This window comes from Arachis ipaensis, chromosome B8 (assembly GCF_059453495.1).
Source record: "Arachis ipaensis isolate K30076 ecotype BB chromosome B8, ASM5945349v1, whole genome shotgun sequence".
Taxonomy (NCBI): Eukaryota; Viridiplantae; Streptophyta; class Magnoliopsida; order Fabales; family Fabaceae; genus Arachis; species Arachis ipaensis.
The window spans coordinates 132,803,344-132,941,378 of NC_142443.1; the positions used below are offsets into that span (position 1 = coordinate 132,803,344).

The 138,035-nt window shown below is 32.7% G+C and overlaps 12 protein-coding genes, 1 non-coding gene and 4 pseudogenes across 21 annotated transcripts; 10 read left to right on the plus strand and 7 right to left on the minus strand.

Annotated features, from left to right (window-relative positions):
- The first annotated feature begins 4,575 nt into the window (after positions 1–4,575).
- LOC148549904 (putative F-box protein At3g25460) lies at positions 4,576–5,712 on the plus strand. Its single transcript, XM_088495843.1, has one exon. It carries the CDS (start codon positions 4,576–4,578, stop codon positions 5,710–5,712), a length of 1,137 nt encoding a protein of 378 aa, XP_088351969.1.
- An 8,047-nt stretch (positions 5,713–13,759) lies between these two features.
- Positions 13,760–22,029, plus strand: LOC148549905 (uncharacterized). The gene is made up of 12 exons (XM_088495844.1): positions 13,760–13,845; positions 13,954–14,093; positions 14,180–14,629; positions 14,739–14,909; positions 15,446–15,535; positions 15,654–15,743; positions 16,989–17,078; positions 17,208–17,267; positions 17,346–17,790; positions 17,886–18,811; positions 18,903–20,123; positions 20,324–22,029. Exons 4-12 carry the CDS (start codon positions 14,813–14,815, stop codon positions 22,027–22,029), a joined length of 4,725 nt encoding a protein of 1,574 aa, XP_088351970.1. The 5' UTR covers positions 13,760–13,845; positions 13,954–14,093; positions 14,180–14,629; positions 14,739–14,812.
- Positions 22,030–23,560: 1,531 nt separating this feature from the next.
- Positions 23,561–23,769, plus strand: LOC148549906 (small nucleolar RNA U3; annotated as a pseudogene).
- Positions 23,770–23,938: 169 nt separating this feature from the next.
- LOC148549907 (U6 spliceosomal RNA) lies at positions 23,939–24,041 on the minus strand. The gene has a single exon (XR_015897314.1). It is a non-coding gene; the product is annotated as a U6 spliceosomal RNA (small nuclear RNA).
- Positions 24,042–25,317: 1,276 nt separating this feature from the next.
- LOC107614086 (ribosomal RNA small subunit methyltransferase J) lies at positions 25,318–31,352 on the minus strand. The gene is made up of 6 exons (XM_016316317.3): positions 30,727–31,352; positions 30,237–30,335; positions 29,314–29,491; positions 27,382–27,479; positions 26,212–26,273; positions 25,318–25,789 (listed from the first exon to the last, which is right to left on the minus strand). Exons 1-6 carry the CDS (start codon positions 31,162–31,164, stop codon positions 25,672–25,674), a joined length of 993 nt encoding a protein of 330 aa, XP_016171803.1. The 5' UTR covers positions 31,165–31,352; the 3' UTR covers positions 25,318–25,671.
- Positions 31,353–32,037: 685 nt separating this feature from the next.
- On the minus strand, positions 32,038–34,895 carry LOC107614174 (O-fucosyltransferase 20). 2 transcript variants are annotated; one of them, XM_016316407.3, is made up of 6 exons: positions 34,044–34,895; positions 33,574–33,739; positions 33,343–33,432; positions 32,981–33,264; positions 32,636–32,894; positions 32,038–32,557 (listed from the first exon to the last, which is right to left on the minus strand). In XM_016316407.3, exons 1-6 carry the CDS (start codon positions 34,763–34,765, stop codon positions 32,321–32,323), a joined length of 1,758 nt encoding a protein of 585 aa, XP_016171893.1. In that variant the 5' UTR covers positions 34,766–34,895; the 3' UTR covers positions 32,038–32,320. The 2 variants fall into 2 exon arrangements, with proteins under 2 accessions (XP_016171893.1, XP_016171892.1); XM_016316406.3 differs by having other exon boundaries at positions 32,981–33,432.
- Positions 34,896–42,841: 7,946 nt separating this feature from the next.
- On the minus strand, positions 42,842–48,486 carry LOC107613506 (beta-glucosidase 24). Of its 2 annotated transcripts, none has more exons than XM_088497282.1 (13): positions 47,982–48,486; positions 47,783–47,852; positions 46,625–46,683; positions 46,449–46,524; positions 46,154–46,231; positions 45,977–46,064; positions 45,621–45,876; positions 45,382–45,497; positions 44,806–45,020; positions 44,667–44,698; positions 44,241–44,343; positions 44,054–44,150; positions 42,842–43,190 (listed from the first exon to the last, which is right to left on the minus strand). In XM_088497282.1, exons 1-13 carry the CDS (start codon positions 48,111–48,113, stop codon positions 43,022–43,024), a joined length of 1,491 nt encoding a protein of 496 aa, XP_088353408.1. In that variant the 5' UTR covers positions 48,114–48,486; the 3' UTR covers positions 42,842–43,021. The 2 variants fall into 2 exon arrangements, with proteins under 2 accessions (XP_088353408.1, XP_088353409.1); XM_088497283.1 differs by having other exon boundaries at positions 46,625–46,679; positions 47,779–47,852; positions 47,982–48,420.
- A 341-nt stretch (positions 48,487–48,827) lies between these two features.
- Positions 48,828–60,700, minus strand: LOC107613927 (beta-glucosidase 12-like). 5 transcript variants are annotated; one of them, XM_088497284.1, is made up of 13 exons: positions 60,569–60,700; positions 60,357–60,426; positions 59,851–59,909; positions 59,368–59,443; positions 56,112–56,189; positions 55,560–55,647; positions 54,165–54,411; positions 52,690–52,805; positions 51,243–51,460; positions 51,125–51,156; positions 49,455–49,557; positions 49,286–49,385; positions 48,828–49,210 (listed from the first exon to the last, which is right to left on the minus strand). In XM_088497284.1, the coding sequence occupies exons 1-13, from the start codon at positions 60,698–60,700 to the stop codon at positions 49,042–49,044; spliced, it is 1,488 nt and encodes a 495-aa protein (XP_088353410.1). In that variant the 3' UTR covers positions 48,828–49,041. The 5 variants fall into 5 exon arrangements, with proteins under 5 accessions (XP_088353410.1, XP_088353413.1, XP_088353414.1 ...); XM_088497287.1 differs by lacking the exons at positions 59,851–59,909; positions 60,357–60,426; positions 60,569–60,700 and having other exon boundaries at positions 54,165–54,243; positions 54,304–54,411; XM_088497288.1 differs by lacking the exons at positions 59,851–59,909; positions 60,357–60,426; positions 60,569–60,700 and having other exon boundaries at positions 54,165–54,243; positions 54,295–54,411.
- A 5,774-nt stretch (positions 60,701–66,474) lies between these two features.
- LOC107611490 (chaperone protein dnaJ GFA2, mitochondrial-like) lies at positions 66,475–76,527 on the plus strand (annotated as a pseudogene). Its single transcript, XR_015896701.1, has 21 exons — positions 66,475–66,854; positions 66,921–66,975; positions 67,100–67,141; positions 67,263–67,344; positions 67,577–67,625; positions 67,738–67,844; positions 68,675–68,867; positions 69,500–69,807; positions 70,949–71,022; positions 71,147–71,185; positions 71,471–71,560; positions 71,708–71,758; positions 71,869–71,956; positions 72,075–72,139; positions 72,238–72,312; positions 72,557–72,629; positions 73,257–73,348; positions 73,577–73,649; positions 75,309–75,360; positions 75,894–76,125; positions 76,395–76,527. The product of XR_015896701.1 is annotated as a chaperone protein dnaJ GFA2, mitochondrial-like (transcript).
- Positions 75,593–81,687, plus strand: LOC107611488 (CBS domain-containing protein CBSCBSPB3-like; annotated as a pseudogene). Its single transcript, XR_015895835.1, has 14 exons — positions 75,593–75,908; positions 76,106–76,125; positions 76,395–76,527; positions 77,740–77,910; positions 78,561–78,640; positions 78,745–78,858; positions 79,095–79,161; positions 79,349–79,454; positions 79,529–79,587; positions 80,190–80,296; positions 80,374–80,504; positions 80,663–80,742; positions 80,828–80,917; positions 81,007–81,687. The product of XR_015895835.1 is annotated as a CBS domain-containing protein CBSCBSPB3-like (transcript).
- A 4,216-nt stretch (positions 81,688–85,903) lies between these two features.
- On the plus strand, positions 85,904–87,399 carry LOC148549908 (uncharacterized). The gene is made up of 2 exons (XM_088497559.1): positions 85,904–86,262; positions 86,364–87,399. Exons 1-2 carry the CDS (start codon positions 86,138–86,140, stop codon positions 87,007–87,009), a joined length of 771 nt encoding a protein of 256 aa, XP_088353685.1. The 5' UTR covers positions 85,904–86,137; the 3' UTR covers positions 87,010–87,399.
- Positions 87,400–87,668: 269 nt separating this feature from the next.
- Positions 87,669–89,889, plus strand: LOC148549909 (uncharacterized). The gene is made up of 6 exons (XM_088495845.1): positions 87,669–87,722; positions 88,201–88,290; positions 88,617–88,738; positions 88,979–89,048; positions 89,132–89,196; positions 89,832–89,889. Exons 1-6 carry the CDS (start codon positions 87,669–87,671, stop codon positions 89,887–89,889), a joined length of 459 nt encoding a protein of 152 aa, XP_088351971.1.
- A 1,187-nt stretch (positions 89,890–91,076) lies between these two features.
- On the minus strand, positions 91,077–93,461 carry LOC107611487 (protein FAR-RED IMPAIRED RESPONSE 1-like; annotated as a pseudogene).
- A 12,999-nt stretch (positions 93,462–106,460) lies between these two features.
- On the plus strand, positions 106,461–110,112 carry LOC107611485 (tobamovirus multiplication protein 2A-like). The gene is made up of 5 exons (XM_088495846.1): positions 106,461–106,690; positions 107,147–107,246; positions 108,463–108,543; positions 109,267–109,371; positions 109,927–110,112. The coding sequence occupies exons 1-5, from the start codon at positions 106,461–106,463 to the stop codon at positions 110,110–110,112; spliced, it is 702 nt and encodes a 233-aa protein (XP_088351972.1).
- A 587-nt stretch (positions 110,113–110,699) lies between these two features.
- On the plus strand, positions 110,700–113,390 carry LOC107611484 (G-type lectin S-receptor-like serine/threonine-protein kinase LECRK2). The gene has a single exon (XM_016313403.3). The coding sequence runs from the start codon at positions 110,780–110,782 to the stop codon at positions 113,264–113,266; it is 2,487 nt and encodes an 828-aa protein (XP_016168889.1). The 5' UTR covers positions 110,700–110,779; the 3' UTR covers positions 113,267–113,390.
- A 7,261-nt stretch (positions 113,391–120,651) lies between these two features.
- Positions 120,652–121,362, plus strand: LOC148549910 (uncharacterized). Its single transcript, XM_088495847.1, has 2 exons — positions 120,652–120,844; positions 120,950–121,362. The coding sequence occupies exons 1-2, from the start codon at positions 120,652–120,654 to the stop codon at positions 121,360–121,362; spliced, it is 606 nt and encodes a 201-aa protein (XP_088351973.1).
- Positions 121,363–129,018: 7,656 nt separating this feature from the next.
- LOC148549911 (uncharacterized) lies at positions 129,019–131,996 on the minus strand. The gene is made up of 3 exons (XM_088495848.1): positions 131,764–131,996; positions 129,300–129,747; positions 129,019–129,213 (listed from the first exon to the last, which is right to left on the minus strand). The coding sequence occupies exons 1-3, from the start codon at positions 131,994–131,996 to the stop codon at positions 129,019–129,021; spliced, it is 876 nt and encodes a 291-aa protein (XP_088351974.1).
- Between the last annotated feature and the right edge of the window lie 6,039 nt (positions 131,997–138,035).

Genomic DNA, 138,035 nt, shown 5'->3' on the forward strand with positions numbered 1-138,035 from the left:
TTATCTGGTCATCGGGTCAGTCTAGCCAAAAAATAATTCAACCCGCCTGAAAACCCACTCATGAACCCGCCCCACCCATACTCTCCTATGTAAGCACTCATGTTTTATGGGTTTTTCTTATTGTTGTTGGTCTATGAGTTTCACAACATGTAAAATAATATAAAATAGTGAAAATCTTGAAAACCTAATAGTAGTCAACAACAATTATATCTGCGGAATGATTGAGCAATTCATTAGCTAATTTAGAACTGATCCAAAACCAATCCAAATGCAATCAAACTATTTCAGCAACTTATAACCAATTCAACATTTCAATTGTACCAAGAAGCCAAAGCTGAATGAAGAAGAATGAAATAGCTTGAAGAACAAAGACCAACAAAGGAATCTTAGAAGAGAACAGAACGAAAAAATCTGAATATACCTCTTTATTATTAGTGTAAGAAAAAAAGATCCATACAAAATCAATGATCTAAATCTCTCTCTTTACCTGATTAGTCATAGCTATTTATACATGTACTTCAAAATTATTATGCAGATCGATAACCAAGTTGAGAACACTAATCTTAACAAACCAAACTTAAAAGTAGAATAGCAAAACAGTCTTCCTTGCTAACACATTGACACGTGTACTCCCCATTTATACATTGCTAACACATTGCTACCAAATAAAGCTTAATAACCAATCTCATTAGAAGCTATTTACACATGTACTTCAAAATTATTATGCAGATGAATAACCAAGTTGAGAACACTAATCTTAACAAACCAATCTCAGTCTTCTTGGCTTTTTATTTTTTTATCTTTGCTATCTTTATTTGTACCTTCAACAAATTCATCCAGTGCCATACTTATGCCTAATCAGTTCAGCAACCAGTCAACATTTTATGATTTAAAACTTACAATTAATCAACAACAAAATATAAAGAAAAAAGCATAATCACAGTGCAGCTAAGCAATCAGAATCAAACCATAAATATCTCATAATTACGAAAATTTCAGCAGTCCATCAGAATGCAATGAGGCATGCACCATATCATCATCAACATTTTAGAATCAGGAAATCAGCTACTGGAATCACCAATCCAAAATTAGAATAAATCAGCATCAACATCTGAAGGCAGGATTAATAAATTGAACAATTGAATTTAAAACTCATCAACAGAAAGAATTCAAATAAAGAATCAAGAAATTAATATCTGAACAATCAGAATCATAAAAAAGACACCACATGCAGATTGAGAATAAAGTTCAAATTTTAGAAGAGTCGAGTCCGAGAGAGTTACTCTGAGACTTTAGACCTGAGGGTTTAACATTTGAAAACTTTGGCCATCGTGATAAACTGCAACTGCGAAACACCACACGCAGAACAGAAGCAACGACGGTGAGATACGGTGTGAATTGGACAACCAGAAACGATGCCGGCGAGGAAGGGAGTAGCAGACACGCGACGGGGGTCAGAAGCAGAAACGACGCAAAAGATGAAGGTAGAACCCGCGACGACACACGACGAGGATTGGAGACACGGCGACGACGACCCACGGCGAGGAGCAGAAAATCATTAACGACGACCCAAGGCGAGGAGCAGCGAGGCAGCGACAGAGTCAAAGAGGGCGACAGATAGACAAGGAAGAGAAGGGCTCGGTGATCACAACTATGTGGGGCTGTGTGGCCTGCGGTGGCTATGGGGTGGGTGGCTGTGGGTGGCTACGTTTCTTTTTGAAAGTCTCTGCATTTTCAGAGAGTAGAGGCTAAGAGGGGTGGGAGTGGGTTGCGGGTTTTGGGTTGTCATTTGTTTTATTTTATTTTTTTTGTATTTTTTTTCCTAACCTATAAAACCGGGCTCTTATGAGGGGGGGGGGTATTCGAACCGTAATCCTTTAATAAACCCCCCGGATCAGGAGATTCACCGGTTAATTTCCGGTTCAACATATTTTCTGTTCAGTTTTTTATCAGCCAGCCGATCCAGCTCGGGTTCGAAAACTATCTTATAATGGGGAGTGACTCTTTTAACAATTTGAGAATCAACCATAGTTAGTAAAGTAACCTGTTGATTAATGCTCTGATGGAAGCCATCATTTCACATTTCATATTTTAAATGAGGCTCATTTGTTAACACAGATACTTTATGCACACCAAGTACAGTTTATAGGTATCTATTGTTTTACTACTTAGAGTTAATAATACCCCAAAAGAAAAAGTAAATGTCATTGTCAACCATTAATGTTTGCTTTAAAAGAAAACATGTAGTCATGTAGATTGTATGGCTTCTAAATAGCAAAGTCACAGAGTTGGTATTGTCTTAGTGATTGATGTGGTTCCATCCATTCTATTAATTGCACCAACTTCTTAATAACACCATAGATTTATAACAGATGACATAAATCCTAATTTAAAAACCTATTGAATAATGTTGGATTAACTTTTGTTTTTGATCGCATACCCTAAACATAGCCACTTTAAGAATTTGATAGAATTATCGTCATTTTTTATAAATATTAGTTATTTGAAAATAGTAATATAATCACATCATATGCAAGTTATGAAAAATAATTAGAAGTTTTAATTATACTCCTATTTTTTAAATATATAATTGATTGAGATTATATAATATTTAGTGATTAATATTTGAGTAAATTATGTTATACAATATATTTTTTTTATCTTAGTTATCAGTTATCAGAGCTATTTTAAATATTATTTATATCAATATCAACAGTTATTTTTTAAAAAAATTCTCTAATTATATATTGGACATAATTAAATAAATAACAAAGATAAGATTAAATAAATTTGTTGAATTGATACATTTTTCGTCTTTCAATAATAGTTAAAAGTTTCAAAAATAGTCATCAAGGTTTATTTTGTTTCAATTTTGTCTTAGGATAAGTTTTTCCTTTGAATTAAATGTACTCTTCCTGAATAATTTTTTACACAATTTTACAATTCTTTATTTATAGTTTTGTTCTCCTATACTATATAAATTATTGGGCATAACACAGCTGTGAAGAATAATAATAATAATAATAATAATAATAATAATAATAATAATAATAATAATAATAATAATAATAATAATATTTTTGACAGAAATTAAATAAGTTAATGATTTTTATAAACATGGTGTTCAAATGCTTACCAAAGGGACATTTGATCGAAATCAAAATAATAATATAATCACATCATATGCAAGTTATGAAAAATTATTAAATATTTTAATTATACTCCTATTTTTTAAATATATTATTGGTTGAGATTATATAATACTTTAATGATTAATATTTGAGTAAATTATCTTTTATACAATTTTATTGTCAACGATATATTTGATTCAAATTTAAAAACTTTAAGGATAAAGGTGAAACAAACTAAAACTTAGAGTATTCCTAAAATTTTAAACGAATTTCAGAGAAAAAAAAATATACTTTATCCAAATTTGTAATTATCATCTACTTACAATTCTAAAGCCTTTTGGAAGAATTTTGTCAAAAAAATTTTGAAAATACAATTTTATCGTTAACAATTAATATGGTAATTTGAGTCTTGCTCCTTAAAAGCTCGACTTTATTTATCCATCCCAACTCTTTCACTATTTAGTATTTTACAAGGTCATTTTGCAAAGATTAAATAAATTTGTAGAATAAATACATTTTTTGTCTTTCAATAATAGTTAAAAGTTTTAAAAATAGTCATCGAAGGTTTATTTTGTTTTAATTTTGTCTCAGGATAAGTTTTCACTTTCAATTAAATGTACTCTTTGTGAGTAATTTTTTACATAATTTTACAATTCTTTATTTATAGTTTTGTTCTCCTATAATATATAGATTGTTGGACATAACACAGCTTTGAATAATAATAATAATAATAATGACAGGAATGAGGATAATGATTTTCATAAACGTGGTGTTCAAGTGTTTACCAAAGAGACATTTTATCGAAATAAAATTAATAGTATAGTCACATCATTTGCAAGTTATGAACAATGTGTAAAAATTTTAATTATACTCCTATTTTTTAAATATATAATTGGTTTAAATTATATAGTAATTTAATGATTAATATTTTAGTAAATTATCTTTTATACAATTTTCCTATCAACGATATATTTGATTCAAATTTAAAAATTTTTTGGATAAAGGTGAAACAAAGTAAAATTTAGAATATTTCTTGAATTTTAAACAAATTTCAGAGGCAAAAAATATACTTTACCCAAATTTGTAATTATCATCTACTTACATTTCTAAAGCCTTTTGGTAGAATTACGTAAAAAAATCTCTAAAATACGATTTTATCGTTAATAATTAATATAGTAATTTAAATCTTGCTCCTTAAAAGCTCAGCTTTATTTATCCATCCCAACTCTTTCACTATTTAGTATCTTACAAGGTCATTTTGCACTTAATGTTAGCTAAACCATGCAAGACCTAAAACTTGTGAAATTTATTGCATCTGAAGAAGGTAGTTGTGCTTTCAAAGACATATTAACATTCTATAAATGGACTTCAACAAGCATTGGTCACCACAACATATTGTTTGGAGTTTGTCAAGTACTCTATTTTACACTTTGTAATCCTAAGTATGAGTGATATACCTCCAACAGAAGTTGAGGTTCCACAACTCCCTGATGAGATTATAAGTGAGATCCTCTATTTATGTGACGCTCAAACCATTGTCAGTTTCAGTGCTACTTGCCGTTATTGGAGGCAAAGGGTAACTTCATTTGAATTTCTCAGTCAAATCTCAAGGATATGGAAAAGGCGTGGCTGCTCACTATTCATTCACTTTGGGTTTGCATCTCCTGTGATCACCTCGGTGGATTGGATAATGAAGATTGATGCCGTTACCGGGGAAACCGGCTACCTCAACTTGCCTTTTCTTTTAACCCAACACGGTTGGTTTCAGCTCATTGGAGTCGAGATGGGAATCTTCTGTATCCGTTACTCCTCCCTTGGAAGGAGAAGCCACTTGGTGATTTGGAATCCAGTTTTTCAAATCCCTCGGGTACTAGATGATCCTTTGCAAGGTGGTTATTGTGAGGGTGCTTTCACTTATGCCTTTGCTCACTTTCCTAACAGTGTTCATTATGCAATTTTGCATGTATTTAAAGATGAACCCGAAAGCACTGCTTACACTTTAACTATGTATACAAGTTTCACTAGGAATTGGCATGTTAGAATTGCATGTCCTTCGTATGTGCAACGGTTGGATCATTCATATGTTGCAGCCAGTGGTGTTGTGTATTGGCTTGCTGACCGTGAAGACAATGATCAACCATACATTGTATCTTTTTCATTGATGACATTGACTTTTGGCCAAATTTACGTCCCTCCTCAAGCTACGTCTCATTGTGGTTGCCTTTTGGTTAGAGATGGATGTCTATGTTTGGCATCAAATAATCACACAATCTATTCATACAACTCAGTTATATGGCAAGTAAGTGACACCCATGGAGGTGTTAACTGGTCACAACTATTTACATATAATGGAATAGGTACTTTGTACGTGCCAGCTGTCATGGTTGATCATGATGTTATCCAAGTTATGGAGAGGCACCTACAACTGGTTGGGGCTCAAGTCATTGCGTACTCTCAGTTTTTTATGGTTCGATATAACCCCATTGAAGGCACAAGAAAGAGGCTTCATCGGGTTTTTTATGATAATTATGTTAAGATTAAATCTATCCATGCATATGAAGAAACTTTATTTCCTGTGTGATGGATTACCTAGAAAGTTGTAATAGCCATGCGTTGCTCCAAACTATGCTTCCTAGGACTTAGGGTTTAAAGCTTTAAGGGTTGTGTGCTATTTAGAGTTGGTTTTAGTGGAAAACTATGTCTTTGCTTATTGTGGTTTGTTTAGTGTGTATGAGTGTTACCACCAATGTCATATATTGGTTCGACTTGCATTGTACAACGAACACCATGCATGGCATTGTTGGTTCGTTTGTAGTATTTATCCTTTATTTTTAAGTTCATCTGCCTTATTTGTGTTGTAAGGGTTTGTATTTGAGTTGGTGCAAAGTATTTTATTTATTATGCTGTGTTTTTATGATTATATACTTCGATGGGTTTGAAAAGAAAATGTTCGATTTCTTTCTCTTAGAAAGACACAACACATAGTGAAAGTTTGCCAAATAGTTTCCAATTGTATACCGTATTTGATGAGCAAGTTATATTAAAAATATCAAATCTTAAAGGGCAGCTTTGAATGACTCAAGAGAGTTTGATTATGTTATGAAACAACTTTGGATAAATGAAAAAAAAAATATTAGTCACACCAAACATAGCATTCAAAATCAATCTTAATGAAGTTGTTTGGAATAAAAAAAAGTAAAAAATAATATTGTTTACATAAAATTGTCCTAACATTTACTATCATAATCAAAGAGTTCTTCGAAGAAAGGAAATAAACGATTTTATCATACACACACACAATCCTAATAATATTAAAAAATGTTTGACAAAACTAAAATAATATTGCTATGCATGCACCCCTAGCATTATCACAAACAGGATAATACTTTGCATGTTAAAGCACCGTGTTGTTAGTGTATTACCAAAAGTTATTACATTTAATGTTGGTTTATGTCCATCCTACTTGATTGCTAATGAACTATGCTAAATGGGTGTTGACTTTCTCAAGATATTAGAGGCTAGGTGTAATTATTACTTAAGTATCTACTTTTACTTATATGTATATTTATTAGTTTGCCTCTTTTTACACTGCACTCACTAATTATTATCAAGTGGTTCAAAATAAAAAATTAAATGAAGATGGGACATGAAATATTGCTTCAGGTCATTTCTAAATCTTTTCTTACTTATTGTGGAGTAGTTCAAGACAAAGAATTAAATGGAGATAGATATGAAAGATTTCCTCCTGTCATTTCAATCTTTCTTACATTGCCTTTAGTATACTTAAAACTTAATAGATGTTAGCTTAATATCAAAATAAGAAGTAGAATTTTTGTAAGATATGATACCATTATTTATAATCTAGATTTATTAAATTTTTTAAATATTATTTACTATTTTTGTAGGAATTATTAAGTCATTCAGGAATATAATATATAATTATATATACTATAAAAAAAATTTTAAATTCTTCATTATGCACTATGCAGCGACAAATTCATTATCATATCATCTAAAATTCTCTTAAGTATATAGTCAATGGTAATGATTATTATAACAAAATGAATTAATAGAGATAAATTAAAATATATCAAAAAAAATTGCTAAAATTGCAGCTAATTATTTTTTGCAATTAAGTATTATAAAAAAATAATTCTTAAATTGTCTAATCGGTGAAGATGGTTGTTTATATCATCATTTATTTTTTTAAGTTATAAAAGTTAGCTTCTTTATTTGCTTTTTGCCACCTTCACTATTTAACTTGAAGTTTGCATCATCTACTGTTTCATTTTACATCTATCACATATTTGTCAGGTTGCCAATTTGAATGAAGGCTAATGCTACATTTAAGAGAACTATCTAAAAGTAGTGAAAGATAAAACAATAAAGCATGCAACTATGTATTAAAAAAAATATTTTCAAACCTTAACAATACACATCAACTAGCATAGATAAAGGTGCCCATATATGATGGAGCTAAGAAGAATTAATTCCTCAACTTAAAGAAACTAAACTAACATTTGGTTCCGGATCAAAAAAATAAGACGACAAGTAGAATGGCATCTTCTAAACTTTTGTATGATTTATCAATAAGTTCCAATAAAGAGAACAAGTTAAACATAATGGCAAGGTTAGAAATGGGATAGTATAAAATATCCTTTAGGCCCCATGTGATTTATTCCTAGCCAAAATTTATGTAATAGTTATGTGCAAACCGGTTATATGCCAAATACTAAAGCCCTGGTTGCATGCTTCATTACATAAGTCATGTCACTTCTTTGAACAATTTGATTGTTATTGTCCGAACAAAAAAAGAAAAATGTTTCTTGATTTAGCTTCCATGTTTTGTAATAAATAGGCACTACCACCACACTACCCTTATGCACAACTTTTTCATCTCCACTAAAAACCTTAACCTGCTCATCTGTTCAACTAAAGGGAAGCATGAGTGACATAGCTCCCACAAAAGCCTACCCTTTAACTCTTCCTGAAGAATTAATCTTTGACATTTTTCTCAAGAGTGATCCGAAAACATTGGTTGCATGCAGAGCTACAAATCACTACTGGAGGGACAAATTGAATGCGATTCCATTTTTGCAAGAGACACACTCAAAGTGGAAAGCAAGAGGCCAGTTCATCTATCTTCATTTTACTCTTGGACCTTTCAATCAAAGGCCTGATTGGATCATGAAGATGGATGCTACAACAGGGGAAGCCATGCAGCTTGCATTGCCTGTAACAATAAATCCTGGAGGTTGGTTTCGAATAATTGGCACCGCAAACGGCAATGTATGTATGCGTTTCTCCTCTACAGGTAAAGCACCTCAAATATTAATATGGAATCCTGCTGCTAATACATTACGCAGTATACGTGATCCTACTCAACACTTTTGCACTATGTGCACATTCACGTATGCCTTTCTATACTATCCTGGGTCTTCTAAGTATGCAATAGTTCATATATTTAAAAGGAATTTAGGCGATCAGGATTCTTGGCTAACCATGTTTTGTGCTGAAAGCTCCGATTGGCAATATGTTATTCCTTGTCCCAAGTATGTAAAGAACTTAGATCAAAATTGTGTGACCAGTGATGGAGTTGCCTTTTGGTTGAGTTGGTCCATGCATGACTCAACATATCCTTCCTATATTGTTTCATTTTCCATTGCAAACAAGAGTTTTTTTACTATACCAATACCACATCATATAGTGTCACATGATCATCGGCTCTTGATATATCAAGATTCTCTTTGCATGGTTTCCAATAGAGATACTCGTGATGGGTATGAAATAAATATGTTCAGAATTCTTAAAAATGGAATTCACTATGCATGGGAAAAGATTTTCACATTCACTGGCATAGGAAGCCTAGAAAACCCTGTTTTGATTCATGAAGAAGAACTTATTTTGTTAAAGAAAACCCACAGAGAGAGAAATGCACTTATGCGCCGTCCAGAAACATCCCAATTCATGTTTTTAAGATTTGATCCACTAAGTCAACATAAGAAGATACTCAATGCTCCATTCTATCTGGGACATGTACAACTTATATCAACGCACGTTTATTCACAAGGATGCTTTCCAGTGTGATCACTTGTGGTTTTAGGCTAGATGTGTTAGATGGTACAATGTGAAGTGTATTATTAAATGTAGCAACTACTATTTAAAAGACCGTGGCAAGATCTTATTTAACTCACATGTCGCTTATGATGCAAAGACATTAGTGTTTTCCCAGTTTTAATTATTTCCAATGTTATATACTAAGTTTAAGTTCAATGCTATGTAATTTAAGTCTTTTTGTGTGTATTTTAATATTCCAATGAAATTCTATTCCATGAAGTGTAAGTGTGTTGGTTGCCATTAAGAGTAGTAAAGCTAAAGAGTAGTCTATAAAAATTAAGAGCTACTATTATATGTATTCCGACTATTATGCTAGCATGAACAAAGTATATAATGACTTAAATTATTCACTTATTAAAATGGAGGTACTAAAAAAATAGAAAAAAGTGTATTATAAAGTCAAAATTGTGTGATGGTGAAAACTATTCTATTCAAAATAAATGGGGTTGTTGCCCCCAGAGCTTTTATAAAATCTTTCGGAACAAAATTATATAGAATATAATTAGAATTCATTTGGTCAAAACTTTATACACTATATGAAGTATATTGTGTTTAAGTCTTAAACTCATCCGTTTTGACTTCTTTTTTTTTAGCAAAATTTGTTGATTAATGGACTATTTATCTTTTCTTCAAGTTGATTAAAAAAATGAGCTCTCTTACTATTTTTCTTCAATTTCGTTGGACTAATGCAGTTACTAAAATAGTCCTTTATAAATTAATTGCTTCAATAAAACTCATCATCATAATCATTATAATAATTAGTTTATTTATTTAATGGTATTTTATGTCTCATTGGTTTTATTTTATTTTTTACACAAAATATTATAATATTATTTAACTATTGCTGTCATTTTATTAGTGTAAACTAATGGAACATTTTTATAATTTACAACTTTTAAAGTTTTAAACTTCCAAACTAGGTTGTAAATAATTTTATTATATTTTTTCATATAAATTTTAAAAATTTTAATAGTGCTTTTATATTTAATTAATTTGGTACTATTTTACGCTGTGTTAGTTTTTGAGTTAAATTTAAAAAAAAAATATTCACAATACAATAAGAATTGTAATTTTTAGTATTTATCGTTCTAACTAAAAAAATTTAGTTCTTATTGAATAATTGAATATTTTAAACCATGCAGTATTCGAAAAGTACGATTTTAAAGCTTTTCAAAAAAAAAATTTGTATAAAATTATGCTTTTATTATCATCTTAGTTACAAACTTAAAAGCAGTTATTTATTTAAATTTTATTTTTATATCAATATTTTTTTGTTTTTTCTATGTTACAATTTTGGCCCCCCCCCCAGAAATATTTTTGAAGTTTTCATAATTGCTAGGGCTGGAATTGAGCCAAGCTGAAATGAGGTTGAACAGACTGAAGCTCGACTCACACAAATTGAGATTGGCTCAAGGCTCAACTCATTAATAATCGAGCCTATCTCTTAAGGTAAAGGTCGACTCACGCAAAGCTTACGACCTGGCCCAGATAAATAGAACATAATCTATACCGTTATATCAATAAATTATAACTTATATATTTTTAAAATATTTAAAAATATCAATTTCATATTGACACCTATGGATCAATTATAAATTTTTTATTTATATTATGCATCAAAATTATATATCAAAAATAAATATAAAATTGTAGATAATTAAGAATATTAATATATATATGTGTGTGTGTGTGTGTGTGTAATTAAAATTATATATTAATATATGAATATATATATACTATGAAAAGTAGTGTGTGTAATTAAAGTTATATATTAATATATGATTATATATACTATGAAAAGTAGTAGTATAGATTAAAATATTAAAATTATCATTGAAATGTTAAAATTATCACCGTGTGCCATCCATATTCCATATTATTATATAGATAAAGAAATTTTCCAAAAACACTTAATCACCTCTTTGCTAATTAGCTTTTTGTTAGTGGTGAAAAGATAAAAAAACTAATAATAATTCTATTATCCCTATGTACATGCTACCATCCCAAGAACCTCTAATGTAGGTAATGATGCAACACCTACAATTTTAGAGATGCTATAGTTGCTTGCGCAGTGCAAAAACTCTAATATCGATGCCATCATGTCAATATACGTAGGATAGCAACTTGGTTGCATGCCCAAGCAATCCTTTCTATTTGCACAAATTTTTTGTATTCTTAGTTATACCCCTCCTTATGTTTCTTAAACCAACATAGAGCAAATATGTGGCCAATCACTATCGAAAATCACAACAAAAAATATACAATCATAACACATTGATAAAATTTAGTTGCTGCCAAGGAGAGCAACCATACACACTCGATCCAAACAAACTTCCTTCTAAGAATACTATTTCCTGTAACTATAACCTCACAAATCAACCTACCTTCAATGTTTTTTTGTTCAACAAGTAGATGAATAATCAAGTTACCACTCCTTGCATCTCACAACCAACGCTTCCAAAAGATCTCATATTGGATATAATTTCCAGGTGTGATCCTGCTACAATTGGTAGATGCAGAATGTTGTCACATGAATGGAAAGAAGAACTCACAGGTGAGGCATTTTTGTGGCGGCAGTACGTAACCTGTTCAACAAGAGAAAAATCAATATTGATACAAATTTTCTTTCCTCATTGGACCGCACAAAACATCAGAATAATTAGGTTAACTCCTACCACAGGTAACATTTTATCCATCCCCTTACTGCCATACCAACCCAACTATGGAAACTTTGATATCATTGGAGAACACAACGGGAGCATATGTGCTAAATATTCAACGTTGGAGCAAAAGGTGGTACTTGTGGTTTGGAACATGCTATCCCGATCAATGAAACAAATTCCACAGCTAAAGCAGTTTACTCATCATATGGCAATCAATGTGTTTGCATTTGCATACCTTCCAAACAGTATTCATTATGTCGTTTGTCATGCTTTCAAAAAAAACCTTCCTAACAAGTTCCTTTACTATAGAATATATTCTTCCGCTGAGGCTAAGTGGACATCGACATTCGCATTGGGCGGTGATATTGGAAAGATTGGTCCCAGATATGTTGTCTTACATGGTGATATTTTCTGGATTAATTTCACTACGGATGAATTCCAGGTTGCGAAAAACATCCTCATCTTATCCTTAAAAACACAACAATTCCAAATCCTTCCCATCAGAGAAAGGTACAGATCTGATTTCCAATCACTAATGATTTTTGACAATCATGTTTGTTTTGCTTCCCACCCGCGACAAGAGGATAACTATACTATAAGTTTGTGGGCTATTAACAAGACTAAAGAAAACTCCTACACGTGGTCGTCTTTGTTCAAGCTCGGTGGCTTGAGAGTATATGATAATCCCTTATTATTTGTGAGCAAAGATCTGATAACGTTAGCGGACGATAGCATCCGCACAGGAAGACCTATAAATGAGCTAATTATGTCAAGCTTTAGAGAAGAGGTTCAGTATGAAAGGAGAATTTTGAAATACAAAATTTGGGGCCAGGAAGTTGAGCTGAAATTCATCACAGAATATTGCTATGGGTTGTTCCCTGTTTAATGCACTAAAAAATAAAATATTTTGATTATTCGTGTCATCTGTGTTGTTAAATTCTTGCTATTTGTATATTGTGATACCACTGGGTATGTAAGTATGTAACCATACAATGAGATGTACTAAGGTGCTTAATATATAAGCATATTAAACCAATAATGAGCTCATGTTAAAGAAGTCTAAATTAAATGACAAAGTTTTACCAATATTTAAAAAATCGAACCGATCATCAAACCGATTTCATTATTGATTCATTTGTTTAGCGGTTCAACCACTCCAACCGTGGTTCAATCAATATTAATATTTTTTAATCAAATAATATATAAAATTATAAATGAATATAGAAAAATTTAATTATAATCTAATACATATTTTAAAAAATATGCAAATTAAAGGTACAAGTAACTTATAATAAAAATTTAATCTGGATATATTAGTAAAGTAATTATAATAGTTTTGACAATCAACGCTTAAAATTCAATTAATTCAAAAGAAAATAAAAAAAATTATTTTGAATGTTTTGAAACTTAATTGAAACCTAAATTGAATATTAAACAATTAAAACTACTCATTCAGATGTTGAGAGATTGAATTTATTTAACTAGACTTCAATTAAATTATATTGAAATAAATTTAATATTTTAATGTTATAAATATTGTGGAATAATATAACCAAAAAAATAAGTATAATCACCATTTATCGGTAGATATTAATATTATTACAAGAAATAATAATAATAATAATAATAATAATAATAATAATAGATCTTTTGAAAAAACACAAAATAGTTATTGATTATATGATATTATATAATTAATAAAATAAGAAACACTACCACCAAGTTTACTAAATGTCACGTGAATATGTAGTGAAGGAGTCCATGTGTGGTTAATATAGTCATATACTCAATGAACTCCCCAATATATGTACCCACGTCTAGCTAATCTTCTCAAGATAGGACAAGTCACATCAAATAGTCAATAAGACAATTTTCTACCTCCAAAAGTGGAGGGATCTATCCAAGACAGATAGCTTCACACCTTTGGTCTCAAGGTTAGGATTCTCAAAACTCATTAAAAAAATTCGCACAAAGTTAGATTCATAGAAATTTTTTTTTTCCACACTACATTGCTAAAGTTTCACATATCTTTGAACTTGCAGATTCCTCTAAGGACTAACACAACACTATTGTGCATATTGTTGGAATACTATGGATCTATACAATGCAAAGGAAGCAAGGAAACACAGGCATCTTATCCTGGCTGAAAAGAGGAGGAGATTAAGCGAAGACGGGAAAAAAGGTATCTTAAATCTTAATCTGAACTTTTTATTCAGGTATAATCATCTATTCAAAAACATGTCCGACTAATATTGAATTGATTTGCAGAAAATCTTTGCCTCCAGAACTGGCCAAATACTACTACGAAGGGTTCACTTCATACGCTTCAGGAAAAGTTGACATCCCTCAAAAGGAAGCCACTCACACCAAACTTCACAGGCATGTTTTAATTGTTGTGCTCCAGCTATGTAACATTCAAACTAGAAGCCTTTTCATGTAACTCAAAAAATGTGGTTTATATTTTAGTTTGTAGTACTAAGGCAAGAGGTCAAATCCATAGAAATAATACATGAAGTTGCTATATTTTTTTATGATGTGTCTTGCAAGAGTAGATGTTATCATGTGAATAGGAAATATAACTCAGCATATACAATAATACAGGACAACAAAGTGATCCTATAACTGCACACACATCACTTGGCAAGACAATCAGTTCAAACAGAGCAACAGAGCAACATACTATCTGTGTAGTTCACAGGCAAAATAATGCCACCCCAGGTGATTCCTTTATCTACTTATTGAACCAAATGAAACTAAATACCATTAAAACTTCAGTCATTCACACATTTTCATATAATTACCGAACAACGTTCCTTGCATGCTTTAGTTTTCCGTCCAACTCATGCTCGGGAACAATCCGAACATCTGTCGGATTCAATTCAATGTGTTCAATGTCTCAACATGGGAGAACCGCATCATGAAACGCAATCAACCACAACTAACAATCATATTGCTACACCAGCCATAGTGGAAGATCGATCAATCAGAGCTAAGAAAGGTTTGATATCAAGTCATAATAGCAAATATCATACGTATCTGCATTATGCGTAGGCTGCATGAACGCATGACAAATCACTTTCATGAATTGGATAATTCTTTTATCGCTAATTAATTTGGCATAATTTTTTGCTCTGTTAGTGTTTTAATTAAATTGTCTCTAAAAAATATAGTCAATGTTCAATAAATATAAAATTTTTTAATATTTATCATTCTAACTAAGAGAAATTTAGTTCTGGTGTAATTGTTGACTATTTTAAACCATTCAAGACTCCAACAGTACTATTTTAAAATATTTTATAAAATTATTCATTTATTATCATCTCAGTGACAAACTCTAAAAGCCTGTTTTCGAAAATTTTGTTTCTATAGAAATAATACAATGTATTTTCTATGTTAAAGTTTTGCCTTCCTCGATAATATTTTTGAACTTTCGCCACAGTGCATTAAGGTACCACATATTACAGGCAAAAATTATCATTAATTTTGGTTTTATATCAATTTAAAAACAAATAATCTGCTTCTTAAAAATTACAGCGAGTGCACGACGAAAGTTTACCCATCCCATACAAGGACCAAGTAAAAACATGAGGACAGCTGAAACAGTTCGAGAAGAAGATGAAGTAGGTGCGTAACTGAAATTTATGAAACAAAGTCATTATTTTTGGTATTCAAACAAAACAACGTATTTGTCGAACCTAACATCATACTTTAAAACAAATAATCTTCTTCTTAAAAATTACAGTGAGTGTACGAGGAAAGTTTTTCCATCGCATACAAGTACCAAGTCAAAACCTTCAGACAGATGAAACAGTTGGCGAAGAAGATGATGCAGGTGCGTTAATGAAGTCTATGGAACAACATTATTATATTTTATTGTATTAAAACAAAAAAATATAGTTGTGGAAAATGACATGATATTTTAAACTATTAGGTTGCCCAATTTACATAGTATACACATATTAGAACCAGAGTTATGCAAGTTCCTTCATTACTCTGCAGCTACTTTTTTAGTTAACTTTATTTAGTTTGTTGTTTTACTATAAATCTATTCATTCTAACAGTTCCCATGCTACATGATATACATGCAATGGCAGAGCTTAGTGTGCACGATGGGGGACCATGGCCCCCAAAGTTTTTATAGCATCTTTAGTAAATAAATTATATAGAATATAATTAGAGTTCAGATCACAAAATTTGTGTGCACTGTACTAAGTGTCTTGTGTTGGAGTCTTAAAGTCTTCCATTTTTACTATGCTTTTTGTTCAAATTTGTACATTCATCAGCTATCTATTCTTTCTCAAAGTTGGTACATTAATGGGCTATCTTACAATTTTTCTTCAAATTCGTCGGACTAATTCACTAACTAAAATGGTCTCTTATAAAGTATTTGATACAACAAAATTCATCTTCATAATCATTATGATAGTTACTTTATTTTTTTATGCTATTTTATTTCTTATTGGTTTTATTTTTTTTTACGCAAAATATTTAAATATTCTTTAACTATTGGTGTGATTTTATTAGCAGTAGACTAATGGAGAATTTTCATAAGTTACAACTTTTACATTTTTAATCTTTGAAAATCATTTCTCCGTAATTACATTTTTTTGTATCATCTTTAAGAAATTGAATTATTATTTTATCTGTAATTAATTTGGTGATATTTTTTGCGTTGTTAGTTTTTTAATCAAATTGTTTCTAACACATATATTTAATGTTCAATAAATAATATCATTTTTAATATTTATCATTCTAACTAAAAGAAATTTTGTTTCGGTTTAATTATTGAATATTTTAAACCGTTCAATACTTCAAGAGTACTATTTTAAATTATTTTATACAAATATTCATTTATTATCCTCTTAGTGAAAAACTTGAAAAAGTTGTTGTCGAAAATTTTGTTTCCGTTTACATTAAAATTATGTATTTCCTTTGTCAAAGTTTCAGCCTCCTAAAAAATATTTTTGAAGTTCTGCCACAGTGTGTTAAGCTACCACATAATACAAGTGAAAATTATCATTATTTTTTGTTTTATATTAACTTAAAAAAAAGTAATTTGCTTCTTAAAAAATTGCAGCGAGTGCACGAGGGAAGTTTGCCCATAGCATACAAGTACCAAGTCAAAACCTTCAGGCAGATGAAACAGTTCAAGAAGAAGATACAGCAGGTGTGCACCCAAAATTTATGGAACAGCACCATTATTTTTGGGTATTAAAACAAAACAATGTATTTGTGGAACTTAATATCATATTTTAAACTATGAAGTCACCCAACTGATAGAATATTCATTAATTAGATGCAGGCCAAGCAGAACAACATTGTGATGATGACAATGAACTTGAAGAGATCACTGAAGGTAGTATTGCATTTAGTCAATCTGATTTTTATACCAAGCCGAAACCGTTATAACCATAACATGTGTTAGCTATTTTAGAAGTCTCATATCTTGACTTTGGCAACCCTGATTATCAATGCCAACATTGTGGAGCCACATTCTGGTATGAAGAACGCCTAAACAAGCACTGTCATGAGAGAGTTCCAAAATTTGGCCTCTGTTGTCGTCAAGGGCAGGTGGAATTACCGGTACTCCAACAACCTCCGGAAATTCTTCATCAGTTACTATCAGGTTGTGATGAAAAATCCATCCACTTTCAGAAGAACACCCGTACATACAATAGTATGTTTGCTTTCACGTCTTTCGGCGGAAAGATTGACAGATCCATTAACCACAGCAAAGGACCGCCAACATTCCTACTTCATGGCCAAAACTATCATTTGATGGGTAGTTTGTTACCACAAGAGGGAAGTCCTGCCAAATTTGCACAACTATATATTTATGACACACAGAATGAAATCAACAATAGAACTGCTGTTGTTAGGTACCTAACCATGACAAAGCTACATTCCAAAAAAAATGATTGGAACCTTAAGTGACAATTTATAGTTAATAATCATTATGTTGTTTGAACTGCAGCTCTGATAACAGCACAGATCATCTAGACAAAACCATTGTGGCTGACCTTATGAAGATGCTTGACACCCACAACGTGCTGGCAAAGACATTCCGAATGATGCGCGAAGTTATGAAATCCAATCCAATTCGCGATATTCGACTTAAATTGATTGGAAAGCGAGGCAAGGATGGAAGACGGTATAATTTGCCGTCTGTTGATGAGATTGCAGGGTTGGTGGTGGGAGATTTTGATGCGTCAATGAAAGAGAGAGATATCATTGTTGAAACGAGATCAGGAGCACTACAGCGAGTTTCAGAACTAAATCCATCATACTTGGCACTACAATATCCTCTGTTGTTTCCATACGGGGAAGATGGTTGGCGTGAAAATATTCCATTGAATAGGCCACAAAAAAATACAAATGCTGAAGATGCAAACATTAGTATGCGGGACTTTTTTGCATTCCGAGTTCAGCACAGACAATCATGCAAAGGTGCTTTACTATATTCTAGGCGTCTGTTTCAGCAATTCCTGGTCGATGCATTCTCAATGGTTGAAGCAGCAAGATTGAAATACGTCTATACGAAGCAAAAAAAGCTAAGAGCTGAAATTTACAAGGGCCTTAGAGATGCAGTTCTTAATGGAGAAACAGAAGCAGCCTCGCTAGGCAAACGCGTTGTCCTACCAGCAACCTTTACTGGGGGAGCCAGATACATGATACAAAATTACCAAGATGCTATGGCAATATGCAGGTCTATTGGGTATCCAGATTTGTTCATTACAGTTACCTGCAATCCTCAATGGGAAGAGATTCAACGTTATTGCAAGGAGAATAATCTAAAGCCAGAAGATAGGCCTGATACTGTTTGCAGATTATTTAAGGCAAAGTTGGACAAGTTGATTAAGGATATTCACATAAACAAATTATTCGGAAAGTCGACTGCAGGTAACATGCAAGAAAGTTTGTTTAATCATAACAACATTTCATGCTATTTAAGTACAGGTTAACTAACATATTGCAAATTGTTTCGTTGCAGTTATATACACAATTGAGTTCCAAAAGCGTGGATTGCCTCATGCACACATATTATTGTTTCTCGCTGCTCAAGATAAGTTTCCTGCTCCTGAAGATATTGACAGGATTATTTCAGCTGAGATTCCGGATCCAACTTTGGACCCAAAATATTATGAAGCAGTAAAGAGTCAAATGATGCATGGTCCATGTGGTATTGCTAGAAAAAATTCGCCTTGCATGGATAATGGACGTTGTTCTCGACATTTTCCGAAGAAGTTTATTGAATTTACGACAGTAGATCATGATGGATATCCAGTTTATAGGCGTCGCAATGATGGCCGAACGATTGACATTTCTGGAATTCCTCTAGACAATCGTTATGTGGTGCCGCATAATCGATACTTGCTGTTAAAATATGGAGCTCATATCAATGTTGAATGGTGCAATCAATCGCGTTCCATAAAATATCTCTTTAAGTATGTTAACAAGGGAAGTGATCGAGTGACAGCTTCTTTTTATTCAAGTTCAAACGACAATAATCCCACTGTTAAGCCTGTTGATGAGATTAAGTTGTTTTATGATTGCCGGTATATTTCTCCATGTGAATCTGCATGGAGAATATTTGCTTTTAATATTCACTATCGAAAGCCATCAGTTGAACGATTGAGCTTCCACTTACCAGATGAGCAGACAGTGCTCTTTGCAGACGAAGATGACTTGTCAACTACTATAAATAAAGCGACAGTTCGAGAATCTATGTTTGTCGCGTGGTTCAAGGCAAATAAAAAATACGAGATTGCAAGACAGCTAACTTACAATGAGTTCCCAAGTAAATTTGTTTGGAAGCGCAATGCCAGGATATGGGAACCAAGGAAAAGAAATGCTGTTATTGGAAGGCTCTTTTTTGTCCCTCCAACATCTGGAGAATTATACTATCTTAGAATGTTGTTAAACATTGTTCAGGGTCCAACAAGTTATAAAGATCTTAGAACATACAGGGATATTGTGTACTCATCATTTAGAGATGCATGCTATGCAAGAGGCTTATTAGATGATGATCAAGAATACATCGATGCCATTGAAGAAGCAAGCCATTGGGGATCTGGTCATTATTTACGGAAGCTTTTTGCAACTCTATTATGGTCAAACTCAATGGTTCGGCCAGAAGTCGTATGGAGCAAGTGCTGGACTTTGCTAGCTGATGGAATTCTTCACAATCACATGAACATGTTTCAATTACAAGGTTTTGTCTTAAACTATTATTAATCATGAAACATGTTATATCTTGCTTGCATCTCAATCACCAACATTGATTACGAATTACTTAAATATATATTATCATTATTTGAGTTTTCTGGGAATATTACCATGCTTATTTGTACAATAGTCTATAATACTATATCATATGGTATCTAACTTTATAGTTCATTATATACAATACAGATATGGTTTTGACAGATGACGAGTTATCTCAGTTGACTTTACTTGAGATAGAAGAAAATCTTAATCACAATGGCAAATCATTGCGAGATTTCCCAACAATGCCATTTCCCAATATCAAGATAACTCAATCTGTAAGAGAAGGTGCCTCCCGGAACAAACTAATCATGGATGAGCTTCGTTATGATCGACGTTCATTGGCTCAGCAATATGAAAATTACTTACTACAAATGACGACAGAGCAAAGACATGTGCATGATCAGATCATTAACGCAGTTAACTCGAATTGTGGCCAATTATTTTTCTTATATGGACATGGTGGCACTGGGAAGACATTCATTTGGAAAACTCTTGCAGCTGGACTTAGATCAAAAGGTGAAATTGTGTTAGCAGTGGCTTCAAGTGGTATTGCATCTCTTTTATTGCCTGGAGGCAGAACAGCACACTCTAGGTTTGCAATTCCTCTCACACCAGATGAATATTCCACTTGCAATATCAAACAAGGTACTCCTTTGGCAGAATTAATCATAAGAACAAAGTTAATTATTTGGGATGAAGCTCCTATGATGAATAGATTCTGTTTTGAGGCACTAGATCGAACGATGAGAGATTTGTTACGAGTTAACAATGAATCAAGCTCGGGATTAAGCTTTGGAGGAAAAACAGTTGTTCTAGGTGGAGACTTTAGGCAAATACTTCCAGTGATAACAAAAGGATCTAGGCAGGATATTGTTAATGCATCAATCAATTCATCCTATCTTTGGCAACAATGTAAGCTACTTAGGTTAACACAAAATATGCGTCTAAGAGTTACTAATGGAGATGAAAACATTGAAGATTTAAGGAAATTTGCAAATTGGATTCTTGATGTGGGTGATGGAAAACTAGGAAACTTAGAAGATAGTGCCAGTGTAATCAGTATTCCACCTGAGCTTCTTATAAAGGAATTTGATGATCCAATTGAGGCAATTGTTCAAGCTATCTATGGTGATTACTTAAAAGACTCGACTGATTTTAGTCATCTTCAAGGTCGCGCAATATTAGCTCCAACTACTAACATCGTTGAAGAGGTCAATCACTACATGCTTTCTTTGAACAGTCACGAAATGAAAACATACCTAAGTTGTAACTCAGCTTCCTTTAAAGGTGGTAATAACACGTTTGACAATCTTCACACTCCCGAATTTTTGGCAACTATCAAAACTTCAGGTCTTCCAAATCATGAGCTCAATTTTAAAGAGGGATGCCCTGTAATGCTTATTCGAAATATTGATCATTCAGCAGGACTTTGTAATGGCACAAGATTAGTCATCACTAAATTAGGAGAAAAGATTATTCAAGCAGAGGTGTTATCAGGAGACAACGCTGGTGACAAAGTTCTCATTCCTAGGATGACTTTGACTCCCTCTGATGTAAGATTACCCTTTAAATTTCAACGGAGACAATACCCACTGATACTGTCCTACGCCATGACTATTAATAAAAGTCAAGGACAATCTTTAAATCAGGTTGGATTGCTTCTTAAACACCCTGTCTTCACACATGGGCAGCTTTATGTTGCCGTCTCGCGCGTCACAAGTAAAAATGGTTTGAAGATTGTGATCTCACATGATGATTCAAACAACTCAACTGAAACAAGGAATGTGGTTTATTACGAAGTCTTTAGGAACATTTCATCTCATTCTGAAAATGCATACTCTATTGACTAAATAATCAGGTAACATCAAACCTTCCAGATTACCATATTACAACTATCGTATTCAAATTTACAATCCCATTTCTATATATGTCTTTCTATATCTATATTGTTATCTTAGGTCAACTACATCTAATATTTTCTTCTATCGATAATAACAATTAGCCCTTAATCCTACATTCTATAAAGCTATCTTCATAACTTCACCAATAATTTACGAAAGTAATTGCATATAAAAATTGTCACTTTTCATGTATCCTCTGTTTTTGACATTTCTAACAAAAAAAAAAGTAACCTTTCTCAACATGCTAAAAACTCATTGTTGATATCATTTCAGGGGATGGCCTGTTTACACAACTTCAGAAGTTCATTTTGAGCAAACCATGTATGATCTCTATGTCTATAAATATATTTATCATTTTTAATATTAGGTTCCATATAATGGATTCATTATACCTTTGGAATCACTTGCAAAAACAACTCATCCAACCAACTTCTTTCACAAATATTCATGACAAATATGAAATGCGTCGATAATTGATCAAACACTAACACGCACACAAATATTTTCTTATCATAAATTGTGTCTATTAATACAGCCATAACGACAAACTCATTGTATAAATAATTCCCAATTATGACCTACACATATTGTCTAATCTATTACTCCATTATAATTATATGGCATTAATGCTTTGCAATGTACTACATCGCAAGCTTATCATCTTCAAATTAACCCTAATAAATATTAAAATTAAGTTTCAAACTTTGTTATTCATACTCACACATGTCGATACAAATTTTGCCAATACGAAGCATTACTTCTTCCATGTTTACCGCGCGGAGGCGCGGGTGGACAGCTAGTATGTATAATAGTCCCACAGTGGCACATCGGTAGAGAGAAAACGAGGGTTGATATGAATGATAATCATCGGTATAAGGGCTCGTATATCTGCATCTTTGTGACCAGAGCGTGATTAATAGTGTAACGATTAGTTCTTGTATTAACACAATTATCCAAAAATACATGTAATTATTGATATTGATTATTAGATATGACTCAGAGAAAAGGGAGTGCCATTTTATGAAAAGGACTAAGAGTCAAAATCAGTGTGTTTTTTTTAACAAACTATGCACACAGGGTATGAATAAATAAAATGTCGTGGATTTAGATGAGAATTAAAACTGAAAACTAATCGATTGCTAATTTCATGCTGTTGTTCACTTCATTGAGCATCAATGCTGTTCCCTAACCATACTTCTCTGTGCCCAAGTTATTTGAGACTTGAGAACTAAACACATGTACATATCAGACATAGTGTTAGAGAGAAGCATCGGCAGGGTTCAACACACATTTTTAATTTGCGCATGCATTTTAATCAGGCAACAAACAGAATTACGGAGAAACAAAATCTTGCCTTGCCTGTATCTAATGTGGTTAAATTTTAAGATTTTCTGAATTTCGAAAGAGTAAGCTTAGTCTTACATTGGCAGCATTCACCTTCCAGAAGTAGGTTTTATAGCTAAACCCACAAGCAATGGGCACGACCTTACTTGAACAGGATCTGTTCTATAGGCTCGTACAGCTGTATCCTTGAGTTCTTAAGGAGACAGGAACCAAAGTCTGGTGGATGAACAATGACCGTGAGATCAGAGCGTGATTAATACTTCAGTTGCGTGCCAGCTGGATGTTGGAGGATCGTACTTGCCATGACCTTGTGGTCAAGATGGTCTCACGGTGTTCTGACAGACCCAAAATTTCTTTTTTTATATTTTTTCGACAAAGCAGAGACAGTGTCGTTCAATAATTCCGCCATCCATTGACAATAAGATGTAGAGCCAGGTAAAAAATTAAAAATAAAAGCAGATGTCGTTGCATTCTGCCATGGAAACTTTGCATAATGAAGTAGAACGGGGACCAAAAAAATTTGGACCATTTCTCGATTTGTGCGTGTCATCCTTGCGCAGGGGCCATGCTAATCTTCTCTGTATCGTTCCAATTTTATCGGATGTCCCCGAAGGGACGAGCCCCTTTGTCTGCCTCTGATATATAAATTATTGGTTTCTTAAAATTCGGGCGATGTGAGACTTGTTTGCCACTGAGAGCAGCTGAAGAATATCAACGAGTTCTCAACCTCTCTTTATGGAAAATGAAGGAGGGGATACAACTAGTTGTCTGATTTCTGTGTTTTCATTTTGGTGGTTCTGCCTTGTTGGTTGTTGCATGCATAGCCATTTCAGGTTATCCTTCTTTTATTCCTACTGCTCTCAATTTTCTATGAATGAACAAGACAAATTAGTAGCTAGAGATGAATGGAATGAAAAGACTATAATCAACAGAAATTGTTCTCCAATAACTAACATAAGGAACTTCAAATTATCTTATAAATATAATGAAACCTGAAAATTTTCACATAATAAAACAATCAATTTATTTACGAATGTACACCACTGCCAATGTGTCTCACCAGGAACAATCAAGATCTGACTCATGCTATAAAGTGCTTAATTTGTTACTAGACTAAAAACGTTAAACCGTTTTATGGGACAATAAGTCATAAGAGTCACAGACGAAGATCAAAACAGTCATCATAATAATAATCGAATGCAACATAAAACAATTTGAAGGTCTTTATTCTTATTTTTTTATTTTCTCTTACGATCTTTTTATTATACTTTTTTGTTTTTTGTGCGGTGCTGTTCTTACACATTTTGGTTTACTGTTTTGGTACTTTTACCGTCTGTTATGTCTATTTTTGTTTTTTTATTTACTCTTATTGTCATGCTATTTTCTTTTAATTTCTTTTTTATTTTGGGTTGTCTTGTTTTATATTTTATTTTCTATTGTCTAAGGTACTTCTTTTGGTAATTTGGTACGAGGTACTTTAGATGGTCTAAGTAAGTTGGTGGTGTATTTGGAAATGTAATCTTCACTGGGACTTTGAGCATTTTAGATCTCTCTATCTCTCTCTTATGTCATTAGGATTCTCTTTTTGTTCTTCCATCTCCCATTGGCACTAGAATTCTATCTCTCAAATCTTTAATACGGTTTAATAATATAAAATATCATCGATCAAAATCATTAATTTATTTTACACATTTTTTCCTAATTTAATAAACTTTTTAACTGTTTATACAATTATGAAATTGGATAATGTAATAACTTCTATTTCAAAAATGTCAACATTTAACAATACGTAATGAGTTATCATGTAATATTAAATCCTTTTATTTTGTAATAAATATTAAATAGTTGGCATATATTTTGTTTTTTAATATGAAAAAACTAACAATAAATAAATAAATAAATAAATTATTGTAATATATAACAGAAAGTGGAGACATCAAATTTGATCAATCTAATGTTGACACAAAGTACCATATCATACTACGTCCATGTTCAAACGATTTCATTTTATTCCGTTTCTCCATACAAAAACATCGATGCTAAAACTGATCTACAAGTTATATAAAAAATACGAAGGCCAGAGTGATTCACGGGATCTTGAAAGTGCTAAGGTAGTAGAATAAATGAAAACTCTTCCATTTTGGGATGGTGGAGGATGCTATTTTACAATTTGCATCAACCAGGTCATTCTTTAACCTTTTGGAACGCAGAACACTAACATGATTTGTATCAAGAGGAATCATCAAATTAGACATCACCGGAATCTTCTGAATCTGAAACATCACCAGAATCAATCATCCTCTCAAGTGCATCCATACTGCCATGATCAGAGACGGTATGTATCCGGAGTTTATCGGCATCTTCACTGAGAAAAGAAAGGAAAACCAAGGAACAATATTAGATCATATTTAATAGGTGTTTCGAGTTCAATTTTATTACACAGTCCTGTGTGCATGGAAAAATGCTGAAATAGATTTATGCAAAATGCTGATAGAAATACCAAGTTCACTAAGAAACATTTAAGATAAAAAAGAAAAAGAAAAAGAAAAAAAAGTAATAAGCATGGTTTTAATTTGCAGTCTACAACCGCAATGCAATGCCAACTGCATCCCATTGCAGCGGCGATTGTGGCTGTTTCACATATGTTTTCGCCCAATTTTCCACAATGCAGTCCAACCACAATTTACAACCGCAGTTAGAAGTAATATGTTATACAATGGCTCTTCGCACTTTGTAATTCAAGTTATGACGTAAAAGACCCGTAACATTTAAGCATGTAAAACATACTCTGTAACTCCGAAGATTTCCTTGACGACTAAGGAACTATCTCTTGAACAGAACTCCGGCAGCTGGAACGAATAACAAAACTAATTCAATAAACTCATAACCCAACAAAACATACAAAATTACAAGTATGAATATTAGATATTATGTAATAAAGTATTAGAAAACTTCAGATAAACAATTACATTATCCTCAAGTTGAAATTTGACGATATATACCCAAGAATATTTACATAGCCAGAAAATTTCGACTCAATTTCGCTAGAAGTTGTCAATAATAAGGATTTCTTGTTGAATAAATCAAAGGGGAGGAGGAGACCACTCATCCATCTAATAGTCATTAACAATGCAAACTCATTCTTGCTAAAATTCTATGACTAGAGTTTGGCCAATCTAAATAGAAGATAATGAGTCAACACCAGCAGGTTGAAAATGAAGACTCTGAAAGATACAACCTCTTCTTTATCAACCTTTACTTATTGGGCTATCCTGACATCTATGATATCTACTCTTTTCTCCTAGACTCTTTTAGGTACCTATATCTGGCAACTTTAAAGCTACTCTACTGCACAAAACCACTTCCTTGTATGACAGTTTGCATGTCATGTGTATTATAAGTTTACAACAAAAACTAATGAGCAGAATAATCAAATAGAGGAATTTATAAAGAGCCAAATTTAATATATATATATTACTGAACAATCGTAATTAAACCTCAGTATTATCGGGACCTAATAATTGTTGAACAAGTAATTGTTCATCATTATTTATTTGTGATCTCTCTTTTTTCTGGTTCTTAACCCTAAATAACTGAATATATAAATCTTAAACATAGATTATCGAAGGAATTGTTTACATTTTTTCATGATTGGTTTCCTTATTCAGTTACAACTAGGACTTTGGTATTGGTATTGGTATTAGTATATATGGGGTAAGTGCTTTTTATTTTGTATCTGATCAGAGATCACCATCAATAATTCAATATAAATTGAGAACATCATTTTGAGTGTCTATCCTCTCTTTCCTTCTTCCCCACCTCAACCCTTAACTTTAAGGTCATGGAACCAATGTAAAGGTCAGTACCCAATAGTACAAGGGAACATTGGCACTGAACACTAATCACATTTTGTGCACAGCAAACTAAATTTGTATCAAATTGACTGTGCAGACTTACCTCAGATAGATAGAAGACCTTTCCAAAGAGGGCTTGTACTGCTAATTTTCTCTTGAAACCCCTTTCAGTATAGCCTGCTTTCTCCATCACAACAGGACCTAAAAATAATTCAAATGTAATGTAAGTAGAGAACAGATATAATGATGTCCTAACATAGAACAATGTAATTTAGTAAAAAATGGGCATAAACGAATGATGTTATGCCATAAATGATATGAAATAAGGAGAAGTTAGGGACACCACTTCTCTCTCTCAAAATAAGTATCTGTTTTTTCTGACTTTCAAGGTTGCTATTATTTCAAAGCATGTAAGATTTGAATACAAATTTAACAGTAGTGGCAAACCTGTTTCAGAAGAAAACAAGGGTATGTTTAAAACCCAAATATTCTACTTACTGAAAAACAGAAATGTGGATTATAGAATTGTAACTTCATATTAATATTGTTTTCAAATTTGAAGTCCAGCTCATGCTTCAAAGAACCAGATAGCAAGGTTATAATAAAGGATGAGAAATGGAATACTAAAGCCACTACAAGTCTACAACTAATTATCAAAACATAGTTGCACTAAAGAATCACTTCATAGAACCAAATTGTGGTATGTTGAACACCCATAAAAATTAATAAAAGTGAACTTAAACTGCAGATAGGTTTGACTAAGCAGGACTAGAGCTAGGCCTACCTCAGTTAGGCACAATAGAAAGTGATCCTTTTTTCATGAGTCAAGCTTGGCTCACTCCAAGCTTACAATTTACTTGAGCTCAATCAACCAAGTTTCACCAATTTAGACCTCTAGGCTCAATGACTTGAGCTCGTTAAACATGATCCTAGTTGATTGAAGAACCGATCATGAGGCAAGCTCTGAGCAACTACAAGCCACTTGAACTCATTGCAAACCCCAGATACAGTAGACTCATGCAAAAATTCATTTTGGTTTTCAATTAACCATCAACCAGATTAAGTGCAGCCAAATGCTCAGTGAATTAATTTTATTAAGAATAGTGATGGAATTTCTGGCCAAGAGGAAAGCTTATTTATATATCTAGGGATGTGTATAATATTTTACTCAAAAATCAGTCAAGTAATTCCTATTAAAAGATATTCAAATCTATGATATATAAATTATCTTCAGCAACAAAAAAAATTATAATTTTATTCAATAATGTTTATTAAGTTAATGTTTATGCAGGAGGATAATAGGAAAATGGGCTGGTGAGGAATTGGCCAAGGTTACGTGAGTTTATGCAAGGAGAAAGAAAGATGCATCAAGGGATAAAGAGGGAAATGAAATGCATAAAGCAGTGGATACCATGGCAGTTTGGGAGACGGAGAGTGACTGAATAAACATGCAGCAGAAAGCAAGAGATTAAATAATGATGGAGGTGAAAGCAGTGTCAAAGCAGATCTGGAACTCAATTGGGTGACTTAAGCCATAATGAGTAAGCGAGAGTAATGCAAGGAACAACGGAAGGCTTATGTGGTCAACTAGTTAATGAAACTTATAAACTAATGGCCAGAACCAGTTTCAACAAGTAATTTGGCAGAAGGCCAGTCATACCTTACGGCAAACAAATCAAAGGGAAATTCACACAATATCAAATAAAATTTCTCCGAATTATTTTATGAGCTAGTTACCTAAACATCTTACAAGTAACATCTAAATGTCAAAAAGCCCAGAAGGTAATTAAGAATTTTAATTTATGTTTTTGCACTTCCAGCATTCAAAATCTTTCGAATTAAGCCACCAGAATCATGCTACCAGTGAGTGGTTTTGCTAGTTTAAACTTTAAAGGTCAAACACTCATAGGTTCAAGATATTTTACATCCACTATACTAAAACACAATACCATTGGATTTTGGAATAATGTATATCCATGCTACCAAGCACTAAGACTACTCAAAAAAATATTGTCAAATGTTGAGAATGTATTACCTTTATCTCGCACAATTCGTCGTGAAATTTCATTTAGAATCTCAGCAACTTGTGAATCATTTAACATAGAAGCACTCCTTAACTGAATTAAATCAGCCACCATGTCAGGGTTGAATGGTTTTTCATTCAAAGCATACCGGATATACTTGCGCAAAATTTCTTCCAGATCAAAACCTGTCTGAATACAAATTCACAGTTGTTACATTAACTCAAATGATACATATACACTAGCACATATATCATGGGAAACCAGTAAACAAAAAATTGGTTCAAAATGTTTCCCATCAAGAAAACAGAATTCCAAATATTCCTTGATTCACAAAGATTTAATATCCTTTAGTTAGAGAAACTGCAAACCTAACAGTTAACTCATTTACTCTATACCATATAAGAAAATGTTTCTCCTAATACCCTTTTCTGCTTAACAAGTTAAACATCAAAGCATCATAAAATTCTATATTTTCCCCCATAATAGTCTTTTCTAAATGACAAGTTTTGGTACATTTTCTTCCACATGATTCTTCTTATTTTGTAAAGCAAAAAAATGATACCAACTGTAGTGTAGCACATATTCTAGGCACATATGAAGACATGACACTGCCACAAAAACACACCAAAATCTAGAATAAATAGTAGAATAGACTAGCATTGTGGGTATGTGATATGTCAACTTTACAATTTAACATGTCAAGTCAACCACACTTCATCTGCGAAGCAAATCCAAAGATAACATGATTATTCAAAATTTCAATAAGCAGTAATTACTCATTGTTATAGCTTACCAAAATCCCAAGTTTTAGTAAGTCAACCAATTATTTCCACCCCCCCCCCCTTTTTTTCTCTTAAAAAAAAAAAAAGATTTCATTATATGAAAGTACCACTATAACAGTCTTAAGCATGATGATTCCCTATAAGTATCTCACCTTACTCTCAAGTTCCTTGAGTGCAACAATGTTGACTTGATCTCTTCCTTTCTGAAATAACTCATCAAGTGACTTGCATAGTGTTGCATTTTTCCCAACCTGAAACGGAAGTAGATATATAATTACCAAATTGCCAACAAACAATGATACTTCTAAGCAAAGAGATGAAGTAAAATAGAGCTTAAGAGAAATGAAAAGGTTAGTAAGCAAATAGATTCTTTTCAATTCTATTAAATCTTCGTGTCTTGTTAATAGAAACAACAATAAAGTGGAAAAATAACCCTACTCCTATGCCTCCATTCCACTCTCTCAATCCCCATTTCACTGCACTCAGTTATATACCATCAATTCAATCCTAGATTGGGGACTCACCCATAAGTAACAAGGAATTCACGTTGACGAATGGTGAACCACGAGAAGTGAATCGTCAACGCGAATTCCACTTGGTTGGAGCAGAGAATAAATGAAAGGAGAAAAGCAAAGGACAAACCAGTCTGCGGCGTTTGGCCTTGGGAGAAGTGAACCTCTTAACGGTCTTAACAAAAGCAATGACAAAAGTGATGCCGGCGTAGGCAAGGGGAACGGCGAGGATCCAAGGCAGTGATGTGGGGCCCACACGCGGACCAGGCAAGGCTTGCGTAACGGACCCGGTGAACTCCACGAGGTCGAGCGCCTTCTCCTGAATCCACGGCAGTTCTTCCTCTACTTCCACCTCCTCGACCTCCTCCTCCTTCTTCTTGCCTCCCTCCTTCGGGGCATTCGACGCCGACGCCGATGCCGCTGAAGAGAACAAGAATCGTTGGCGGTTGAGTCTAGCAGATGGGGAAGGCAAAGAAGAAATAGACGTAGAAGTAGTGGGGAAGGGATTGTTGGGAGTGGGTGGGAGAAGAAGCTTGGAAGCGGAGAGAGAACAAGAAGTGAAAACCATTGCTGGTTCGGTTCAGTTGCCGGCCAAGCTTACTGGTTTTCACTATTCAGTTTGCAGTGCTTGTTTCGGCTTGCATTTAACAGAGACGGAGGGGTTTCTGATAAATTTTAGGGGAAGCACACTTAAACCCTTTGCAAATCATTTGCCCACACAATTTTGACATCTCATTAGCTCATGACTAAAAGTATGGATTTAGTAGCTGACTTTAGTTTTGATTTATTATAGTCTAATTTTTTTTTTGTACGGTCATTTTTTTTACATGATTATTTATATTTTTTTATTCTTATGATAATATATAATTAAATATATATGTAAATTTTTTTTCACAATAATTTAAAAGAAAAAAAATTATTTTTTGATAAAAAATTTATATGCAATTGTCTTTTATGTGAGATTGATAGTTGAGAGTCATTGGATAATAATTTAGTCAAACATGTCAGATCGATTTTTAACTAGTAATTTCATATAAAAATAACTGATGTTTTAAACTTAGTTTTTACTCTTTATGGAAAAAAATAAAAGTGTTAGCTTTCAACTTGTAATAAAGATGAATATAGTTAAAAATATAGTTATGGCATTTGTCAAATTTATAGAATTAATACTCAAATATGTTTTTAAGATATATTTCATTTTTCAAATTAGTTTATAAAAAAAATTGTTAATCATATTAGTCTCTAAAAAAAGATATAATCATAAGTTAAACTAATCATTTTGTCCATTAAATGATAACGTGTCATGTTAATTATCACAAGTCAATGTATCACAAAATGTTTGGTAGATGTGTTCATGATTATATAAGTGGTAGTCTGGTAGACCGATTATTTTAATTTGCATGTAGAATCCCACTTTTCTAATTTGCATCTGCTGAATTAATTTGTAGCAACATAAAGATAACTTGATGATCAAGTAACTAGAAATAATACAAAATCAATTATGTGTACAAGACTTTAAAATTGTAGTATTACAAAAGAATCAGAAAGAACAAAGAGTCCCGTGTATATATCCTATACAAACTCTGTATGAAGAATCAAAGAATGAATCTGTTGTCATGTATACTACTATTTTACAATTTTACCTTAGTCTGCTCCTATCACTCTAACAGAAATCTACATTGTCTCGGATACTAATCAGTATATTTCTTCATCAAAAATGGAACTTAGGAACGAGAGCGCGACCGGGATCCATTGCACATGCACTCCGGGACAGGATACTTGGTGACATCCCGGCCGGCCTTGCTAGTCCTGAGTTCCGGCTGCCCTAACGAGTCCTGATGCAATCCCTTGACAATCTTGTTGAACTCGGCTTCCGGAAGGGAAGAATTCAGAAAATAAGGTAGCATTTGTCTCTTGTTTGGAGTTATATATTTCTTGTGCCCTGCATAGGCTCTGTGACCCTGAAAACATTTAACAACAAAGTTTAGAACCTAGAATTTGCAAAGTGACACAAACTATGTTTCGACTTGTTATTATACCTGAATTGCATGGCCCATGTTTCCTCCATGAGACGGCATGAAAACGTCGCTCTTCTCGCAGACGATGTAATCTATTGCAGCCATTAGAGAAGCTTTGTTCTTGAAAGGTTCTAGTTCGCCCGGCAAGGCAAGATCTGCCTTGCTGTAAAAATGTTGAAACTCATTGATTAATGGATACAAGGCTTCTTTTCCACCCAATGGTTCTCCTCCAGCCCAATAAATTCTAGTATTTTTCGGAGCACCTAGAGCTTTAAGCAACCTATAGAAAGAAGAAAGAATTAGAAAATGATGTTATGGTGATTCTTAGAAGAGCATACAGATTGTGTAAATTTGTAATGTATCTACCTGGTAACCTCTACAGCATTCAAAGGGCATAGGCCAGCTAGCTTCCTTTCATGGTAAGTCATATTTGATCTTGCTGTCAAGAGCTTCGGCCGTTGAATCCGCTCATTATTTACAATCTCATCATACTTAGGACTCAGACCAGGTAGACAACCAGTCCTCACCCAAACATCCTTCTCCATCCGAAGATGAAGCGCAAGGTACGGTCCCTTGCTCTTCATTCTCTCTGCAATCTTGTTACCGAGTTCCTGGACTGGCTTTGCGAATCTTAATGCATTAAAAGCAACCTGAAAGGAAAGGTGGAAGGAACATTTAGAATCTGCAATTTGTTTTGTTTTCCAATGAACAAATAGACTTTGCAATACCTTGCATCGAAGCTTCTGAAGATCAGAAGGAAGATCCTTTGACAGCCTTGAATCCAAGCCACGAAGAAGTAACACGCCTTCTCTGTTGAGCTGCACAAGACAACAATCATTCAATCCATGTCAAGATAACCATCAACACATAACATGTTGCATTTATTCACATTGGACACATTGATTAACTTTGTTCAAAGAAAAGTATATGTGAAGAACATTGCAAGTTGCAACTCTTACCCTTTTGAGATAGCGTGCGCGAATCCAACTAGGAGTGACATGAAGGGGAGGGCTCCCCTCCACTGGCTTTGTCATCAGGTGTGTCGATGGCAAGGCCGAAACCACATGCACATCATTGGCCAGAACTCTCTTGAAGTGCTCCAAGTCAAATATATCAGCAAATTCACTGCAACCAAAATAAACACACAAACAAGGAAACACCATTAGTTAAAGAAAACTCTCTTCTAACATTGGCAAATAAGAAGTAAATCAAATCGAATCGAATAAAGTCAAAATTAAGCTCAATACTCAGACCAGATTAAATAGATGAAGCTAGCTATCAATATTCAATCTAACCAGTGAACTCATATAAAGATCTAACACCTTGTTATTTCTATGCATAGTACCATTTTTAATACTCATTCAAATTGTAGAAAACTGGTACCAAAGAGTAAACAGAACTAATGAATTATGAAAAATGATTGTTTTACCTTTCATCACCCCAAATGACATTGACCTGCAAAATAGGAACAACCAAAGAAGCACCAAGGATTCTAGCAATGACAACAGCATCAACAATCTGGTTCCTCTGCTGATTCATCCCACCAGAAACCACAACCATTAGATACTTCCTTCTCTCCTTCACAACACCTTCACTTGCCATTCTATAATCCCTACTGAATTCCAAGCATGGCTTGTACCCTAACCCATTTGGTTGCTTCCAAAACTCACTCTTCTCAACAACCTCTTCACCATCAACATTAGACCCTCTTGCTTGTAACTGCACATTAGAAACCATAGTATGTGACTGAGACAAAGAATTAGTAGCAGCATTAAAGACCCCTTCTTTCTCAGCATTATGAACTGATTCATCAACCTTTGAAACAGCTCCAAGTTTTGATTTTGATTGCAATTTGGAGTGTTGGTGTTGTTGTGGCAGAGAAATGGAACATGGGTAAGGGGAAAAGGGGATGTCAACGTCGAATCCGAACTTGATCATGCCGAATAAGCCAATGAAGAAGAGTGTGGAGAAGAAGAGTCTTGGGCTGGTGAAGTTGAAGTTGAAGAACTTGTTCATGGAGGTTGGTCTTGAAGAAGATTTCTTGGGGGATTCAAGGAGAGATTGCAATGAAGATGATGAAATGGAGTTTATGATCTGAGATGGAACGGAGATGTAGGATAACTTCTTGGCTTTGTTCTTGGACTTGGCCATTGTTGAAAGAAACTTGCTTCTTCTTGTTTTCTTCTTGTTGAATGGTTCTGTTTTATTCCAAAGAGACCAATTGAGTTGTGTTTGTAGAAAAATAAAGGGCGGCGGGAGGGAGAGTCTTTTAAGCTTTTGAGTGTGTGATTAATATATGTGGACTTGAACGCGTTTATAATCAAATAGGGACAGCTCAAACTCTCGGTTTGGTGGGACTTTGGAAACTCATGCTTTTTTTTGTGTGTGTGTGATTAATATATAATGGAAAAGTAGAGGTTTAACAAGAGAATATTAAACAATGTAAATAATAAATATGTCATATATTTAATTTAATAGATATATAGATAATTATGTTTATTATTTTTAATTAGATAATTATTTTTTTTGATTTAATTTATTTATGTATAGTTAATAATAATTGAATATTCAATTCACTAAATATATAGTCTAATATTAAAGTTTAGAAAATAATTTAAAATAAAATATTTTTTATTTTATTAAATTAATTTTAAAATTTATTATTCATATTATTTATAAAAGTAATTGGATACTTAATAAAACCGATATATAATATATGGAGCATGATGATTAATTGACTTTTGGTTACTCGTTTTGTAAGTGGGATTTCTTTAACGTGTTGTTTATTTATTTATTACATCTTGCATTTTCCGTGTCTCTACTGTAGGCTTCCTACCTCCTAAATCAGTTTGTTTTTAGGAGGGGTGACTGATATTGAAATTGGGTTTTTTTATTTAAATACGCATGGAAAAATGATTTATTCCCTAAATGTGCATGGTTTGAAATTCTGCTCAAAATACGCATACCAATTTCACCTGTAGCGACCACAAAATGAATTCTTACTCCATTTCACAAGAAGCGCCCACGAAATGGGCCTGCTGTGTGTCAGAGAGCAACTCAAGCCCGCCTTCCACGAAATGAAACATATCACAGGGGGCATCCACAAAATGGAGGAGTGAGATATTAGAACTGAATATGAATCAAAACAAACAGATAGTAGACATCAAACTTGGAAGAACAATGGAATATATATATATATATATATATATATATATATATATATATATATATATATATATATTTAAAAATTTAATTTTGATGCATGAAAGTGTAAAATTTTTTCCACGAATATCCAATTAAATTTATATGTTTAGATAATATATAAAAATATTTATCATAGTAAAATAAATATAATAAAAAATAAAAATATGAAAGAGAGTACTATCAATTTTATAATTTTAAATAAAAATAAAATATTCTATAATTTTTCTAACACTGTCAGTATTCTTTAATTTAGTATTATTTTAAACTATAAATTTTCATTATTTATGGCTATATTGTTACTTATGATTAATTTTTTATTTATTTTGTCTTTTTTATAGAGTACATCAAAGAAATAAAAAAAATTATACAGATAAAAAATAAGAAAAATTTCATAAAACTAATAACATATATCATATGAAAAAAATACAATAAAAAATAAATAAAATTCATATGAATAAAATCAAATAAAAAATTTCATACACAACATAAATATAATGTAGTAAAAGATAAAAAAAGAAGTTATATTAACAAAAAATAATAAAAATATCATAAAAATTAATAAAATACTTGAAAAATTAGAGCACTATAAAAAAAAAGTCAACAACATTTGTCATATAAAAAAATGAATTTGCATCTTCATATTTCAAAAGTTGTATTTGCATAAAATTAGAATCCAAACATTTTATTTACATAAATTACTCTATTATTTTATAGTAACAAACACTACAAATTAAGATGACTATAATTACAGAAATTTTGATATTACTTAAAAAATATAATTAAAATTAAGATGACTTTTTATTACTGCTTTAACTGATAAATGGCTAAAATACTAGCAAATATTTTTTTTCTCTTCTATATATTGAAGTGCCTTCTAAAAATAATTAAACTCGCTTATTATAAGAACATAGTATATAAAAGTATTTCGTTGTTGGCTCAGCTAATGTCCACCAATTCGTTTGTGCCAGGGACGGCTTGGCCATTTCGTGGATGCCCCCTGTGATATGTTCCATTTTGTGGAAGGTGGGCTTGAGTTGTTTTCTGACATGTAGCAGGTCCATTTCGTGGGTGCTTCTTGTGAAATGGAGGTAGAATCCATTTCGTGGTCGGCAGAGATGAAATAGATGTGCGTATTTTGAGCACAATTTCAAACCATGCGTATTTAGGGAATAAATCATTTGTGGTTAATGATTAGAGATGCTAGGAGACTGATATTTTTCGGGCAAAAAATTTTATATTTTTATAAATGTTTTAAGATGCTTTTCTAAAGACATTTATTAAAAACATTGAAAATTTTAACTTTGATATTTTTAATATTTAATATATTAGTTAATTCCTAACAAACTTGGTAACATAAGGGTTGTAAAAATATTTTTTAGGGAGATAGAAATGCTGAAATGGTAATGTTTTTGAGTTTTTAATATATTAATAATAATATAAAAAATAATCTTCTTCCAACTATAAATGTTTCTTTTAGCAAGACTCTTAGTAAAAAACTAAAAAAGATATATCCTTATGCTAAGTATAAATTATTACCATTCATGACCGTCTCTTGAAATATTGATGCCATATAATCAAATACTAATTGTTTTTCCATTACTGATGTATTTATCTATGACTTTTAATTTCCAAATGAAGAAGATATTAAATGTTATATATATATATATATATTTTCATTTGTAAAATTTGAATAATAATACCATTTATTTGAATATATTCTTTTGTATTTGTCCTATATATATATATATATATATATATATATATATATATATATATTCTTTAAAATGGTATTATTATTCAAATTTTACAAATGAAAATATTTATTTTCTTACTATTAAAATTAATGATTTAGCTAAAGACTTAAATATTACTGCCCTGAAAACATCGGTTGAAAGATTTAAAACAGAAAATTTTGACTCTTTTAATGCTGTTAATTCTTTGAAAACTTAAAATTTTATAATTTCTATTAAATATTTTTATTTATGGTGTTATTTAGCTTTGATTAATATGTGCCCTTTAATAAAATGGAAAAACTTTTATTAAAAATTTAAATTTTATATTTCAATATACTTTAAAATATTAATAATAATTTTTTGTTTTGGTTTTCTTGACCTATATCTTAAAGACATATTTAAATTAATTCTATTTTTAATAAAATATATTTATTAATGACTAATAAATTATAATTTAAATGGCATAATTTTTTTTTCTCGTCTAAAAATCTTGGGTTCAATTTCACTCCTAATTTCAGAGGGAAAAAAACACATTTATTGATGTATCACATATGAAGAATTAGATAGATAGGGTAGTATTATAGATTCCCAAAGGAAAAGTATAGGAACCAACTCCTAATCAGCCAAGAATGGAACAACTTAATTACTTATAATTATATTAATAATTAATTTTAAATTTTTTAAATTCAAAATTTAAAAAATTTAAAACTGATTAAGTAAACCTAATTAAAACCTATAAAAACATTTATCTTCTCTCTCACATTAACCTACCCACCTTTAACAATCACACACACAGACCCTCTCTCTCACCGTCAGACCATCTCCGCCTCCCCATCGCGACCCACTCCTCTTCTATCACACACATCTGGCTTGTCAGATTCGCCACCGTCGACAATAACCTCTTTCCTTTCGTGAACCACTGCCCGTAGATCTTCACGTCAAGCATCACCACAGGGACCGCGAACAACCACCACAGCACCAGGTAAGAGACTGTTTTGGGTGCCATGAAGGGTGACGATTCAAGAAGCAAGAGCCACAAGATCCATGGTACGAAGAGATAATTAACCCTTACATGGTGCAAGAACTCGGCCTTTATCATCTTAAAGAAAAACAAGCACCTTAAAATGTAAAGAAGAGAGAGTAATACGAGAATAAAGAGAGCCAGAGACCAGAGTACGGGAAAAATCGGCGGAGAGTAGTAATCGGTGGCGAGGGCAAAATCGTCATCCAAGAATGCCTCTTTGGCTTTGTTTTCAAGTTCCTTCGCGATTCTTGAGACTGCAAACTACACACTTGATCTTAGCCAAAAGGAGTGGTGGCAATTACAGAAATATAAAAAAAAATATTCATTTAATATGAAAAAAGAGTAAATTACCATTTGTACCCACGAAAGTTGAAAACGCTGATATATCTACCCATAAAAAAAAAGAAATTACCATTTATACTCATAAAAAATTGTTTTTACAGGCAAAATTATCCAAATCCTAAAAAATTATCTAAAAACCCCAAAATACCCTTATCATTACCACTGCTACCATCATCCCCCATCTCTCTCTTCGCATCACATGAACACTCTCCGATCTAACCTCCATTTCTCTGCCACAAACCACCTCATTGCCACTCCTTCATCACCATAACCTTCATCTTTGGAGGAATCAAAATCAACCCAGAGAGGAATTTGAAATGGATGACGATGGGTGAGAGTCAAAATTGGATCTTGGTTTCAGCTGAATTTGAAGCTGTTTGAGGGAACAAAACATTGAAAAGGGTGTCATGGAGAAAGCTAATAGAAATAGGGCAATAAAGAACACAAATCCAAGGTGAGAAGAAAGTGAGGAGAGAGGATCAAATCTAAACAATCAAACACAGAAGCCTCGTGTATTTGGATTCACTTTTTCTGGGAAAAAAGAAAAATGGAGAGAGAGAGAGAGAGAGAGAGAGAGAGAGAGAGAGAGAGAGAGAGAGAGAGAGAGAGAGAGAGAGAGAGAGAGAGAGAGAGCTCACCGCGATTTTGGTTCGCAAAGGGGACCGCAGTGATGGCGGCTGGCGTGGTGACCCATCAGGGGCACTGGTTCGGTGATGAGGAGAAGGTAGCCCCGGTAGGTGAGGGTTGTCGACGGTGAAAAGAGGAGAAGGGGGCACTGCGGCTCTAGGGTTGCTAGCGGCGGCGAAGCAGGGGCGGGGTGGGTGCGAAGGTCCTCTAGTCGGCAAGAGCGAGACAGGGAAGGAGAGAAGGAGGGGTGGTCACTGACATTGACACAGATTTCGGTTCAACTGGAAGGGCAGCGGCGGTGGTGGTTCTACGACGCAGAAAGAGGTGAAGAGGGTTGGCTATAGCGGCTGTAAGGTAGCGTGAAGAGGAGGGTCTCTGACGCGGTACGCTCTGGTTTGAGGCCGATGGTGATGGTGGCGAGGAGAAGCTGGCGCGGTGCTCCTGGGCTGGCGGAGGTCCTCGACGTTGCCAGTGGAGAAGGGTGAACGATGATGAGGAGGGTGAGACGGTAGTTTGTGGTTGATGCTGTGATTGGGTAGCTGAGAACATTGAGAGAGAGAGGAGGGAGGAAGGAGACGAGAGAAGGGTAATTTAGGGATTTTAGATAATTTTTTAGGGTTTGGATAATTTTGCCTGTAAAAATAATTTTTTATGGGTACAAATGGTAATTTCTTTTTTTATGGGTAGATATGTCAGCGTTTTCAACTTTCGTGGGTACAAATGGTAGTTTACTCTATGAAAAAAAATATCCTAATACTTAACAAAAGAAATATCCAGTTATATTTTAGTAAAAATAATTAAATATCTATAAAATTTAAAAAAAATTATGAAATTCTTAAAGAAATAGAGACATTCATATTTGCAATACAAAAAAATTCAAAAAATATATAAAAGAACATCTATTTAGTATGAAAAAGAAACATTATGATACTTAACAGAAGAAATATTCATATATATTAACTTATTTTTATTAAGATGAATTTCGAACTCCAACCCATTAAAAAATTGGCAAGAGTTGACTAAACCCCTCATGTTCCCTAGCAGAATTGATTCCCAAATCCCAATTACAAAACATATTTTTTTGGCTCATTCAAGGATATAATGGTGAACGTGTTAAAGCAATTGAATTTTGCAACAGGAGCATATGAGAGAAGAGAAACTTCTTTTCTATATGTTCTTCTACCATATAAAAACAATTTTTTATCACCATTAACATTTTTCCAATTACTTTTAATATTAAAAATATAAAAACATACATAAAAATAATACAACTAACATTTTTTAAAGGAAAATTATGATATGGCAAGCCGAAATTCTAAACGTATTGACAACGGTAACCCTAATTTGTGCAGCAGCAGTACACACATTCCCAGCTACAGCTAATAATGCCGCTTCTATTATTGGATTCTTGGTAAATCCCAGCTGGCAATGGCATGGACCAATCAACCAGTAGTAATATAATAATATTTTAATCAATCTAATATTAAAATCAATTATCAAATTAATTATAGTATATATAATATTTTTATGTTTTAATAGTCTTTGAATAAGTAAACAAAAAATAATATATGTATATTAAAAAATAGTTATAAATTAATTATATATATATATATATATATATATATATTATTTTATATTTTGATATATTTTATTCGAATTAAAATTAATTTTTGTATATACATAAGATTATTAAATAAACTTGTATACTTAATATTTATTCAACTATCATAATTAAAATAAAAATGTTATTTAAAAATTAATTTATTTTATTGACACATATTTTGAAATATGATTCTCTCCCATTCATATAAAATGTTTAGTCATAATTGCATTCTGGAGATATAAATTAAAAAAGTAAACTGAATAAATATTACTCTCTCTTTCTCTCTCTAAATAAATTAAATTAGTTATATAAAACTATACAGACTAATACTTCTGTTTTGTAATATAAATTAAATTTTTAAATGATTATTTATTTTGGTCCAAGTAAAATTTTAAAAGAAACCCTTATTTCAAGTTGAATAAATTATCATTTTGTATTGAGAACAAAATATTAAGAGTTTAACAATTAAAATTTTTTATTTTTATTTTTTTTATGTCTTTTATTTTTATTGACTTATCCATCTGTTGAATAGACATTAAAAAAAATAATTTACTTATTTAAAATGACTATAAATTTATTCTCCTACTTTTAATATAAATCATGGATATCATATAAATTTTTAAATATTTTATCTGTCCCAAGTGGGGATCCATTGGCGATATGACTGTCCTTGTCTTAGAACTTGGATTGGCATTTCTTTATTACGATGGATATACATTTTTTTTTCAGAGGCAAATATGGGTGTGAGTATGTAATTAGGAGGATACCGTAATTGGTTGATGTGGTTCATGTCGAAGGGATAGAATGGTGATAAACATCAACTAAATGGACCTAGCATTTTCTTTCTTTTATGTCGAAGGAGGACAAAATAAAATTCATTCAATATAATCTTATTACATTACTAAATCTAACACTACTAATCATACTCAATTATGTGTCATATCATCTTCGTTTACTTGAGTTGAATCTTTCATTAGGTGGCAACTTCCTACAGTACCAAACTACCAACTACAAAGTTTAAGATAAGTGCAGTCAGAAAATTGACCGAGTGTAGTGGTTTGCAACTCCTTCCAATAGAATTTTTAAGTTAAAATCCTGACTTAAAGAAAAGGGGAAAGAAACAATATTAATTAGAATAAATTAACAAAAATACTTATGAAAGAATTTGGAATAGATAAAATATATACTAAAGATTTGTAAATATCAAAATACATATCAAAAATAATTTGGGATGTTTTTTTAATTTTTTATCCATAAAAAAATTCAAATATATTTTGATATCTATAAATTTTGATATATATTTTTACTCACCCCAAACTCCTTTTTTTGGTATTACCCACCCGAAATTATTTGATGTTTAATTTTATCCATTTATTCTATTAATTATTTGCGAATTTGACACATTATGCAATTAAGTGAGAAAATAACAAAAGATAGTTACAAAATGTCAATTCTTTGTTAACATTGAAACTACAAATATGCCATTTCTATCCAGATCCACAGCACTAACCCGCCAAGCCAAACAAAACTGGGTAGTTATGTTGTATGTTTAAATTCTAATTACAACTTTCATCTAAAGTATAAAATTATCATAATCTAGTATTTGGTTCTAAACTTCTAATCCCAATCTTGTTAAGAATGGTATCTTAATATTAATTAATCATTTTTTAGCTTGAGTTGCTTGTGAATTGTAATTTAGTTGCAGACGCAAGAAACATAATAGATTAGGTAACCTATTGCTACAAATTAAGGAAAGTAAGTTCCAATATGATGCCTCACTCTTAGGCTAAACATCAGAAATCATCAAAGCCTTAACCTTAGAGTTAGGGAACAAATTCTCAATTTAAATTTGAAGACATAGATTTTCTACCATTTTAATGGTGGAGAAATATTTTGAACCACAAAGCTGATCTTTTACGATATCTTCTGAGGCCATTCTTGTAATCAACATAGACAAGTCCAAAACGAAGAGAGTAGCCAGCAGTCCATTCAAAATTGTCCAACAAAGACCATGCAAAGTAACCTTTTACCCTCACACCATTCCTGCCAAATCAAAAACATTTTAGCTTGCTTACATTGATTTGAGAGAGAGACTTGAAAATTTGCATGATCGTTTTGTAAATATAATGATAAATTAGTATTGTATGAAATTCTAAACACTACATCGATATTATGCACTGTCCAAAGTTCCATGTTGAATAATATGGGATGTTTATTGTTCTATGTAAAGAGAGTAGTTCTTTTCCCTTAATGGCTACCATAGTTATCAGAACCGAACCGGTAATTGAACCGGTCATACGATCGAGTCATTGGATTATTGGTTCAATCAGTAGATTATTGATTCACCCGGTTGACTTGGTCATAATTAAATAAAAATTATAAAATTATAAAAATAAAATTAAAACTAAAAGTTAAAATACATATTTTCAAAAATATATTAATAACAATCAAATATCAAGTGTGGTTTGAAGCACAAACCAGCCGGTTTTCAACGGGTTTGACCACCCATTGACTGGTTCAATTGCAAGTTTGGTATAATTCACTAACCGAACCAATCAAACCACCGGTTCACCATTTTTTTGGTCGAACCAACCGATCCGGTCCGATTCTGATAACTATGACGGCTACTAGTTTTTTAAGATGTGATTCTCCACTTTCCTAACTTAACATCCCTTCAACTTTGGTTGATAGGCACTTTGGTCATATTATTCTCAAAAATTGCTAAATTGTCCCAATACTTTTTTTTATTTCAATTTGAGAATGTCAATGCAGATTTTAACAGTAGCCTCCAATGTAGAAACCTTAAGTTTATAAGGTTTTTTTCTCATATATTTATTGTAGTAAGTACTATAAATCTTTCTATTATAATAACCTTAATAAGTGTCTGGTAGTAATATTAAACTTACCTTATGGCCCTTTGAAGATACAGAAGGTGGTGACTGAAATAATCTATTCTCCATTTGTCATCAAGTGACATTTTACCATCATTAACCTCATCAACTCCTGAAAATGATAGAATAACTTGAGCATGACAAAGATACAATTTTTTTATGCAAAGGTGGTTATAGGTACTCATTATAGATAAAAACTTACCATTCTCTGTTATATAAATGATTGGATTGTTGAATTTCTCCTTAGTGTACTCTAAAAGACCTTGAATTCCTGGTGGATAGATGTACAGCCAATCTGAAGCAGCCTGCAAAATTATTCACTTCTCAACTCCATTATAAGATATAATGCGAATGAATTTCGTCTCCTGAAAAGCAGTTATCTTCCTTGGAGCATTAGCCCTTAACATAAAGCAATTCGACTCTGTCAACCAATAGAAATTCAAGAAAGTGAGACATCATGCTACGACCATGATTCCTTATCTTCTTGAATTTCTATTCGTTAACAACATGAAATTGCTTTACATTATCATTGCATGGAAATTATTCTCTAATAGTTATACTTCCCATAATTTTTCAACATCATACTTCATAAGCAACTAAAGTGAGTAAAAAGTTATCTCGGATTTACCTTTGGACCAATTAGAAGCCCATTTCTTAGAGCTGAAGGCAAGTGTGAGAAAATGGATCATGCGTTAGTAAATGTGGAAGGCAAATTAAATTCAAGTTAAAATAGAAAGCATACGAAAGGTTCATTTGAAACGACTTACTTGTAAATCTAACACATGAATCTGTAAAGACACTTGGCCTTCCATTTTGGCAAGGAGTATTGGTTGCATAAGTTGAGGTGTAATAGTTTAACCCGATGAAATCGAAGGATCCTTTAACCATTAAGGATTGTGCTCCAGAAAACTTGGGCAATCGGTTCCCGACTCTGTTAACCATTACAGCTGGATATGTACCAGAATGTAGTGGTTCCATGAACCTTGAAAAAAAAAAAACGAAGTGTGTTTTACGTCCACCGAGTGAAACCAATAACCACTAAAGGTTTGACACCTAAAGAGAAGCATCTGAACCATTGATGAGAAAATCAACAATTTCAGATTTATTAAGATTTAACACATGTATAACTATCCAAATAATTATGAAACTCTTGATTATTTTCACCAAATCTTTAGATGTTGCACTTCAGAGTAGCCTAATCCGTTTCACAACTCAGTCTTGTGAATGAAACATGGATACAAAAGTTATCTCCAAGAAATAGTACAAATAATCTGTTGATAAAATTAAGAGAATTGGAGACAAGAAGAGAATTTTTTATTAGAAAATAGGGGAAAAGCACTTACCAATCATACATAAAAGCAAGACCCCGATTTGCTGCTTCTACATCTTCTTTAGATTGAGATAATGGCACAAGCCATGCAGAATTTAGTGTTACCCCAATCTGACCCTTCTGAGTAGCCTATTAGAAAATCACTCGGTCTCAATAACTTCAGAACCAACCACATATTGCATGAATTTCGACTAAATTCTATCAATTCTATATGCTGTTTGATTAATTAAAGATAATAAAAATGGCAAATACCTTGAACTTCTCTCTATAGACTTTTACAGCAGCAGCGTGAGCAAGTATCAGGTGGTGTGTAACAATGTAGGGCTCAATACTTGAATCACCGGTGGCACAGCTTGCTGACATCCACTTGGAGCATCTTGTGGGCGGGGATCCACCATTTCCATAACCACCGGTGCTGTATAACACTGGCTCGTTTAAAGTAATCCAGTGCTTCACCCTGTCACCAAATTCTCTAAAGCATACTTCTGCATAAAAAGCAAAATCTTCCCTGTTCAGAAAAAATAAGCATCGGTTTTCCATTGGTTAGGAGTGAAAAGAAAGGAGGGTTTAATCCATGAAAGAAAGCTTTATATTTTACTAATGCTTACACAATTTTGGGACTCAAGAAACCACCATACTCATTTTCAAGACCTTGAGGGAGATCAGAGTGAAATAGAGTAATAAAGGGCTGCTGTCCTGTAAGTTATGGTGTAGAAATATTTTAGTTCCTTGTGATCTAAGGTATCATGAGAGAGAGAGAGAGGGAGAGAGTCGACTTCACTAACCATTTGCTACAAGTTCATTTATGAGATTGTTGTAATAGTTGACACCTTCTCGGTTAATTCCTCCCTTCAAGTTTCCACCTTAAAATTTGTTTGAGCACCATTGAATCATGAACACACCAGTAAATGTCCAATTCAATATAAAAAAAGCTAATGTTTATAATGGTCTTGAAAAAACTATGCTAACTAATAAATCAAATTAGCAACACAGAACATACTCAAAACAATAAATAGCTATTTATGCAACAATTAATCTCAGGATAACTGAAGGATGATCAGATGATGAGAGTTTTCTCACTTGGTAATATTCTTGACCACGAGATGGAAAACCTGTAGGCATTGAATCCAATATCCTTCATCATGGCCACATCTCCCTGAAGAAAATTCATTTATTTTATGAGTCAACAATTACATTAATCGAAATGAGATCAAGCCTACAAATACAAAATTCACATTAAGAGAATGTAATAACACCTTGTAGCGGTGGTAGGAATCGACAGCAACATCCCCATTGCTGTGGTCTGCTATTCTATCTGTAGAATCAAGAAAACATCTCAATGTTTTAAGTTTGTTCAGTTAAAATTCTGCAGAGGTAAATTGTTTCAAAATGCAAAAGAATGGAAGCAGCTACATATGACTTTTGTGCAGCAACAATATGAGGTTTGGGAATAAATCCTCATTAGAAAATCTACTTGACTCTTTTAACTAGTGGTGAAATTTTTCAGATGATGATGATCCATTCCCATGAGGCTCATACTGCTGATAATAATCACTAAATTCAAGTTTTAATATGGTCCAGCTAATTAATGAACCGAGATACACTAGATACATCATGCACTAAGATAATCCAATGCAATGATAGATCTTAATATAACTTTACACCACCAACTTATATGAGATCTACACCATTAGATCATCATGGAGCATCAAGCAGCATAGTGATTCCCATTGATATTATGCATTGTAAATATTGTTTTCATTAAGTTAATAACTATACTTTTTAAGTTTTTGGTTCCCTCTTTAACCTATCAACGTGCATCTAATTAAAGTCTAAAATAAAATAATAATAATAATAAATTTTCAAAAAGTTCTAATATAAACTTAAGATGTAAATACCAAATCAGTACACGAAAGATTCTAACGCTGACAAAATGGTACTTAACTTTTGTTATTGACAAAATAACCCCTGAAAGATTTTAAAATTTGACAAAATCACCCAACCATGAAAGGATGACGTCACAGTGAACAGAAAATGCTGATGTGGCCATCAGAAGAGAGCTCCGATGATTCCTGAGAGCTCCGGCGTCCTTTCACAATTGGGTGATTTTGTCAAATTTTAAAATCTTTTAGGGTCTATTTTGTCAATAACAAAAGTCAGTACCATTTTGTCAAATTTTCGATTCCCGATTTAATATTTACCTCTAAACTTAAATAAGCTATTAACCAAAATGACCCTTAATTCCACCCTCACAACATTAATCTTCATAAATGATTACAGTAGAAACAGAAGAATTTTTTGGTTGCTAGAAGGATCCATGCTCCATTATTAATGTTACCCACACACACACACACACACACACACACAGAGAGACATACATACATACATACATACATACATACATACATACATACCTGGGTGGTTATGAGTGAAAGTATCCCATATACTAGGGCCTCTGCCACCTTCATATGCTGCACCTTCATACTTCAAAGTTCATACACAAACACATAACAAAATGTCTAATAAGATCCAACAACAGTTTACACATAAAATAATGTTTTAAAAAAATAAAAAATGAGAAGAAAAACAAAAATCAAGAAGAAGAAGTAAAACCTGGTAAGCAGAAGAAGCTGTTCCAAAAATGAAATCTTGCGGAAAACTGCTACGATTAAGAGAAGCTGCTGGCTCAAGAAGAAGAACAAAGGAAGCTACTGCAAGCAGGACAACACCACCCTTAACCCACATTGTTTTTGGTCCGATTTGAATTCGATTCAGAGTTTCTCACACTTTGGGACTTTATAATTACCTTAAAAAATATTTATATGTTCATAGTTATTTATTTATAAATACTCACGTAGGGTAGGGATAAGTGAAGATTCTGAAAAGGTGAATAAAAAAAGGGGAAACTTTTTTAGCGTGTATTGGTTTGCTTAAAGCGGTTTGTTAGAAAAGATGCCATTATTAGTGAGAAGGGGAAATCAGGTTCCATACTTAAAAACAAGTATTATTACAGTTTGATGGAGTTTTCTTTGCAGCATTCCAATTCCAAGTGTGTTTCAAAAGCTTAAGACTTGAGAGTGAGAGACTATTATTATTTTTGTTTTTGTTGGAACGTGTGCACCATGGTGGTGGAGCCGTGTTTATGTTATGGAGGTTGAAAAATATTCCAAGGACCCCACGTGATCTCTGATTAGTGCTTTTGTTTTAGATTTCAACTCAGCTATGGTGTCCATCTGTCTCAAGTGAAGAAGTTGATTAAGTATAAAATAAATAATTAATTATTATTGATTTTATTATTCTTATAAATAATTTTTTATAAAATATTCGAATTGGATATTAGATATTATTTAAAAAATAATTTTAGACTTTTTCATTTTCAAAAAAATAAAAAAGTAGAGTTCTAGCTTTTTAGCTTTTTAGGTTGTTTTTTCCTTTTTATCTTTCTTTCACCAAAAAATACTTAAACTTTCTCAATTTTAAAGCTAAGAGCTTGATAAGCTCCTTCAGATTTAAATTTGTTTTGAGAGTTTTTAAAATACAATCCAATCCATTTTTCATAGATTTTTGAGCTATTTCACAAGGGAGTAGTAGTATTCAGATTTAACCATTTTTTTTTCTCGAGTATGAATATAAATAAAACACTCCATATAAGAATACTACAGGAGGATGAATATCAATATTGTAGAAACTTTTTGAACCACTGAGCTGATCTTTTAGGGTATCTTGGCAATCCATCATTGTAATCAACAAAGATCATTCCAAATCGAACAGTATAGCCATCTGCCCATTCAAAATTGTCCAACAATGACCATGCAAAGTACCCTTTCACATTTGCCCCATTCCTGTCAATTCAAATATGAATTTCTAACTTAATCTGTATAAACTTCACTTAAAAGTGGTGATAGATATAAACTTACTGTAAGGCACTGTGAAGATTGGAAAGATGGTCGGTGAAAAAGTCTATTCTGAATCTGTCTTCTAGTGATTCTTCAATACTCTCATTAAGTTCATCAACACCTGCATGTGATTGAGGAATACAGTTAGGTGAAGATGATGATAGACTTCAACACCAACATCCCTACTTACCATTTTCTGTTATGTAAACAATTGGATTATTATACTTCTCCTTTGTGTACAGTAAAAGATCTTGGATTCCTCTAGGATATATGTATAACCAATCTGACCCTGCCTGCAAAAGTTCTTTCTTTGTTTAAATGACTTAATTATCATTTTTGAAGAAGCTAAGAAACGCTAACAACATATTATCCTATTTTCAACTAGAAAAAAGTGTGAATTAAAAAAAAATGGTTCACAACAAGTCCATTTCATGGGATTTGTTGAATTTCAGGGAGAAGAGTAGAATATATGAAGATAATATTATATGAAGTTGTTGTATTGAAGTTGTTGTTACATGATACAAAAGTTATGTTATTTATAAAGATATTTTCATCTAACTTCATAAATATCCATCTACTAACTACTAGTTATTATTGACTTAATTCCCAACTACTAATAATTCTAATAATATTTTAATAGGATTTGATAACTAATTAAAAACTAAATTCTCCTAATAGTTTTTAATATTCACGACTTTTACTATTTTAATCCATCAAATTCAAAATTCACTATATTGATCCTTAAGATCCTGTTCCAGGCACCATATTGGTCCTAGATCCTTTTTGACGTTGATTTAATGAACAAAATGTTGAACTAGCTCTAACTGGTTACAATAAATACAAGGCTAAATAATGTTATTTCGTTTTTGCATCTAAACAAGGTAAAAACGAGGTCATTTTAAAAAATGAGATAGATAAAACAGTTTATACATCATATAATATTTTTTGTCTTCTTGTTTTTACCTTGTTTTAAGCGTCAAAATGGACATTTGGCTATGTGCTCAGTATGACAAGTAGGGGTGGAAAAAGGTCAGGCGGCCTGCCAGGGGCCTGCAGCCTGGCCTGTGTTTGGCCTGGCCTGGTATAAAATAGGCACAGGCCCAAGCTCTTTTAAAAGCCTTAATACGTTAATAGGCCAGACCCAAGCTTACTAATTAGCCTTATTGGCCTGTCAGACCTGCCTGAGTCTGTTAAAATATAATTAAATATATAAATAATTATGTATTATAACAAAATTATGAGATATTTTAAATTTATTATATTTTATTATAAATATTTTTGTACATTTTAAATACGTTAAAAGTTTAAAATTTTTTATAAATATTAAATATATGACATAATACATATAAATATTTTTATTAAAAAATAATTTTTTAAATAATATTTTTTAAAAAAAAATTATCAGGCCTTTTAATAGGCTTCAGGCCAGGCCAGGCTGAATAACAGGCCAAACCTAGTACTTTATAAAGAGCCTATAACAGATTGCAGGCCAGGCTCAGACCAATTAAGTGTACGACAGCCTGGCCTGGCCTGTTTCCACCCCTAATGACAAGTCAGAGTCAACTCAATTAATGCTAGAAATAATCCAAGGACCAATACGTTTTTTTTTTTTTTTACCAAAGATATGAGACTCGAACCCGCAACCTCTTAATTGAGTATGGGGAGATTATGCCATTTGAGCTATTACTCATTGGCAAAGACCAATACGTTGCTTAAAATTAGATCTGGGAAACTAATATAATAAATTTTAGATTTAAGAGATTAAAATGATGAATACATTGAATTTGAGGAACTACTTTGAGAATTTAATCGCTAATTAAACAATGAAACGAAAAACATTGCAAATAGATATACTTCTACCTGAGGACCAATTTGAACTCCATCTCTCTCTGCTGATAAAAAAAAAAAAAAAATCTTATAATTAGACAAACTTATGAATGAAAGAAAAAAAAAAAACCTTTTATATATTTTGCCTTACAAGTGAGAAAAACACAAGCATCTTCTGTAAACAAGGTTCTGTTTTCTCTTGTGCAAGGGACATGTGCTGCATAAGTTGCAGTGTAGTAGTTCACTCCTATGAAATCAAATGATCCTTTAACCATCAATGACTGCTCCCTCGAAAACTCCGGCAATCGATCGCCGACGTTCTTCACCATTGCAGCAGGGTATGATCCAAAATTTAATGGCTCCATAAACCTTCGATGATGGTATGATCCAAGATTTTGACGTATTCATTGGATAGTTTAAAAGAAAAGTATGGAGTTACATAACTAAAAACTAAGTTTATATAATATCAACGCGCTCTCTAAAAATCTTAGACTACTAAATAAAAATCACATGGTTCCTTCTAGGCTAGAAATATGGATAATGCATAAGCCCAACAATATCATACACTAAACTTCCATTTTTATTTAGAAGGATAGACAATATATTAGGTAGCGTTTGTTTTGAGGTACTGAGACAGAGACTGAGAGAGTGAGACTCAGTATTATGTTTGTTGATTTAGAGACTCATACTAAAATTTCTGTCTCTCTCTCCAAAATTTCAGTATTTCAGTACCCAAAAAAGTGGAGACACAGGGGACTAAAATTTGTAGAGATGAAGACTGAAATTTTAATAATATTTTATATATAAAATACCCTCTTTTCAATTAATTAATTCCAATTTTATCTTTTGTACAAATTAAATTAGAGTTTCATTCTTATTTCAATTTCTGTCTCCCATCTTGCACTAAGTAGAATACTGAAATTTATTTCAATCTCTGTTTCTTAGTCTCTGTCTCTCGGCCTCAATCTTTCTATCTCTATCTCTCCACCAAACGCTACCTTACAAATCATTTCTTTAGAAAGTTATAGTTAGAGAGTAGAAAAAACATGGATGTTTTTTATATTTTATGCATCAAACCTCTTGCTAATTAATTTGCATATGGTGTCCTGTCAATTATTCAATGAGAGTGAACTGACAATTTGTGAGGGACAAATTCACTTATCACAATTTGCCCTGATCAATTCTTTTTTAAAAAAAAATAAAAAAAAAATACAACTTGTCCGGTTGTCCCAACAAATTTCTTTTAAATTTTTTTTGAAAAAAAATATTATTTTTAATTCTTTTTATGAAAAATAGGGCGAATTATTATTTTTTAAATTAAAATAAAAAATTATAATTCGCTTTTGACAAATTAATTTTTTTAGAAATTAACAAAAAAAATTGTAATTCACTAAATTATTATTTTTTAAACCCTAAACCCTAAACTGTAATTCACTCCGAAATTTTGTTAATTTTGAATTTGTCCTGTATTTGTAAAAACACAAATAAATCCCAAATTTTCTCATATTGATTACATATAAACATTTTTTAGCCTCAAACCTCTGGAATGAATTAAACTAATAAAGTGAAATAAAGGGAGAATAAATAGGGAAAATTACCAATCATAGGAGAAAGCAAGGGCTCTTGAGGCTGCATCTTTGTCTGCCTTGGACTGGGAAAGAGGTATCACCCATGCTGAATTCAATGATATCCCAATTTGCCCTTTTTGAGAACTCTACACAAAACAAACCCAATTAGATTAGCAACTTGTTTTCATGTCATTAAGTGGATAGAAAAATACATTTTTTAATAAAATTTATATTTTTTATGTGTTTAATAATTTTTTAATAATAAAAATAAAAGTATTAGAAAAATTTTTAAAAAAATTTCAAAAATTATAATTTATATATATATTTTAATTTAAAAATATGTTTTGCATAATAAATAAACAAAAAATATTTTTATATTATTGTACCTAAACATAATTAATAAATAAAAAAAATTTGTATAAAATATCTAAATATAAAATTACTTTTATTTTTTTAAAGAATCTTTTAAAAATAATAACTCAAAAAAAATTTCTTAAAAGTTCATCCGAACAAATCGTAGATATATATCTATCCCATTTTAATATTTTATTAACTAATCAGTTGATAAATTTAGCTTCGATACAAGAACTCCTAATCAGTAAGGCATTAAAAATAAAGTAAATTACAATCACTTTTTCTGAAATTTAATAAAATCATATATTAATATAATAATATAACAATAAACACTCCTATCAATTATTAAAACAAAATTATTTTTTTTTCTAAAAGAAAATCAATGTCAACTGAATCTAGTAAAATTATAAGATAATAAATGGTTATACAACAAAAATCAACCAATAATCAACAAACAAAAGTTTTAAAAACCCAAAAATTAAAAAAATTAATATATGAAATTTAAAAAGCTACACATCTAAACTTCATGTTGTTTGTTTATTGACTACTTTTTATTATTTCTTTAGATCTTTTCCATATAAATTTCAGCAAACATCAAATCTTAATGTGGTGTGTATAATTTGCCTTTAGAAATAAAATTTAATTTTTGAGATTTTCTATCTATCAGTATAAAATAATTTTACACGTATATTTAATCACCTAACATTACATCAATAAAAAAAATAGGTTTAATTACTCTGTTGGTCCCTATAGTTTCGTGAAATTTTCAATTAGGTCCCTATACTTTTTTCTTTTTAATTGAGTCCCTACATTAAATTTTTTTTCAATTAAGTCATTTTTAGTAATAATTGGTTTAATTTTACAGGGACCTAACTAAAAAAAGAATTGGTATAGGGACCTAAATAAAAGGAAAAAAAATGTAGGGACCCAATTAAAAAAATTGGTGCAAAGACTCAATTAAAAGGAAAAAAAGCGTAGGGACCTAATTAAAAATTTCGCAAAACTATAAATACCAACAGAGTAATTAAACCTAAAAAATACTATTTTTTATATTAATCGTATAAATAATCATAAAAAATAACGAATGTAGTTACAACGTCGGTATGTCAAATTAAATTCTTAAAAATATAATTTATATCATAATTATTAACCTGGTAGTTGTCCATATAAAGTCTTGCAGCAGCAGCATGAGCAAGAATTTGGTGATGAGTGACAAGGTAAGGCTCAGTAGTAGAATTTCCGAAAGCACAGTTATTGATGGAGCATCTTCCAGGGGCAAATATACCATATCCATAGCCATTTGTGGTGTATGTAAGTGGTTCATTTAAAGTAATCCAATGCTTTACTCTGTCACCAAATTCTCTGTAGCATAACTCTGCATAGTCTGCAAAATCCTTCCTGTTGACACATTTTAATACCATTTGAAAGAAAAATTAAGAAAGTTTATATCATCTAATAATTATCATAAGAAAAAGTGCTTGTTTAGTGCCATTAAATTATTAGAAAAAAATTTTAATAAATTTTTTTATTTTTTAGTATGTTTAGCAAAATTTTAAGTAAAAATAAAAGTATTAGAAAAAAATGTTTTTTTAGTTATAATTTGTATTTTCTTAAAAAAATTATCTAAAAAAAAGATTTTTTAACATAATAAATAACAAAAAAATATTTTTATATTATTGTATTAAAAAATAATTACTAAATAAAAAGATATTTTTACATGAGATATCTAAACATGAAATTACTTTTATTTTTTTAAAAGATCTTTTAAAAAAATCATTTAAAAAAAAATCTTTTCGAATAAGCTCGTTCAAACAAGCCTAAAGTATAGAAAATAAATTTTTAATTAGTTAATATTAACCAAATTTAGTGATTAAGTTTATAATTTAGGATTTAAGTTAAAGATTTATAATTTACGAACTATAATTTAAGATAAACAAAATAATTTTATAAATATTAGCTGATGTTAGTAGAAAAAAATTCGTTATCTAGCATTCTCTTATCGTAATCATCATCACAACAATGGTAAATCCAACCGATAAAAATTTCAGATTTAGATAAATGAAGAGACTTTTTGGTCATTGAAGATAAAATCCACTTGCACTTGTATTCTAAAATAAATTTTAAATATGTAATAATGTAAGCACTTTTAGTTTTTGATAACTAATAATAAAATAAACTAAACTGATATAATCTTTTTTTTTTGGTGACTAAAAGTAAATTAATATAAGAGGAATGCTAGGGGGCCAGCAATTTTGGTATTCTGTAACTATAAATTGGCCATCAATAGTGTTTTTAATGGTCTGAGATTACATCTAATGGTGGGAGATCACTCACTTTTGTTTTGATGGTTAAGTGCTGGCCAGAAAACACAAAAGTTGCTGGCCCCTAGACTTTTCCTTAATATAATCTGTATGTACATTTGTAATGTTTAAAGAACAAATTTGCTTGTTCTTATGTTTTAAAATTAGAACTTACACGGCATAAAATTTAGAGATAAAATGCAAGTAATCTCATTCTCTTAAATGTTTGAACGGAAAATTGCTTACACTATATTGGGACTCAAGAAACCACCATATTCATCTTCAAGGGCTTGAGGCAAATCCCAGTGAAATAGAGTTACAAAGGGTTTCAAACCTTAAATAGGCAAAAAATTTTGATTTGTTAGTTGGAAGAAATTAATTAAGGTTAAATTAGATAGTTGGTTCTTACAATTTCAGTGAAATTGTAAATTGGTCCTTACACTTTAAAAGTTTGTAATTAGATCCCTAAAGAGAATTAAAATTTATAATTTAGTCACTGTCAGTCAAAAAGTATTGATTTAATATAATATTTTTAGAATATGCTGAGAATATTCTGTTAAAATAGAGAATATACTGAGAATATTTTATTAAATCAAACACTTTTTGAACGACGAGGACTAAATTACAAATTTTAATTATTTTTAGGGATCAAATTACAAACTTTTAAAATATAGAGACCAATTTATAATTTTATTAAAAGTATAGGGATTAACTGTGTAATTTAACCATTAATTAATATACTTGGTTAGATATGCATGCTGGATAGAAAGAAAGAAAGAAAGAAAGAAAGCAAAAGACCATTGGCTAGAAGTTCGTTGATGAGATTGTTGTAATATGTTATGCCTTCTCTGTTCACACCTCTCTTTAGGTTTCCACCTAAACAAAGTACATGACCAATTTTATATCATATTTATAATTTACAACAATTCAAGGGTCATAAACATATAGTATTGAACATATATATTAAGAATAATTGGTTATAATAGTTTCTCAAACTTTGCCAATTAGTCAAACTAATCTTCTAAATTTTCACTCAATCGAATTAGTGTCCACATTTTTCAACATCAATAATTTTTTTGTCTGAGTTGTAGTAGTTTCAATGCCTCACCAAACATTTTTGTGGCTTGCGATTCTTAAATCATCATTTTATTGATTTGTTGCTTTTGTTTGTTCTGTAATTTTTTTTCCATGTTTCTCATCAATACACTCACTTTAAGAAGAGACTATTGTTTTTGTTCATAATAATATTACGGAATTATAATTTTTTTAAAACTGCCAGGCTTATTCTTAGCATGATAGATTATTGTAAAAAAAAACTACAGATTCAAAAGACCACTTTTATAGAAAGATTATACGACAAAAGTTTCTATCAATAAAAAAGATCAGACTCTCGTAAACTAAAAAAGAAAATCAACTGATAAGTTTTTTTAGTTATTATTTTTTATATAAGAATCTTATTGACTTATTAATTTATTATCATGCGAAAGAGTTTAGTTTTTTGTTAATAATTAATTTTAATATTTATTATCTGAAAAATGAAAGAATTTAATATATATACATTTATTATTTAAAAATAATATATATATATATATATATATATATATATATATATATATATATATAATAAGATATTAGTATAAAAAAATTACATTGATAGTTACGAAATTAACAATTTTTTTTTAAACAATCATTAAATCTTAATTCAAGTTATATTATTACTATTTTCTCCAAATTATATGTAATAAATATTTAAAATAAGAGAAAAAATATAAATTGAAAATAAAGATAAAGAATGAAAATTTAAAATTAAATAAAAAAGAAATTCAAAAAATATGCATGTAATAGTTATATTTTTTTATGTGAATAATATTACGAGATGATTTTTTAATTACATTTTATTACAGATTTAATATATCTCTTATAATTTTTATTAATTTATTTTAATTATACTATTTTATTAATTTTAAAGTAAAAGACAAATAGGTCATTAACCTTTTTTTTTTCGCGAAAATTTTCATCCCTGACTATTGAAAAATACTTTTAAATTTCTGACGTCGTAAAAAGTTGGACGGATTAGTCCCTCCATCCAAATACCTCCGTTAGACCCAATGGAAGGTGCTTGTCACGCGTCACGCATACACGTCGCGCTTGGCAGACTTCTTTCTCGTCCGACGGAAAGTGCTTATCACGCGTACGGAGTAGAAAGAGTAGAAAGAGATAGAGAACGACAAAGAAAGGAGTGAGAAAGATAGAAAAAAAGAGAGAGAGGGAAGAAACTCATTAATCTTAGGGAGAAAGATTTCATTTTAATTATAACAATGAATTGAAAGAGTATTCTATCGGATACATTTTAGTTGTCAAATTAGTAATATAAATTTATAATTATAAATAGAGTAGGAAGGATAGAGAGAAATAGAAAAAGAAAAAGAGAGAAGGAGGGAGAGAGATAGAGAAGAAGAAGGAGAATGGAAGTTTGTTAATTTTTGAAAAAATTCATCCTAATTATAATAAAAGTGTGTCATAGGACACATTTTAGTTGTCAAATTAATAATATAATTTTTTTTTGAAAAAAACAAGAAAACAACAAAATAACACCTGTTATACTCGCCTAGAAATATCTCAAATTAATAATATAATAATATAAAATAAATAGCAATATAGATATATTTCAATTTCAATTTTTATTTTTGTTCGATTTCAATTACAAGTAAAGAAGGTCATATTGTAAATTTTAGTTGTTAAATTTGTAATTAATCATTGGTAATAATATATAAGAAAGATAAAAAGAGTAAAAGGGGAGACAAAAAATAAAAGAATTCCTTAATTTAAAAAAAAAATTAATTATAATAAAAAAATGATATATAACATATTTCAATTACAAAATTAATAATAGATAATAGATTGAAAAATGTATTTTTCCACTTCTTACATTTCATTGGTTTTCTTATTCCCTTTCATTTTAATTAATTTTCGTGATTCAAGTAGGGAAAAAAGAAAACTATATTTTGAAGAATTAAAAAAAATGTAGTTTTGTGAGGATTTTAAATTTATTTTTAAAGTGTATTGAAGATTTGCGATATTTTAAAATCTTACAATAGATTTAAAATAAAGTCATAATTTGTCAGAGTTTAAGACTATAATGAGTAAAAATTAATAGAGCATGGATAAAACAATTGAGTAGAGATAATAAAAGCAATCAATTTTAAAAAGTTTTAGAAGATTAATTTGATTAAGTAAATTTAAAAGATAAATTTTTATTAACAAAAACTAAAATTTGAAAGATAATTAAACAATTTACTCTATATGTTAGTCATATACATATTCATTTAACAATTATATATATTTATTCAGACATAAAAACTACCATCATTTATTTGTAAATGTGTATTTTACTATTGTATAATATTGTCTTTATTTAGATCCAGACAAGTCATTTAACATTTTATCTTTTCTCTTTAATAATTTTCTCACTATATTTTTCCTTTGAATTCAATAAGGGAATTAATGATTTTCAACAACAAAAAATTTCAAAGCTTAATTATTCAATTTCATCAAATTTTTAATTAGCTCTTATATCAAATAATAAAAATTTTCAATTAGATCTTTGTTGATTATTTTTTATTAAAAGTTATGAAATATTTTTAGAATATTCATTTTCGTGTTTGATGTAAAATAATTTATAGAATATTTTAGAAGCACATGTTCTAAAATTATTGTATTTTTTTTTATGAAAAATAACTAAAAAGAACCTGAATAATTTTTTATTATTTAGTATAAATCTAACTACAAATTTCTAAACTGGAAGTTAAACATTTAATAAAATTATAAAGACTAATAAAATAAGTAAACAAAATTTTAAATATAATTATTATTTAGACAACAAGATATAGATTATTTCAAGAGAAAGAAATTAAATGATATAAAAGTTTGATGATAAGATAAAATTATTTTATAATATTACTTCATGGAAATTCTTTGTTTTTCTCCTTTTTTATTTTTATCTTAATAAGATGTGGAGCAAAATAATAAACGAAGATGAAAAATTCCTCCTCACCAGGTAGAACCCTAGACCATGAGATGGAGAATCTGTATGCATCAAATCCAATGTCTTTCATTATACCAACATCTTCCTACCAATACCAAGTTATTTGCTTAAACACTTGAGAGGATAGTGCCCATTAAGCCTCATTTTTAATATAAATAAAAAAAATAAATTACATAAATAAAATAATTTCAATTTAAAATTATACATATATTCTAAATTAGAATTGGTTATACGATCTATTTTAAATAACTTTATATAACTTGATTTACTACTTGTATACGTATATAATAAATCGAATCAACACATAAATAACATAAATCAAATTAATTTAATTCAATTTATATAAAAATATTAAAAAAATAATATCTAACTAATTTTGATTTAAGATATCTATATAATTTTAATTTAGAATAATTTTATTTGTGTAATTTATGTTAAATAAAAATAAAAATATTTATATAAATGGTGAATAAATTAAGTGATGAGAATTACCTTGTAGCGATGGTAAGAATCAACTGCAAGCACTCCACTACTTTGGTCTTTTATCTTTTCTGATGAAATATTTAGACATGAGGAAGATATTTTTAATTGTTTACTTTTAGAGCCACAATTGAACTACAAACTAATACTTGAAATTTTATTAGTACTATAAAAGAAAAAATATTGAATAGGTAAGGTTCTTATTTTTTTATATTTTCAATGCATTAAATTTATATAAGATTTAAAAATTAAAAAATACTATTCATAAATATCCTAATAATAAGACAGATAGTATCGGCATAATATATAGGATACTCTTAATAATACAAAGAATAAATTTGATAAAATGATTTTTTTTTTAAATTAATGGATGGTGATTGATAATCACCATTATTGTTAAGGTAAAATTAATTAAGTAATCCAAGCTTAACAATACTCGATTCATATATAGTCCATCTCTCATTTTTTTTTCCGAATAAATTATAATAGGATTAAAAAATATTTAATTATTTATTTACCTGGATATCTTTGAGTAAAGGTATCCCATATACTTGGTCCTCTGCCCCCTTCATTTGCTGCACCTTCATACTTAATTTACACGTCATCAAATCACATAATAAGTCACATGAAAAATTAAATAGATAATAATTAAGTGACTCAAAATTATTTGTTACTTTTCCACCAAAAAAAAATGTATATTAGCAATATAATAGCTAATCAAAACATAAACCTGGTACGAAGAGGAGGCTGTCCCAAATAAGAAATGATCTGGAAAATTAGAACGGTTAAGAGAATCCACTAATTCAACAAGCACAACAAGAAACATTATGAGAGAAATAAACCCTTTCTTATTTTGTCTCATGATTTCAATTAATCTCTATAATGACTCTTGACATGAATTTTTTGTAAAACGATCCACCATTATATAGGCCAGGCAACCAAATCATCACATTATTTTATATATAATAATAATAATAATAATTTACAATAAATGATTTAATCATAATAAATAAAGAAGCTCCAACTTCTATATAATCTATATATATCTTGTAAGGTCCAATTAGTAGAGGGAAAAATTAAAGATTGGAACTAGCTAAGCTACCATGTATCTATTTCACTTGGTCTTTTGTCATGTTCTTTCTTCTCATTTGTGTGTTTAGGTGGACAAGCTTGCTTTGAAAGGCCATATGCTGTAAAACAGTTTTTCATTGATCTCAAAAGGTTATATAAATACGAATAATATTCTAAATTAGTTTTCAAAAAATTTTAATTAAATTTGAAATATTTTATATTTTTAAAGATTTGTTATGTGAAGATGAAATTAAGATGTGAATATATGTTATATTAAATAATTTATTTAGATATATCAAATGAGTAATGTTATATAGCTAGCTATCAGGGACAGACTTAGGGGGCGAGTGGAGGCTTCGGTCTCCCCAACTTTTTTTAAAAAAAATTAATAGTAATAAGTTATTAAGTATGATTTAATTTTTTAAAAATGTATTTAGTATTTAGTTTAATATAAATAAAAGTTTAGTCCAATCTAAATATTAATAATTTTTAATATCTAAAAAATAAATAACAATATTAAAAAAATCTGAAAAAGATATTATTTTTTAATTAAACAAAATTTTTCAAATCCCATAAAGTGGTTTCTTTTTCTTCTTTGTGATTGTCCTTCTTGATTCATTTGGTATTAATTCTCGTTGTTTCAATTGTTACAACTGAGAGATCTTTTTCAGCTATGAATATTGTGAAGAATAACCCAAAAACAAGATGAAAGGTGAATTTTTTGCTAATTGTCTTTTAATTATATTGAAAAGAAAATTGCTAAAAATTTTGACACAGATTCTATTATCAATAAATTTTATGATACGAAGAATCGACCACTTCGTTAGTAAAAAGTACATACATTTTTTGTACTTTAAAATATATTCTCTATCGGTATATTTTTGTAATACATCTTACATTATATATTTTTTTGCATAATTTTTCAATATTATATATGTTATTGGCCCACCATAATAATATTTCTGGATCCGCTAGCTATTATTTTTAGCTAGTACTTCGCCAATAATAATTTGCACTTATATTTACAAAAAATTTGAACACAAAAAATATATAATTTGTACTTATATTTACTAAAATTTTATACACATAAATCAAAATAATTTATAATTTAGACTCACATTTTTTAGAATTTAATTTATACATATAAATTAATAAAATTTATTTATTAAAAATAATTTAATATTTATTCTAGTCAGATAATAATAAAATATATTAAAAAATGTTATCCTAAACGTTTTTCATATCAAATTATTTAATAATAATAATTATTTTTTATATAAAAAATCATTATCTTTATATAAAAATATTATCGTATAAATAATTATTTAAAGTATTGCTCCCACAAAATATCTTATCACCGACTTTACTTAAATTCGATTTAGGGAAGGATACCGAATCACACAAATAATAGACAATAAGAAATTAAAAGGGGTTGTTGACTACTTGTTGTCTTTACAAGAATGGTAAAGGTACAAATTTCATTTAGAAATAATTTTAAGGTGAATGCTACCCAACCCCCTCTAAAATAATATGTAAGTTACCTTTTATTATGTGTCACATTATAATTGGTCCTTATTTTAACTATAGTTGGGGTGCCAACGTCATCGCCATCTACTGCCTTTCCACACAACCTCTCTTCCCAGTATAGTCAGCGTCTCTTTTTGTCATGGATCACTTCTTACCCACATAATTGATGGTTAATTTGGTTATTAAATTTTTTTATTAAAAAAATATATCTTTATTTAATTACGTGATGGAACATATATTTATATGTAAAATATAATTAAATAATAAAGTACGAATAAATTAAAAATTAAAAGAATAAAAATATTATAAAAAATACTTGTAAGAAAGTTAGATTTTATCATTTTAAATTTGTGTTATTAATTTTAACAATTTATTTTTTTTAAAAATAATTTATGTACGATAAAAAATATATTTTTTCTGATTTTAATTATACTTTTAAGTACTCTAAATAGAGTTATTATATTATATTTTACATATGAATATATGTTCTATCGTGTAATTAAATAAAGATTTGTTTTAATAAAAAAAATTAATAACTAAACTAAACATTACTTAGGTATGTATTTCATATTTATCTCTTAAATATTTATACAATTTATTTTTTAAACTGTTATATTGGTCTCTTCTCTAATATAATACAAAAAATAAATTTTCATAAAAATAATTTGTTTAATTATTAATTAAATAATAAAGTACTAATAAATTAAAAAATAAAAATACTATAAAAAATAAGGTAAAAAAGTTAAATTTTATCATTTTAAATTTCTGTTATTAATTTTAATAATATATTTATTTTTTAAATAATATATGTATGATAAAAAAATATGTTTATTTGTTTGGAGTACAAATTTTATTATTATATTTATATGTTCATGATTTTAATTATACTTTTAAATACTTTGAATAGATTTATTTTATTATATTATATTTTACATATAAATATATATTTCATCACGTAATTAAATAAAGATATTTTTTTTAATAAAAAAGTTTAATAACCAAATTAACCATTAATTACGTGGGTAAGAAGTGATCCATGGCAAAAAGAGGCGCTGGCTATATTGGGAAGAGAGGTTGTGTGGGAGAACAGTAGATGACGATGACGTTGGCGCCCCAACTATGATTAAGATAAGGACCAATTACAATGTGACACATAATGAAGGGTAACTTACATGTTATTTTAGAGAAGTTGGGTAACATTCACCTAATTTTAAATCAAATTAAATTTAAAGATCAATACAGAAATAAAACCTATATTATGTGACCCTCCCTGGTCCATGATGACAATGTAGAAGAAAAGTTAATATTCTCTCACATCTACATCTCTTTTCTACACTTACACTATATCATATCACCAAATAATATATTTTAAATTTTATTATCTTTGTACGTAACTGTGATAATTCATGTGTTAATAATTCATGCCTCATTTATTTATTAGCTATGTTTAATAATTTAAATAAGATCTACATTTTATTAGTATTAAATGGGGAATAAGAGACTACAATATTTACATTATACATATAAAAGAATAAATCATTTTTTTATTACAAAAAGATATCTAATGATGGAAAAATAAATTTAATATTAGTTAAAAATTAGATTCGTTCGACAAAATTATATCTATTTGGTAGAATTACTAGAGAATAATTTTGTTGAATGATTTAATATTTAGTTAGTATTAAATTAATTTATATTTTTTATGATTATATTTGTTTAACAATTTTATATTTATATGTTAAAAATCTTAATTTATTCTATACGTAATATATTTTTATTTTCAATATTAGAATATAAAAAAAAGAGAAAGGTATATATATTGTCTATTGTGAAAAAATTTAAAATTAGTTATTAGACTTAGAGAATCAAGACAATATATTCTAATTTCGTGATTTTTATTAGTTCCATACAAAAGACATAAATTTATAATATTTGACCTTTAAATTGTTCTAATTATAAAAAGACTGATTGGATGTGCTAAAACACTAATAATTTTTGGACATTATTAATTAGAAACCAATTGTATTTTTTTTAATTAAATTTTTGAATGCCCTTTTTATAATAAAATTTTTTAATTATATTAAAAATTATAAACTTTAATTTTTTAACAAACTAAAATATCTTTATAATTAATGTTCAAGAAAACAAAACAACCCTTAAAGATTAATTTAAAAAAAATTCTAAAATACCATGATACGATTAATTCATATTGTTTAACTGTATTGAAAATAAAAAATTTGAATATAATTTAAAAAAATACTCTTATAATTTATATTTAGAATACTAAAATATCCTTTAATCATTAGTAAAAAAAAGACTAAATTATTTTTTTTAGGATTAATTAAAATTGTTTGATTATATTAGAAATTAGAATATAAAAAATATTTAATTATTTTAAAAATGATAAATTGTAAGTTTTAAAGAAACTAAAATGCCTCTATAATTAAATTGTAAAAAACTCAAATTTTTTTATTGAATTATTAAAAAAAATATTAGTTTTACTTGAGAGAGAGAGAGAACCTACGCTATTTGTATTTTAGTTGGTAATTTCAATCTAAAATTTATTTTATTTTCTAAAATTAAATTCAAAATTTAAAAAATTCAAATCTAATTAAAAAATGGCTATAAGTCTAACAATAAATCTCTGCAAATACCTTCCTGTTGGAGGGAAATTACCATCTTATCTGATTCTGGAGCCATTAATTTATTAGTTGACCAAAAATGAACAAAACCATTAAATTACTTGTAAATTGATGCTATTCCTATTTGGTACAAGAGTAATCAATGAAAATCGTATAAATGAGAGAATGACCAATCAAGAAAGACTTGACTGTGGATGGGGAGAGAAAAATAAGGAGTGAGCAAAATCTATGGATAGCCTTGTAATATGATTAAAAAAAAAAACTAAATTTTAAACTATAAATCTTAATATAACATTAATATTCCTCTCTGAATTGTGAATTTAGTTATACTACTATTTACGTGTACCACAATTTAAACAGTTTCTATAAATTGAACAGGATGGTTGTGAAACAATAAATGAACATGTAAATTAAACTCTCATATTCTCGTTATTAAACATGTTATTTTAACTCATTTAATTAATTACAATAAAATAAATATATTAATATGTCCATATAAAAAGCTAGTTATTGTATAATTTTTATATATGTGTTAATTTATATATTATTAATATGTATTTAATATTCCAATATATTTTATATGAGTGATTAATTAGTAATTGATTTTTTTTGTATATCTAACTAACTCACATATACAATTTAATTTTTCTTAATTTATGAAAAATAAACTATTATTTTTATTTATAAAATTTTAAATAAACAAAATTAATTTTATATTCAATAAATAAACAATATGTTTTAAATTTATTAAATAAATAAATTTATTTATGTTGTAATTTCATATATACATATATAAGATAATATACTATTAATAATATTTATTTTTAACAATGAAAATTGAAAAGAACCTGAAGGGCAAGGCTTCTCCAAAAGCGCGTAGATTCCAACGGCCACAGTGGCGTGTAGAGTCTGTGAATGAAATATAATTTGTATTTTAGTTGGTAATATTAAATGATATATAATTTGATAATTTGATATGGTGAAAACTCAGATGAAGTCGACTTTAAGTGAAGTTGATATTTGATAGCCGTTAGATGAAAATTTATTCAAATAAGTCAAATAATCTAACGACTCTCAGATATCAACTGCACTTAAGTTTTCACCATTTGATATAGCTAGGTTTTTTTTCTCCTCCTTTCACCACCTCATCCTCTCTTTCTCAAGTAGCTCAGATTTATTTTAAAAATATATTATTTAAATTTGCATGTAAAAAAATAAAATATTAATTTTTAATTAAAAAAATAATAAAGAATCTTATAATAAAGTTGCTGGTTTTTTTATTTCCATTAACACAAACAAAAAAAAAGAAAGAAGAAAACCAGCGACAAATAATATTTGAAGGTAATAGTTGAAGACTTGAAGATACCTCTTTTTGACTAACGCATCAAGTTGCATTCATAATTTGAAGTAATCGTACAACTCCAACTCACTTTAAATCACGCTTTCATAAACAGAAAAAGAAAAAAGAATGGAGTAAGTATGATGTTGAGACTTATGTAGTAAAGTGATGTGATGGATTTAATTTCAGCATTCTCCATTTCATAAACATACATTCCGGCAAATCACACCTTTACCTTTCTTTCCTAACAGAATGAGTCCCTCCTACTCCCTTTCTTTACCTTTCTTTCATAATCGACAGAGATCGTACCTCATTCTCAGCGCCCCTTACCGTCTCGGGCTATTTCGCCCTTAGCTGTTGCTGAAGGGCCTGCCTTCGAGCAGCAAGCCGGGCCTCTGTCGGGCCCGCTCTTGGTCACGAGCCGAATCCATTGAGCGGTGAGTTTACTCTCTTCATCACTCTTGCTTCTTTCACACTCTTAGCAACCATGTCTTTGCTCTCAGATCTCATCTCCGAATCCCACACCGGCACCCAGAAGATCATTGCTGAATACATATGGTTCGCTTTTTTCATTTTCTTCTTCTTGCTTGATTTTATGGGATCAAACATCATTCATCCTACACATAAAAACCAGAGACTTTCCCTTTTACTTCTTTAATGCTTTTCATGTGGTGGAAAACAGGATTGGTGTGGATCTGCCTTCGACATCAGAAGCAAAGCAAGGGTAATCTTTTTAGTTTCAATTTTGTGTTGCTTAAGTGTGAAAAGCTATCAATTTTCATGGTGATTCTTTTGATTTCTGAAAATTGACCTTAATTTCTTTTTCTGTTTCAATAAAAACACAGATCCTTCAAAACTGCCAAAATGGAACTATCATGGTTCTAGCACTCGTCAAGCTCCTGCTGAAGATAGTGAAGTCATCCTATAGTATGATCCATTACCCTTCTTTTTTTAAATTTAAATTTATTTCAACTTTAGATTTTAGATTTTCTTTCTTTGTTTGCTTGTCATGTGTATGCAAGTCAGAATTTTGGAGGACTAAAAACTAAAAAACAAATATATACTTTACTTTTCTATTTACACTCCTATCTTTCCGTTGATATTTCATTTTCACAAGAAACTCATGAGTGGGGTTTGCTTTTTGTGTTGAACAAGCGAGCCCACAAGCTATCTTCAAGGACCCATTCAGGAGGGGAGAAAATATTCTTGTAAGTCTCTTTTTTTTCCATTTCTAAATAATGCTGGTTTCAATTATTGGGTCAACTTTTCATTAACCTTGTGGTTGAAAGATAAAATAAATAAAAATTGTATATTTTTTAGGTTATTTGTGATGCATACACCCCAGCTAGAGAGCCAATCCCTACAAACAAGAAACACAATGCTGCCAAGCTCTTCAGTCACCCTTATGTAGCCCCTGAGGAACCATGGTATATATAGTTTGCAATTTAATTTCCAGTATTTTTATTTTTAAATTTTGTTAAAAAAAAATAGATGTGAAAATAAAAAATATTAATTTATTATTTTTACTATTTTTTCTTTCGCAAAATTTAAAAAACAAAAACTAAAAATGGCATGAAATATTAAATTCCCATGCAACTTCAGTAATATTTTCATTTTAAGTTCTTGAAACCCTTTTTAGATAGAAAAATGATAAGGTACATAGATCAATAATCACAAACATAGGGACACTTAGTTTTTTTTCTAGTGCAATGAGAAGTAGCTTCACAAAGTATTAAATGGCTTGAAGTTTTACAGGAGCCAGTTATCATTGCTAGTTCGTAGACTTGCAGTCTTTCTCACATAGTAATAATCAATTTTTTTTCCTATTTCCGTGGGAAGGGGTAGGATCATAGTAATTAAACAACATTAAATACTACTTGAGAGCCAATGAAAAACATTAAATTTTTTGTACCAAAGATCAAAGTGTATTTTTTGGTTCACAATTGCCATGCTATTTGTTATATGTAAAATTTTTTGCTTTGATATAACTTAAATAATTGTTTTAAAGATTATTTTTGAGGGAAAAAAACATTTGTTTTATCTCAGGATTTAACAAAAGTTTTAGTTTTTTATCTTTATAAGGTAAATAAATTCAAATATTCAATTTTAGGGTTATACGTATTTTCTATTTTCATGCAAAGTTCTTTTTCCCATGCTATTTCATGTTAAGTTATTTTTGGAAAGGGTACATGTTGAGCAAGCGCATATATGGCGCGTGGAAAACACATTTTCCACTCTCTCTCTTCTTGTATTGTAGACTATAAAATTCCCTTCCTCAGAACCCCACTGCTCGCTCTTCTCTTTTCTTCTCCAAGGGGCAAGTTTCTCCGAAGCTTGAGAGGAACCATCATAGAAGAAACACAGAGAGTACCTTAGAAACAAAGCAGAAGGAGTCTTTTGCTGGCATTGAAACAGCACGCACAGCAAGTGTTTGTTGGTTTGATACAAAGGTTATTATTTAACTCTTCAAACATCACTGCTCTCCCTTCCCCTTTTTGCTTCTTTTTCATTTGTTGGCTCCCTTCATTCTTCTTCACTGTTTTAGGATGGAGGATGTGATTAAATTGTTGCTTAAAGTTTAGCTTTTTCATCGTATGAAACAGTGTTCTTTGTTTTTTTTTTGATAATTTCAAGTGGCCAATTTCAATTTTAGTTGCTGATTCATCTTATAATATAACTATAAGATGCCTAGAATTTCGTGGATAAACTACAAGTCTGAACTTTAATGCATCTTTAGATCTTGCCATTGTTATTCTTTTTCAACTCTTGCTTCCTATTTGTTCTTGTTAGCAACCACTTTTTGACACCTTTTATGGTAGGCATACATATATATAAGGGACTTTGTGTATGAAGAACAAAAAGAAGAAAAATTCCCTACTCTATTAAAGTCCTCGATTTGTGTGTTAAAGCATTTTGCTTTTCTTTTTAATAGTGTGTTCACATGAACATGTTTACCATTATAACCATCATCTTTGTTAACTTTATTATTATTTATCATTGACTCCTTGTGAATCATACTATTGCATATTTTGGTACACTTTTGAACTGAACACATTTCACAATTGTTCATCTTGAGTTTCAGATATTGGTGACACTTTTTGTACATGGAATCGGTGAATCCATCGGCGGTGACCCCAAGCAAGAATTTGGCCCGGAATTTCGCCAAGGTTCTTCATCTTAGAGCACTGATTGGGATTACGCCGGTTGATGGTTTGAAGGATGTTATATCTGATGCGAATCTCAAGGATGACGGAAACATTGGCAAGGGGACAATAAATCGGTCGCAGACGTTCAACAAAGATGGTGTCATCTGCATGGTGGGAAATTAAAACGGTGAGTGAAGTCAGTAGGAATGCAAGTGCTTCTGAAGTAAAGAAAGCATATTATGGGGTAGGTTTTGCTTTACCAATGTGAATATAAATGTATCTAGATAGCAGAATATGAATTTTGTTTTTTAAACAAACATGTAGCCTATTTCCGAGCTAAAAGTTTCAGACACGTATCCTGGTCAAGTGGGATCATGCCATTTTTTTTGGTTTATGTTTGTCAATTTCATGTCTTCTCCATGTGTTAAGGAAACTGTTCATTATCTATAGGCTCTAGATGCATTTGGGAGATATTTTATGCAAGGGAAAGGAAGGTGTTGAGAGGGTTAGGAATAGGGTCCCAAGCCACTGGGAACAGTAATTTTGGTAACCCCAAGTCTTGGGGGGGGGGGGGGGGTCAAGAGGAGACTGGATGTTGTTAGCTATTTAATTTTACTCTTTAATCTTCATTGATACATAAAAATACATATAAAAGTTGGAAAATAAAACTATACCCTATTGAATTCTACTCATTTAAAGGCTGGGACAACCAATGATATATAACTCTATTCTTCCCCTTTCCCTTCTATTCAATTAATGACAACTCCAATCCTAAAATATACAGACAGGAGACAAGATAGAAGAAAAGTTGTCTTTGTTTTTGTTCCTACTGTCCCTAGTCTTTTGGTGGACAGAGAATTGGGAATATTTTGTCCCACACCTGAGACGTTTTGTTTATTTATATGTTTGTCTCCTTTTCCAAACAGATTTATGTTTCTTGGTGTTTTTGTGTTTTTATCCTAAGAGAGTTATCTAATGGGCCCTAAGTAGATACTTGAGCCATCTCCCTAGGGGCACCACTTGAAAATAATAGTGAAATTTGTTTGTCATGTTGCTCATGCATTTTGTTAAGTATGCACTCACTTATCTATTTTATAATATGCATATATGCTTTTCACTTTTTGATGTCTAAATTTTACAGTCTATTTATATTTATGATTTCTTTGTCAGAATGTGCTCCGCCATGTACTCTTTTAATGTCTGCTCATGTTCTATGGCAATACTATTGTCAGTTTGTGAATGATGTTTTGGTTCCCTTCACCTTTCCTTTTCTCTTTACATCAATTCTTCAAGCATGTTCGATAAGCATGAATTATTTGTCTTGAAAAATTTCATCATTTTACCTTTATTTCTGCTGTGTCTTGAATTCTCCTCATGTTCTGCAGCTTGCAAAGAAGCTCCATCCGGACACAAACAAAGATGATCCTGAAGCTGAAAAGAAGTTTCAATGGCATATGAGGTTTACCTTTTTTTTTTTTTAAATTTCTTGTTACCATCCTGACTACAGAGTTTTTGATCACATGACTAATGAAATGAGAACTAATTTCCTGACCTTTGCTTCCCTTCTTTTGGCAATTCGTTAGGTTTTGAAGGATGAAGAGAAGCGTCAACAGTATGATGAGGTATTACCTCTTTCCAGATATCTCTTTTGGCTCCTTTGAACTTTTTTGAATCATATACCGTATTGGGAAAAACTGTAGGATATATTATTGATTTTTGTTGAGTAATAACAGTATTAGTATTACAAAGAAATACTGGGGTGTTCTGTGGTGCACAAGAAGCTCATGTATTGATGTATAGATATTTGACAAAACAGATGGTTGGGATGGTGGGGAAACAATTCACATGTTTCTTTTCAGAGTATTGTTATTGTCTCTTATTTATATGCTTTAACTCTCATTATGTAGGTTGGTCATGATGCTTATGTAAACCAACAAAGCACTGGTTTTGGAGATAGCAGTGGATTTAATCCGTTTGAGCAGATATTCCGTGATCATGTAATTCGTTATTAGTTTGTCCCCTCATTTTAACCAATCATTAAAGAAATATAAATATCTCTGAATTATTTATATACCCCATGTTTGATATCTAATTTGGTTTCGTTTAATTCTCTTGCGATTTCTTCAATGATGACTTGTGATCAGGATTTTGTCAAGAACTTTTTTCATCAGAATATTGGTGGAGAGGATGTCAAGGTTCTGTTTTTCTTCATATTTGGATGTCTTTATTATATGCTAAGGAATTTCTTGAGGAAATGCGTCCAAATGTGTTTTTTTTATTATTTTATTTTTTACTTTTTATTCAGACTTTTGTGGAATTATCATTTATGGAAGCCGTCATGGGATGTACCTAAACTATTACATATGAAACAGATGTGCGTTGCCAAACTTGTGGTATGTGCATCAACACACTAATTTTTATACAGGATTTTTTTCCCCTTGTAACCACTTTATTCACCACCATAGTTTGTAAAGCTAGTGCACTTGTCACAGATTCTCTCAACATTTGCAGGTGGGAGTGGTATTCCTCCTGGTACAAAACCTGAAACCTGTAAACGCTGTAAAGGGATAGGAATGGTATGTACCATTTTGAAATTTGAATTTAACTTTCTTCAATCATGTTATAAGTTTAAATAATTTCCTGTTAAACCGATTGTTTCGATATGCATGTCCAGACATATGTACAAGCTGGCATATTTAGGATGGAGAATACATGTGGTACATGTAAGGGAATGGGCAAAATTGTAAAGGTATGATGTAAACAATGTGTTTAGATCAATTCTATTACTTTTAGTACATTGTAGTATCTAAGGGTTCAGATATGATGTACTTAGCTGTGATTCATGTAACTTGCTTATAGTTGATCTTATTTTCTTATAGTTCCTCCTTAATTTTATTAATAAATCATGTGATGAATCACACTAAGTTTACCACATGCTGCATTAGTTGTTTTCTGGAAAAATTATTAAAATCTTGTTTTCATATTGGCATCAGAATTTCTGCAAGTCATGCAAAGGTGCAAAAGTAATTAAAGGAACAAAGTCTGTCAAATTGGATATTGCACCTGGTAAGCATTATTGTTTGGAAGTTTTGGATTTAGTTAAGTAAATCCTGTTCCTTTGGCATACAAAGTTACAATGTCAAATGAAAAAGCTTCTCTCATTCTTGGGATTCTCCTCTTAATTGTTCTAGCCACTTGTATTATAGTCCCACTGTCTACTGAGCTTCATAATTTATAGTCAATTACCTATCAATGTATGTCACTCTACCTCTTATTCTATTTCTATCTAGATAATTTTTTGAAGTTTATCCGAATGCATGATTGTTAATATATATATTTATAGGAAGGATGAAAGATCACTCCATTGCATATTACTTCATGCTGTTCAGCTTAAATTGTGTGAAGAGATCAAAGCCATTATATGAGATAATATTAAAATTAACATATACACAGAAAAGTAACTATTAATTTTTAGCAAAGTTTAAAAATTTAGAACATAGTTTGGAATAATCTGAATAAATGTGGATTTTATCATGCCTTTCTATTAAAATCAAGTTTGCCATAGATGCTGGTAAATGGACAGTCGTGAGTAGATGCTATTCACGATGCAATGATGCATTTCATTCTTGTTGATTCATTTTCCTTAGTTCTTATATGAAAAGGTGAAGGTTCTACATATTTATACATTTGCAGGGATGGACAACAATGAAACCCTAAAAATATGTAGAAGTGGTGGTGTAGATCCTGATGGGGATCACCCTGGTGATCTTTATGTTACTCTCAAGGTAAAAGACTTATTCTCTTAAGGGGTTTTTTGTGAGTTGGGAGTTTGGAGGGAAGGGAAGGGAAATGGAGGGCTTGCGGTGTAAAATTTACAAGCCTTCCCTTTTCCTCCGTTCCCTTCCAAAACTCAACTCAGAACTTAAATGGCTTGAAGAACAGTGTTCTTTTCCTTTAAGCTTTAATATCTCTTTATAAAGCCAATATTTTTTTCTCTCTTTTACTACTTGCAGGTCCGAGAAGATCCTGTCTTTCGTCGAGAAGGATCCGATATTCATGTAAAATGCTGTTTTAAGTATTACTCAGGTAATGCGCCTTAAAATACAAATGCGGTGCCGATTTCTGGTTGAGGTTTTGCATCAATTAACTTATGCGTGTATTTAAGTAGTGGCTTAAGTTTGAAGTAAATGGGGAGCAAATTGGTTGGTTCTTCAGTTTACAAAATTTTTGAATAAGATGCCCCTTTCTAATATGCTTTTCTTCTATTGATTTTTTTTTTTTTTCTCTTGGATGATTTTGTTTTTCTCCTCCATAGACATGTTATATTTTAGGATCAGGTGTAATGGTTTGTTCACCTATCAGGTTGCAGGGAATATATTTTCACCTAATTGTGATCCATTTTAGGAACTATCAATTAAGATTTCCATAATACGGATTTATTTATTTATTTATTATTATCATTATTATTTTGTGAGAGGAATTAATTTAATTTGTAACTATCAGGGAGCATTCATTGACTGACATATTTTGTGATTTTAATATGTGAAATATGGTTTGCTTCCTTTACAAAAGTGATCAATTGGTTCTGTATTAGATTATTTTCTCCCAACGCTATTACAGCAAAGAATAACATTTGTGTTCTTGAAGAAGGGCATAATAAACTGTTGTGCTTCAAATTTCATCTGTATTTTTCCACTGAATGCTAGACTTGAGTCCCTGATGCTCAACCATAAGTGTGTTGCCCTTGTATATGTTTGGAGGTTTTAGAGATAAGGGAATAGAAACAAAGGGATGGGAAAAGGTCAGCTTCCCTGTGCTTGAATTTTGATAAGGAAATAATGTGAAATTTTTTAGAGTTAAGTATCAAAGATCTACATAACCTTTATAGGAAGTTTCATTTTTTGGATTAAAATAGGAAATGGCTAGACTTTAGAATTATTTTTCCATAGGCAATCTCCAATTTTCTGGGAACAAGGTGCCTGAACAAAGATAAAAGGGGAATGATCCTTGCCACAGTCCGTTTTCTTCAATATTTTTATAAGAGGAATGCTAGGGGGCCAGCAATTTTTGTGATTTGTAGCCATCAAATAGCCATCAATGATGGTTTTAATGGTGTAAGATTGGTGTGAGATTTCATCCAATGGCTCACTTTTCTTTGCTGGTTACATGCTGGCCAGAATTTAACAAAGTTGCTGTCCCCCTAGACTTTTTCTTTTTATAAACTCACCATTCCCCATATAAAGGATAGTTTCCCTTCCCTTGCCTTTTCTGCCAATCTGAGGTTTGCATTTGTGCACCCCTTTTCTTCCCCTTCTTTCTTCTGCAGAAAATAGGCAAGGAATGCTTATTTTATGACGGCCCGCTAAGCCACATAATCTAGAAAGTCCATTGTGTGACAAATTCATACGTAATTATATTCCTAAGATGACAAACGTTGTCTGTTTGATCAACTTGAAAACTTGTTGATTTTCAATACAAACAAGCATACATAAAATCATTTTTATATTGTTCCTTTGCTAGTTTCAGTATTAAATATAGCTGCTACTAAATCTGAGCTTGGACTTGTGCTTCAAGATTCTATTTGATAGTGGGAAGGACCCTGTTTTGGGGAAGAGAAATGACCCAAAGGAAATGTAGATATGTGATTGTTTCTTTGATATTTATAGAAATCATGAAATGGCTATTAACAAAAAAATTCAGAAGAAATAATCACAAATTCTTTGGTTTATATCTTTGTGAATGCAGATTGGTCTTCAAGGTGAAGACTTGGTCTGGAACCCACAATCAAACTTACCCTCAGAATCAGGAAGCTCTGGTAAAACCTTTAGATTAGGGCAGTAGTCTAGATTCAGACGTCTAAGCCCCGGGAGTTCATTGATATTTATTGGAACCTTTACAAAATTGTTACGTGATAAATCCAAATCCGTCAAAGACACTAGGTTGCCAAGGTTGAAAGACCACGACTCTTGAGATGTGACAAAACACCCCGCTAATCCCAGAGTATCCAATGAGGTCAGACTAGACAGAGAATGCAAAGACTGAACCACATTTGGGCAGAAAGAAAGATTCAAATTTTGGGTCTTTCTTTCTGCCCAAATGTGGTTCAGTCTTTGCATTCTCTGTCTAGTCTGACCTCATTGGATACTCTGGGATTAGCGGGGTGTTTTGTCACATCTCAAGAGTCGTGGTCTTTCAACCTTGGCAACCTAGTGTCTTTGACGGATTTGGATTTATCACGTAACAATTTTGTAAAGGTTCCAATAAATATCAATGAACTCCCGGGGCTTAGACGTCTGAATCTAGACTACTGCCCTAATCTAAAGGTTTTACCAGAGCTTCCGTCAAGTATGACAGTTATATGCACATGGTTGTGAATCACTGGATACATTGCCTTCGAATGTGTGTTGTGGCATTGCACCATCAGCTATCCATGATTCTGATGGGCTCTTGCAAAAGTGGGTCGCACAGAATGAAGGGGAGGAAATTCGGAAATGGATCCTCTCAATCTTTTAACTGCGGCGCATGGAACTAAAAATTCTCAGCATTTCATCCTTTGCTTGAGGTAATGAGTGGTTGAGTGAAAGCTTATATATATATTAAAGCAGCCCGCTACACAAGCATCTTACGAAACAAAGGGTGTAATGTGACAGCTTAACCTGATAATTGCATTAGTGGTTGATACCACACCACAGTTTGAACCTTTGACATAGGAGACAACTCAATAGTTGCTCCAAAGCTTTTCTCCATATATATTACATTGACAGAGTTAAGTTTTTTTTCTTATATTATTTTTTGTATGTGATTTGCAAAGCTTGTTTATGCTGTGGATAGGATGTGGCTAGTAGAGTTATTGCAGAGGGGCTGCTGCCAGAGCAAACACCGGTCTCCAACGTTATGACATGCACTCCTATATTTGTCACTTCTGATACACTCGCCATCGAAGCTCTTCAGAAGATGGTCCAAGGTTAGTCCCTTATAGTTTCTTTATCCTTAGTATTGGGCGTTAGACAATGGTTTAAAGTTCCAGAGGAAGTTGCTAGAAATTAGAAAATGCTACTGATGCCTACCACAATTTCTGTTACTGGCTTAGCTGCTGACATTCAAAGCCATATTTAAGTTTCCAAAACTAGGATAATCTTTGTGGTGGTTTTGGCTTTTTGCTGTTCCTAGAATGAATTAGTTTCTTATAGACCTTTAGATTCATCATGGTAATTGTATATTATCAATTGCAATTAAGTCTCTACCTTTTATGGAACACTTTGAGGTACACCACTCTTATGGCCATTTGATTTTGTCTCAGAAGTAAGAACTAAGTATAAATTTTGTTAATGTTTACTGAGGATGTAATCAATCTTTATGGTTTTGGAATTTGGTTGTTCATTAAGTGTGATATTTCTTACATGGGAGTACAAAAAATATACACCCTAGGATATGGACTATATGAATGAGAATGACTATCTAGTATCTAGTATTTATTATCCTTTGCACTATTATTTGCATCAATATTTTGGTTGCTATTTGACAATAATTGTACACATGAAAAGGGTTTCATATGTTAGCTTTGACAATGACTGTAGACAATTAGATATAATGTTTTTGTTATTACTTATTAACATATTCCAAAGTCAGTCAGGTTCCATTTGCTAGTGTAGTGTTGCTTGGTCAAAAGAAGTTATTTCAGATGTTAGGTTGGTAAGAGGGTATGCTTTTTAAATGTGAGCATAGTTGTTTTCTTTGTTACATCTTTTAGGAGCCATGTCTGAAGTGTCTAGTAGGAGCAATAGTAAATAGGTAAGACGTGATGATCCATTGCAGTGGCATATCTAAGCCATAGAATTGGATGATAGCTTATTGGCTTCAAACTGATAACATTTCATAAAATTTGCTGACATGGATTGAAAAATTGATTAACTATTTTTTCCATTTGGCAATTCTTGCTGTCACTTAAATTAATCAATTTTCTGTCCTAAAGTCATGTGGTCTAGTCCTCCCTGCTCCTCGTAAGTCGTATCGTGGATCTCAGTATGTTTTCTTACTATTTGTGTATCCTTGATTTTGATGATCATGCAATATATGAGTAAGGATTTCATTAGTTTCTCACATCTTGTTTGCTGGAGTCATGATATGCAAAGCAATCTGTTGAGGGAGATATAAATTGATTTCTCAAACTGAATAGGTAAATTCAGGCACCTGCCTATTGTGGAAAATGGTGAAGTCATTGCCATGCTGGATATCACCAAATGTCTATACGATGCCATATCTAGGATGGAGAAGGCAGCTCAGCAAGGGAGTGCCATTGCAGCTGCAGTTGAGGGGGTGGAGTTGCAAAGGGGTAGTAATGGATCTGGTTGGTAACTATACATACATCTTTTATTACTAGTTGTATATGAATTCTTCGATTCATTTTGCTTGCTGCAATGTATTCCCTTGGGTTTTTTTTTGGTGAGTTTGGAGTTGGAGGGGGAAGAAAATGGAGGACTTGTAGTATAAAATTTACGCTACAAGCCTTCCCTTCTCCACTTCACTTAATGTTTATAGGAGAACTGCCACCGTTGAATTTGTAGTTGTATTGTTGATCTTTTTTTTTTTTTGAATATGGAATTTATCTTTCTGATTTACTAGTTAGATGATTTGATTATTTAGAACTGTTTGCTGTTTTCTTTATTATGTTTAGCAAGTTCTCTCTCTCAAGATGTACTTCCTCATTCCCCACTATTTTTTTCCAAGTAAAATATATTTTCGACATTTACAACTCAATCATCAACTTTAACCATTGATTATGTTTATATAAATATTTTTTTTCCTGCCTCAAAATTTGTTTCATTGGTTATCACTTATCATGGTTTTTGAAATTTGATTTTTTTTTTTGTTAGTTCTACTTCCTAATCTTATTTTTATGCTTCTTATAGTGATTTTAAAAGTGTTGAATGTTCTCCTTCTATCTCTTTTTTCTATAATAATGGTAATTTTCTGTTTCAATTATCATCATTTTTTCAGCTGCAAGTGCTTTCATTGAAACATTGAGGGAGCGCATGTTTTAAGCCTTCCTTGTCAACTATAGTTGGTGAAAATTCAAAGTAATCTCCGCATCATTGTTCTTTGTGCTTTTACAGATTTCTAAGAAATGTTTATTTGCTCACATATAATAGTCTTACAACATTCTGTAGCATTGTGTTTCCAGGGTTGCTATTGTATCATCATCAGATCCTGTCCAAGTAGCTGCAAAAAAGATGCGGGAATTGCGTGTCAATTCAGCTGTAATTGCAAATGAAACCAAGCTTCAAGGGATACTTACGTAAGATCCTTTTTTGAGGATTTGTTCTCCTTGAATGCGATATAAGAAATGGATTTTTGATAAGCTTTATTTTATTTTATTTTATTTTATTTTTTGCATAGTAGTAGCTTTATTGTCCTTCCATATATTAGAACTGGATTTTTGACTTCTTTGAATTTAGTTATTTAGCTTTTTACATGATGATCTATTTCTTATCTTTTCATAACAATATATTGTTCTGTAAATATCACATACAGTTCCAAGGACATCCTTATGCGTGTTGTGGCTCAAAATCTTGCTCCTGAGACCACTCCAGCAGAAAAGGTTGTTCTGTTTTCTTTGGGTTTAAAGTAACTAACTAACTATACTGAAAGTTCTGTCACAAAAAAAAAAAACTATAATAAAAGTGGTTAATTCTAAGATACTATTTCCTCAAGCTGATGGGTACACATTGCTCGGGGAGCTGCTTTGCTTTTCTTCATTATTCCCTTCGTCACTTATTTTTTGTTAGGTAATGACTTCAAACCCTGAACATGCATCATTAGAGACAACAATTCTTGATGCACTCCATATGATGCATGATGGGAAGTTCTTACATCTTCCAGTGGTGGACAAAGGTAACTTCGCTTTTTCAAATGCATACATAATCTCTCTACTCTTTTTCTGGCATTGAGTATTATGTTTTTTGCAGACGGCAACATTGCTGCTTGTTTGGATGTTTTGCAAATAACAACTGCTGCAATTTCTCTGGTAAATTTTAGGTTTTAAATACTCGTAAAATGTTGAATAATGGACTACTCTGTTATCAAGCATCAATTTTAACTCCTTAGCTTTTAACTTTTGAAGAAATTTTTTTCTACCCTCTACTTGGATGGCATATCTTGTAACTTTTCCCGCTGAAAGGATTATTCTGGAATTTGTCTTAAATTCTTCAAATTTTGTCTTTCTTTTTTGTTCCTAATTAAATGATAAAAGTTGTCTGCATATATTATCCAACTGTGTTTTCCGTAGTCACTGAATTTGATTGAAGGAATTGAAGTATTGATAAAGTATTTGTGCCTTCTAGATGCAATGATATTCATGTATATGATTGTTTCCATCTATATCTGGACTATTGCTGAATGTTAGCTGTTACCCTTCCCCGAATGATCAGAATATTGCTGCAAGTTAGCTTTTCATTATTCTTCGTGCATATTTTCTTGATAATTCTTTTTGCAACTGTTGGCTATGTACTTACCTGACATACAGTGAATATTGCTTATTAAGCTTTGTATACACCTTTGTATCTAAATTTGCTATTATCGTGCAGATTGTGGTGTCTTGTTATTAAGCTATTTATATGTAATTTGTAGGTTGAAAGTAGCTCTGGAACTGTTAATGATGTGGCAAACTCAATTATGCAAAAATTTTGGGACTCAGCTTTAGCGCTAGAGCCACCAGATGATTATGACACTCAGAGGTTCTTTGGTTGTAGCTATTTTACTTCAGTATACAATTTGTTTTGGCCATTTAACAAGCATTTATGTTTGGTCGCAGTGAAGCTTCCGGGATAATGAATTCAGATGGAGCAGATACTGCGAAGTCTACATACCAATCTGTAGGTCATGGAAATTCGTTTATTTTTAAATTTGAGGATCCTAATGGTCGAGTGCATCGAGTCACCTGTGGTGAGTGACATCTTGGAAAAGCATTGCTTGTACATCATTTGTCTTATCGAAAATTAGCCTTCAGCTTCTTGTGGATAAACGTTAATGTTGTAATTTTTCTTTCCTACCTATTCTTTTATTCTTGGAAAAACTTTGTATCACCTCTCCCTTTTCTGTAGGAGCAGAAAATCTAGATGAACTTGTATCTGCTATCATGGAAAGGGTCAGTAATAATGACAGATCACGTCCCGTAATTTTGGTATGTCTTCTTCTAGTTCAGTTCTCTTCCTTTTGATTGTAAGCTCATGTATTCATTATGTTGCCCCTTTTTTCTTTCCTTCTAGTATGATGATGATGAAGGTGATAAAATTGTTATTGCAAACGATAGTGATCTCGTATCTGCTGTCAGCTATGCTCGATCTGCAGGACTGAAGGTGAAGATTCTGCTTTTACAAGCTATTGTCTCGGTTTCCATGGTTTAATTCTTATTTGGTGTATGCATTTAAGCATCTTTATATTTCAGGCCTTGAAGTTGGATTTGGAGTTTACAGATTCAGCTAAACCCGTGACACCAGAGTCTGCAATAGCCATGACCACAACCACAGCTACAAGACGGAAAACAGGTGGTGGCATGTTGTCCATTCGCTCGAGTATTTTTGCAGGTGCTGTTGTTCTAACGAGCATTGGCGTGGTGGCTTACTTGAAGCGCTCAAATCAGTGATTTCTTCACCAGTTGGAAAACACAACAGGCAGTAAAAATCATACTGGATAAACTCCTTAGCTTTATTGTCACTTAAATCTTCATTCATTGCAGCAAGGTGATGTGAAAGTTCTCCTCTATATTTTGTAGTTGTTTTAGCCAATGCTTGTGAGGGTTGTTTGGTTTTGCATATATTTTTAAGAGATATGTTACGTGTACATATTAAGTGTCAGACATTGTGTCGACTCATTTCTCGTAGATGGGATGTGAGACGGCACAACATTTAACACGTAATACGTTACATGGAACACTTTTCTATTTCTGACTCCAATGTAATTGTTAGTTACCTGTTACCACTTCTGCTTGCAAGTGAAAATATGTAAAAGATAAAACCGTGGCATGAATACTCAAATGTCATGGTATTCAACACTTGCAATTCCTGAAATATGTGAACTATCATCATTGAGGATTATAATTATCATCCAAGTTTTGTGATCCACTTTGGTGTATTACCATGTAATGTTGGCAGAGTTTTTCGTTCATTTTTTTTTCTCCAGTTATAGAATATGCAATGGTAGATCTTAAAAAAAAAGTAGCTTGCACACACTAAGTATAAATAAATATTTTTTATTTATCAAATGAAGTGCTTCTGTCCAAAAAACTATATCAAATGAGGTCTTAATTTTTTTATTTATTTTTATGACGCATAATTCTAAAAAGAAGAATGTTAGAGGGTTATTAGAATTTATTATTTTTGGCTCTCAGTTAACCATTAATATTTAAAAGTATGGAATAAAATATGTTGTTGGATTACTAAACTAAAAAATAAACTAAAATAATTATGTTGATGGACAAGTAAGTCAAAAATAATAAATTTTGATAATTTTTTAATATTTCTCTTTTTAAAAATACCAATAAGACTCGAGTTAAAAACTTTAAATAAGAATAGTTTAGCTGCCATCGTTATAAAGATGAATTTTAACAATAGGAATAGAATTTAAGTTTATTTAGAATAATAATAGTATTTTAAAACACTATTTAAAAAGTGAGGATAAAAACTAAAATTTATTCAAAATATTAAAAATTAAATTAACTCAAAATAGATATTAAAAATATCTCTCAGTGTTTTGAAAATTAGTGTTAAATTCGTGCGATGCACGGGTTTACATTTTAATTTCACATGGTAAATCGAAAATAATATTTTATAATCATACATTTCTCAAGTTTAGTATAATATTATCATCGTCATTATATAATAAATGTACACTTAATATGTTTGTTTATCTTTATTCAAAGTAAAATGTAAATGGAATAGTTTGAAGTCTATAATATTTTTGAGTTATAAGGAAAGAGACCTGAAAAAATAAGAACATATATAACCGTAACAGTAGCATGTCAATTTTACACTAAACTTTATATTATATGACTAATGAAAATTTATCGACAACCTAGTATTTTATTAACCTCATTAGAAAAGCAATTGGCATATGATGTTGTGCTCCATGTTATACATTTTATTTCAAGCATGAAAGTATAATTAATAAATTATTTATATATACGATTTGTGCAAAAGTGTAAATCATAACATGTTACTAAAATAAAAATACTATTTTCTTATCTAAATATTTGAATTAAGTTTGCAGATAAAATAAATATATAAATATATTTAAAATATAAATCCTAGAAAACACAAATTTTCAAAGTTTTAAACACAACGTTCAAATAAAGAGAATCAACAGATTTTTAAAAAGGTGCCTTCTTAACTATAATTGAGGCGTATTAAACATAGTAGAGATAGAGATCTTATGCGACAAAAGTTGTTACTTAATTTATAAATAAAATTTATCTTAGCAAAATTAAAATAATTAAATAATATCTTTATTTAGTTTAATAAATTTAAATTAATTGTTTATCTATACTAAAGGAAATTATTTCAATTTTATTGACATTCTGCATGAATCCTATCGCCAAAAAATAAACAAATCTAAAAAATAAAAAATATCACTTGTTTTTCGTTATCCTGGGTTTCTCACCCAACTCTCTCTCCTCTTTTCAAACTTGTCTCTTCTCTCCGATAAAGAAGATAAAGAAGACGAAGAAGCTTCCTCCACGGCGCCCTGCCAAAGTCACCGCAGGATTTGCGCACGCCTCACCCAGTCAAGTAGAACGTCGTCGCGTCAGAGAGCGTCGCCATCTTCTTCGAGCATCGCCGTCTTCCTCGTTCCAGAGAGTGTCGTCGTCTTCCTCGCCGTCTTTCTCATTTTTCATCACCGTCGTCAGCCTCTCCCTTCCGGTAACATTCTCTCTCTGATTTATGTGATTTTAATTATTATAGCATTGTTTTTATTTTTGTAATTAATGTAATTTGGTTTGATTTATGTGATTTTATATTAGTTGTTGTTAATTTTGACAAAATGAAAAACTTAAGTATCAATTTGAGGGATTGTTGCTAGAGCTTTCTGTGGGTGCTATTTTGCCTGGAATTGGGGCCTCATTAGGGGAAGTTTGCCATGATTATCTTAATGGGCGATGTATAAAAGTCGATTGTAAGTCGAATCACCCACTTCATAATTTGCTAATGACTGCATTAGCTGCAACAACCTCAATGGGAACACTTAGCCAAGCTCCTATGGCTCCGATTGCTGCTGCAATGGTTGCTGCACAGGCAATAGTTGCACATTTACCTAGTTGTCACCATTTTTGGACCTCGATTCTCTGATATAAGCCACCTTCTATCCTACTGCGTATTTTGATCCAATATGGCTTTCACAATTTTTGTTAGACTCGTTGCCAATGTTGAACCTCAGAGTAGTTCAGTTATATACAATTTTAAATTCTGGAATCCTTCTCTACTATTCATATTATGAATGACTAGTCAAAATAAGAAGTTCCAATTTGCCTTCTGGTATTTACAACTGATGAAACTTTTATAAAATGTAGTTTCTCAGCAGAGGAGAGATACAAATACAAATACAGAGGAGATACGAATACAGAGAAGATACAAAGGTTGGGTGAAGAATTTAGCAAAACAAAAATAAAGTAATTTTTTAAGTATTTTTTAGATTTGTTTACTTTTTTTGGTATCAATGATTGATTAGGGTTTATGGAGAGATAAATAGTTTTGTTAGATGTGTTTTTGTTTTTGTTTTTTAGATTATTTAAATTTTAAAATAATAAAATTAAATATTTTGATTAATCTAAAATAGTAATTTTTGTCTAATATATTAAAAAGGATATTTAAGTCTTTTAAAAAATTAAATAAAAAATATTTTTTATTTTTATTAAATTATAAGGGTATTTTAGTAAAATTAGTGATATGATATATATTTTTTTAAAAAAAAATCTGATACTGATGTGGAAAATAAATTTCACATGTCTTGTTATTATTTGTCTATATTTTAAATGTATCGGTACGTATAAATTTACCATTGTATGGAAGCAAACACCATATTTTAATTTCATCCGATTTCATTCACAATCTTTTATATTAGAAAAAACTACCAAAAGTACCCATAAATTTTACTAACGTTAACAAAAGTACCCATAAACTAAGGAAATTAACGCTATACCTATGAAAGATGGGTTTCGTATGACGAATATATCCAAATCCTAATTTTTTGTTAATTTTTTAATAAAATTCCCAAACTACACCACCCTAACCCCATTCTACCATCACTTCCTCTCTTCCCACTTCTTCTTCTATCCTCATTTCTCCCTCTCTCAAAAATCCTCACAGAGTCACATAACTCTTCTCCTACTTCCTCACTGTCGTCCGCCACCCACCTACCCCGTCACCGCCAATCTCCTCCCTTTTCACTCTTAAGGTGGCTACAACACCTTCGTCGTGCGCCTGTGACCCAACCTAAGGAGAATGTCGATGTGGCGTGTCTGTCCCAGCTGAGGAGAACGTTGTCGTGGCGCGCCTGACCCATCCAAGGAGAACACCGTCGTCGCGCACCTGAGAAGACATAGGGGTCGTGGTGCTGCTGCATGTAGAAAGATGGTTTGTTATAGGAGTAGTTTTGGACTCCATGACAAGGGTTTTAAAGGTGCAGGTTGGGTTATGGAAGGTTGAAAAAGTGAATTGAGGTTGAGGGTGGGGTAGTTTGAGAATTTTATTAAAAAATCAACAAAACTTAGGGTTTGGATACTTTTATCGTACGGAACCCATCTTTCATGGGTACATCATTAATTTCCTTAGTTTATGGATAATTTTGTCAGTGTTTGTAAACTTCATGAGTATTTTTGGTAGTTTTTTCTTTATATTAATATTTTGTTTGAGTCAAATAATTCTTTAATCATTAAGCATATTATCGAACAAACTAAAAAGAGTACATGTTATTAGTAATATTTGTAAAACTTTTTCGATCCAGCAAAAAATAAATAATAACAACGTAACGAAGCTTTGGCTCGCATAAATTTGTTGATCTATGTCCGAACTGAGAAAGAAGTCTTAAAAACCTATCGACATGTCTCTATTTTACACGGGGAAAATAGGATGAGGGATGTTGGACGGCGCAAAGACGTCAGGCGGGTTGGGTTGTAGGGCCCAAACACACAGCAAAAAAAAAAGCAGTTCTAAATAACTCTAGTTAAAAACTTATCACTTCTGAATGACTTGGCCCCACAAAGTTAACCCAATCAATAGTAAGCGTAGTGAGGCCTGAATCTGTGGAAAGGCCCAAGTAACATGAGTGAGAGTCCATCAAACCAAACAAACACAACGGCAGTGTCAATATCTTCATCTCCCTCGACGCAAATAGATTTAGCCCTATTTGCATACCTTTTAGAGATATTTCGTTACGATGGGTTACTGCACCGTGTGAGAAACCGTGGCTGGCGAATACATCATCATCCTACCATACCGATCCCTAAACCATTGTTTTCAAGTTATGGTTATGTACTCCGGCATTATCCGTGTGAGTAGGTACTTCGAGTGCAACACGTTGCGGCGATGGACAAAGAACAGATCAAGGAACCGGTGTTATTGTCAACCCCGAGAGCTTCTGCTGCACCTTCCGTGCCTAGGGGTTCACAATTGGAGTTGTCGCCCAATCCTGTTAATGGGTCGGAACACAAGTAAGCCTATGGCGAGTATTTATACTTACGTTATAATAGCACTCACTAAGTTTTCATCACCTTTCTTTCAAATATAACATACGTCCTTGGTTTTGTTGGAGGAGGGATTTGCAGGAACCTGTACACCCTATCACAACCACGTCTTTGGCTGAACGCATCTCCCAAATTGAAGCTGACATTGTGGATGTTAGATTTGTTATCCAAAATCAAAAGCTCCTAAATGAGAAGTATGTGGAACTGGTGGAAGAGATGATAAATCAGCAAGCTGTATCACCCCACATTGGAAGTAACTCTCTGAAAGTAGGGAAGACCACCATGACCAAAAGGACCATTGGAAAAAGTGGAGCAACCTTAAGGACATGCAAGCAAAAGAAAAATGCTACTCCCATAACAACTGGAACCGACCCTGACTATCTCCCAATTCCGACGCCGCCATCTAGTCCAGAAGGGAGCACATTCTGCTTGAAGCGCAGAAACAAACAGAGGCATTATGGATCGACCCCTACCTCAAAGGGAGAAACCCCAAAGGGAAGGAGGAAATTGTTTAACACAGGAAGCGTTTCTGGGGTGGGCCAGAGCAAGGGAGAAAAGACTCACATCACTAGCAGCTCTATCCCAGCAGTCCAATATGTCGAGCAACAAAACTTCCTGCAGATTCGGCATGTAGATAGGAGCCAGTGGGGGAAGGAGATTGGGAAAAATATTGCTCGTGTAAGTCCTGAACTACCATTAGAACCTTATGCTTAATAACTGATCTATAAACCATAATGTTTTGAATTCTGACAATTCTTAATAACTGCACACGAGATTCTCCTTACAGGGTATGTCATTAACTTTCTTCCCCACCAAGGACATGAAGATTTTAGGCCTTGATCTATGCGCTGCTGCGTACATATTCAACACAAAACTTGACCAAGAGTAAGTTTCAACACTGATTGTAGTAGTTTTCAGTGGCATAATATACTGAATAGATAAATTGAAATGTCAGTTGTACGCATTGTTTGTCACAGTTGGTTCCACTGCTATACCAGCAAGATTTTTCACTCCAATATTCATACTAATGCATGTTTTGTTGGCGACATCTGTTATAAATGATATACGTTTTTTGTTAAGAAGAATGGTCACCCACATTCTTGAGCTCATGTTATAACTAATTCGAAATAAATCATGATTGCTAATACTGAACACTACAATGAGCTTCTTGTTCAGAGCCCGCACTGTGCTATTACCAGGGGTGCTCTCAAAATTCTAGAGCCTAGGAAGCCCGTGGTCAACAACGTGAGTACAAAATTAGTAAAAAAGCTATGTACATGATCCCCAATTCTGCAGCTGCATGATTTTGCTGAAGTGCATGCCTAAGTATTGTGCATTGTGTATGTTTACAGGTGATGATTCTGCTTGCCTGCATGCTGGCTGGAAACTCCACTAGGATTCATTGGTTCTTGCCGACAACCTTCTCAGTGAGTGGACCTCCTATGAACATTATCTTCTAATAAATATCTTTTCCTTATTTCTGCTGCTAATAATTGGTTATTGTCTAAATAAATAATGTTAATTTTTACATGATCAAGTTGTTGTAGGTAATAAATTCAGTTAAATTGGTGTACTATATTTAAGGATTGAAAAACAGTTATTTTACTTGAAAAAAAAGAAGAAAAAATATGTAACATAATATGAACGGATGTTTTAGTAAAAACATAAGTATCATGCACATAATATTTCTCCTTCCTAAAAAAGTTACGCCCTATACGAGTATGCATTTTCAAAGTGCTTCATTATTCACCCATATAAACTAACTTTATTTATTTTAAGATTTGTTGTTGTTTTTATTTTTTTTCTCCAAACCATATAAATTACTTAGAACATATAGGGAAATTTTTTTTCATTATGAAACTCATGAAATATTTTTAAGGTCATCATTGAAATTTGTCGTTACAGCAAATTGCCACCGGAAGGGGACCAATTCCACATGCGACACTGAAGGCCATCCGAGAGGATTTTATGGGCAAAGCCAACTGTGTATGCAAGGTAAGTCCCGATAAGATTTGTAATGTCGTCGTGGACTCCAAATTGATTAAGCATGTGAATATTCCATCACTGGTTTCTGCTGGCAGATTTACTGTCCCATTTGGTGCGATGGACGTTGGTTTATGCTTGTGATTGACGTCATTCGTAGGCAGCTTATGTACTTGGACTCCCTTCCCTCAGAAGATGACAGACCCAAGCGACTCCGGCAACTTAAAAAAGTGGTATGGTCTATCAATCCACATAAAAACTAATTACTCCATTTCATTTTGTTCGAAAGGCATCTGAGCATATGCTTCTTTTTGTGCACGGAGTGATGCAACCATAAGGCTATCTTCCTGGAGGAGGTGCTGGATAGTGATGATTGGTATGACGACCCGACAAATCCTAGGATTCTGTGCAGCGACTACGAGATAAAGGAGCCTAAGGTCACCAGGCAAGACCCTGGAAGGTATCCCTAGACTCCATCTACTTCTGTTACCTTAGGCTAGCTACGAACTTAAGTCATATGTGACTAATTGATCCATGATGATCTATGATATGATATCTTTGTTCCACCCTCTATTCTTTTGGCATGATGAAGTGTTTCAGCATCAGGTTGTCCTAGTGGTTTAACTATTGTCACTTGAATCAGAATGATGTGTTACATGATTAAAAAAAAATAACGTACATAAAACAATTTTCGTTCTAGCAATGACTGCATCATGTACGTTGGGCAATGGATGATAATGTACCAGCTTTGGAACTCATACGAGGCTGAGGTATACCCACACACCATAGACATTAGGATTTTGTTTGTAGTATTATGAGAAAATGAATTAAGTGAAATAACTTGTGGTTGCAGAAAATTACAGACTATAGTCGTATGAGGCTTGCTGTTGACATGGTACTAAAGTACCATAATGACAAGTATATAGAGGTCATTCAAGCTGCGTTGGAATACTGGAGGAACTTAACCAACGGTTCCCTAGCAACAAACTGACCCAGTTGTTCACCTAAGCTTCTTTTGAGAATGCTTGTTTGAATGCTTACTAGCCGAGAGACTACAACCTTTTGTATAATATTATGTAATCCATCTAATTATTGAATTGAGCAATGCTTCTTGGGAGCTAAGTTTGACAACCTTTTGTGGCTATTTTCATGCAACTCTTTGTGTAACCCATGACACGTTTGACCTACACAACTAAAATCCTCACTAATATGATGCATACATCATTACGAATGTGGAAATTTTCTTAACCTGCATCTCAAATACACTGCACATTAAATAACAAATTCTGATGTTCAAGCTCGATATAGGTATGGTGTCAGGAGTTACAGATGAGGTACAAGTGGATAAACACCTTTCAAGAACGGGCACAAACCAACCATAGTCTTTACAGAGTTTGCAGTAGATACATTCGACTTTTGTAAAATAAACTATACATGTCGATGCTTATGTTAGACGTCAGCCATGTCTTTCGGACCTTTCTAAATTCATCAAGCATAATTTAGTAAACCTTTGTGTACTGTCTTTTAGATTCATATTTGTGGTTGTTTTTCAGATGCATATTTGTGGCTATTCCAATGGTTCTGGTATTTGCACTTTTTGTTCTAGGTTAGACCACATCTAGGTATTGGAGATATCTCCCACCCCTACAGGCAAGGGTGCATAGGATAGCGGAATAATACTAAACCAATACAAAATATTTTCTAAACTCACATATACAGTATGTACAAATAGTAATTAGTAGTGTAAACTTTTAAGAGTATTCTATTGCATGGATCACTTTACCAAAATGTGGGAACTAAACAATTACAACCCCCTTCCTGTTTACGTTAACACTGCCAAGAGGATAACTACCAATGTTTCAGGTAAAAATAATAAACCAAGACAAACAGGCTATAAGAAAATCCTGCTCCGAATATAACTACCATTCCACTTGAAAAAAACCCGTGTAAACATAAATAATGCAAGTTAATAACATGAATGTTAATAACATGAAATGTTCATCTGTAACATGGAGCCATACCTTACATGGAGCCATCCATTTTCTGAATGACTAAAATAGCTAAATAATGCAAGTTAATAACATGAAATCTTCATCTGTAACAATCTCCTGTTATAAATATCAATACAATAAAACACCTTAGCGGATCACAACACATCCATAAATTGTCCACGTTCAAGTTTCTCAACTCCCCGAAGAGTTTCGAGTGCTGCGATTTTTAAGTGCATTGCACATCAATTTGACATGATTTGTTAATGTCACCTCATCTTTCGAAGTAGTTGTTAAATAATTATTTTTTACCAGTAAATAGCTGAATAAACCCAAGTTAAAATATGTACCAACATGTAATGACTTTACCTTACATTTAAGAGATACTAAAAGGAATTTTCACCCTCTGCCAGAAAGAGAGAGAGAATAAACCTTCCAATAAAGTTTCCATCATCGAGAAACTAAGTCAGTTATTGACATCACCAACGCGAACAATCAAAAAGATGAAACTAATTAACCATTAAGAATTTATGTTATCCATGATGATTACTTTGAAACACCATGAAAGACAAACAAATCTCAGTCTACAAAGCAAAACATTAATTCACAACGCATGACGTAGTAGCATAAGAATTTGAAGAGTTTAATACAAGACACTATTTCACCTAAATTTCGAATCCGCATCTACAACAACCCCAAAAAAATGCACCCATGGTTTGGCAAATCCAAACATGCTTCATTCAATAGCCTCACAGTGACGAATAGATGACCAATACTTCATCCCCCACAAACTGTTTCATCACAGAATGCCTAACCTCGCCGAACCCTTTTACAAGAAGTTTGAGACTGCCTGTTAATAGTTTCTGCTCCCTACAAAATCAGAAAAGATAAGACAACGCTGCTCAATCAAAACAACAATGTAGAATTTTGAATGGTACACACACAACATAAAAGACCTAAACAACTTATGAATTAAGAAACCAAAGTCTCACAAACAAATCAATCAAACACTAACCTCATCATCCGGTTGTTTGTTCCTCGCGGTACAATTTCTATGGTCGTGCCCAAGCCCATGGCACCTTCTACATCGCCTCCCCATCTTTACGTTCATGCTGCCCCTGGGAGCACCATTCGACTTTATAATAGTTGGATCCAGCATGTTGACATGGTCATCGCCTTCTCTGCCAAATCTGTTCCTTCCACCTTGCGGGCCCGCTGGCTCAATTTTCTTCGTCAGTTTTTCCACTTGAGAAAGAACATTCTCATACATGTTTCCATTCTGGGCAGCTAAAAAGAACATAGACATACATGCACTCCACAAGGACCCATAACGTACTTGAAATGCCTTTTCCGTATTAGCCACTGGAACCACACCAACTGACACCAAAGACTTTGCATCTTTACACCACCTACAAAGCACTAACTACCTCGGCAACGCCTCTATCTCAAGCTCTTTCATCGTACAAAATATAGGACTGCAAGGGACCCCCTAAACTATTCCACAACTTGCTTGAGCACTCATAATTTTTAGAACTGCTATCGTATAACACAGTATAAACTCAACAGGGCCTTCAGAACTTCCTTAGCATGAGCTTTTGAATGGTACCATAAGTCTCATGATGAAGCACGAGCAACGCAAAACTTACTCTATTTTTTTCTTAACCTCAAAGAATATCTCCCGCATGTAAACCTTGCTTACAGCCTTCTCAATACTTTCCAACCCTGTTGTCATCACCGGTTCCAAATATAAGCATTTGAAGTCGGCCATGAACTCGTTATTCCAATAATCCTTCGCCACATAATCCAGGTTATCCAAGAGCTCAAGAAGACAATTTTCAGATCTAATAAACTTCTTGAGGGATGAATTGATTCCCTCACATCTCGATGTTGTTCTCACTCCAGCACAAAACTTATCACACAGATAGGCATTCGCCCAATACGCCCTCTTTTCATATGTTTTTCCAATCCAATCATTATTCTCTAAACCAAAGCTCTCAACCATCTCCGCCCAATAGTTTTTAAACTCTTCAACTACAAATTTTTCATACACCGCAGTCTTGAATACACTAAAAAATTAGCATCCTTAATGTTAGAGATAACATTTCGAGCAAGATGCTAACTGCATAGTCTATGTGTTGGGTTAGGAAATTCGTTCTAGATAGCCTCCTTCATTGATTCATCTCCATCTGTAACCACAACCATCGGCTTTTGCCTCATCACATCCATGAAACACCTTAGCATCCACTTATAAGAAGGAATCTTCTCATCCTCAAGCAACTCAAACCCAAATATAATGGTTTGTCTGTGATGGTTAGTACCTGAAAAAAATCACCAAAGGTCTATTGTATAAATTCTTTTTATAGGTTGAATAAAAGGCCAAGACATTACCAAAACAATCATAGTCATGCTGCATTTGACCATCACACCAAAACAGATTACCCAAGTGGTTCTCGACATAGTACGAGTATTGTACCACAGCTAGTGGATCAAGTTCGGTCTTCCTTTTAAGATAGATAATGGCTGCAGCAGCATCACCCTCCACAATGCAGAAACATCGAACATCATCGATATAGTTATATAGATCCTTCTTTATAAAATGCAAATTACGATAACCACCTGCGAGATAGGCAAAGAATCCCATGATTTATGTTGTCTGGAAACTTACTTCGTGCAAGCTATGAACATGGACCTTGTCGCCTTACGACATGTGCCGATGCGGTGCCATTATATTTGTGTGGTCTGCTGGGGCTAACTCATGGTTATGATTCGCTTACAAAAGACTTCATCTTCCACTTTTTGCACCCCTTGTCTAGATGAACCACAAATCTCGGCTTACAATTGGTTCGTGTAATTGTTTTATGTGCACTCTGTCTATCAATTCTTTCATAATGTTTCTTATCGTGCAATCCTTCTTTATTGCTGAAGAAAAATTTTCTCACAACATTACCTTAATTATCTTTTCCAAATCTGCCTTTCAAATCGCAAACCCAGTAACTCGTGCATATTCCACATACTTGCATATGCCTCCTCAACCGAATTGAACTCAACAAGAGCTAAATCTTCCGCAGTTACCCCTGCCTCACAACGATTGGAACTATTTGGTTCTTCATCTGACCTCACCATCATCGAACTAGATCCCTGTGCTTTCGCATCATATACTACCCTACTAGTTTCCTCAGTATCCAACGATGTCATATTGACTTCCTCTGGTTGCCTCGACTCTGCCCCTAATGTCTCACATTCGTCAACCCCCGATCCTGTGCTCCATCCGTCTATCTACTGCGCAGAGAACTCTGAGCTACCTTCTGAATCACTCTCCATCTCACACCACCAAATACCTGAACAGGCAAAAAATTTGTATGTCAACTGGCAACTAAGGAAAAAATAGCGTAGTAACTAAGCACAAGACCCGAAAATCTTTAATCAGCATCCAAAGGAACCAACAAAAGGATCAAGTTATGCTATGTTTGAAATATTTTGAGAATATCTATCCATCAATAAAATAATTCTTTTCTTTGGTTTGGAGTACAATAAAAATATAATTTTCAAATCTCAAAATAATTTCAATTCTTACCTTAATGTTCAAACTAAATCAGACAAAAATTATACTCAAATTTGCAAGTTCATTATTACTAAATATTAAAATGTCAAAATTATTCTTAATGAACAAATAAAGAAAAGACAAATACATAACCACAAGGATAAAAATAGTAAAAATAAAAAATTTCATATTTACTCATGCAATTAATTATTCCAAATCATGAATTTATATTTTAAAAAAAGTTGAAATTCACTACTTAACAAAAAAAGAATTCTTTTCTCAATTTAATGCTCTCCATCCACACTCAATAAGAATCATATATGTATAAAGGAAAGTATGAGTGATGCAAAATGTTTATTTTAGGGCAGAAATAGAGACAAAATCTAACTATTCATAGGCACTAACTTTGAATAAGAATGACAAAAAAAAGTTTAACTTTGTAGAGGCTTAATTCCTAGCCATTGTACCTAAAGTGTACTCCATTGTACCTAAAGTATACTCGTACGACACAGTAAAATTTGTTACTCTACTATTAATTTATTTATGCCAACAAGGCTGCTTCATTATTTTAGTTCTTTAATGTTTCCTACATAGCTTTCACAATGAAAAAATGTCCACAGGAATTCAAGTATTTGCATTAACTATGCATTAGTTATTTTAGTTCTTTAATATCATCCTACATCTCCTGCATAGTTTTTACAAGAGTAATACCTCAAATAGGTCCAAAATTCACGGTCAAACAGATTTGTTTCCAACAAAATTTAATTAAAATTTTGTCCCTGACGTTTTTAGTTATACACCAGATACGTCCCCATGGCAATTTGACCCAGTCAAGACGTCCTACGTGGAGGTTAACGGGCTGACTTGTCAGGTTAACTGTCACGTGTCACTTCCAGGACAATTTAGTCTCCATCCAAGCTAGACAAAATGACGTCGTATTGGATCATGAGGCGAATGACGTCATTTCATGGAGGACAAATTCGTCCCCACCAAGGAAGGCAGAGTTACGAAATGGCAACGTTTTAAATGGGGATCTATCTGCCTGTTTGAGGGGACTTATCTGCCTGATGATTATACTTCTATTGGGACCTATTTATCTGATAACCTAATGTTTGGGAACCTATCTGACCTATAATTAGTGACATTACCCTTAAATATATTCATTGTCTTTTTTTGTTTCATTAAAAACACAGGCTGATGTATCTGGACCTGGTAGCTTGCAAAATTATAATCCTCCCTCTCATAACACTCAAATTAAAGATTCTCCTTCACATGTCACAAAAAATGTCTCAGGCAATTCCAAGGTATGCAAATTTTGAATGACTTAATGCGCATGTTGAAATCTGTATGAAACATCCTCATAATAATTTTGTTAATTCCTGGCTCAGCAACCTTTTAGACGTCCAAAGCAAACAGTAATCGGGGCAAAGACTTAGAAGAGTGTTATTGTTGAAACCATGGTAGCTGCAACCAATGACACAGCATCTAGATTGTTCAAATTTATTCCAACACCAGGATTGAAGCAATCTACGAAGAAATGATGCTTTTAAGGATTCCGACACCATATTTTGTTACGTTGGAGGAAATAGTTCTTTTGTTGTTTGGGTTGGTTTGGTTTGGTTTAGTCTATATTGAAGGAAATAAATATTCTTTTGTGAGATTTGGTTTATCTTGATACTAAATTTAGCTACTTGTGTGGTTACAATATTTTAATTATCAGTTATGTAACCATTTTGATAAATGGGTGAAACAAACCAAAAGCAATGTGTTTCTTTTATACTATTTCACCACGATTGATTTCATGCATATCCATCTAAATATAATGAGACATTTCAATCTAACAATTTGATAATCAACACAGATTAAAACTTGCCTAAACAGCCACTACATACATACAAAACACAACTACAACTACCAATGCCCCCAATTATTATACCCATAAACAAAGCAAAAATAATATACTTCTTCACAAGTTGGCTATCCTCATTCTTCTTCAACAATAGATCCTCCAACTGCTTCACTCTCTCCTCCAAGCCATCGTTCAACATACGCATTAAGTCATTCAAAATTAGCATACCTTGGAATTGCCTAAGACATTTTTTGTGACATGTGAATGAGAATCTTCAATTTAAGTGTCATGAGAGGGAGGATTAGAATTTTGAAAGCTACCAAGTCTAGATACATCAGCCTATGTTTTCAATGAAACCAAAAAAGGGCAATGAATATATTTGAGGGTAATGTCACTAATTATAGGTCAGATAGGTCCCAAACATTAGGTTATCAGACAAATAAATTACTATAGAAGCATAATCATAAAGTAGATAGGTCCCCTCGAATAGGCAGATAGATCCCCTATTTAAAATATTTCTGTTTCGCAACTCTGTCTTCCATAGTGGGGACAAATTTGTCCTCCACAAAACGACGTCGTTCGCCTCATGATCCAATACGGCGTCATTTTTTCTAGCTTGGATGGGGACTAAGTTGTCCTGGAGGTGACACATGGTTGTTAACTTGACACGTCAGCCTGTTAACCTCCACGTAGGACATCCTGACCGGGTCAAACTGCCATGGGAACGTATCTGGTGTATAACTAAAAATGTCAGGATCAAAATTTTAGTTAAATTTTATTGGGGACAAATCTGTTCGACCGTGAATTCCTTAGGGACTTATTTGGGGTATTACTCTTTTTACAATGTCCACAAGAGTCCAAGGAATTGCATTAACTAGGCAATAGAGAACCAAATATATGCCACGCTTGGAGACCTTAGGCTCAATTACTATGGAAACAAATCCATACAAATAATCTAGTTCCAAATTACCATATTTTGGTACACTACTTACTCCGCCAACAAATTTTGGACTTAAAAAAAATTAGTAAGTATATAGTTACAGTCATTAAATAAATTAAACATAAATATTGGGTCAAGTCAGGGCGTACGGTAAAAGACATCTTCTTTACCTTGTTTTTAGGCACAAATCTCTCAAAACAGTATCTATTGAAAACTAGACCAGGCAGAAGGTTAATCTAACTGACACGAACAAATGCATCTAAACATATCAGCTCGAAACTTTTTCTACTGGCATACCATGCATATATACCCAAATTCTTTTGACAGAAAATGCACAGAACCAGGTACAGATATAAATAAAACACACATTATCAATAAAATCCTCTTACCCGATCACAAGTTGCTTTGTCTTCGCCAGTCGCTGCTAGTCTGCCTCTGACATCTATCTTCTCCGACAACGAGTACCACTGACGATTAGCTCTTCAGAATCTTCCTACAATCTCAACGCTGGTTTTCCATCAGTTTCCCAGTTCTCCTCTTCTCACGGTGGATCACAGACAATGCGATGTGAATACCCAATGCTTGCTATAATAATCGGTCTTCCCAAACCCACGAAACCCTAACTCATGTAATACCTCAGCATCCATGGATGATGAGCTAACATCTATTTTTTCTTTAATTTTCTAGCATTTAAAATTTATTTCCCTAAATTTCCGTTTAGAATATTTACCCTAACCATTAGCCTTTTTACCATGTTTAAAACACAATAAATCAAAGTCAAAATTTCTTCACTCAAACCAGGTGTCCACAATCTATTGGCAACCTTCTTGTAGTCACTATAGTCATGATAAAACAATACGTACCACAGAATGCACCTAAAGAAAATTGTAAATTTTTTGGTATTGTTAGAGTTACGATTAATGACTCAGACCATGTGGAAGCAATTTTGAACGATTTACATAAAGAATACACCGCATTCATCACAACTATTATGAACAAATCCAATCCTATATCAGTGGAAGAACTTGAAGCTCTACTCATGACACATGAAGTGTTAGGTACTAGAATTAATAGGGAAAAATAACATAATTAAAATTTGCAGACAAGAAATAGATGCAACTAAACAAGAATTTAGACGATAGTGAAAATAATATGACAAAGTGGTGAAATTACAATCTCTCACAATACATAGAGAAGTCTATAATAATCTTTTACATATTATGAAAATTCTTGCAAAGGGATTACACATGTGAGAAACCTTACTACTTTTTTCTAAGTTTGACTAACTAATTCTATGCAAAATATGACATACATTAGCAAATAGCTTAACCCCCTATATATAGTATTTTGTGGAGATGCATTTAGTTTACAAGTTGATCAAGTTATGCACAAATTTCACATTATAAACTACTTGCACAAATTGTACAAGTGTGTGTACTAGCTAGAGTCTTCTTTCACATTCATTTTTATCAAGTTGTATGACAAGTTGATGAATATCAACTTAATCTTACAACTCATTCTTTGACTAAGTCAAAGATTGCAACTAAGCTAACTTATCTTTAAGTTGAAATTTTTACTAGAACTTTGACTATGCAAGTTGTCGTTTTATGAGTTTTCCAACTTGATAAGAACATACTTAATTCTAGACCAAGCTTAAGTTCAATAATGATTTTTAATCTTCTACAAACTTCAATTTACTCCACTTGTACTTCTAACCCCTTTTTTTGTTGACTTCAAACCAAAAAACAAGAATTTTAATTCTTCTTTTCACAATCTCCTACTCAAAATTATTCTTTTGGTGTATTCATGTTGCTTATATTTTCAATAGGTCAAGAGAACATCTGTACCGATCAAATTTATTTGTATTGATTGGTTTTGTCATGATATCTGCAAGATTGTCATTGGTATGGATTTTTTGCATATCCACTTTTTCTTCCTCCACTACTTCATGAACAAAATGATATTGAACGCCTATGTACTTCGTTCTTGAGTGAAAGACTGGATTTCTTGCAATGTGCAAGGCACTCTGGCTGTTATAAAATATTGGAATCATATCCTGATTGTGCTCGAGTTTCTCCATTAATCTTTGCAACCAAATTGTTTTCTTATGAGATTGCGTAGTTGACATATATTCAACTTCTACAGTTGATAATGCTACAACTGCTTGTAATTTTAATAACTAGCTTACTGCACCTCCTGCAAGTGTAAACACATAGCCTGTAGTGAACTTTCTTTTGTCAAGGTCTCTTGCAAAATCAGAGTTAACATAACATTTGATAGTAAATTCAGATAATCTAAAATATAAAGCAACATCAAAGGTTCTTTTAATATATCTCAAGATCTTTTTTACAGCACTACAGTGCTCTTTTCCTGGATTTACCATGAATCTGTTGACCATCCCGACAGATTGGATGATATCTGGTACGGTGCAAATCATAGCATACATAAGGCTTTCCATTGCTGATGCATACAGTACTCGAGACATTTCTATATTCTCTACTTCACTGCTAGGACACATCTTAGAAGATAATTTAAAGGAAAAGTCTAGGGGGCCAGCAACTTTGTTAAATTCTGGCCAGCATGTAACCAGCAAAAAAAGTGAGCCATTGGATGAAATTTCACATCAATCTCACACCATTAAAACCATCATTGATGGCTATTTGATGGATACAAATCACAAAAGTTGCTGGTCCCCTAACATTCCTTAAATTTAAAATTGACAGGAAGTGGGTAGATATTGATTTACACTCTTGCTTGTTGAAACGCATAAGACCTTCCTCAAGTAATTTTCTTGGGATAGCCAAATCTTTCTATCTTTTCTGTTTCGGAAAATCTCCATCTCCAAAATCTTGTTTGTTGGTCCCAAATCCTTCGTATCAAACTTACTAACCAACTGAGCCTTTAATTCCTAGACACGATCTTTGTTAGGGTCTATCACCAACATGTCATCCACGTATAATAACAGAATATTGAAATCACCATAACTAGACCTCTTGTAATGAGTACAATGGTATGATTGAAGTCTGTTGTAATCATGGATAATAATGAAGGAATTAAATATCTTGTATCAACATCTCGGTGCCTACTTTAAATCGTACAGATATTTTGTTAACTTGCAAACCAAGTTTTCTTTTTCTGGTTCTTCAAAGCCTTTTTGGTTGGAGCATATATATTTCTTCTTCAAGTTCACCATGAAGAAAAGCAATCTTTACATCTGGTTGCTCTAGATGCAAATCATAAACAATACATATAGCAAGAATTATTTTTATTGTAAAAATTCTAACTACTGGAGAAAATATTTCATTGAAATCAATACCTTCTTCCTGACCAAATCCCTTTATGACCAATCTTGCACGATAATGTTCTATCTGGTCATGATTGTGACGCTTGATTTTGTTAACCCATTTGTTACCAATGTCTTTTCTTTTCTCTGAGAGTAGGACAAGCTCCCACATCTTGTTTCTATGTAATGCTTCCATTTTTTTTTGCATGGCTGTCATCCATAAAGAAGAATTTGGACTTTCAACAGCCTCTTGAAAGGTTGATGGTTCTTCATATTCAGTAACAACATAATATGCATCATGGTAGTCATGACATAGTCGGTATGCCATGATGGTCTTCTTAGTTCATGTGTTGTTCTGCGAGCTTCATTTGGTCCTTGTACAATTTGCTCAGATTCTGCTTCAGAATAGTCTTTTTCTCTAGACTCATCATCCATATACATTGTAGTAGTTTCTTCAGTGCTGCTATTGTTTTCTTGCTTTCTTTGCAAATCATTTTTAGGAAATATAACATCTTTACTGATAATAACTTTATGGGCAGTAGAGTCCCACAAACGATACCCCTTTACATTATCAGCATAGCTTAAGAAGATACACTTTCTTGATTTAGGATCAAGCTTTGTTCTTTCTTAGAAATTGAACATTACATAAACAAGACATCCAAATATATGTAGAGAAGAATAATTGAGCGGCTTACCTTGCCACATCTCCATTGGTGTTTTCAACCCAATCACTGTTGATAACGATCTATTAATCACATAGCAGGCTATTTTGACTGCTTTTGCCCAGAAATACTTGGTTAATCTTGTAGTCCACAACATAGCTTAAGTTCTTTCTAAAAGAGTTCTGTTCATTTGCTTTACAACACCATTTTGCTGAAGTGTATATGCAACTGCCAATTGTCTCTGAATATCCTCGTGCTTGCAAAATGCAATGAAATCACCATTAATGTATTCTCCTCTATTGTCTGTCCTTAAGCATTTTATTTTCTTCCCAGTTTCAAACTCTATTCGTACTTTAAACTCCTTCAATATTGGAAATACATCTGACTTTTTCTTAATAGAGAATACTCACACTCTTCGTGAGTAATCATCTATGAAGAAGACAAAATATTTTACTCCTCTTAGTGATAATTCTGGTGATTCTCAAACATCAGAGTGAATCAAGTCGAGTATGTGCTTGCTTCTAGCGGTTAATCTTTCAAACTTCAATCTATATTGCTTGCTTGTTACATAGTGCTTACAAAAAGATAGATTCACCGTTTTGAGCCCTAGAAGGAGATTATGATTTGCAAGAACCTATAGAACACGTTCTAACACGTAGCCTAATTTGCAATGCCATAATATCGTTATGTCTTCTTGGTCTGTAGATGCAATTGAGGCCTCTGTGTCTCGAATTGTATCTCTAGAAAGCAAGTATAGATTGATTGTTAGCCGTTTTGCCTTCATGATCACACAAGCACCACATTTTTAATATTAATCTTGTACCCTTGAGAATTCAATAGCCCAACAGATAATAAATTTTTTCTCAGGCCATTCACATGTCTTATACTTTGAACTATATGGATGAAACTATCAAAATCTTAATTTTAATGGTACCAATTCTCACAATTTCTAAGGCATGGTCATCTCCCATGAGTACAGATCCTTTTGAAACAGGTTTATAAGTGCTAAACCACTCATGATGTGGAGTCATGTGATATATTATTGCACAATTCAAGCCAGAGATCAGCTAGTAATTCATTGTCTTCATGACCAATTGCACCTTTGATGCACAAGACATTTCCATTATCAAAGGTGTTTGTAACACAACCATGTAAGGTAGTTGCATTAACAGTTTTTTTTTACTCTTCTTGTTAAGTCAATAATCCTTTTTCAAGTGCCCTGTCTTACCACAATTGTAACGAGTAAGGTTCTTCTTTCGAGATTTTGATCTACCACGACTTTGACTCCCACTAGAACCATGTTCTGTTGATCTTCCTCTCATCACCGACAAAGCTTCTGCTTGCTTTGAACTTTCCGTTCGATCATCTTTATTTTTGCGCCTGCTTTCTTCTTCAAGAATAGTAGCAGCAACATCATCAAATCAGAGTTGATCAGCAATATTATTATTTGTGATATTGATGATAAGTTGATCATACGAGTATGATAAACTTTGGAGAAGAAGTTCAGCACGTTCATTCTCTACAATCTGACACTCAATGGTTGTCAATTGTGAAAATACAGTATTAAGATTGTTGATGTGATCCGTCATCGATGTGGATTCACTCATACGAAAAGTATAAAGCCTCATTTTCATGAATATCCTGTTGTGAAGTGACTTTACCTCGTACAACTTAGTGAGTGACTCCCAAATCTCCTTTGCTGTCTATTCCTTCGAGAAGCTTGATAATACCGAATTTGCCATAGCCAAGTGTAAATTGGCAGCAGCGTTTCCGTCCATCTCTTTCCACTTGTTATCAGGAGTGCCGGTAGGCTTGCCTTCTATTGCTTCTAAACAATTCTACTTTTTCAAAATTGCCTTGATGTTTAGTTTCTAAAGGAAAAAGTTATTCCCATTAAATTTCTCGATCTTAAATTTTATTGCCATGGTTCTGACACTAACTGCCCATTTGCAGCGAAAGATTAAGAACCAAGCCCTGATACTACTATTAGGTACGAGAATTAATAAGGATAAAATAATCAATTAAAATTTACGGGCGAGAAATAGATGGAACTAAACAAGAATTTAGACAATAGTGAAAATAATATGACAAAGTGGTAAAATTACAATCTCTCACAATACATAAAGAAGTCTATAATACTTTCTTACATATTATGAAAATTCATGCAAAGGGATTACACATATGAGAAACCTTACTATTTTTCTTTCTAAGTTTCACTAACTAATTCTATGCAAAATATGACATACATTAGCAAATGACTTAACCCCATATATACAGTATTTTGTAAAGGTGCATTTGGTTTACAAGTTGATTAAATTGTACACAAATTGTACATTATAAACCACTTGCACAAATTGCACAAGTGTATATACTAGAGTTTTTTCAGGGTAAAAAACGCATTTAAGCCAGGGAGAGAAGTATATTACGCATATAAGCCGAACATGAATCTGATGCAAGAATCAGCCAAAACAAACTATTATGTAATTCGAAACAAGTGTATTCGAATTACATTCGTTAATAATTCGAATCAATACAGATCGAATTATTCTAAACCATTGCCTACACGTAATTCGAATTAACTTGGAACGAATTATAAAAGTATAATTCGAATTGTATCAATTCGAATTAGTAAGAAGACGTGAGTAGTAGGAAGTTCGAATCAAATTGATTTGAATTACTCACTTTGTGAAACAAATTTATTTCATGCGATGTAATTAAAGAGAAGACTAAATTTGAAGATAAATATTTATGCATGTAGTCAAATTTTAAATAAAATAATCTACATAATCAATAATAATTTAAAAATTAAAAAAATATTTTATTCCATACAAAACAATTTAAAAATAAGACTTAAAAGATATTAGGAGTACTATAAAAATTTATAATGTCCCAATAATTTAGATAAGTAGATGATAAAAATATTTTTTTAATTTTTAAATTATTATTGACTATATAGAGTATTTTATTTAAAATTTGAGTACATATATTTCTAAATCACTAGGACATTACAACTCTTTATAGTACTCCTAATATTTTTAAACTATTTCTTTAATACCATCTCCTAGTACATTATTTTATTCATACAAAACAATTTAAAGAAATAAAATAAAATAAAATACATGTACTAGGAGATGGTATAAAATAAAATACATGTACTCAAATTTAAAAGAAAATATCATTGACGTTTTATAAAATTTTTTAGATTTGTGTCTTTTGAAAAGTTAAAAAAAAAAAAAAAAGTATAGTAGAGTAAAACTTACCTGAAACCAAATAACATAGTGTAACACACATCTTTGATCAATATTAAAAAAATTAGCCTAATTATGTACATAAAATCCTAAAAAATACAGTTCTATCTTTTTTAATTAAGTTAGCTTTAAAATACCAATAATGTTTTTTCATGTGCTGCTTTTAATCTAAAATCCTAGAAAAAAATTAATTTAAAATGTTATAATGTTATTATATTGGCACAACACTTTATTTTTGTACGATAAATACAAGTACATTTTTATATAAAGTATTTAAAGTATATAAAAATGTACTCCTATTATAAAAAAATATTTAAAAAAGTCATTAAATTTTTATATGTTATTAAAATTTAATAAATACAAGTACATTTTTATATGTTATTTTTAATTCAATGTACTAATAGTAGTTAAAATTAATTTATATTTAATAATTTTATACTAAAATTAATTTACTATAATCTTGTTTTATACTTCTTTTAGTATATTTTTTTTATATTATATAGTATTTTTTCTAGTATCTTATTATACAATGTGTAATTCGAATTACCATTTGATTCGAAATGTGAGTAATTTGAATCAATTTGATTCGAACTTCCTCCTACTCACGTGTTCCTACTAATTCGAATTACTTGTACGCAATGGTTGAGAATAATTCGAGCTGTATTGATTCGAATTATTAAGGAATGTAATTCAAATAAAGTTGTTTCGAATTACATTAAAGTGTGCTTTGGCTTATTCTTGCATCAAATTCTTGTTTGGCTTATATGCGTAATAAACTTCTCTCCTTGGCTTAAATACGTTTTTTACCCTTTTTTTTTTTTTTTAAGTCAAAGATTACAATTAAGCTAGCTTATCTTCCAGTTGTAATTTTTTACTAGAATTTTGACTATGCAAGTTGGATAACTTACAAAGTAGTTTCATGAGTTTTTCAACTTGATAAGTACATACTTAATTTTATACCAAGTTTAAGTTTTATAATGTTCCTTAATCTTCTACAAACTTCAACTTATTCTCCTTATAATTTATAGTCTTTTTTTTGTTAACTTCAAAAAAAAAAAAAAGAATTTTACTTCTTCTTTTCACATCAAGAACTATTAGAAAAGTACAAGAAGCTTGGTTATTTCATTCAAGCACATGGAAGAAACTTCTATCAACAGAAAAAAACTGCAAAATTTGATAAAGGTAGTAAAATTATATCTCCACGTATCTGAAAAGAAAAAAAAATTCTTGCTTAAAAAATGTTTAGTTTCACAAATATCAACAAAATTTCTCAAATATTTATCAATTTGTCAAAAATAATAATCTTTTTCGAATTTCATGATGATTACTGTACTGTTAAGATATGCTTTTGAAAATTTTTAATCTATTACAACTTGTTACAAGAATTAAAACAGGATAAAGTGATAATATAATGCAACAGAGTATATAACTTTATCTAAGTTATTGTAGAAAATCAGTGTGATTTGGAGATTTTCTTATCCATATGAGTACCAACAGATAGAATAATGATATTGCAGATTGTAAATACATACATATATTGTTTAAACAAGTCTCACATTATTAATTTGAAGACACATCAATAATGAAAATTGAACCCCTTTTACTTAATCACATTCTCCAAATTGCACGTTAGAAAAGATATTATAACTTATTGGCCCTGTTATGAATTATTAGCTTTTTTCTAAATGTAAATTAAAATTAAAAATTATTATAAATTTTAATTTATTCTTTTAATTATTTTCTTAATTTTAAATAATTTTTTTTTGAATTTTTATTTTTTTATTCTTCAAAAATAATATATATTTAAATTTTTACTCGTTTAAATATTTGAAGTATGTATTAGGATAATAAAATAAAGTAAATTAATTAATGAGGGATATATTAGATAAGTTTAAACTAAATTAGTAATAGTTAGAGATATAATTATTTATATTATCTTCTTTAAATGGTTTAAATTTTTGAAATGAGTGGTTTTATAATATAGTATTAGAATTTTCTATCCAAAAAATTTAAAGTTTGGTCTTAATAAATTCCAAAAGTAAAAAAAATAATATATGATAAATAAAAAAAGAAAAAAAAATCTGTGAAAAAATCAAACAAATTCAAAAAAAAGTATTTATTTAAAAAAAATAAAAAAATATTAAAAATATAATTATTTATATTGTATTAATTTTTTTATCAATTTAAATTTTTGAGATAAGTAATTTCACTGTAATAATTACTACATGAAACTCTGACTAGTCATAATTAGATGAACATTATCTACCAAGTTATTTTCTCAAAGTTGCTAGAAAGTAGAAACATCAAGAATATGATAAGGTTATAATGCTTAAAAGGCAAACATTAATTGATATTCTATAGTTGGACAAAATTTTTGAGAAAAACAATTAAAATATTTACATGAAAGAAATATTCGGAATCCATTCACTTATAGCTAGTATGTTCTCTACAACACACAAAGAAACAGCTAATTTTCTTTCAATGCAAAATTTGTTCTCTCATTTGGTCATTTTTTCTTGTGCATAAAAAGTTAAAAACCATGAAGATAGATTGATTTCAATCACTTTATATTTGTGTTACAATCGCAAGCCACAAAATCAAAGGAAACACAAAACTAGGAATTGAATATCCCTACTTTATTTTATTTTATCTTATCCTCTAGAAAATTCTAATGGCTAGTAAACCCTTTGTGGAGTCAATTTTACAGTTAATCAACACATTCTTCATCATATGTGGATTATGGACATTGGGTTATGGAATAATTTGTTTATTGAAGTGGAAGCAAAACCCATTGAAGGATCCAATTCCTAATAGCAATAATGCCAAATTGATGATTGTTCATCGCCTATTGCTTTCTGTTGAACTTTCAAAACCCTCTTTTGATTTACTTCCTAAGGCTTGGTAAGCACCTTCTTCTTCTTCTTATTATTATTATTATTATTATTATTATTATTATTATTATTATTATTATTATTATTATTATTATTGTTGTTGTTGTTGTTGTTGTTGTTACTCAAATCTATATATGCTAGTGTTTTTTTATTGGATTATTATATTTAGAGGAGTGATTTTGTCATTCTCAAATTTCATAATGTTACTCTTGTGTGATTTTACTAAATTATCCTTCATATTTATATTTTACGGTGGTAGAAAAAAAAAATCAATTGTAAGGATAATTTGAGAAGTCAGCAAATTATTTACTGTGTAAATGATAATCTAAAAAATACATTGGATATTGAATGACTTGGTCTAAATCTATTAAAATTAAATTTAAATATTAAAGTTTGGTATTTGTTCACTAGCTATGTCACTATGTGGTTGTTCTTTTCTTTTCTTTTTTATTTTTTTTTATTTCAGGTTTATCTACCTCCTAATCGTAATTGGTGGAATACTCCTCATTATCTCTTGTAGTGGATTTGTTGGAATAGCATCAAGAACCCCCAGTTGTTTACTTTTTGTATCCTAAAATTCAGGATTAAGATAATCTTAAAAGTACAAAGATCAGAGTGCACAATTCATCATCCATTCATTATTATTACCATCCAATTTAATTTCTGATCAGATTTAACTATAAAGAATACAAACTTGTAATTTTAAATTCAATTATTCCTTGAATTCTATTTGTTTATTGTATGTTTGTTTTTTCATGATTAATTATCATGTGAAATTTAATTTTTAATTTAAATGGACTAAATCTCCATTTTGTTAAAAGCTTGGGGTAAAAACGGATTTCATTCGAGTGCCCGAAAATAATATTCTAAAGCTTTTGTATGTTCTCCGTTACTTGTGTGAATAAGGCCTATGTTATAAAGTATATAACTTCGATCATAGGGATCAATTTCCAGTCGCATAATCGCACCATCTCTGTAATAAGTAAATGCCTCCTTTTCTCCCGAGGTTGTCGGAATTATTCGTAATAAGATATTGGCTACAATAGAAAAGGTCTTGTCAATAAAATTTCCATTTATCCGAGATCTAGGCATAGGTAGGAATCCATTCGAAAATTGAATTCTTTATCACGCGATTATCCATTTTGATTCTCGAAATTTAAAATTATTTATACTGGTCCTTCAGATTCAAATCCGGGCACTAATGTGGTCCCTCGACCTTTTTCGGCGATGATTAGACAAACAGGATGCTAAAATGACACCCTCCCTACGCTGGATGATGAGTAAACGACGCCGTTTACCCTTGGCATTCAAACAAGTCAGAAATGTCGTCAATTTGTATATGAAGGGAGAAGAAACGATAGAAACCCAAAATAAAGTATTCTTCTTCTTCTCTACCTCCACTATTTTTCATTTCTGACTTGTTTGGGTGTCAAAGATAAACGACGTCGTTTACTCATCATCCAGTGTGGTAAGAAGGGTGTTATCTCAGTATTTTGTTTGCCTAATCATCACCGAAAAGAGTTGAGAGACTATATTGATACCCGGACTTAATTGAGAGACTATATTGGTACCCGAACTTAAATCTAGCAGACTAATATAGATAATTTTAAATTTTGAAGATCAAATTAAATAATCGCGTGAATCTCAGGAATTAAAATGGAGATTTAGTCATTTAAATGAGTCAATTTTGTTTTCTTGTTATGAATTTTCTTAACATTTTTTCCATTAATGAAATATTTATTTGCTTTATAGTCGCTCCTTAATTAATACATTTTTATGTAGTATTGTGAGTTCTTGGCTCTACTTGTCATAGTTGAGTTGGGGAGTGCAGTTTTCATATTCTTCGCACACAATTGGGAAAAGGTAATTAACATATGATTTAATTATTCTGTTGATCTTTATAGTTTCACCAAATTTTTAATTAGATTTTTATATATTTTTTTAATTAGATTTCTACCTATTTTTAATTTTGTAATAATTAAGTCCTTTCTTAAAATTAAGAGAATATTTTTCTCAAAATACATACAATAAAAAATCTAATTAGATTTTTAATTATGAATACCTTTAATTTGTAAAAAAAATATTTATTTAACTTTAACTTTTTTACACTAGGAATGACTTAATATAAACCTAAAAACAGTGTACAAATCCAATTAGAAGAAAAAAAAATATAAAAATCTAATTGCAAATTTAGTAAGACTATAGAAAACAACCGAATAATTAACCCTTAACATATCTACTTTCATCTTTGTTTTCAAAATTGCATAAATAATACAATTTCCACAATGCTAAATAAATGGAGAAATTAACCCAAAAACTTGGTGTATTATGTGTTATGCTATAATGATGTAAATTTAATTTTAATGAAAAATTTTTTTTCTTTTCATAATAATTATTGGAGTAAAAAAAATTAATGCATCCAAAGTCTATATAGCTTTGGCCTTTGGATGTGCTAGCATTTTTTCGATCACTACTCTAACAATTGTTTTGTAACTTATATTCTTATTACTAGATAATCTCATATATATCTTATGAGAATGTGTTTCCCTAATGTTCTAATAAATAATAATAGAAAAATCGGTGCAGGTTATACCGAAAGATACAAGTGGTAGATTTATCTCAGTTTATGGCTTCATGAATGTCCATTGGAGTGTCCTCAGATGGATTGGTCTTGGTGTTTTTGTATTACAGGTATATATATTTATAGAGCCATATATGGTGGTAGAAATTAAATTTGAAATGCATTGAACAACATACAGTTTAATTAGATACATAGTCAAAACTAACATTATTTTTTACAAATATATATGATGAAGAATATGTTAAAAAAAGAAAATTTGTATACTAACTTTTTTTCTTATATCTCCATTATATTATATTATATATAAAATAAGTAATTTAATTTTGATTCAAGTTCTACTATGTATCAAATTATGTATCACAACGTGAGTAAAAATAACTATTTTTTTCGTTGAATCTGTGAATGGTCATTCAAACATAATTGAACAACAATGTAAAATATTTTATATTATCAATGTATCAAATTAAACTCTAAAATAAATATAATAGATTAGAATTTTACGTCACCTATGTACCTACTACCTAAGGATGATGGTCTAAATAACTTGAATAAATTTTAGACAACCTTGAGCAGTTGAGCTAATTTTATGAGTTGTATATATTTAACTTAATTAGTATTCAATTCTAATATAACTGTTCTTGGAATTATATATTTGTTATTTTCAGGTGATCGCTATGCTTCTAGCATTATACTTGAGATCAGTGTTCAAGAAAGATCATGATAATAATGATGATAATGAACGCATTGTGCATCTTTCTCGTGTTAGACCATCCAATAATAATTACAGGATTCATGAAATTCCAATAGTACCAAAGCCAAATATCCAACAAGCTATAAGGCCACATAATTAGTTTTTTTTTTTTTCATTGCTTAATAATTTCAATGCTTTATATTATTAGTAATATTTTTTGGCAGGAAAAAGAAGGGAAAAAAACATGCAACGATTTCATTATTGTTAGACTTTTTTGAGTTGGTATGTCACTGACTCCATATAAGAATTTTTATTCACAATATTTTTTTGAATAAACAAAAATAAAATGGTATGATCAATGCTGTTTCCTGCTGGCTTTCGGATGCTTTCTTCTTGTAAAATAATGATAATTGATTATTTTATTTAAAAATATAAAATAATATATAAACACATGAATATATAATAATGAATTTAATATCTCTGCAATTATATTATGAACCACCAAGTCACCAACAAATAAATAATAGGTTAAATATAATCAGTAAAAAAATTAAATAATTTATTTATTATTAAATATAATTTCATACTATTAAAAATATTAATAATAATTAATTAATAATTACAAATCATAAAATTTAGTGTTTGCTAACACTTCTTCGGATTATATATCAGCATCAGAGACCTAGTTAGTCAACTATGTAAATAAAAGTATAAGTGCGTGAGACCTAGTCATCTACATACGTAAATAAAAGCATAACTTTCTCCTCCATAAAAATGAAAGATTTCAATGAACAAATAATAGTAAGAAAGGAAAAAAACCGAAAGCCATGGCCAAAACACGTTCCAATTCCCTGCTTCAAACTCTACTTGTCTTCTTCGTAATCACTCCTATAATCACTGCTATTCCAGATTGTAAAAATTCAAGTAATGCCCTCTCTCCTCTATCCACACAATCTTCATCTCCATGGACTTCACCATCCAAAGATTTTGCATTCGGTTTTCAATCTGTTCAATTCAAGGATCCACGCTATGTCCCTCTGCTCTCCATCTACTTCACCAAATCACCCAACAAGACCATTGTTTGGTACGCGAAACCCAACCGGGAAATCCCGGTTAGGTCCTCCATCAATATCACAAACAATGGTCTCGTCATATATAACCCCAAAGGAAGTGAAATTTGGTCCCGTCCAGAAAAGAAGGACAAAATGGTAACTTGTGCTTCTATGCTAGATACTGGAAACTTTGTTCTTAAAGACAAAGACGGTAATATAGTTTGGGAGAGTTTTGAAGAACCAAGCGACACGCTTCTCCCCGGTCAGAATTTTTCCAAGTCTCAGCCATTCAATTTGCAAGCTCGTCAATCGGAAACAAATTTCTCAACTAACAATAACTTCAATCTCAGCTGGCAAGGCGATGGCAATTTGGTACTTTACTATTCTCAAAATCACAAAGAAGATGAACAGGCGCAGATTCATGCATACTGGGCAGCCGGAACTGACGGTCGCGGATCGCGTTTATTCTTCGACGAGTTCGGACGGATTTACGTTAAGGATGATAATGACACTGAGCTGTTCCAAGTAACAAACGGGAACCCAGGTTCAACTCAATATTTTTACATGGCGAGATTTGAATCTGATGGAGTCTTCAGGCTGTACAATTACCAGAAGACTAAAACGGTTACAAACGAGGAGGATAACTGTTCTTCTGGATGGAGAGTGTTGGAACAAGAACCCGATGATATATGTGTTCATAGCATAGCTCAGAATGAAAATTTTATCTGTGGGCCTAACAGTTATTGTGTTTCCATAAATGGAAAGCCTCAATGCACGTGTCCGGATAATTATTCCTATTTTGTGCAGCCTAATGATCCAAACAACTTAACAAGTTGTAGGCCGGATTTTCCGCCTCCCAGCTGTCTGGTCGACGGCTGGGAGATGGATCCGGCCAAGGTGGATTTCCAAGAACGGCAGAATTTGAACTGGCCTTTCTCCGATTACGAGTTGGTGAGCGGTGATTTCGATAAGTACACGTGTCGGGAAAGGTGCGGTGGCGATTGCTTCTGTGCTGCGGCTGTATACTACGTTGATAACAACAAAGTGGCAAATTGTTGGAAGAAGAAGTACCCTTTGAGTAATGGAAGGTATAGTACGAAAGCCGAAAATGGAACAATAGTGTTCCTCAAGTTTCGCAAGGCAGGGAATGGAAACCAACATCGATCTTATTTAACACTTATTTTGTCGTTTCTTCTTGGGAGCTCGGTTTTCCTCAACATTCTGTTGGTGTTGGGAATTCTTGGAATTTACATGTTCTTGCGCAAGAGAAAGATGTTAGGGCAGCCACTAGTTGCGAGCTTGGCGCCGGAGACGGTTAGAAGCTACACATACAAAGAGCTTGAGAAGGCGACACGTGGATTCAAACAGAAATTGGGTCAAGGTGCTTTTGGAACTGTGTATAAAGGGGTATTAGAATTAGGGTCTAATACGAAAAGATATGTAGCTATTAAGAAGTTAGATAAGGTGGTTGAAGAAGGTGAAAATGAATTCAAAACAGAGGTGAGTGTGATAGGCCAAACCCACCACAGGAACTTGGTTCGGTTGCTTGGTTACTGCGACGAAGGGGAGCATCGTCTTCTTGTGTATGAGTACATGAGCAATGGTTCATTGGCGAGCTTTCTTTTTGGGATTTCTAGGCCTCATTGGAATCAAAGAGTGCAAATTGGATTGGGAATAGCTAAAGGAGTCACATATTTGCATGAAGAGTGTAACACCCAATTCATTCATTGCGATATCAAGCCTCACAACATTCTTCTGGACGACGTATTCGCGCCCAGGATATCCGATTTTGGGCTGGCAAAGCTGTTGCTGGCAGAGCAAACTCGCGCCACTAGGACGCACGCGAGAGGGACTATTGGATACTTTGCACCTGAATGGTTTACAAAAGCTTCAATCACAAGCAAAGTCGATGTTTATAGCTTTGGAGTGGTGCTGCTAGAGCTCATATGCTGCAAATCCAGTATTGTGTTTTCAATGTCAAATGATGAAGAACAAGCGCTTATAGATTGGGCATATGATTGTTACAAACATGGGAAATTGGTTCAATTTGTTGAGAATGATGAGGAGGCAAAGAATGATATTAGGAGGGTGGAAAAACATGTTATGGTAGCAATTTGGTGTGTTCAAGATGATCCTTCACTAAGGCCTTCTATGAAGAAGGTTGCTCAAATGCTTGAGGATGTTATTGCTGTACCTTTGCCACCTCGACCTTCCATGTTTTGTTCATCATCTGCAACTTCGTTAAGTAGTGTTTCTTTTTGAATTTGATTTGTATTTGTATATATAGTATAGTATATATTATGGACTGCCATTAAAATTATGCTTTGTTCATGTGATGATTTTCTATAATATGGAAAAGTACGAGGACAATGTATGTTTTATACCATGTGTATAATGTAATTAATTTGAAATTAAAACTAAATTATAGGCCACTAATTAATTTTGAGTAGTTTTCAATTTAAAATTTAAATCAAATATTAGGATTACCGTCGGTTTTGGAAACAAATAAACTACCTCCCTCTCTCACCCCTCTCTCTCAATACAGTTTGTCAGCGTTCTATGCCTTTCTCATTGAGTCTCGCCGGTACACTAACGTCACGGTTACCAGCCGCCATCGGAAATCGCGCCGACACTGTTCCGATTGGCGCCGTTGTCGCACAGGCCACCGCCAAGGGAGGAAGCGCATATTGTGTGGGTCAAACTAACAGCACCGCAGCAACCCGAACGTCCAGCGCCTCCGTCGCAGCGGTGTGTGCTTTCTTCCCGACACCGTCCTCACGTCCTCCGATGCGCCTTCACTTTCTCCCCTTCCTTCAAGTCTCTTCTCACCAATGATACCACCATACTCTTCTTCTTCTTCGGATCCAAGCATGGTTAGCTTCTTTCATGATTTGAGCCCTATGCTTCACAACCGTGCCGCTTTTGTCATGACTAGTCCTTCAAAATTATGTTTCACCACAATAATAGTTTCTTCTGTTTATTCATCTTCTTCTATTTTAATGGTCAATTTAGGATGGTCATTTTAGTAGGTATGCGGATGGTTATTTTATTTTTATGTAGATGATTATTTTGATTGGATTGAGTTTAGTTATATATAATTAAAATATGTTAGATGTTCAATTCATTATGTATGCGGATGATTATTTTTATCCTTAAATGGATGGTTATTTTTATTAAGGGTGAGTGGCATGTGACAAGTCAAGTAGCTATGGTGAAATGGAATGATTATTGATGAAAGTGGGATGGCCGCCGGTCGAAGAAAAAGAGAGTATTAAAGAATTTCAGATGGTTATTTTTTTAAATAACTAACTGGATTTTTTAAAAATTTGAAATTTGAAATTGGAGAATTTAAAATTTGATGTGAAATAATTGAATAAGAGTTTTTAAATTTATTATTTTATGGGTAATTTTTATTTTTAACTCATTGGACTAAATAAGCAGCCCATTGTACATATTGTACAAATATTCCATTAATTCTCTAGCAAAACTCCTATAATATATAGTAATGTTATAAGCTAACTAATATCTTATTATAGTCATACTAATAACTAATAGCTAATTAATTAGACGCAAACATGTTATCAGCAGAACTTTAATTTTATCATAGACAGAGAAGAACAAATAATCCAAGCAAAGAATAGACAATGTAAACTACTAATAAGTTGAGTTAGATGAACAGGAGCCATAGCCCCAATTATATCAGATAAAATTAAGGCAAATTTTATGGTGTAGAACAAGAATTCTTTCTACACTTATAGATGTCAGGTGTTGCAACTAAAGAAGGGAGAGAGTGCCATTAGAACAGAATGAGAGACAGTGTCTGTATTTATGGGACCCAATTTTAACTAGTATTTTAGTATTATAATAATCAATTCCAGCTATATTTAATGTTAATATAGCTGGTAAGACCATTAATTAGCAGAATAATTAAGCATTGATATTTAAAAAAAAATTGTAAAAAAAAATTATTTATTATCTGATATTTTGGGCCCAAACATTAGCTACCCCATCAGAGAAATTTATAAAAATAGGAAGGGGACATTTAGCAAAGCAAACTGGGTGGGAGACTACAATTATGTAGCGGCGGTCAAAAATTATTCATTCAATTAAATATATAAATTTATTTTTCTTTTCGTTGAAAACAGAAATGAAAATAATCAAACTAATCAGTCCTTACGTGTTTTTTTTAGCTCAAGATCATAAGTTCGTAAACATATTTTTATATATATTTTTTATTATTTTATAGATATTTATAACACATTCAAAATAATATAATAATACATAAAATACCTTTTATACACATCCAAATTTCATTTAAATTTGTGTTTATATTTTTTTAATATAAATAATTTTTTAACATATCTAAAATAATAAGATAATACACAAAATATTTTTAGTATATATCTAAAATTCTTTCAAATTTATGCTTATGTTTTTCTTAATATAAATGATTTTGTAACTCATTTAAAATTATAAAATTGTATAATAAATAATTTCTTAATACATCTAAAACTTATCCAAAAATAATTATGTTCATTGTTCTTGTTAATTAGAACTAAAAAAAATTATATATACCAGTTTTAAAACGAAAAAAATTGATTTTGATACTATTATTTTAATTTTAATTTAGTTTATTATTTTTATTTTGTTAAATTTAAATTTAAATATTTTAACTTTAAAGATATATCATTTTAAATTTTAGATATTCTAAAAATAATTATTACAATAGATAATAATTAAATAAAGGATAAACTATGATGAATAATTGGATATCCAACTCCAATTAACTCATTTCTACCTACAAAAGAACTACAAATAACCCACATCAGACATAAATTAAGGCCCACAAACAATACACCTGTACCACTGATTACTAAATCCATCTTATTAACCTGCTACACATTAATTAATCATCATTAATTTCCATAATAATAATCCCGTAATCTTTCCTAACCCAACCTACTACTACTGAAAATAACAAAGAGGTTGTCCCCCTATCACCATATCATTATGTCATTTCTGACACTCAATAGTGCATCATAATTATAGTGTGATTTTTTGGCTATCTGGGGAAGTCGACATCTGACATCTATAGATGTAGAAAAAATTCTTTATCTACACCATAGCATTCGTCTAAAATTAAAGGGGTTAAATACAATGCATCAACAGAAAGATCCAGATCAAGAGTGTCCTCCAAACATGATTCTATAAAAAATATGAATCAAAGAAAAATTGGGGACTAAAACTGTATAACAATATAAAAGGTATTTTTATTTAAATAAAAAATTAAAAATACCTTATTTAACGGTTTAACTTGGAATTAAAGAAATTTACAAATTTAAACATCACGTGTATCAGTAGTATCAGTGGTACTAGTATAGAGAATATATCACTACTTTTTATCTCTCTTCTACTCCATTTTTGCTGTCAATCAGAGCAAAAAAGTGACAAAAAACTTTGATATATTTTCGCTAACAATACATGTGAAAATGGAAAACTAAATTTATTTTATTTTCACTTTAACCGTGATTGCATAAACCGTTTAAATTTGATATCAAAATGCTGATGAATTTTTAGTCAGATTACGTGCTAATCATGGCGGTGAACGTTATCAAGTCACCAGAATTGTGGAAGAAGTGCTCAATTGAGTCGGTCTGAATGTTGGTTTTATGAATCGACCTCACTTTGTATCCGCTTTTTCTCAAGTAGTCCAAATGGCTGAAGTGCCAAGAGGGGTGAAAAATCTAAAAATAATCACAAAATTTGCAGGGGAAGTTGGAGAGTCAACCACTGAATATGTCGCTCGATATTTGGTTGAGATTGGAAATTCAACCAATGATGAGAATTTGAAAATAAAGTTTTTTCCTTCTTCGTTAACGAAGAACGTGTTTACTTGGTTTTCAAATCTCTGGCCAAATTCGATAACGACATGGAATCAGTTAGAAACTGCTTTTCATGCTCAATTTTATCGAGAGGAAATGAATGTGGCAGTTACTGATCTGGTTGCTTTGAAACGTGAAGATGGTGAAACCATTAACGATTATATGATAAGTTTCAAAAATGCTAGAAGTAGATGCTACGTTTCATTACCCGAGAGTGAAATTGTGAAAATAGCAACTATGGGGTTATGATTTTAGCTCATTTGGCTAAAAAGGTTCGTCAGACCGAACTCATGAAAAAGGAGAAGGAGAAATATAGGAGTGAGCAAAGATCAAAGAGTAAACCATTTACTCGAAAAGAAAAGTTGCTTATGTAACTATGGAGTCCTCAGAGGAGGAACTCGATTTCGAGACAGAAGTAGATTTGGTTGAACTTAAGAAGGGCCCTCTATATGTTTGCTCTTTACTTAAAAAGCTTTCTAGTAGTGAAAAGTCCAATGAATCAAAACTGAAAAGTGGCAAAAAATATAGTTTTGATATTTCAAAATCTGATCAGATTTTTTATGTGTTGCTTAAAGATAAACAATTGATTCTGCCAGAGGGTAGAACTTTACTTTCGGTAAAAGATTTGAAAGGAAAACCTTATTGTAAATTTCACCAAGCAACCAGTCATTCGACTAACAGTTGTGTTCGTTTCAGGGACTTAATTCAGGAAGCTATCATGGAAGGACACTTGAAATTTGATGATAGTAACAAAGAGATGAAGGTTGATACTGATCCCTTCGATGCTGATGCCAGCTTTGTTGAACCATGTTTCGGAGTAAATATGGTTGGCATCTCTTATGACTTTGACGTGGCTCTTGATGATTTTGAGTCACAGGTTCGATCTGTGTACCCTCGAGCAGGAGATGGCTTACTCAATTTCTTGGTACAACAGAAGATTAAAGACCGGGACGTATCTCTATGTCCACGGTGTAATGATGTTTTCGATGCTGAAGCTGCAGCAATCTTCGAAAAAGAGAGAATGAAGAAGGAGCTGGCTCATAGAGAAGAGTAGGCTCGATAAAGGCAGCCAGTTAGGCATATGGAGGGTCAGAATTCTAAGACCCCTCAACAGAATGTGGTTCCACCTTTGAGCCGATCTTAGGCTATAGGTGTTCAATAGATTCGGAACTGCCAGGAGTTCCAGAAGCGGGATGCTCTTTATCGCCAAAGCCCACAGTTGGGGCATCGGGGACCTCCCCGAAACCAATATTCCCACTTTCGTGGTTGAACCAGAGGGTATCCAAGAGGTAGAGGGGGTAGAAGAAACTTCAATCAAAATAATAAGCCTCAGGTAGAAGTAAGCAAGGGGGCAACGCCTTCCGTACATTCCCGAATTGTCTTTCCTTCTGACGGAGAAATGTGTCCAAAGGGAATTCCATCTCCTGCAAAGATGGAAAAAGCCAAAGCTGTGGCCCAGTCTTCAGGGATCAAAAAAGGCAAGAAAGTCAATGTCGATGAAGAATATTTTGAAGAAGGGGATGATGATATGATTGGGACGATTTCGATCATCCCAACTGAATATCTGGGGGAGTATGAAGGTGACCCAGAGGATGATTAGGATATGGAGGATGAGGAAGCTTTTTCCTTCATCCGAATCGAAGATGAGCCAGGATATTTTCTTCGGCCTACTGAAAAATAAATGTCTCATCTCCGCCCGCTTTATATAACTACTACTTTGAGTGGGATCAAAGTAAATAAAGTCTTAATTGATGGTGGAGCGGCGATCAGTCTCTTGCCAGAGAGGATGTTAATGAAGGTGGGGAAGCACCCAGATGACTTGGTCCCCACAAATATTGTTGTAAAAGACTTCAGCGAGGCTTCGACTCCAGCAAAAAGACTGGTCACTTTGAGTGTTAAGGTTGGATCATCCGAACGAAATACTGTGTTCGTGGTGGTTTCATCAAAAGCAAGTTATAATGCTTTGTTGGGGCGAGACTAGATCCATGGTGTAGGGGCTGTACCTTCTACTGTTCACCAAAGTGTTCTTCTTTGGACGAAGGATGGCAAGCCTGAAGTCAATAAGGCATATTCGAACCTTTATATCGAACAGCAGCATATTGATTTCAGAATGTATAATCCTAAGTTGAAGACGTTTAATGTTGATAGGACACTGAATTCTTATAATTGTGAAGGTTGTTACTTGTCCTCGGAAAGAGTGTCAGTGAAGTTGCACTACCCAAAGTTGGTCTTTACTCCAACTGGCTGGGAATGTCTTTCTTAAAGGCTTGAAGGAGGACCACTCGATGGACCAGGGTCGAGATGTTTCAGACTACCTGGTAACTCTGAACAATTATTTAAGTAATTCTATTTCTGTAGGAAATAAAGGTGGTTCCTCTGATGAAGTGGAATCATTTAGGAACGTAAGTTCTTTTAGTGATTGTAGTAACTCGATACCTTCTATCGAGTTTTGTCATGGGCTTTCGTTTTTCTTATTTCTATAATCCAAATAATGTTTCGATCGGAACTGCTGATTTAGTAGCAGAGATACATGGTATTGAAAATCAAGTTGATGTTAATTTCATAAATGATCAAGTTCATCCAACTCCCAATGAGTCTGTTGATTTTTCTTTTGATTGCATCTATGATCTAGAACCTTTGAGCTTCGAAAGATATTCAGTAAAAGATGATGACCATTTCAAAGGATTTGAATCTCAAGATCCCTTAGAAAAAATTAATCTAGGGACTCTTGATGATGTTCAAATTACATATATTTGTAAAGATCTTATCGATCCATTTCGAACTAAACTTTTCCATCTTTTACATGAGTTTAAAGATTGTTTTGCTTGGGATTATCATGAGATGCCTGATTTCGATCATTCTCTTGTAGAACATCGATTAGCATTGAAACCAAATGCTTGACCTGTGAAGCAAATTCCACGTTGTTTTGCTCCAGAAATCAATCAAAATATTTAAGAAGAGATAGAACGCTTGATTAAAGCGAAATTTATTCGAACCGCGCGATATGTGGAATGGGTTTCGAATATTGTTCCTGTGATGAAGAAGAATGGGAAGTTAAGAGTATGCATTGATTTTCAAGACTTGAATAAGGATGAATACTTTATGCCAATTGTAGATATGTTAATCGATTCTGCAGCGGGAAACAAAATTTTGAGTTTTATGGACGGTTATTCAGGATATAACCAAATCTTCATTGCGGAAGATGATGTGTCCAAAACTGTCTTTTGTTGTTCTGGAGTGTTAGGCACTTATGAATGGGTAGCTATGCCCTTCGATTTGAAAAATGCCGGTGCTACTTATCAACGAGCGATGAATGCTATATTCCATGAGTTTATTGGGAACTTTATGGAAGTGTACATCGATGATGTTATGGTCAAGTCGATTTCGGTGACTCAACATATTGATCACCTAAGAAAAGCATTTGTCACCATGAGAAAGAAGGGATTAAAAATGAACCCTTTAAAATGTGCTTTTGGGGTGTCGGCTGGAAATTTTTTAGGTTTCGTTGTTCATAAGAAAGGGATTGCAATTGATAAGAATAAGGCAGACGCAATATTGGCTCTATCTGCACCCAAATAGAAAAAAGAAGTGCAGTCCTTCCTAGGAAAGGTAAATTACCTTAGAAGGTTCATTTCGAATCTTTCTGATCGAACTCGAGTATTTGCACCGTTAGTGAAACTAAAGAATGACTCACAGTTCGAATGGACGAATGAGCATCAACTAGCATTTGATTCGATTAAGGCTTATTTATCTAAAGCTTCGATTATGGCAAACGCTCGCCCACATGAGCCATTAAAATTATATATTGCGACGTCCATAAACACAATTGGGTGTATGTTAGCCCAAGATGATGAGAATGGGCATGAACGGGCTGTTTATTACCTTAATCGAGTTTTAACTGATATCGAGACAAGGTATTCCCCTATAGAGAAACTATGTCTATCTTTGTACTATGCCTGTATGAAATTAAAATGTTATATGGTGGCTAAATCAGTGAAGGTTATAACACAAACTGATTTTATCAAATATATGTTAAGTTTCTCAATGTTACGAGGATGTTTAGGGAAATGGATGCTGGCCCTAACAAAGTTTGATTTACAATATGTCCCGGCTAAAGCGGTGAAAGGTCAGGTCATTGCAGATTTTCTTGTCGATAATTCGAGTAATCTGAATGACCAGGGGGCAAATGTAATTGACGGTGAGGTCGATTATTGGAATTTATATTTTGATGGATCGGAGCACAAAGATGGTGCAGGGGTTAGAATTCTTATTATCTCACCAGAGGGGATTCCGTCTGAATTCTTATTTGAATTAAAATATCCTTACTCGAATAATGTGGCAGAGTACAAAGCTTTGATTTCGGGTCTCGAAATATTAATTAACAAAGGGGCTTTGGAAGTCCATATATTAGGGGATTCCCAATTGGTTTTAAAGCAGTTATCAAAGGAGTTTAAATGCAATAATGAGAAGTTGTAAAAGTATTTAACAACCGCTTGGGAGTTGTTAACCTCTTTTCGAAAAGTTTCGTTGATTCACATCCCAAGGATTCATAATGAATTTGCTAATGAGTTAGCCCAAATTGCTTCGAGATATAGAATCAGTCCAAAGACTCTTAAAAAATTGGCTAGTATCCATCAAATATTAGTGCCTGTGAATGAAAGAGAGGCTTTGTGTATAGATGAATGGGAAGATGATGATTGGAGAAAGCCCATTGCTGAGTATTTGAAAAACCCTAGCACCTCAGTTAAAAGAAAGATAAAATTGCAAGCAGTAAATTTTGTCTTGATGGCTGATGAGTTGTATAAGAAAGGGATCGATGGGAGTTTGTTAAGATGTTTAGGCTTAGATGATCAAAATATTGCTTTGAGAGAAGTCCATAATGGATATGTGGTGACCATCAGGCTGGAAAGAAGATGAAATGGGTGTTATATCACAATCATGTGTATTGGCCATCTATGATAAAGGATTACATTGATTATGCAAAAGCATATTAAGAATGCCAGAAACATAGTTCGATACAACAGATTCCAGCATCTAAGTTGCATTCGATAATAAAACCATGGCCATTTAGAGGTTAGGCTTTGGATCTGATTGGGTTAATTCACCCCCTTCATCGAAATAGCATAAATTTATTTTGGTAGCAATTGATTATTTTACAAAGTGGGTTGAAGCAGTTCCCATAATAGAAGTTGGTTAGAATGAAAAAATAGACTTCATTTAGGAGTATATTATCCATCGATTTGGAATTCCTCAAACGTTGAGCACTGATCAAGGGACTATGTTTACTGGTCAACGAATTAAAAATTTTTTAGCCTCGAGGAATATCAATATGATTACCTCAACTCCTTATTATGCACAAGCTAATGGACAAGTGGAGGCAGCAAATAAAATCTTGATAAGCTTGATCAAGAAGCATATCGGGAGTAAACCTCGAACATTGCATGAAACTTTACGCCAAGTATTATGGGCTTATTGAAATTCACCAAGGGGGTCAACAAGTACTTCACCCTATAAATTGGTTTATGGCCATGATGCAGTGCTACCACTAGAGATTAATTTGAATACTTTAAGAGTATTGAAACCGAATAATTTGCCAGTTGATGATTACTGGAATGCAATGTTTGATGAGTTGAATGAATTAGATTCAGACCAAATCCTGGCACTTGATAATATGATTCGACAAAAAGAAAGTATTGCTCGAAGTTATAATCGTCGAATAAAAGACTAGTGTTTCAGTATAGGTGAGTTAGTTTTAAAGGTTATTTTGCCAATGGAAAAGAAATCGAGATTTCTTGGCAAATGGTCCCATACTTGGGAAAGTCCTTTCCAAGTAATAGGATTGTATTTGGGAAATGCATATCGAATTAAAGATATCGAATCGGGAAAAGTAATTGATTCGATCAACGAAAAATACTTAAAGCAATATTTTTGTTTGCCAAATTGAAATCGAGGTGCATAAGTCCTAAAGTAAGTAAGATTATTACAAATACTGAAATCTAAAAGTTGTGAGGTGCCAGGAGTCTTGCTAGGTCTGAGCGTAGCTTTGCCCTGTTGTTGTCCAAAGTTGAAAGTGTCCCAGCATGCTTGAACTTTTCATATTGGACCTTGTCAAGTTGTTTCACATATTCTTCTTGCTTGATCTCAATAGAAACAGTTTCTTGAATGATTTGTTGTTGTTCTTGCTGGGCGGTAGTCAGGGGTACGACTATTTCAGCCCGTCTTTCACGCACTTTGGCAAGCTTTTCATTGATCTGGGCCAATTCTGTTTCAAGTCTTATCTCTTCTTTGTCATAAAAAGCTTTAATGGAAATAGCATGAGAGATTCTTAGATCGAATTCTTCACGGAAAGCTTTCTTCAGTTGAAGAGTAGAAGCACAATTTTCTACTTCAGTTATAATCTTAGCTTCCTTGTTTTCGATCTGATGAAGTTTATTTTGGAAAGTTACATTGTTGTTGGTAAGTTGTTTGAATTGTTGGATAATGGCAGAATATGGAGTGAAAGCTGAAAATTCAAAATTTGAATTCAAAAGATCAGATAAAAGCTGGTTGAGAAGGGCATCTTTGATCCATGCAGCAGGTGGATGATCCAAGAGTTTAAGAAGTGACTAAAGCTGTTCTCGAATATCAACATCCAACTCGAATAGAGGTCTGGATGAAGAAGGTCTAGGAGGAATTGGTGCAGGAATATGCACCTCGTCTTCTTGGATAACTCGATTTAAGACAGAAACCAGGTTGACTAAGGTAGCACTTGTAGGTGTGGTAGAAGTTCCCAAGTTTCCAGATTCTTGACCGGGAGGAGTTTGAAACCCAGCTTGTTGAGGGGGACTGGAGAGTCCTTGAGGAGTTTCTAAGACTCTGGATCGAGACGAGTCTGAATTGGTAGTTTTAGTGACTCGAGAGACAGAATCAGAGTCTGGGGCTACTTGATTTTCAGTAGAAAGTGCAGCCTGGTTGTTTGGAGAGGTTAGATCAAGGATTTGTGTTTGTGTTGGAGAATGTTGTGAGGGGTCTTTTGTTAAATCAATCACCGGTGTTCCGGTGGGAGGTGGAAAAGTAACTTGTAGTGGTTCTACAGATCCCGTAGCTTGGATTGAATCATGAGATGTAAAATGGCCCAGATCAAGGTGTTGTTGCAGAAGTGGTTGATCAGGTGCCACAGGAGATGTGATTGACTGAGCAGTAGTGGTAGGCTGATATAAAAGGTACACAGTTATAAGTTAAGATTTATTCTAACTTAAATGAAATATATGTGAAAATGATAATGTTACCAGAATGTGTCTTGGCATTCAAATTAGCTGAGGACCAGGGTCTGAATCAGCTGTATCCTCTGATTGAAAGGAAGTAGCAAGAATGTTCCGGATGGTTTGATAACTTCCATCAGAGCTTTCACCTGATGGTTGCAATCGTAACTGATGGAAAAATCAAAATTAAGAATTGTCAAGCAAATATGATTCTTGAAATGTTCTAATTCGAAGTGCATGAGTGTGTGTAAGGAAACAGTTACCCTTCTAGAAGTCCTGGTGGGAGTCTTTCGACTTTTATGTTGAGTCTGTCGAGAGGAGGTTGCGGTATCAGCTTTTCTTTTTTGAGATTTTTTGGGAGAATCTTCAGCAGCAGGGGCTATTCAAATTGCAGATTGCTGGATCTCCTCTAAAGTACGATTGTACCTAGAGTAGTAAGCAGTCCACCATTCGAGACAAGACTTGGTGATGTATAAACTGTGATCATAAACAAGGAAATTGAAATGTTCCCTGTGTTGTTGATTTGTTGCGAGGAGGAAATCAAGGTCACTTTGAGAAGTCAGAGTGATGTGGCAAAATGGCTTGCTGTTTCGAGGAAAAGGGGTTGGAATGGCCTGTGAGAATCCTAGTTGCCTAGCTGTAAAGTGAGGGGGCGTACAGGGTCACCTTGAACTTTTCTTTTTTGTGTTGGGGTAGCCCTATAGGAATTACTTGAACAGCTAGCAAGTTTGTCCAGTTTCGATTAGCCCGTTCATTTTCCTCAGTATCATTTGGAAAGAGCAAGCGATCGAGCCATGCAGAACCACAATTTCGACCTAAAAAGGGAGCGAATTGAGGTTTTCACTATAAAAGTCTTTACAGGAATGGAAGAGAGAAAAAATAGCCCAAAATCAGTCTTCATCCAATTGTGTATCTGGGAAGTTTGGCTTGTAGTCAGCCAATCGGAAGCCTTCGATGTGTTGCTTGTCAGTAGCACCACCTCCAGGCTTTGTCATATACTTTTCGAAAATGGCATTAAGCCATAGTTGTAGAAGCCAGAGGGGGCCACCAGTATTGATCAGACTATTTTCTCGAAGACAATGCACAAATTGACCAAGCTCTTCGAAAACATGCCCTAGAAGAAGCTTGGCCAAATTGAGGGTATTTCCTTCATGAAGTAGAGCAGCCAGAAGCAGGAAAAAGTTTGACATATGGACACTTCGAGAACAGAAAATGATGGCATTCAACCAATAGAATAGAAAGGCTACATGCTCGTCATCTATGATAGCAGTGCCCTCTTTGCTCATGTGATGAGCAATGAAATCACTGTAAGAACTAGTAGGGGCAATGTTGTAGTGGCATCTTGGTTGTATGTCAGGAGTGCAGTCTAGAGGATTTATGGGAAGCCTTGTAATAGCGGCCACATCCAAGAGAGACATTCTAATCATTCCACAAGGAAGGTAGAAATTGTTGGTTGTCCTGTTCCAAAAACATGTCACGGCTCCAATCATCCAAGGGAGCATTGAGGGTGAGAAGTGAGAGAGCCTTAGGAGTTCCTGAATCCCTAGAGCCCCCCAAGTAGCGCTTTTTGTAGGGGCAAGGCGCTGAAGCCAGGCCGTGAAGTTGGTACCTCGAGGATTAATCTTTGGATTATTGCTGAAGGGTTTTTGATTAATGAAAAAAGAGATATCGAGGGCTTGGTTGATCAATAAATCTTCCCTTTGAGCGCTAGGGAAGAAAGGTGATTTCTTATTCGCCCTCTCCAGGGATTCAACAGGCCCAAGGAAATAATGAGTATATGCACCCACTGTGAAAGGGATCAAGATTCTGGTATCATTAATTTGAAGTTGTGGATTGTCAATGACTTCATCATTGACTTGATTCAGCACATGAAGGGCTGGTGGAGCCGGTGGTGCTACCATGGGACCTTTGCCCTTGTCTTGAGCAGCAGCGTGAGAAGAAAAAGCGGCCATTGCAGAATAGAGAAAAAGGAAGTTTTGAAGAGATAAAGGTTGATGCAAGAGGAATTCAGAAAGCAAAGGTTCGAAAAAATTAAACAAGGTCAGAAATGTTGAATTTAAAGGAAGTGTTACTGTAGCCGTTATTACAGAAGGAATGCAAAAAGAGGTAACTTTGCGAAGAAGGCGAAGTGGTGGAAAGAGAAAGCGTAAGTCTCGGGAAACGTGTCGAATGGATTAGTATTAATAGGGAAGTTAAATGGTAATTATTACTGATTTAAGATATTGAAATTTGAATTTGGATTAAATGTTTCATCTTCCAATAATGTTATCGAAGGCAAACACATTAATCTAAGGGGGCAATTTGTTGATCGAAAAATATTTTCGATTAAGGCAAGTTGGTTCGAAGTAGTGAAGAAGTCGAAGATTTAAGCAATTTTCAAAAAGATGCACGTGCAGGCATTGGCTGGAGGTACTCGGTGCGGATTTGATTTCAAAACGCTTATTGAATCGAACAAGTCTAGTCGGTCAAGTATTTGAAAGAAGTAATTGAATGAGTTATTTCGAATAGTAGATCGAGCGGTTACATAAGTGGAAAAGTTGAAGGCATTTACCACGTGAGGAATTTATGAGTAAGTGTCTATCAGCTAAAGGGCGGGAACGGTTACCAAAGAGTGTGCATTCAAGATTACACCTTGTAATTAATTGTCAGTTATGGAGGTAGATTATAAATACTAGAAAGTTTTAGGGAATAAGGGTTGGAACTTCGTTTCGGAAATTACTCACGCACTCTCACATCCCAGCGACTTTCTGAGTTTGTCTCGAGTCAATTATCTGTAGGGTTCCTTCCATTTGTCTTTATCTTTCATTTAAAATTCCAGTAAACTTTATCTTTCAAGCAAGTTTATCTTTCACGTTAATTTATCTTTCAAGTACTCTTTAATTTCCATGTCCAATTTACATTTCAGTAAATTTAATTTTCAAGTCAAAGCCCTTTGATTCAGTCGAAGGCACCTTTACTGCTTTGTTTAAATTTCAACGCAACCTTTATGATTTCAGCCAATTTACTTTTCAAAAACTTTACTTTTCATTCCTTTTATTCTTTTACAAATTTTGATTTACATTTCATTTTGATTCCCATCTAATCGAAGATACTTTGATGCACTTATAGAAAACTGGTACCTGCAAAAGAGGAGTAGGCTTCGCTCTCAGACCATTAGAATCGAACCACCATCAATTTGCTAAAAATCGACAAAACACTTCCTAAGGCTTGGTAAGCACCTTATAATTACCTTATTGTTGTTGTTGTTGTTGTTGTTGTTGTTGTTGTTGTTGTTGTTGTTGTTGTTGTTGTTGTTGTTGTTGTTTTCCAGGTTTATCTACCTCCTAATCGGAATTGGAGGAATACTCCTCATTATCTCTTGTAGTGGAATTGTTGGAACAGCATCAAGAACCCCCTGTTGTTTACTTTTTGTATCCTAAAATTCAGGATTAACATAGTCTTAAAAGTACAAAGATCAGAGTGCACAATTCATCATCCATTCATTATTATTACCATCCAATTTAATTTCTGATCAAATTTAACTATAAAGAATACAAACTTGTTACTTTAAATTCAATTATTCCTTGAATTATATTTGTTTATTATATGTTTGTTTTTTCATGATTATTAATTATCATGTGAAATTTAATTTTCAATTTAAATGAATCAATTTTTTTTAGTTAAACCCCAAAGTGGTCCCTAAGATTCACGATTTGCACCAATTTAGTCCCTGACTTACCAATTGCACCGTTTATATCTCCGACTTTGTTAAAATTGTACCAGGGTCGTCCCTCCCCACATCTCCGGCCAAATTAATTGCCACTGGCAGTGACATGGTGCTGAGATGCCACGCTGGCGTAGATAACGGCTAGCTGAGATGGCAATTGAAACTGTTTGACCTAATGTGGTCCCTTTACCTAGTTTTAATCCTATTTTCTAGCATGACATCGTTATCCCTCTTCATCTTCTTGTCTCTGCCCAGCAACGTTCTTCTTGTCTCTGCCCAGCATCGTTATTCTCCAACTTCATTTTTGTTACTCGTTGAACTGAAATGAAAACCATGATTGGGTGTCCAAACCAGGGTCAAGGAAGCTCTACACGATCGACGATGAGAACGTGGAGTCGGACCAGACCGTCGCGGTGCCAGAGCGCTGTGGGTGTGGCTACCGGCCCGTGCTTCGTTGGTTCGGAACAATACCAACCCAGATAAGCCCTTCTTCAGTTGTCCGAATTACAATGTGAGTTTTTTGTAAGAAAAATCGTTTTGTGGTTTTCTGTTCTTTACTCCTTATCATATCTCATATTCAAAGTAGGGGCAAAACATGGTGTGAATTTTTTCTCTGGGCTGATGATGTAGAAGAAGAAGAGGAACATGAAGGAAGAGTGAATGCAACTGCAGTTGACAATGAGCAAGTGAGAGTCAATTTAGCCTGGAGGATTGGAAAATTGGAAGCTGAAGTGAGGACCCAAAAATGTATGGTACAATTCTTAGGCATAGTGGTGTTTTTCGTTGTAGTTGTTGTATTGGTTATGACTTTGAAGTTCTGACAATGTTATGTTGTATGTAATGTGTTCATAGATGAATGAAAGTAAGAGTTGGTTTTTTATCTTCAGTTATATTATGCCCTGTTTTTGATAGACTAGTTATCATAAAGAGAAATAATTACAGATCATCTGACATCACAATAGCATAATGCATAATGACAAAAGTAGCAAAGATAAACATATTTGAGTAGCAAACATTAACATGTTTGAGTTACAAACATTAAAGGAACAAAAGAAGTGCCACAGCTAAGATATCAAGGCTGGCAATACAAAAGTTTTGACAATTGTCCTAAACAAAGCTACTATATATTAACTGCCTTTAACAAAACAAAGAAGTACTGTCCTAAACATTCTGATGTCAAAGTCATCAATTGTTCTTTTTCCTTGGTGCTTTGAAATCAGGAGTTGGAACAAACTTCATAAAATTGGCCAATCTGGAAGATGTTGCCCTGGCTCCTTGCATTGAATCCACACGAATGGATTGAGGTGGTGGTGAGCTCCTCCTTTTGGTGGGCAACTTCTCCGGCCTTGATGGTGCAGGTGCAGCAAATCCTGCTATGTCCTACAACAGAAAAACAGCTCAACACATGAGCCCAGATAACAACAAAAATATATTTTATTATGTTGTCACGTCAAGAATTGTATTACCTGTGATCCTTCGTAGTTTGGTTGTGATATCTCAATCTCCACAGCAGGAGGTTTATCAACTGGTGCAGCAGTATAAGGTTGAGGGCCAAGATTTGAAGCAGAAGTAGCAGTATAAGGTTGAGGGCCAGACTCTGAAGCAGAAGCAGCAGCATTTGATTTGGCTTTATCTGCAGCAGCCTTTGCAGCTGCAACAGCAGCAACTATTTCATCCAATCTCTTCTTTGAGCACCCTCTCTTAGTATGCCCTTTTACCCCACAATACCTATATGTGAATGGCTTCAAAACCCTTTTCAAACTTCCACTTGGTTTGGCTTTCTTGTTACCACTGTTCCCCTCATCATCATTTTTTCTCCTTTTCTTTGTCAGAGCTCTAGGCCTCCTTCTAATGTTAGGGGCCTGTGGCTGAGTGTACATGGATTTCTCCCACAATGATTGGCCAGGGAGAGGGTTAATATGATGGGCATAAGTCTTGTTGTATGCCTCCATAGTACACGGTTGGTGACAAAAGTCTTCCGGCCTCTTGTTTACCCTTGCAAGGGCAGCACAGGTATGAACACATGGAATGCCTACAGTTAGTAACACAAATGCAGAGTAAGACAATCACAGTCGTCAAAGTACACAAATATTAATAGTTAAGTTAAAGAGATTGATAAAGGTCACTGGTCAGCAACCAGAATTGACAAGTGCATAGTCTTTGTCCAAGATCCACGACCATGTTTGTTGGATGGCCATGAACCTCAAATTTTTCATAGTCTTCTTCACCGGTCCAGATAGGCATCCAGTTCTTTGATTCTTTTCTGATTTTATCTAGGCGACTTTGAATTACAAGGGGGAGTATGCCAACATGATTTGCCAGTTTTACCTTATTCTTTGCAATAGTTCTCATCACAAACATTCTCACCTCCTCAAGTAATGTGATGATGGGTTTGCTTCTGGCCTCTTTGATTCTTGCGTTGAAAACCTCACAGGCGTTGTTGCAAATGTTGTCCAGTTTTGGCTTATGGCTGAACTGGGACTTTGTCCATGTCTCTCTAGGCCATTTTTTGAGATATGCCCAAGCCTCCTCGTTCACCCTCTTAATCTTGTTCAGATTCTAAAATCCTGGAATGTTGTTGATCTGGCACATTCCCAAAGCGGTCCCCTCAACTCAAAGTCCTTCCATTGTTTGTTGAAGTTCCTCCAGAGGTGCCAAACAGAGAAACGGTGGTGAACTCTTGGCATCACCTCCTAGACAGCATGAATTAAACCCTGCAAGACATTGTTACACTATGTGTCAGAACCAAAAAGTGATGTACACACTTTTATCGTGCCACAGCACAATCCCTGAGTTTACATTAATGACCCTAATATAGTCCCTGACTTTCGCATTCTAATACAATTTAGTCCCTTCATTTAGGTGTAAAATGCACGATTCATCCCTACTGCTATTTGGACATAATTAACTGTGCATATTATCCACAACCAACTTCATGCATACAAAATCTAGCCAAATGTAACAACCATTATTCCAAGACAATTCACTTACATCCAGAGACTCATAGATTGTTAAAAGCACATGAAAGGTAACATTACCTTCTGCATATCAGAAATAAAGAACCATCCGTTAGTTTTGTAGTCTCCAAGATCAGCATGAAGCAGTTCCAGGAATCATTTCCAAGTGTCTGTATTCTCTATTTCAACTATAGCCTAGGCAATCACGTAAATGTGATGATTGGCATCTTGTGCCACAGCAGCCAAGATCTGACCTCCAATTTGTGTCTTCAGAAATGCCCCATCAAGCCCAATCAAAGGGCGACAACCTACCCTAAATCCCATCTTGCAACCATGCAAACAGACGTACATCTTATCAAATATGACCTTTCTGTCTGGTTGAGGTTCGACGCAGATCTGAACCATAGATCTAGGATTCGTCTTCAGTAAAGTTTCAGCATAGTCCCTTAGCTTCGCATATTGTGCCTTCTCATCCCTGTATACTACATTCCTTGCATCTGCCAGTGCCCTTGCAATGGAATTTCTATTCAGCATAAGGTCACACTTTGTCCTGAAGTACACAGTAGCCTCGCATTGCTTGAAATTGGGGTATTTTCTTACCTTTTTCACTAATTTACTAGCAACCCAATCCGTATTAGCAGCCCTGTTGATGTTCTCCCTTGCACAAGTATGATCATCGTTAAAAGTTTTGATCTGCCAACATGCGTCGTCACAGTCCCTTGAGGCATACACAATCCATGCACACTCTTTCACCTTGCACACAGCCCTGCATCTAATAGTGTCATTTTTCTTGAACTTAATTCTCCTCCCCTCTTGGATAGTATACTCTCTTACAGCCTCTCTGAACTCATACTTGGTGTTGAATTTCATACCCACTTGTAGTTATAGCTCACCGAATCTTGCCCTATTTCTAAAGATTGGGAATTCGTCTGAGTCCTCATCAGATTGCAGCTCATCCTCAGAATTAGGAGGAGTTTTCATCTCCTCTGAGTGCCAAGAATTAGCACCATCAGACTCTGCACCTGGGTCAAGTGCTTCATACACATCAACAATCCCTGGAGTTCCCACAAACCCCAAGTCTACCTCTCCATCTGACACATCCTCAACCAATGCATCATCTGGTTGCATTATGTTCTCTTTTGTCTTAGCAGCAGCATATGCACATCTCTTGAATTCTTTTAGTTTCTTATTTCTTAGTTTGGACATACTTGCATTGTCTTCACTGCTAGAACTGTCTTCTTGGATTGGCTTAAAAGAACTATCCTCTGAACTATCATGATCACTGGAGTCATCATTTACAGTTAAGTCAACATGAAGAGCTTCCTTGCCCTTATTAGTAGACCTTCTATATGTTCCAGCAGCTTGAGATCTTGTAATTCTCTTAGGTAAGAACTGAGGTTTGGACTTTTCAGTCAGTTTGGGTTTGGAGATGGATGTTGGGTTGGGCTTTGACTTAGGTTTGGGCTTTGGTTTAGAATTTGGGCTTTAGAATGGGTTTGTCATGAGCCCTAACATAATTTGGATTTGGTGTTGTGTTATCATTAATGGGGTTTGGAATAGTGACAGGGTTGGTTTCAGGGGGTTGGAATAGGATTGTTTATGGGGCTTGGGTTTGCATTTGGGATGGGATTCGGTTTTGTAGTTGGGTTCGACATGTTACCATCAGCTTTGGGACCCACATTTGTGTTCTTCTTGCTCACCAAGTCTCCCTCACAAGTATCATCAAGTCATACTACAACTTCCTTCCCTGCAATCACCTCTAGTGTGGACACCCCATGCTCAAAATATACATAAAAAACTCCATCATTCTTCTGTGCAGCAAAACACATCTCTCTTAACTCACCATTACATGTAAGAGCCCTCAATCCACCATCTAAGCTCCTCCCCGGAGGCAGCCACCAACACTGAATTATATTGTCATACTCAAGCTCCTTGTAATAGTTCCTTACGAAGAACACATCCAATGCGTCCTCATCTAAATCTCCTAAGCAAGTTCGGTTATCTGGTGAGTACACTAGTATTCTATCATCATTTTTTTTAAATGTTCTCCCATGATGGAACATGATATCCATCAAAGTCTTCATCTGCATTATGCAAAAAACCAAATTCAGGAATCAAACAATCAGATTCACACATGCAAAAACAAACATTGACATTCAACCACATACAAAACACCAGAAACACCCATCAACTAACCTAACTAAGATTGCATTAAAAATAGAGCATGGAAAAAATTTCTCCACTACCCACAAAAACCCTAACAGATAATGAAAAACTTTAAACTTTCATCAACCAAAATCAAATTTTCAACAAACACAAATATTGATGCATATCTTTTTGTTGAAAAGCATTTTTTGCGAGTTCAGACGTACCTTTGTGTACTCCTGATGAACTCCTTCTCCTTCCGTCAGTGACAACAATCACACAAAACTATCACAGTGGTAGCGAACTCCACGGAGCAAAACGTTTTCAACCTTCAAACCTTATACAGTGCTAAGAACTCAGGACTTCATGGTGCGTTGTTTTGGTTTTCAGAAGATGAAGAAGAAGATGAAGTGATCATGGGTTATTTGGGTTTTGTTTCTAAGCGTATCTCAAACGACGTCGTTCCATCCATCCATATTTTTAGCCCCAAAAGTGACACTCCAGCGTAGCACCCAGCGTGGCATCTCAGCGCCATGTCACTGCCGGCGGTAGTTAATTTGGCCGGAGATGTGGGGAGGGACGACCCTGGTGCAATTTTAACAAAGTCGGAGACATAAACGGTGCAATTGGTAAGTCAGGGACTAAATTGGTGCAAATTGTGAATCTCAGAGACCACTTTGGAGTTTAACTCATTTTTCTCTTGTTATGATTTTTCTTAACATTTTTTCCATTAATAAAATATTTATTGCTTTATGGTCCCTCCTTAATTAATACATTTTTATGTAGTATTGTGAGTTCTTGGCTCTACTTGTCATAGTTGAGCTGGGGAGTGCAGCTTTCATATTCTTCACACACAATTGGGAAAAGGTGATTAACATATTATTTAATTATTCTATTGATCCTTGTAGTTTTATCGAATTTTTAATTAGATTTTTATATTTTTTTTTCTTTTTAATTGGATCATTGCACTATTTTTAATTTTGTAATAATTAGGTCCTTTTTATATTAAAAATGTTAAAATTAACAGAATATTTCTCTCAAAATACTTGCGATAAAAAATTTAATTAGGTTTTTAATTATAAATACCTTCAATTTGCAAAAAAAAATTATTTAACTCTAATATTTTTTACATTAGAAAGAACTTAGTTATAAAATTAAAAGCAGTGGAACTCAATTAAAAAGAAAAAAATATAAAAATCTAATTGCAAATTTAATAAAACTATAGAAAAGAATAGAATAATTAACTCTTAACATATCTACTTTCATTCTTTGTTTTCACAATTGCATAAATAATACAATCTCCACAATGCTAAATAAATGGAGAAATTAACCCAAAAACTTGGTATATTATGTGTTATGCCACTACAACAGAGGCGCTGCTTAACGGTGGTTTTTTTCTCTATTAGCGGCGGTTTTAAACCGCCGCAAAATCAAAGGCCGGCGGTTCAGTGGACCGCCATGGATATAGACGCCGGGATTGGGTTTGGCGGCGGTTTCTAACAACCGCTGGTATAACCTCTGCTGAATCAATTTTTTGCAGCAATTAATTTAGCAGCGGTTACGAACCGCCGCAATGTTATTATGTTTTTTAATTTACGAATGTTTGCGGCGGTTATGAAACCGCCGCTAATTTCAATACAAATTTAAAAAAAAAAAACTCCTTTTAAAAAACGCTGATTTTTTTTGTTTAATTTTAAAGATAAAATTTTTTGCCTTTTCTGGATTTTTTTTAATGCCATAAATCTTAATATTTTTCAGCTATTGAATATAACTTGTGGTAGAAACAACAAAATTAACTGATACATCCTTTGCACTAAACTCAAAAAGTATACAAACCAAAATATAGAGCAACAACTGTGAGCACATATAGTACGCATTGAAAAGGTGTGTACAACAGGTGTCAATCAAGCTCTTAAATAACTATTAAGTTACATTAAAAGAAAACTAGCATACTATAAACCCTCTTAGATAACTATTAGGGACTAGCTGAATGATAAAGTAATCATCAACATTCGCAATGATTAATAGTCACCTTTCACAACAGACACCATGAAATTCTCTTGCTTACAGTAAGGCTAGTATTAACAATATCAGCAATGAAGTGAATAAGTTACCGCCTTAGGATCTGGGATAACAGGATTTTCAGCAGGAACATTTTCAGCAATATCGGTAGATTTCTTAGGCTGATCAAGGTTAGGCTGGATTTGGGTGCTCCTTTCATAGCCACTGAACCCATTATTCTGGTTTTCACCAAAGAGTTGAGATGTTGTTTCACGAGCAAATCTTGTTACAAGAGAGAACTTTTCTAACACTTGAATAGAAAGGTCCCGAGGATCATGAGCTTTATGTTTTGGTCTACCATGGAATTGAGGAACACTGGCACTTAGATTATTGGCACCACTATCAATCCTTTCTTGGTTCTCATTCAAATTTGTTTCATCAACTGAAGGTCCACATGCAACAGAAATAGCCCTAGGCAGCTCCAAAGAAGACAAAGCCATCTGGCAGTCAATCCAATAATTGGAATATTTAGCTAGCCAAATATTATGATATAAAATTGAATCTAATAAATCAAGGATACTTCAGACTCATAAGGCATCCAGATGTAAGCATCTACACTCTCCTCATCCATTTTCAAGAGAGTAGCCAAAAACCCATACATAATATGAGTGCCTATCCTAAGATTTATATATATCTCTACGCATATAATAGCTTAGAATCATTCTTTTGAATGTTGACATGTGGCACTCAACTAAAAACCTACAATTTTCCAATATCCAACCAAAAGTCGGACAAGTTCCTGCTGATGAAAACTTTTCTCTTTATGTTCTGAGATATTCCTCCATGTAGATAAAAGTTATAGATATCATGCACCAATAATCCAGTTGCCAACCCAATATAAACATTAACAAAAAAAATCAAACAACACATACCTGCAGTGTATGCTGAGAATCATTCACAAGGAACACATTTGTATCTTCGACGGATCTGAGAATTCATCATATAGCTAATCACTTACCTGTAAAAGATAATGACTTAAACATATTAAATAAAAAGGAATGCTGGATGCAATCCTCAGAAGAAGAACATGTTGCTTAATTGTAGTAAGGAATTCTTTGACTCCTCCACTATAGAAGTACAGTGGAGGATAAGCAAGTCTTGCACGAAGATTTTATTCACACCAGATAGAATTGTCAAAAATAGAAGGGTATAGAAAGCCACAAATATTTAAACCTACTCAAGATGAAAGCAAGTCTCCATTGATGAGAGAAGCGTATACATTTTATTTACATAATCAATGCTACCGAAAATGTTACCCTAGAAAAAATTCATTTAGATTCTTCACAAGAGCTTCACCTGATGATAGAACAACAACGATATATTACCATCCAAGTGCAGGCGACTGCCTCCGGATGGACCTAATGTCAGTGAAGGGCACCGCTCTTTGGTAACTTATTCACTTCATTGCTGATATTGTTAATACTAAGCAGTGTCCGTTGCTGGTTGAGTCACCCCAAACTTCACCAATAGTTTATTCAATGCATCAGGGGAGCAAACTTCATACTTGACCTTTCCAGAAGGTGAGAATTATTAGCAATCTGCATGATTTTACATTATTTTGGCTTGTGCATATTAAAAGAGAAGAAGAACATGCCTGGCGTTGCGGCGACAACATTTCATGGAGATACCGGTGCGTCTTGCAAGTCAAGATTTTGCTTCACCCCCTTTTGTCCTCTGTTCATGGCAAGACCAAAACCAAAATAAAAGACTAAATTGAAACCAAATCAAGAAGAAAAGGTATAATGTGAACCAAAATTGAAATCTGAGACCAAATTGAAAGGGGGATTTTTCAGATCCCAACAATCTGAACCAAGAGTATGGCATACCTAAGATCGGGACCAGAGGGAAGAGAGAGCAGATCGGCGGTGGACCCACTAGCATGGGGAAGCACCACGCAACTGGTACTGACGAGCGGGGCTACACAGCGGGAAGGATTCACGATTGGAGATTTGTTTCGCGCCCTCTGCTCCCGTTCTTGTTCGCACCAAGAAAATAGGAAAGAAAAAAATACAACTGAAGAATTAGGGATGAGCACTTACCAGAGACGAGAAGACGAGCCAGCAGTAGGTACAAACTGACGACGACGACGAGGAGGTCTGGGCTTGACGAAGAGGGAAGAGACGTCATCGCGACCAGCAACTCCAAAACGACCTTCTGGCGACGCAAGGAGATGCCAGACCTTCGACGGCGAGAGCTGCTACAGGTGAGGGCTGCTTAAGGTGAGAGCTTCCAAAGGCGAGTGCTTCACGGCTGGAAGGCATAGGGAGTCAGGGTTGAGGGTTAGGGCTGGTGGAAAATGTATAACGACGGGGAAGAGCGCGGTGAGTGTTTTTGGAAGGGGGAGTAGTATATCTGATGGTGTTAGTACTTTATTAGTAATAATAATAGGATCAAGGTCCTGATTAGCCGCGGTTGTTCAAGAAATAGCCGCTAATCAATCAGACTCTGCAAACATGATGTCAATTGATGCAATTTTTGATATTTGCGGTGGTTAGATAAACGGCCAGAATTTTTTTGCCGCTATCCTCCGCCTATCTTGTAGTGTGCTATAATGATGTAAATTTAATTTTAATGAAATTTTTATATTTTTTTCTTCTCATAATAATTATTGGAGTAAAAAATTGTAATGCATCCAAAGTCTATATAGCTTTGGCCTTTGGATGTGCTATCATTTTTTCGATCACTACTCTAACAATTGTTTTGTAACTTATATTCTTATTACTAGATAATCTCATATATATCTTATGAGAATATGTTTTCCTAATCAGGGGCGAAGCTTCTCATATTGTAGGGAAGGCAGTGGCCCCCCCAAAAAAAATTTTGTTTATAAGAATAATAAAAAATTAAAGAGTGGCCCCCCTAAAAAAAAAAGTAGGCCTCCTCCTTTGAAAAATATATATTGTACATAATTCTATTCAAAAAATAGTTTAGAAAGTAGTGTGTTATTTGGGCTATGAATAGTGGGTCATATACTTAATTAAAAAAAAGCCCAAATTCATATTAAAAGTGAAGAATCTGAAAAGACAATAATAAAAAGTC

Excerpts from the sequence above, each read along its gene's own strand:
- LOC148549904 (XM_088495843.1), top strand. The coding sequence starts at position 4,576 with ATGAGTGATATACCTCCAACAGAAGTTGAGGTTCCACAACTCCCTGAT.
- LOC148549905 (XM_088495844.1), top strand. The coding sequence starts at position 14,813 with ATGGGAGAACCGCATCATGAAACGCAATCAACCACAACTAACAATCAT. Across the intron at positions 18,812-18,902 it reads ATTCGGAAAGTCGACTGCAG|TTATATACACAATTGAGTTC; the intron begins GTAACATGCAAG and ends GTTTCGTTGCAG. Across the intron at positions 20,124-20,323 it reads GAACATGTTTCAATTACAAG|ATATGGTTTTGACAGATGAC; the intron begins GTTTTGTCTTAA and ends TATACAATACAG.
- LOC107614086 (XM_016316317.3), bottom strand. The coding sequence starts at position 31,164 with ATGGTTTTCACTTCTTGTTCTCTCTCCGCTTCCAAGCTTCTTCTCCCA. Across the intron at positions 29,492-30,236 it reads TCAAGGAACTTGAGAGTAAG|ACAGGTTTTGATCTGGAAGA; the intron begins GTGAGATACTTA and ends ATTTGTATTCAG. Across the intron at positions 25,790-26,211 it reads GAAATCTTCGGAGTTACAGA|TGAAGATGCCGATAAACTCC; the intron begins GTATGTTTTACA and ends TTCTTTTCTCAG.
- LOC107614174 (XM_016316406.3), bottom strand. The coding sequence starts at position 34,765 with ATGGCCAAGTCCAAGAACAAAGCCAAGAAGTTATCCTACATCTCCGTT. Across the intron at positions 33,433-33,573 it reads GCGCACGCTATCTCAAAAGG|CTCAACAGAGAAGGCGTGTT; the intron begins GTAAGAGTTGCA and ends TGTCTTGTGCAG. Across the intron at positions 32,895-32,980 it reads AATGCTGTAGAGGTTACCAG|GTTGCTTAAAGCTCTAGGTG; the intron begins GTAGATACATTA and ends TTCTTTCTATAG.
- LOC107613506 (XM_088497282.1), bottom strand. The coding sequence starts at position 48,113 with ATGTGGGTTAAGGGTGGTGTTGTCCTGCTTGCAGTAGCTTCCTTTGTT. Across the intron at positions 46,065-46,153 it reads AAATGAACTTGTAGCAAATG|GACAGCAGCCCTTTATTACT; the intron begins GTTAGTGAAGTC and ends CATAACTTACAG. Across the intron at positions 44,151-44,240 it reads CATTTATATAACAGAGAATG|GAGTTGATGAGGTTAATGAT; the intron begins GTAAGTTTTTAT and ends TATCATTTTCAG.
- LOC107613927 (XM_088497284.1), bottom strand. The coding sequence starts at position 60,700 with ATGAGACAAAATAAGAAAGGGTTTATTTCTCTCATAATGTTTCTTGTT. Across the intron at positions 60,427-60,568 it reads CAGCCTCCTCTTCGTACCAG|TATGAAGGTGCAGCAAATGA; the intron begins GTTTATGTTTTG and ends GTGTAAATTAAG. Across the intron at positions 56,190-59,367 it reads ATGGTCTAGGGTTCTACCTG|GTGGAAACCTAAAGAGAGGT; the intron begins GTGAGGAGGAAT and ends TACTTTGTTTAG.
- LOC148549908 (XM_088497559.1), top strand. The coding sequence starts at position 86,138 with ATGGACAAAGAACAGATCAAGGAACCGGTGTTATTGTCAACCCCGAGA. Across the intron at positions 86,263-86,363 it reads GTTAATGGGTCGGAACACAA|GAGGGATTTGCAGGAACCTG; the intron begins GTAAGCCTATGG and ends GTTTTGTTGGAG.
- LOC148549909 (XM_088495845.1), top strand. The coding sequence starts at position 87,669 with ATGCTGGCTGGAAACTCCACTAGGATTCATTGGTTCTTGCCGACAACC. Across the intron at positions 88,291-88,616 it reads AAGCCAACTGTGTATGCAAG|GCTATCTTCCTGGAGGAGGT; the intron begins GTAAGTCCCGAT and ends TGCAACCATAAG. Across the intron at positions 89,197-89,831 it reads CTAAAGTACCATAATGACAA|ATGCATATTTGTGGCTATTC; the intron begins GTATATAGAGGT and ends GTTGTTTTTCAG.
- LOC107611485 (XM_088495846.1), top strand. The coding sequence starts at position 106,461 with ATGGCTAGTAAACCCTTTGTGGAGTCAATTTTACAGTTAATCAACACA. Across the intron at positions 108,544-109,266 it reads TCGCACACAATTGGGAAAAG|GTTATACCGAAAGATACAAG; the intron begins GTAATTAACATA and ends AAATCGGTGCAG. Across the intron at positions 109,372-109,926 it reads TTGGTGTTTTTGTATTACAG|GTGATCGCTATGCTTCTAGC; the intron begins GTATATATATTT and ends TGTTATTTTCAG.
- LOC107611484 (XM_016313403.3), top strand. The coding sequence starts at position 110,780 with ATGGCCAAAACACGTTCCAATTCCCTGCTTCAAACTCTACTTGTCTTC.
- LOC148549910 (XM_088495847.1), top strand. The coding sequence starts at position 120,652 with ATGGCAAACGCTCGCCCACATGAGCCATTAAAATTATATATTGCGACG. Across the intron at positions 120,845-120,949 it reads TCTATCTTTGTACTATGCCT|GGAAATGGATGCTGGCCCTA; the intron begins GTATGAAATTAA and ends GAGGATGTTTAG.
- LOC148549911 (XM_088495848.1), bottom strand. The coding sequence starts at position 131,996 with ATGTCCAAACTAAGAAATAAGAAACTAAAAGAATTCAAGAGATGTGCA. Across the intron at positions 129,748-131,763 it reads CACTCAGAGGAGATGAAAAC|CCCTCTCCCTGGCCAATCAT; the intron begins TCCTCCTAATTC and ends CCATCATATTAA. Across the intron at positions 129,214-129,299 it reads CAAACTACGAAGGATCACAG|GACATAGCAGGATTTGCTGC; the intron begins GTAATACAATTC and ends TTTCTGTTGTAG.